Raw genomic sequence first — 144,179 nt, 5'->3', positions numbered from 1 at the left:
AGGTGAGTTTCTCTTGGCTTTGCTGAAAATCTTGCAACAATACCGACTGCAAGGGCAATATCTGGCCTGGTGTGAACTACGCATTGCAATTTTTCAATCATAGATCTATACAATGTTTGATCTACCTCTTTGAATTCATCATCTTTGGTAAGTTTTAATCCAGTACACATAGGAGTTCCAACAGGTTTACAGTCCTCCATACCAAACTTTTTCAATATCTCCTTGATGTATTTTGATTGAGTGATGTAGATGCCATTCTTATTTTGTTGAATTTGAAGACCAACAAAGAATTTTATTTCACCAAACATAGACATTTCAAATTCCTTGTTCATTTGTTCTGAAAATTCTTTGCAAAGATCATCATGCTCTGTGAAAAATACAAATATTTTTGCCAAGACAATCTTTTTATCTGGTCCTTCCTTTATATACAAGCTACTATTATCATTAGTTCTTTGAAAACCAATCTGAATAAGATAGATATGAAATCTTTCATACCATGCTCTAGGGGCTTGTTTCAGACCATACAGTGCCTTGTGTAATTTGCAGACCATGTTCTTTTTATCTGGATCAACAAAACCTTCAGGTTGTTCAATGTAAACCTCTTCATCCAGTATTCCATTGAGGAATGCTGACTTGACATCCATCTGATAAACTTTGAATCTTTTGTGAGAAGCATATGCAAGTAAGGTTTTGACTCCTTCCAATCTTGCAACAGGAGCAAAGGTTTCTCCATAATCTATGCCTTCTTCTTGAGAGTATCCTTTGCATACCAATCTGGCTTTGTTTCTGGATACCTTACCATCTTCAGTCAACTTGTTTCTGAATACCCACTGGGTTCGAATTACATTCTTATTTTTTAGGCCTAGGTACAAGAGTCCATGTCTTGTTCTTCTTTATCTGTTCTATTTCCTCATTCATTGCCTCAATCCAACTATCATTTGTCAATGCATCTTTAATGCTTCTAGGTTCAAAATCAACAAGTAAACAAGTATTTTTCAGATTACTTCTTGTCAAGGTTCCTTCAGACTTGTCTCCAATGATCTGATCTGGTGCATGATGTCTTCTGACATATTTAGCTAATACAAGTTCTTTTCCTCTTGAATGAGTTTAATTGCTATCTCCTTGTGCTTCAATTTCATGTTCAGGTTGTTCTAGCTCAGTAAGAATGGGCATTTCAGATTTGGTAGACACTTGCTTGGTAATGTTTGAATGTTGCCGTGGCACGGTTTGAAATTTTTGCAACTCGATTACTGATGATTTGACAGTTGAGGATTCTTGAGTGAACGGTATGCCTGGTATAGTATTTGGTTCAATGTAAACAAATCTTCTGTAATCTTCAAGTACTTTTTTGCTTTCTCCTTCAGATTTTTCTGCAAACTCATCAACTTTTACATGTGCACTTTCTATGACTTTGTGAGTGGATAGATTTAAACATCTATATGCTTTGCTTTTGCAAGAATATCCTAAAAATATTCCTTCATCACCTTTTACATCAAATTTTCCTTTTCTAGATTCTTTCAAACTATAACATTTGCTTGCAAATACTTTTAGATAACTTACATTGGGTTTGTAGCCATACCATAATTCATAGGGAGTTTTGAATGAGTCCTTCTTCAATTGTACTCGGTTTAAGGTATGAACTGCAGTGCTGATGGCTTCCTTCCAGTATTTGATAGCAATGTTCTTTTCTATCATCAAGGTTCTTGCACAATCCATGATGGATCTGTTTCTTCTTTCAACTATTCCATTTTGTTCAGGAGTTCCTGGTGCTAAGACCTGTCTTTTAATACCTTTTTCAATGTAGAAGTTGTTGAATTCATGTGAGATGAATTCACCACCTCTATCCGACCTTAAGCATTTTAGTCTTTTTCCTATTTCTTTTTCTACTCTTGCCAAATACCATTTGAATTTCTCAAATGCTTCTGATTTATTCCTTAGATACATGACAGTCATCATTCTTGAGTAGTCATCAACAAAAAGAATGAAAAACTTTTCTCTAGTATAGCTTTCTATCCCAATGGGTCCACATAAATCAGTATGCACAATTTCTAATATATCTTCAAACTGATAGTTCTTACTTTTAAAACTAGTCTTTCCCATTTTACCAATCTGACAATTCTTGCATAGACCAACCTCAGGTTTTTTAATGTTAGGAATGCCTCTTACTTTCTTGAATTTTCTTATTTTTACCAGATTATCAAAATTGACATGACACAACCATTTACGCCATAACCAACTTTCTTTAGTTTGAGCAATAAAACATGAGCATTCACCAAGTTCTAGATAGAACAAGTTACCTTTAGTTTGGGTGCCAGATCCTATCAACTTTCCTTGCTCATTCAACAGTCTTGCCTTTCCATGCATGAATTCCACCTTGAATCCAGTATTGAGTAACTATGCCACACTTAGCAAATTATGTTTAAGACTTTCAACCCAATAGGCATTATTACATACAAGTTCTTTGGTTAGACAGATTCTTCCTCTTCCTTTTATGAAACAAGGTTCATTATTACCAAACCTTACACTGCCACCATCATAGTCTTCAAACTGATGAAACTTAGTTTTATCACCAGTCATATGATGTGAGAAACCACTGTCTATAATCCATGTATCATTCTTACTTATATGAGAAACAAGTGCCATTTTATCTTCCTCATCACTGTCAGAATCATCTTTAACAACAATATAAACAATTTCATCCTCACTATTATCAGAATCTTTAGAATTTTCAGCCATGAAGCATGATTTCTTACCTTTGTTTTTGGATGATTTGAAGTCTTTCTTGCCATTCCATTTGTAATCTTTCTTTTCATCATTGTTTTGCTTGTTTGGACACCTTGCTGCAATATGACCAATTTCTTCACAAGAAAAAGAGATTAGAGGAACTTTACCTTTGTATTTTCCTCTGCCTCTAGAATATTTCTTTGCTAGTAGAGCTTCAATTACTTCAAGGTCATTGTCTGAACTTTGGCTTGATTCATTTTCACTTTCTGACTGAGATTCCTTCTCCTTTTTATTTTTCTCCTTGAGTGAGAGTTTGGCTTGAAATGTTGATTCAATGTTCTTGAAGGCTGGAACATAGTTGTCAAAGTTATCTAGTTCAAATGCAGTTAGTCTTCCAACTATGGCCTCAAGATTTATCTGATGATTTGCTTCACACCTTCTTTCCTGAATTGCAAAAACTCTGATTGCATAAATGGGAAGCAAGGTTCTGAGAACTTTTCTTATAACTATTTCTCCTTTGATATCACCTCTAGATGCTCTGATTGCACTCACACATGTTTTAACTCTTTCAACATACTTTGCAATGTTTTCATCCTCATTTGATCAAATTGTCCTCTTAGACTTTCTGCTTTTTCTCTTCTCACATTATAATCTCCTCCATAGATTTCTTTTAGCTTGTTCCACATCTCAAAGGCAGTTTTGCAGTCCTTAATGTCATCAAATTCTTCATAACTGAGAGTAGATGCTATGTCTATCATCATATTGTTGTGAGTCTTCTTTTCAGCAATGTCATTGACAGACAATGTGCCAGGAGGTTCTTCATATTTTTCTTCAAGGTATTTTAGTCCAGTATCACCAACAGTAGCTAGATGAAGTCTCATCAATCCTTGCCATGCGAAGAAGTTATCTTTGTTGAGTTTTGGAATTTCTCTTTTGTAAGACATCTTGATATTTGGCTTAGATCCTTGAAATCTCTTCTTGCAAGACCAAAAGCTTTGATACCAATTATTAGAAAAGAGAATAGAGTAACTAAGAGGGGGAGGGGGTGAATCAGTTACTACAAAACTTTCCATAGTCCCTAAGATGTTTGAATATATCCTTGATCTAATTAATATAAAATGCTGAAACTTGATAATATAGTAAATGATAAATATTAAGAACTGATATGTTATCATGCACAAAGTAATTCAGCAATTAAGAACACAAGAGACACCAGTTTTAACGTGAAAACCCAATATGGGAAAAACCACCAATGTAACTAGATACTGTTTTTCACTCTTCTGAAGTGAGCCCTATTAGGAGCCAACCTTGTTAAAGGTTACAAAAACACACTATTAGGTGTGACCCTGTTAAAGGATTTAATCACCCTGTTAGGAGTGGCCTTGCTAGAGGTCTTTAAAACAATTCAACTGAACTGTCACCTTTTTAGAGGATTTATTGAATGGTTGTTAAACCAACTCTGTTAAGAGATTTTGAATTCACTGTTACAATGGTTAGAAAGAAAAAATGAAGTGACCTGATATAATGTACAACTTATCTTTGATGATTACAAATCTCTATTATGCTTGACTAGATCCTTATTGATCAAATGCAACTTTACAGCTCCTTCAACACATCTGATCCTTCATCAAACTTTACTCAACACTCGCCTTTTCATTTCATACTATAATTCTCATTCATAACTTCTTTTTCACAATCTCACACACTTTTAATTCATAAATGGAATGACCATATATACCTTTCAGATTATCTTAGTCGGCTCAAATTACTGATCAAACAAATAATTACAACAGTCGGCTAGAAGTAATTAATTTGCAAATCCTTATAATGGCCGACCCTGCATGGTAAACTTTGTCCAGAAAATAATTCTTGTGTTGACCAACTAAGCTCGGTTAATACAACAAACTTCGTGACAATCCTTCAATCGTCGGGAGAACTCGGTAAGTACTGAGTTTCTTGAGAAAACCAAGTGAGCTCAGTGAAAACTATGCTTTGGAGACCGAGTGAAGCTCGGTTAACACTGACTTCTCCATGATTCCTCGAGTGAGCTCGGTGGAAACTACCCTTTGGAGACTAAGTGAAGCTTGCTTAACACTGACTTCCTCATTTCCTTCGTTGATCGAGTGAGTTCAGTGAACATTATCTTTCACCTTTCCTTTGTTGACCGAGTTAGCTCGGTTAACACTGTCTTCCACATTTCCTTCGATGACCGAGTGAGCTCGGTTGGCATTGTAGATTGCATTGCAGACTATCTGAGATCGGTGAACTTGAGACTAATGACTAATATGACATTTGTGTGACATCAAGGACAACATTATCCAACAATAGGAGAGTCATAAAAAAGGGGAAGAGGATGAGAAACATAAAGAAGGGGAGGAAGAAAAGTAATATACTCATCAATCAAAGCAGAAGCCAAATGCATATCCAATCCACATGAAAAGACAAATCAATGAATGGTTAATTGGAAAAAAGAACCAAATGAATACTCTCATTAAATATATATATCAAATCATAGACAAGAGGCATGAAAGATACATATTAAAAGGAGAAACAATCTTAGAGTATAAAAGAAGCCCAATCTTAAGTTAAATGTACAATGATGAAAAGTTCAGGAAATAATCTACACTAATTGAGCAAAGGACTACAATCAATATAATAGGAGTAAGATAGTTTGATAGCAACAAAATACAAGAAATCTAATTGTAGTAGTAAAAGATAATTGTACAAAGAAGGAACAAGAGAATAAGAAGTTACTACAAAGTGTATTGAATAATCAATGACACAGCTAAGTAATAAATTGAAAATATGAACAAGAAGAACATTGAACTTGGTATCAACTAATATGTAAAGATACCAATGAGACAATGATAAAAATTAAGGGTATCAAGCAGATCCTCATTCTAACAAGATATATAGATTTTGGAGGAAAGGGAGATTAAATTAAGAGAGCAAAATAGAGAAAGAGAATATAGTGGTAGAATAAAGGTCATAAGAGGTACATCATGTTTAATATGATGTATAATTTAAATGAGTATATATAGATACCAAATATATCTTAGTAGAGGGCATCTATTATAGATATCACATTTTTCCAATAGAGAGCTCTCAGAATAGAGGGAATTCCTTTTGAATGTTGAGCTTCTCTAAAGGAGAACTCTAAGACTAGAGGATGTTCTATATTAATGTCAAGATTTTGAATTGGAATCCCAAAGAGAGATTTATAGAGAGTCTCTTAGGGGCAATATATATTGCAATGGTCAATCATATGAATATGTTAGAGATCAGAGGTTTGGTTAGAGTTGGGATCTCTACCAAGTATTAATGAGCACTATCAAAGATCTAAGAGGCCTTAGAAAGGGTGCTCTTCATATGATGATTTCCTAATCAAGAATTAATTCTCTTAGAGGGTTAGGTGATTTGAGAAGAATCCCTTTCGAGGGATTAGGAGGGGTTAGTAAGGGATAGTATTTAGTTGATATTTTATTGATTCATCATTTCTAATATGTTTTAGCATTTTTAATATATATTTTATATCATGTACCCATTTATTCCTTAAGCAAAAAAGTGGGGAAATTACACTCCCCTCTATCTATTGTAGGTACCTCTTGCCTCTACTTCTTCTATTGTTGTCTCTCCCTCTCTTCCTCCATTGGCTCTACCTCCTCCTCCTCCTCCTTTTCCCTCTGAGCCTTTTTTCACAATCTCATCTAGCAACTAGATGGACCCTCAGAGCTACTAGCCCTCTCTCCCCTTCTCACACCTATCCATCCATCTCTGCCTCCCCCATCTCCTTCGTCTCCCCCATTTCCTCTATCATACCTTCCTTAGACATCATCCCATAAAAATGTATTAGGAATCATGAATATGGAGAACAACCATCTCCTCATCTCTTGAGTATAATCGAGAGACACCCCTACATTTGTCTATGCTAGGAGATAATCCAAGACCTGCCTTTGTAAAACATGTGTCTCCTAGAGATATGCCATATAGTCCAACATGGGCATCCAACCCATATCTTCCTTCTCCCATACCCGTGCATAGGGAGTTATCTCTATGAGAATCCGCTACCTCCTCCGCAAACTACCTCTACACATGACTAATAACAAACCACTCTACTATCCTTGCATACCTCCCTACTATAGGTTGGATTTGAAACATGTAACCTAGCTCATCTTGAGCCTCCTTCCATCCCTTGGAACCCATATATGGACTCCACTCAAATATAGATATTTCATCAAAAATCTATCTATAGTAGGTCACATCTCCATTGTGCGTCTGAGCTATAAATCCTCAGTACCTATATACATGGGTATCTCCTCTCCCTTGGGTGAACCCTCAATCAGATTGTTGTGATGTGATCGTATGCCCATACCTATGACAAGATGGCTCCACATACCCATGTATGCCCCTCTCAATACACAATCTTATGTAACTTATGTTACATGTTTGTCAAGATGATTGAAACCCATGCCATCCACCTTGGCCTCTCAAAAAAATCCATCACCAACTTGCCAAACCCACATGAGAAGCCCTTCTAGCTTATGTTCATGATCAATGCCTATGTAATGAGGGAGTATACTATAGACTCTATTGGATATTAATCTTCATAATCTGTAGTCAACCTCTCCACATAATGTACTTGTCTAGGATGGTCACATCATGAAACAACTCCTATAATGTGGCTCTACCCTTTGCTAGGGTTTGATTGTAATAAACCTATGATACAAAAGCTCGTATAAACACTCACATCAAAATTGAAGTACAACCAATAGACATTCTCAACACACTTACTAGGTCTCCATGACATGGCACTCATAGGATGCGATACAATTCTCCAGTGTGATAGTGGCCTCTCCGGTGGGCAAGTGAAATGTATTATGCTCACTATGCCACCACTTTGTTAATGCTACAAGAAGGCCATATTTTTTGCGAACATGAGGCATCCATAGAAACCATCCAAATCTTATGGTCTCTAGTCTCCCTCCCTCTCTCTCTCTATGTCATCTAGTTGTGATACAAGTCTCAAACCAACCACCACAGGTGCCCTAATATTAAGGGCCAGAAACACCTCCTACATAGGCAAACCACACAAACATGTCCATAAGTGTTACATGAGAATCATAATAAAACTAAGCATGCCATAACTCAACGACTAGAGAAAGAAACTATGATGCAAAACTTGACGAACAACACAAAAATCACATCAAACTCATAAACTGGTTGAACTAGTATCGTACAAGACTTTGTATAATAGTGTGTGACACTCTATGTTCATGTGATATTTTGCATTTTATTGTGAGATAAATGGTTATGGTTCATACAATATAGTTTTATCACATGTGGGTGCTAAATTGTGACTGCTAGAACTATCGTACGATAGTTCTCATAATTGTAGTATGATACTTTATAAGTATCACATGATATTTTGTGAGACTCTACCAAAACCCTAGGAAAATATGAAAAAAATGCTCAAAACAACTCAAAAAATGCTTAAGATGTCAAAACATACAGGTGGTTTGTACCATGGAGGTTGATTGTGTAATCGGTTGTGCTTGAATTGATGCTTGTGGGTTGGAACTCGTTGTTGGGCCACTATGTTCTCTCTATAAGGCTCTAAGCACTCAAAAGTAAAATAAGACAAATGATTTGAAAATAAGCCTTGGGCCCTCTTTATACCTTTTTGACCCTATTTTAACCTAATTTTTGAACTCCTCATATTTGCGCAAAAGTTGCACCTTGGATAATTTAGATGTCTTGAATCCATTTTTGGGCTCAAAATCAAAATTCAAGCTCATCTTGATGGTTAAAATTGTGTTTTAAAATTCTCCTCTCTTCTATTTAGGCCTAATCTTCAAATTTTTCTAGGGCATCATAATTTATTCATGCTTCATCATCTCTACCCTCTTCTGCTCTTCTTTTTAATTCTATTTCATTTCATTCCAATCTTCTACATGCTTTGACCTAATTCTCATGTTATATATTCTTGGTCAAACTTAGTCAAACTGGGGCATAATATCATTGCTTGCTGGTCTCTATTTGGTCTTAATCACTTATTAGTCAGCATGTACCTTTATCTCGATTTGATCACATTTAGCTCATTTTTGCATCTCTTCTATCTCATTTTGATTTCGCTCCCAAGGGGGTTACAAATATTCCACATTACTACAATTTTCTTTTCTATGGTTATCTTTTTTTCAAGCGCATATGCTTGACTTTTTCATTAACTCTTGATTCATCTACTTACTTTGGCTACTTGGTTTGACACATTAGTGCTTGTCTCAAGTATTGATGTTGTACATTTCTCTCCTAATATTTAGTATTGCCTCTAACAGACAGTGTATTTAGGATTTGATATCTCTCTGCACTTTGATCTTTGGAGTCAAATCTCTTTATTGCTTGCTCAGCTTCTTCATTCTTTGATGTAATGTGTTCCTAGATTGATCAAACATTAGTCAAAGAGAGGAAAATGTAATGGCCCAAAAATTTTCATCTAGACTATTAGCCCCCTTACTAGCATTTTTGTTCAATTTATTAATCACTTATTATTGATCAAATCCTCAAAAATTCATTTATTTGATTATGACCTATGGTTTGACCACTTTATCCTAAGTTCTTATTTAATTAAAAGAAACTTTCTACCATTTTATTAAATAAATTCCCCACTTCCCACTTATTCTAAAGTTTTCAAACATAAAGCAATTTCCCCATTTTCCTCCAACACGAAGTGGTGGTGGTGGTTCACACTCTAGGAATTCTCAATCTCTCAATGCAATAGGCACAATCAATACAACCAACCATCTCAAAGTACTTATTCTTTTGTTGGTGGGGGTAGCTTTCACCAGTCCAATGTACCTAGAGTGTAGGGGACTTTTGATGGAGAATATTTCTCATGTGGACAATGTGGGAATAAGTCATCCCATTGTCCTCAACAGAAACCATAGTTCTTGGATCAAAGACCTACAGTATTAGAACCCATGGTTGGAGATATGGGTAGATTGTATAGGGTGTTTTTAGTGAAGTCTTATCCTCTCACAAGGGGAGAGGGTCCAACGGGACCTGCACATTGAGTTCTTGAGTTTTATCTTTCTTGTAGGCTTTTATGAGTAAGGCTAAGTCTAGGGGGTGTGGATGTAATGCCTACCCCTGGTTTACTTTTCATCTTTTTTTTTTGCCAAATTCTTTTAGGCCAGTTGTATGGTTATTGTTTTATGTTTTAGTGGTACTCAGTTACTTGATTTGATTAGATGTTATTTCATACTCTATTATATATTTGATGAGCTACTTGATACTCGGTTATTTCACGTATTCATGATTATTCTTTTGATGATGATGCTTCGTATGTTCCTATAGTGATTTGAGTTATTTCATGATGATAGTTAGATGGATGAGTTATATGTAGTTTTCTATAGTTATTTACCCTACACTTGCATGTGTATGGTGTAAATGTATGTTTTACTTTATGTTTGACATTTCTGATGTGGTTGAGGGAGGGATTCGTAGTCACCTGCTAGTCAGGATCTACATGATGCACCACTCCTCACCATTACCTATTTAGTTTAGATTGATATGTATATGTACATGCTCGACTTTTATGTAGATTGTAAATACCAGGCATTGACTTCCCTGAATTGCTAGGATGAGTGTGCCCTATTGCAATATCTCAATGGTAAAGAGGGAAGGTAGTTCTTGAGTCCAAATCATAACCCTAAGTCAATTGTCCTAGAAAGTAGGACAAGTATCTGAGTTATCTACACTTTCAAATTTGTCAAGTGATGTGAATTCAAGATTTTGACCCTTGAGTTTGATTTAGTACTTTGTCTTTAAAATGAGTTCTCTGATGTAGATATGTGGGTCTATTGTGATTTTTAGTTATAATTAAATCAAATTAAATGAGTATTAAATGATTTAATTTAACAAAAAAATTATAAATAAAAATTAATATTTAATTATATATAATTAATTGAGAAATTAATTAAATAGAAGAATTAAATATAAAAGATTTAATTAAAGTTATTATTTTGGCATAATTATATTTATTTTAATTTAATAATAACTAATTTAGGAGTTTCATTTTTTATTTAGTTTTTTATTAGTATTATATATATACATATATAATATTAATTCTTATAAATATTATTGGTAATAACAATTATTATTTTATTAATAGATTTAGTAATTGTTTTATTAATAATTAATAATTATTATCATTAATAATTTAATAATTATTGTTGAGTTTTTAATAATATTTAATTGAAGATTTTATTAATTACTTTATTAGTAAAATATATTCACAAATTAAATTGATAATTGTAATTCAATTGGGTAAATTATTTATTTTTAATAAACTTGGATTTTGCTTAGATTGTTCAATTTTATATCAATATAATTTCTAATACTAAGGAATTTTGGAATATTTGTGAACTCGAAAATCTTAGCAAATTTGACACTTGAAAAATGAAAACTTGAACCTTGTTTGTAAATTGAAACTTTTATATTTTCAAACAAATTATTTATGAAGCTACATTTAATGTGATGTATGGTTTACTTTGTTTTGGGTTTGGGTTTGACTTAGTACATTGACCAATTTTGGATACTTACTAGACATCTAGGAGTTCCTATTTTATGATGTTGTATGAGATGTCGTGGTTTTATGTTTTGATCTTTGAGTTATGGATCAGTTAGTTGCTAATACTTTCCAGTTGTATGTATAGGACTGAGGTGATTAGTGTGATTTTCTTGGTGCGACCTATGAGTTTCGATTAGTTAGCTTTTGGTTCTTTCCAATGGCTTGTATAGGACTGAGGTGAATAATGTGATCTTCTTGTTGTAACCTTTGAGTTTCAATCGATTATCTTTTTGCATTTTCTAGTTGCTTGTATAGGATTGAGGTAAATATTGTGATTTTGTGAATTTTTTTTAATGAGCTTAGGGTAGGTTATCTATGTGTATGTTGGTAAATGGATTACAATGAAGGCCAAAGCCCTAAAGAGACTACTTGGGTAACCCATTGTAAGTTGTATTAATAAGTGACAAAATTTAATTAAATGGGTTTAAATGAATTAACAAGAGTCAGTGTTTTAACTTTCCCATGGCTCAAGTGCTAGTATAGGTTAGGATGGGAGTAGAAAGGATGCTTGGTTGCAACCTTGCCTCATTGATATGCCTTGTCTAAATGAAAGGATACTGATGTTACATGGAGTCACTAGGGGGCAAAGTCCATAAAGGCTACCAGGGTAACCTTAGAGTTGACTCATCCAATGACACTTACCCACTTACATAGTAGACTTCCTACATGTCTTTGTTGCTACTAGGTTTAGATGTTATTTGTGTCTTTGTACCCTTTGAGATAGATTTATATCAAGTTGTCCTTGACCTAGATGTTGGTTATGACTTTTTGGATTGATATCTATATGAGACTTGCAATTATCTCCTTAGTATGATGGGGGTGGGCCATTTAGGTTCCATGAGGTCAGGTGGTAGTGTTTCTTATACCATTGAGATTCAATAGCGGGATGTCATTGCTAGATGTACTTGTTAGTCTCAGAATGGTTTTGACATTTGAGTGCCAACACACTTAACCACTTTCTACATTGAAGCCAAGCACACTATGCATGCCGAGCCACAACATGTGCCAAGTTAAAAAATCCAACAGGTGTCGAGTGATCTTCAGGTGCCGAGCAATCTTCAGGTGCCGAGTGAAGATCAAGTGCCGAGTGACTTTAGGTGCCGAGCATGATACAGGAGCCGAGTGATATTTTGGTGCCAAGTCACAAATGATGCCGAGCAAATTAGAAATGCAACAAGAGCCGAGTAAGACAATTTTGTTACATGTGTCGAGTATCAGACATTAGTAAGTGTCGAGTAACACAAAATGCACATATGAGTTTGTAACTTCACTAATTCAGATGTAAACCATTTTTATGGTAGACATATGATGAATCTCGAAGGATCTAAGTGATAAGATCGAATCTTTTGTATTTCCTATGCAATCTACATGCAACCAATAAGAAAAATGGTGAAGGCATGCAACCAATAACAAAGTGCAAGGAATGAGCAGGAAATACAGATTCAACATGGATCGTCGATCCACACCTAACCTTAAGTATTCGAATGTCTTTATAAGGAAGATCAAATCTCATTGCATAATGTATGCATATTTGAGTGTATGGGAAAACTATTGTGGAGTTCAGAGTAAAGAGTAAAAAGACTTAGAAGAAGAGAGCAATAGTTAGACATTCAGTTGATCAGAACAAGGTAAGGGATACAAATGAATATCAGATCTCAGAGGGTCAAGATCAGAAAAAGTAGATCAAGTGCCTGTATTCAGTAATCAAGGATTGTAAGCTATCAGGTTTATTATACCTAATACTCTTTAGTCATTGTATTAGAAAGGAAACCCTATGTTGATAGGTTAGCTTAACAACTATTGTGTAAAGCCTTTGAAAAGGTGATTAAATCCTTTAACAGGATAACACTTCATGTAAAGTGTTTGTAAATCCTTTAACCAGGTCACTATTGACACAGTGTAAAGCCTTTAACAAGGTAGACCATCGAAAGTGGTCAAACATTATTGCTGTAGTGATTTTGTGGGTATCATCCCCACCCCAGTTTTACTTTCTTATTCCTGAAGGGTTTCTGGGTTACCAAAATCTCAAGTGTTATATGGTGATGTATATTTGTTTCTCATGATTGCTTAATGTTTATATGCATGCATGTTCATTTCAATTATATGTAATTAAGGATTTAAAAAAAGATAAAAAGGCCAGTACTTCTAATTCACCCCCCCTCTCAAAAGAACTCTTCCAATTAAGATATTCCAACAATTGGTATCAAAGCTAAGTTCTCTCAAGAAGAAGCCTAACAGCTTGGAGGAAAAGATCTAAAGATGGAAGTTTTCAAACTTGGAAAGATCATTGAGAACCAGGTGATAGATGTGCATCTCACTCTACAAAAGGTAGAAGAAGCTAGAGAGGAGTTAAGAAAATCCTTGAAAAGAAGGAAAGAGATAGTTATAGCTGAAAATGATATAAACTATATGGAGATTGATACCACACAAGTCTTTGCTAATGGAGACACTAAAGAGTTTGATGCAACAATAGTAGAACTGATGGAGAAAAAAAAAGTTCAAGCATAAGAGATAAGATCTCTCAAGATGGAACATGAATCATAGGCCATAATGTTATGTGAAATCACTAAACAAAAGAAAAGAGCAGTTGAGGATAGAGTCATGATGGAAGATGACAAAAGAAATCTTGCAAATAGACTTGAAGAAAAATGTACTGAATTAACAAGGATCTCAAACATGCAGATGGATACACTTACCCAAATGATGAACCTTCATCATGAACTCAATATGAAAGATATTGAGATCTCTACTTTGAGGATGCATAATGAACAACTGCAAAATAAATTGAACAGGGAAAAAGAAATAGTAGAGAATCTAAACAAGTCAAGTGAAGCCATCAAGTATTTTGAACAGTTGATGAAATCCCCAAGATCAGCCCATGATACATCAGGACTTGGATACAACAGCACTGAAGTTGGGGAATCATCAAAGAGTGTTGAGCAAAGAAGTGACAAAGGTAAGGATTCTAAACCCACTTGTCATTACTATAGTAAAAAGGGGCATACTGCTAATGTTTGTAGGAGTAGAAGAATCAATCAGCAAAACACACCCAAAAGCAAGGGTTACTATCACAAGTGCAATATGCAAGGACATATGACACAAAATTACAGGTCCAAAGTCACAAGGACACAAAGATTTGATGGACATAGAGCATTTGAATGTAGATCAGAGCCTATGTGGACATCAAATCAACCAGCAAAAACAAAAGGAAATAAAACTCACTACCATTGGGATTATAACACTAGGTATAGCTCTCATTATTGTTAAGAATATGGACATATACCCCAGAACTGCATAAGAACACATTTCAAGGGGAACTATAAAAGATGGTTGAACCAAACTACTTGCTTTAGTTGCTTGAAAATTGGTCATATCAGCAGAAACTGTCCTACAAGGTCAAAAGCACCAAAAACTGAAGCCAACAAAGGAAAAGAAAAGATTGATGTCGAAAAGATAAGAGGGAAAATGAATAAGACTTGGAAGAAGAAAGATGACTGCAGCACATCAAGTGAAGGAATCACTTCACCCAATGGGTCAAGCGATCACACTTCATCAAACTAAACATGAATAGATGCATGGGACTGATATACAAAGTTATATCATACATCAGTCCCAAGACAAAGAAGAACTAGAAAGAAGAAATCAGCATAAGAAGAGATGCCAAAACATAATATGAAGATTCTTACAAAATTGTCGAGTTGTCCTCAGAAGTTGAGTAAAACTCTAGAGGGTTTCAAGTTCCTAATAACGACCGAGTTGATAACTGATGTTGAGTTAAATAATTCCAATAGAAGCTGAGTAAAGTGGAAATATAGTGCAAGCCAAGTAATTTTAAAAATCCTTCAAATGTTGGCTGGGCAATTGAGCATTTAATGCTATGTTTTGAAGTGTATAAGGTCAATTTTTTATCATTTCTCGCCATTAAAATACAAAGAAAAGATGAGAAGAGTGCATGAGAGATCAAAGAACTGCATCGAAGCTATTTGCATAGATATCAACAATGATTCAGCATAAAATTCATTGATCAAGAGGTATTTATCAAGTGTCGAGTTACACAGTGTTAAAAGTTTTAAATCTTTAAAACCCTAGTTTGCAGAAATGGCTTCTAGTTCTAAGAACCCAAGAAAAAAGAAGGTCATGAGGTTCAGCTAGTGAGTAATGAGGTTAAACAACCTGAATTTAGGCCAATTCCAGAAGTCACCTATAGAAATGACCCTACTGGCGCATTATCCATTGTTCCATCCAAGGTAGTCATGGTGTAGGATGCACGAAAGTGTTGCAAATGAAAAATTGGTGCCATAGGTGATCTTGAAATATTCCAAGCCTATGACAGACTATGTGAGAACAAGATTGTGAAGGATGAACTATAGATAGTCAAGAGAAAGGGTTTGACCAATGCCCTAGTTTACCCTATGGGATTAAAAACTGAATGGATACAAATTGTTTTAAGCAGAGTTCATGATGGATGCTTTTGGCTGGAGAAAGGTCCAGTAAATATTAAAAAAAGGATAGTATATAGGGTTACAAGTTTTCCAACCCTAGATCAGACTAAGACCCTGCACAGTGATTCCAAAGAGATCATTGAAAAGAATACAGGAGCAAAATGGAATAAGAGGGGTATGACTATTGATACCATCACTGACCCTCTTCTAGATTTTTCTATGAGGATAATATCCCACAAATTCTATCAATCCAGTAGATTGAACAACATGCCATGCATAGGTGTTGATGTGGCCTACAAACTGGTAAAGAGAGATCACACATATGATCTGTTAGAACTTTTGCTGCAACAGATAAATGAAAACCTAGGAGCAATAAGGAGAATAAAAGGTGCTCAATGCAAATTTGGTTCAGTTCTTATGTGTATATTCTTCTATATAATGGAACAGTTTCCTTCTATAGGAAAGGTAAATTGGAATCCTAACAAAACTATAATTACACAAATTAATGAGTTTATTGATTAGATAGGTGACAACTTTGAAGCCCATATGACAAGCTATTTTTAGGATTTCAAGAAATCCATGAAGCAAAGGGTAAGAGTACCAGTTTCCTTAGTGGAAAGACATATTAATAATATATGCTTCTTAGTTGATATTGATTCCACCTATACACAAGCAGCAATTCCAAGGGTGAGATGGCTAAGGCCATTTGGTTATGAACTAGATGTGGATGAAGCATCAACAACAATCACTGCATTACTTACAAAAGAAATAGACAAGTCTGCCAAGCCTTTTGGCACATATGATGTTGTTAAATCTAAAGTTGTAACAGAGTTAAAGACTACCTCCATAATGAAGAAGAAAGATAAATTGGTGAAGAAAATAAAGAAGAAATTTGGTGAAGGAATTGAGGCTGAAGCAGAAGAAGAAGATGATGATGACAATGATGATGATGAGGATGAACAAGGGCAAGGCCAAATGGAATTGACTCAAGGCCTAGGTGAAGATAAGGAGGAAGGTGCTGAGGAAGAAGAAGCCAAAGAAGCACCAACCCAAGCTAAGCCAAAGAAAAGAAAGGCAACAGTACAACCTCCAGCCCAACCAAAAATAAAGAAGGCTGCTAAGCCAACTAAAGCCAAGCCACAGATACCAGTCACAAGGGCTACCACAAGGGCATCTTCACAAAAGGCCAAGGAAAAAATCAAAGAGAAGAAGAAGGCTATTGAACAGATTGGGGAGGTGCTAAGAAAAAGAAGAAAATATGTAACACAACCAAATTCTGATGAGGAGGAGAGAAAAAATTCAAAAGATATTAGCCAATTCAGAGTGGTAAGTCATCCTCCCAAATCAGCCTTAGATAAAATTTGTGAAAATATTAAGAATGCAAATTTTACTTATTTGAAAAGCATTGATTTCAACAAGCTAAGTGAAGAAGAGCAAAACAAAATAGAGGAATCAGTATATGCCATGATGGCTGAATTCAAGTATACACCTCTAGAGCTAGACAATACCATGCCTAGAGAATTATATGAGATAATTGAAAACAAATGGCATTATTGTCTGAAAGTTGAAAAGGAGATAAGAGAATCTACCTTAGCACAGGTGATGCCTAACCTAACAAGAGGTCAAATAACAAAGGCTAATAAGAAATATAGTGGCAATTTCACACCTAAGTATAGAGCCTTTGATATCTTACGAAACAAGATTGAAGATGTTGTAAATAAGTCAACAAAAATAAGGAAGTTGATATATGGTTTGACTACTGTCAAGGATGGAGAAGAAGATCCCCTTGAGGGACAAAACAAAGAAAATGAAGATCCTAGTGAGAAAGAGGAGGAAGAAGTAAAGAATACAGAAAAAGGAGGAGAAGAGAAGAAGGAAAAAGAAAAGAAAGATGGAGAGGAGAAAGAAAAAGGTGAGCAGGAGGAGACAAAAAAACAAGATGAAACAACAACAACTGAGAAGGAGCAGTAACAAGACCAGAGTGTGCAAGACACACAATTGCCACCTTAGCCCTCCTCATGTACCCATCACACTTGCAGACAATATAACTATATAGGATGTTCCTGACACTTCTACTCAAAACATCAATCCTTTAACTACAAAGGATCTTAAAAGAATCCTTGATAAATCCACACAACAAGAAAAATTATGTACAGATTCAGTATTGGTCAGTGTGGATGAATTACAAAAGTTAGTAGAAGACATAGTTAGAGAGAAGGTGAATCCACAAGAACCACCTTCCATCATCTCTACAGCTACTAGTGGTCAACTTCAAATGCAAACAGTTGTTTCATCAGGAATAGTTGACACCATAGTACAGAAGCCGAGTACAGCAGGAGACAAAGTAATAGAACAAACAGGATAGACTATTACATCCAATCCTACAACACAAACACAAGGTGCACTTCCTCACATTTCTATAATTGATCAAGGTAGTAGACAGTAGGAGAAGGAAGCAGGGGAAACTCCTAAAGAGCGGGAGGCAATACAAACATTGATAAATTTGCCTACCTTGAGAACTCCTTCGAAACAACCAAATAATGATGCAATGTTGCAATGCCACTGCAAATGTCAGCACTAGGATAAAGTACTACAAAAGTTGCAAGGGTGCTTCACTATGGAGACCTTGAATTAGATGAGGAGATAGTCATACCTAGTTGCAAGGGTGCTTCACTATGGAGACCCTGAATTAGATGAGGAGATAGTCATAACTAGTTATGACTCAAAAACAATAAGCATTGATCAAATCACTGAGGTGCAGGAAGCATTGAATAGAAGAAAGAGGCAGGAGATACTCAAGAAGGAGTATAAACAAAAGCAAACATTGCATGAGATTAAGGACATCTTTATGGATGCCTTTAGTTTGTAGTCACCAGATGAGACAAAGCATATAATGGAACAATTATCAGATATTGTTGACCAAGTGACAAATGAAGACCAAGAAACTAATGTAAAACTTATGGAATGGTCTGAAAGGAAATTCCAAGGGAAAGTAAATGAGAAAATATCAAGTGAAATTGCACTTTCTCAGGTTGAATTGGCAAAGATGCTTGACAAAGTGAAAAAGGTACTTGATAATATATTCTCATTGTACAAAAAGCTGTGTGACTTTTCATACTTCACACAGGAAACAAGCCAAAGAATAATGAGCCTAGAAAGGAATCTGAAGATTTCAAGCATGCAACTACCAAAGGATCTAGTTCAAAGTGAGAATCATTTTTCTCAAACGCTTCACATCCATAAAGAAGTAGCTATGTTGACAGCAGAAGAGGCCACCATCAAGGCCAAACTGATACAGCTCCAATCCTCCATTACCCCACATTTGGAAGTACTCCATAAAGAATAGGCCTATGCTTAAATATTTCTCAAGAAAGATCCTAATCTTTCTACTCTAGATGGACTTGTTCACCTTGCTATAGAGATTTCCATCTAGTACAATTCATTGGAAATTGCTTTGCATAATTGAGATGCTTCTCTCAGAATGATTAAGGAGGTAAATAGTACATTTTTGGTGAAACATGGTCTTAACCCTTAGGACCCTTTGACATAAGTGTCAAAAAGGGGGAGATAAAGAGAATGGGGGAGATGAGACAAAGGGGGAGATATAATGTTATATCAGCATGAGACCTATTCAGTACACAGATAATGGCACAATCAACTCAGGGGGAGTTACAACTATTTTGCGATTAAGTGAATGTACTCACAAGGTTAGATGAATAATGCCTAGATAAGTGTTTTTGTCACTCATGTCAAAGGGGGAGATTGTTAGTCTCAGAATGGTTTTTACATTTGAGTGCCAACACACTTAACCACTTTCTACATTGAAGCCGAGCACACTATGCATGCCAAGCCACAACATGTGCCGAGTCAAAAAATCCAACAGGTGTTGAGCAGCCTTTAGGTGCCGAGTGACTTCAGGGGCTGAGCATGATACAAAAGCCAAGTGATATTTTAGTGCCAAGTCACAAACGATGCCGAGAAAAACAAAAATGCAATAGGAGCCGAGTAAGACAGTTTTGTTACATGTGCCGAGTATCAGACATTAGTAAGTGTTGAGTAACACAGAATGCACATATGAGTTTGTAACTTCACTAATTCATATGTAAACCATTTTTATGGCTGACATATGATGAATCTCGAAGGATCTAAGTGATAAGATCGAATCTTTTATATTTCCTATGCAATCTACATGTAGCCAATAAGAAAAATGGTGAAGGCATGCAACCAATAACAAAGTGCAAGGAATGAGTAGGAAATAGAGATTCAATATGTATCGTCGATCCACACCTAACCCTAAGTCTTCGAATGTCTTTATAAGGAAGACAAAATCTCATTGTATAATGTATGCATAAAGGAGTGTATGGGAAAACTACTGTGGAGTTCAGAGTAAAGAGTAAAAAGACTTAGAGGAAGAGAGCAACAGTTAGACATTCAGTTGTTCAGAACAAGGTAAGGGATACAAACAAATATCAGATCTCAGAGGGTCAAGATCAGAAAAAATAGATCAAGTGCTTGTATTCAAAAATCAAGGATTGTAAGCTATTAGGTTTATTATACCTAATACTCTTTAGTCATTGTATTAGAAAGGAAACCCTATGTTGATAAGTTAGCTTAACAGCTATTTTGTAGAGCCTTTGAAAAGGTGATTAAATCCTTTAACAGGGTAACACTTCATGCAAAGTGTTTGTAAATCCTTTAACCAAGTCACTATTGACACAGTGTAAAGCCTTTAATAGGGCAGGCCTTTAATAGGGTAGACCATCAGAAGTGGTCAAACATTATTGCTGCAGCGATTTTGTGGCTATCATCCCCACCCTAGTTTTACCTTCTTATTCCTGAAGGGTTTCCGGGTTACCAAAATTTCAAGTGTTATGTGGTGATGCATATTTGTTTCTCATGATTGCTTAATGTTTATATGCATGCATGCTCATTTCAATTATATATAATTAAGGATTTAAAAGAAGATAAAAAGGCCAATACTTCTGATTCACCCCCCCTCTTAGAAGAACTCTTCCAATTAAGATATTCCAACAGTACTTGTGTAGTTGTTCCTTTCATTATGATCTTGTGTTTTTTTTGGATGGTTATATTCTATTGTATTGTACTCAATTATCTGGAGATCTTATGAAATGTTGTATTTATTCATGATGTATATTCTTTGAACTTTTATACCCTGTAACTAGTATAGTGGATGATTATGCATTCTAGTTATGCCATGTGGCATCTTATGTAATTGTATATTATTTCATTGGATTCATACTTTTGGTTATTCTATGATGTGGATTTTTTTTATGTATCAAATTTAGTATTAATAAAACTTATATATATGATTCAACATCATGGAACCCTTAAGAGACGTAATTTGTTTATGGATTGTTTGTATGTATATGAGTTAGTGTTAGGATTAACTACAGACAAAAATAATAGTTACATGCAAATATAACCAATATCAAAAAATAATAGATCACACAAAAGAGAACACAAGACACAAAGATATAATGTGGTTCACCTAATCCCTGGGTTACGTCAACCAACAACAAGTCCAATATTATTATTATCTAGTCATTACAATCTGCAATCCCTTACAACTTAATACCACCTCAAGAAGCTACAATATCACCATACATTATAAAATCCCTAACCCTAAGCCTTTTTATACAATCTTTTTGCTACTTCCAAAATTAGGGATAGAATATTTAATCCAATAGAAATATAGCAAACAATGCCTTTTACAACATAAGGTTATTTTTCGCTTCAAGGGTGTTGCCCACAAAAACCCTATGGGGGCATTGCCCCTCAACCCCACCTTGTACTATGATAGGGAGCACACCTAGGGTGTTGCCCCTTGACCCCATCTTTGGGGTACCCAAACCCCCATAGAAATAATCTTGGGAGAAATTGTGCCGAATAAACCTTCAAGTCTGATTAAGCTCCACATCACAACAATCTCCCACTTGGAGATTGATCGGACTCCACAATAATAATCTCCCACTTTGAGACTGTTTATAGCATCACTAAACCTATAGCTCCCACTAGAATATCAAACCACCCTAGACTTTGGTACTCTTTAATCTCGTTCAGTCTAGAAGACCAACGAAAGCTAAAGAGGAGTTCAACTTCTCCCTTATTACTACCTTGGTAAACATATATGTTGGATTATCATCTATATGTATCTTCTCTAGCTTTAACTGTCAATCATCCAAAACTAGCCAAATGAAATGGTACCACAATTATATGTGTTTTGTCTTTGAATGAGGAGTAGAACTCTTTGTAAGATGAATGACACTCTAGCCATCTGTAAACAAATAATTATCCCTTTGTGGATGTCCAAATTTTTTCATGAAGAACTAAAGCCATATCATCTCCTTGGCTGCCTCTATAGAAGAAACATACTCTATCTCTATAGTGGATAAAGCATTAACCTTCTACAACTGAGAAATCCAACTCACTATTGTCCTGCCAACAGTAAATACATAACTTGTAGTACTTCACCTCGTATCAATATCTATTGTCGAATCTGAGTCAACATAGCCATGTAAAACAATAGTATAGCCCCCAAATGTAAACACTTACTAGATGTTCCTCTCAAATATTTGAGAATCCATTTAATTGCATTCTAATGCTGAAGCCCTAGATGACTCATATACCTACTAACAACTCCCACTGCATGTGCAATATCTGACCTAGTACATACCATAGAACACGTCAAGCTTCCTACAGCTAAAGCATAGGGTACCTTGGACATCGTATCCTTCTCTTCTTGTGTCTTTGGACACGTCTCATTAGTCAACTTCAAATGACCAGGTAAAGGTGTACTAGCAGCTTTGACATTCTCCATAGAGAAACATTGCAACACCTTTTCAATTCAATCAACCTAAGAAAATGTCAATTTTATTTTCTTTTTGTCTTTGTAAATCTTCAAACCAAGGATTTTTTTTTTTGCCCCCAAATCCTTCATATAAAATGAATGTGATTAGTGTTCTTTTAACCCCTTAATGTGATCCATGTTAGACCTAGCTACAAGCATATCATAAACATATAAACATAAAATAATGTAGCTATCATCTTCCAACCTCTTAAAATAAACACAATGATCTGAATGCCACCTACTATATCCATGCTCATGCATAAAATTGCCAAATTTTAGATACCATTGCCGAGGTGCTTTCTTCAAGCCATACAAACTTTTTTGCAATTTGCGAACTAAGTTCTCCTTACCTTTGACCTCAAATCCATGTGGTTGTACTATATATATATATATATATATATATATATATATATATATATATATATATATATATATATCACTTCAACCAAATCACCATGAAGAAAGATTGTTTTAACATCAAGCTATTCCAAATTAAAAATTTTAGTGGCCACAATACTTAAAACAATGCGAATAGAAGTCATTTTAACATGAGGAAATATCTCATCAAAGTCAATGCCCTTTTTCTGTGGAAATCTTTTTACCACTAACCTCAGTTTAAATCATTTCTTACCTCCGTCCTCTTCTTTCAACTTGTATAAATATTTATTCTATAAAGCTCTTTTACTTGTAGGTAACTTGCATAAATCCCATGTCTGATTTTCCAACAAAGAGTCCATTTCTTCTTTCATTGTAAACTCCCACTAAATCTTTGTATCCACATGAACAACTTCATCATAACATTCAGGTTCACCAGCATCAGTAAGTAAAATAGAATACAAAGAAGGAGAAAATCTGTTTGGAGGTCTAGTTATCCTTGTTGACCTTCTAACATTCATTGGGGCATGTGGTATTTGTTGTTGTGGCTATTGCAGATCATGAGAATTGTTGGAACATCATATTTTGGAGTATCATCCAACACTACATAATCTTTTTCTTTCTTCTCATGCTATTGCAATAGATCTTTGTACAACACTTTCTCATTGAATATGACATCCCTGCTTCCTACAATTCTATGATTTTCAAAATCCCAAAGCCTATAACCAAATTCATCAATTCCATATCAAAAAAATACATAATTCTTTGACTTGACTTCCTGCTTGGTTCTATTTTCTAAATATATATGTGCAAATTCTTTACAACTGAAGGTTTTAAGTCACCTTCTTACCAATCCATGCTTCCTCTAGAATACCACAACCCAAAGGAGTAGAGGGACCTCTATTAATCAAATATACAATAGTACTGATAGCCTCCACCCACATGTTTAAGGGCATCCCAACATGCAACCTCATGCTCCTTGGATGCTCCATTATTGTCTTATTCATGCGATCAACCACTCCATTTTCTTGTGGAGTCCTTAGAATAATTTTTTGTCTGTGAATACCATTAGTGGAGAAATAATCTTCAAATTCATGATTGCAATACTCACCATTATTATTAGATCTGATAAATTTTAATCTTTTACCCAACTCATTTTCAACCAAGCATTTCCATTTCTTAAAAGTTTGAAATACATCAGATTTTTGTCTAAGGAAATAAACCCATACTTTTCTAGTTGCATCATCAATAAATATAACATAATAATGAGAGCCACCAAGGGAAGATACTTGAGCTGGTCCCCATACATATGTATGCACAAGCTCTAATTTCTCACTTTTCTTTTTGTTCCTAGTCTTCACAAAACTCAATCTCTTTTGTTTTCCATACAACTTTGACGAAAATCCATATTAACACATTTTAGACCTGGCAAAACTTTCTTTGACTGAAGTAATTTCATACCTTTCTCACTCATGTGCCCAAGTCTGTTGCACCATAGTGCTGTATCAGAATCCACAGTAATCATTTGTTCTCCCGGCTCAACTACAACAACTGTTCCTGAACATTCATTTTACTCTAAAACAATCAAATTAGAAGGAACAATATGACATATACAAAGATATAAGGTGCCTACTTTCAAACCTTCTTCAACTACAAGGGAACCTTTTGAAACCTTCCATTTTTTTATCATTAAAAGTAATTATACAACCCTCATCATCGAGATGCCTTGCTTAAACTAATTTTTTACTAACCCTTGGAACATGTCTTACCTCATGTAGTAGCCAATGGTTCCCATTATGCAATGTAATCATAACTTTTCCCTTTCCAAAAATCTGATAGGGTTCATTATCCCCCAAATAAATAAGCCCAAATCAATAAAATAACATCTATAGGGTGAAGCATGAAATGGAGCCCCATAATAAAAAACCCAAGAATCATCAACACTTTCTAAAGAATATAAGCAAAGCATCCTCTTCGGATTTTTTACTTACCACATTTGCCTCCTTGTTTCCATCTTGTTTGTCTCCTTCATTATTCTTTCAAGTCCAACAATCATTCTTCTTATGCCCTAGTTTCCCACAATACTAGCAATCTCTTAGTAGGGTTTACTTCAGCGGTGAATATATTCCAAATGGAAAATTTGAATCATCGAGGACCCTAAATTTGGCAATTTTTTTTGCACTTTTGGGGTGGCGATGTCGCCCACAATTAATGAAAATCGGGTCCCATGCTCAAACCAATCACTAATAATGATATATAATCATTTTTATTTTGATGATGACATCATTGATGGAATTTAATCTTTCCACATGGTAAATTAAATATTTTTGCCTACAATTTCTAAGGCATATCATAATAGATGGTCACATTTGCCAATCTATAGTAAAAATTTAAGTAAGGTTATATATAAAGTACATAGATTTGATAACTGTCTCTATTCCAAAGACTTTCTAATGAACTTTTTATCCTTCTAATCTTTGGCTTGAAATAGATTATACTATAGACAAGTGTTATTATTTTGGAAACTTTCTCTGAAACTTTTTGTACTTTGACTTTCTCTGAAGTCCCATATCTATCAAGTGAGATTGTTCAAAAATCAACATTTCCACAAATGCATCAAATGTAAGCTTTTGGAAAGCACTTCCCATGGTTAACCTATGAGTATTATAACTCAAAACAAAGGAATCATACTCTGAAGGTAGCCTCTTCAGGATGTGATGAATCAACTTATCATCCTTCATGGGATTGCCACAATCTTTAAGTAGTGCTCTAAACTCATTGGCTTTGTTGATATAATCTTGAATGTGTCAAAGTTATTAGGATCCAAGAGAAGTAGGTCATCCTTAATCCAGTATCCCTTTTCCTCATCCACCTTACCATACAATGCTTCAAGTTTATTCCAAGTAGGTTTGGCTTCCTTGAAACTGGAAATGTGGAAGAAGAGATCTCTATGTACACAAGTCCTGATAATTCCTAAAGCCTATTGGTCTTTAACTCTCTAATCATTGAGTGCTAGGCATCAGTGGGTTTTGCAATTGAACCATCAACATAAAGACTTAGACCTTTTTCCATTAATCTACTCCATACAATATCTTTCCATGTAGAATAATTGTGTGAAGTTAGAAGTGGACCTTTAGGTGAACCAATGATGTAGAAAATGAAAAAAGAACAAAAGAGAGACACAAGAACATAATACACACCCTCCCTTTTCACTCAATCAAAAGACCCCGCCAAAAAAGATGCTTTTGTCACTTTATATGTAGTGCATGTACAATAGGCCACTTGTCAAAATGTACAAAGTGGACTTTTGATTTTATTATTCACAACTTCCTTTTGAGGCTCAAATCTATCACTAAGTACCCTAGCTCAAATGTACAACAATTTTGAAAAGTAATCAAAGCATTACAATGCAGAAAAAGCCCTAAGTCTAAAAGTGATATTTTTGCCCACACAACCGTATAATCTGATTGTAGATCTGGAAAGTAGACAAAAAATAATGCAATTTCAAAAAAAATGGAACCTAAAAATGTGTCCGAGATGAGCACGTACGGAGTGTTTCAAGTTGCAAAATGTAGGATTGAATAGGTATACTCACTGCAAAATGCAATTTCTAACAAATCCTTGCACCAAACCTAGAAAAGAACACCACCACTGAAAAGTTCAAGAAATTATACCCAAAATAAATAAAAATCACACCTAATTTGGAGTCCAGATGACTTCAGAGGTGCTACCCTTGAAAACCCTTGTGGGTGTGTTGCCCCTTGACCCCATGTTATATTGCGACAGGAAACACACCTAGGGCACTGCCCCTTGATACCATCTTGGAGGCACTACCCCCAAACCCCCTTAGAAATGATATGGGGAGAAACTACACTAAATAAAATTTTGAGTCTGATTAGGCTCCATAGGACAATAATATCCCACTTGGAGACTGATTAGACTCCACAATAATAACCTTCCACTTGGAGACTAATCATAGCATTGCTAAACCTATAGCTCCCACTAGAATATCAAACCCCCCTGGACTCTACTACTCTTTTATCCTGTTTAGTCTATAAGACCAATAGAAGCTAAAGAGGAGTTCAACTTCTTCCTTTTTACTACCTTGGTAAACATATTTGTTGGATTATCATCTATATGTATCTTCTCCAGCTTTAATTGTCCATCATCTAAAATTGACCAAATGAAATGGTACTGCAACTATATGTGTTTTGTCTTTAAATGTAGAGAAAAATTCTTTGCAAGATGAATGGTATTCTGGATATCTGTAAACAAATAATTATCCCTTTGTGGGTGTCCCAATTCTTCCATGAAGAACTGAAGCCATATCATTTCCTTGGCTGCCTCTATAGTAACAACATACTCTGCATTTGTAGCAACCAAGAAATCCAACTCACTCTTGTCCCACCAAAAATAAATACATAACCTATAGTATGCCTAGTATCAATATTTCCTGCCAAATTTGAGTCAACATAGCCATGTAAATCTATAGTAGAGCCCCCAAAATGTCAACACTTATTGGATGTTCCTCTCAAATATTTGAGAATCCATTTAATTGCATTCCAATGCTCAAGCCATGGATGACTCATATACCTACTAACAACTCCCAATGCATGTGCAATATCTGGCCTAGTACATACCATAACCCCAAGAGCCCACATGGGCATTGCCCACAAACCCGCCTAGAATTAATCTAGGGAGAAACCTTGCCGAATAAACCTCTAAGTCTGATTAGGCTCCACATCAAAAAATTTAGTGCTTTTGGTATGTTATCTCTTGTTGTTTTAATATTTCAAAAAATAAAATTGTCTGTCAAACTTGGTGATGCTTTGGGTTTATTTCTTTTGGGTTCCCCGACAAGGCATTACAAATTGGGGCAAGAAATTTTTATATACAAACCAAGAGGCATAGAGGGATTACAAAGCAAAAGGTTTTTTTAGTTATTTAGATGTCATGTGGTCACAGGTATTATGAAGTGTAATACAAAGGAACTCTATCTAAATTAATTTTGGTGGGGATAACTTTCTATTTAGTCCCACAATTGAGGGTGCCCATGGTATACTTTTTCTCTTTATACACGACATATTTTAGACCTATAGCAACCTAAGTTGAGTTAGTTGCGAACAAGGAATTTGGAAGTCGGTGGTCTAATGTATTATTCAATTGTGTGGACCCAACAAAAGTGCTACAATCTAATGTAAAACAAGGATCCTTCCTTGTGAAATATTGATGAATAATAGGGGATATTCCAACCTCAAGAATCTTTGAAAATGGAAACTAAAAATGGTGAAAAATAATTTTATAGATGCAAAAAATAAAATATTACTTTTAATCATACTAGACATGCAAAATTGAGTCACATGACTTGGTCTTTTAAAAATAATTGCCTCAACTTTTTCCTAATATAGGAAAATCTTTAGTTACAATTAACCAAAATAGCCTCCTAGGTGCAATAATGAGCAATGATTTGGTGTAGGATGTTCCTAAATATTGTTGGTCCTTAGATATGCAAATATGCCTTTTTCAATCACATAACCAAGGTCTCTCCAAAATGACTACTCAAGAATGCTCCAATGGCTCCAATCCCATGAAATAATTTGCACATAGCAATAACAAGTACCCAAGATCTTGAGGCCAATTAATACAATAAAAGAGAGGGGAAATGTGGACAAGAACAAATGATATTCTTAACAATATGCAAAACAATAAATTCAATTGTTAATCATACAATATGGGATCGAAATAACCAGAATAATTTACAATGTAGATGTTTCTTATATAGATAAGGAAACAAGAGAATATGATGAGGAGATAAATTATCACCCATAAAAGGTTGAATCACATGTCTACCAAAGGTGGATCATCCTACATTACAAAACTAAGTATGTACAACATGTAGAGTATGATTATGTGATAGTCCACTTAAGGTGAAGATAAGCTTAAAGTGGAATGTTATAATGACCATCACCTCCTATAGTGAAAAGTTTCCAATGCCATGTGCAAATAAAGTAGAAACTACAACTTACGCATTATCCTATGTAAGATTATGCAAAGTTTAATTAAGTGAATAGTTAATTAGACCAACAACCTCAAACATAGTTCAAAGATCCAACTTACCTTCAACCCTATATTATATTCTATATAGTGGTGCTTCGTACAATGTTCCTATGTTTGTTAATATTCAATCAGAATTGAATTTCAGTTCATGTCATATCCCCATTCTAAGATAGAATTTTAATAATAATAATAAAATAATAAATGGTACTAAATAAATAATGATAATAAAATCATGTATTAAAATATAAAATAAGATATTATATAATTTTTTTTTAATATTATAAATAATAATATATGATATAATCTATTATCAATAAAATAAGATTTAAAAATAAATTAAAATCAAATAATAATAAAATTGCAATGAATAAATAAATAATTGAAATCAACTATACAAAATAATATTGTAAAACTTATGTTACCTTACTAAATAGGATTTAATAATAAATGATTATTAACTTAAAATAAATAAGTGAATAAACAATATAATAGAGAATATTATAAATAAACTAAATGTAATGAAAATATTTAACAAAGAGTAGTAACTCCTTCAAAATAGTATACAAAAGCAGTATTCATTTGAAAGAGGAAAAGAAGCAAGATGGGGAGAATCTCAAAGTTAATTAAAGATTAATGGAAGAGTAAAGGAATGAAAGGAAAATAAGCAAGGAACTTTTCAAAAGGTTTCAATGATGAAAGGATGTGACTCTTATAAAGGGTTGTAATTATGAATGGTTGTGACTCTTTGAAAATATTGCAATTATGAAGTCTTTTGATTTTCTGAAAGGATTGTGATTTTGAAGGGTTGTGAGTTATCAAAAAGACATAGATAGAAAATAAAATAAGGTTTATATTTGACCATTGAATAATAAAAAATGAAGAATAATCATATCAAAACAAGAAAATAGAATAAGATAACAAAAGAGATATAATTGCATACCTCTTAGCATATATTTAATGTGAGAAGAAAGGTGACTCTAAAAGGTGGTGAAAATATCATAAAGGTTTGTGTATAAGGTATGTTATATTCAATTTTTTCTTTATATTATATGACATGCTACTAAATACATGATTGTATATATAAATATATTTAAATATGTGTGTGTTTGTGTGTATAAGCTCATATACATGAAATCTTTTTCATTCAAAGATGATATTTAAAGGTTTATATATTGGATAGTAGAAACTCACATAATGTTATTTAATAAATTTATAAATGAAGAAGTAATGAGTTAAAATTCAGATAGTGTTAGTGTAGGGACTAAACTCATCTCTATACGAATGGCTACATGCTAGTATAGGGTATGGGGTCATCCCTATACGAATGGCTAAGATGAGATAAATGAAACCTCATAGCGCTAGTGTGAGAGGTTAGTATAATCCTTGTATGAATGGTTAGTAGTACCAATGCAAGAGATTAGTATAACCCAATATGAGTGGCCAGATGAGTGTTGGAATATTATGATGAGTCAACATATGCACATGTGATAAGATCTTGGATAGGGAATGACCCTTCAAAGAAAAAACCTTAGAGGGTGCACCAAAAGAATATAGTGGAATAATGAAGGGTTAGGAAACCCAATTTGGAGACATCCTTAAGTTTTGAGCTAGAATATTATAGTTAAGACTTATTATTGTTTAAATATAACATCTCTTTGCAATTTCTAGTTGTCCAACACTAAGACTAGTAGAGGGTACATAACACTACCAAAGTTTCTTGTATAGACACAAATTATTTTTGCATTTTTATAACTATATAGAACTTTCCTAATAATTATATTGTGCATCACTCTTCATCCTATTTTCAATAATTTTTACAATCAAAGTCATTGCCCAATAAAAATCCTTCTGTATAAAGTGAGTGAACATTGGAAAGGATTGAGGCATAAAAATCAATGGTAGCATCTTACAACCTACGGAAGTGTACAAATATTGGGTGGAATTTAATTTGGTGAAAATAAAATGAAGATAATGGAAGATCAAATAAGTGATATTTTCTCGAAAGAATTAAATAAAACATTCAACAGACATAAGGTAAGGGACATGCATAAAGAAAATGAATTAGGAAATTGTATCTATGTACTTGGATTACAATTGGAGTACATGGAATTTTTTTATATAGGGGAAATAGATTTATATGTGTACAAAGTACACTAGTTAGATTGGAGGGTTGTAAATTAGGCTTTGCAACCCTCAATGTTCACATTGGTCCAACATAGGTTATTAAGACATTCTTGCGAGGAGGTGATACTGTTAAATTTTTTTATTACAATGAGATCATAAGGATAATAGCTCATGGTACATCCTATAATGATGACTAACTAAAGGAAATTATACAACTAATTGTGGAGATCCTGTATGGGTTACATGACGTAAAATCTACTAATTTTGTTAAGATGGCTAAGATTTTATAAATGGTAAGAACCGGATAATTTTTCATTTGTTGTATCTCAAATGTGACAAGTTGATTCTACATATGTTTTTATTGTCTTTTAACCAAAATTAGGAAACATCATCCACTTAGATTCTAGATCAACCTCCTCTAGTATAATTAAGGCAGTGTCATTGTCCAAAATCTATCTTTGTCTAAGACAGGGGTTGTAATGAAAAAATATTACATCATTCAACCTCTGAAAAATGATCCATTACACCTCTTATGTATGTTCTCAAATACAATCAACTTTTTCTCACAATCTGAAACACTACATGGATGGCTTGATATGTGGTAGATATCCTCTAGAGGTTTTGTTGTCTAGAGCTAAATATTAACCAACATTTGTATGAGAATAAGAAAAAAAAAGTATCGGTTCTAAAATTTTAAGTTATAAAAAGAAATTATACACTTAAAATTTTATTCTAACCTAGTAGCAATTATTTCTACTTGGTTTTGAAAATTTAATGAGAGAAGATATCCCCTTTTGCATTATAAAAGACCTCTATCTTATGGATGATGGTACTAATATCAATATCACTAGTATACATGCACTCTAAGACTCAGTATAAACCATTAAGGACCTACCTCCTTGTCCACCTTGACATTAGGGTAAAAATGGAATGTCAATTTGAGTTAATAAGTGGCTACATGGATGGGATTTCAAAGATGGATTTGTCATCTCCTATCAATTACCCCCCAAATGGGATGATAAATGCTCTCATCTCCTCCATTAATAGATCTAATGGCCTCCTTGGTCCTATTTACGTCATCATAGACTCATCATATAATAATCTTCTCTGATCAACAACTCTTAAGAGAGCTACCAAGGGCTCAATGAACAACACATATTGTAAAACATTAACAATTAACTTAAGTATGAATGAAAAAGAGAACAAATCCAAACAAAATGTATGAAAATAAATTAAAATTAAAACATAACGTAGAATTTATTAAAAAAATTATCTACATGGTTACTATACAAGGGGCTCAAAATTTTGAATAATTAAAAACACAATCCACCACATCAATTCTTGCTACTTGTAGCATGAGATGATAAAGTCTATTCCTCACCAAAAATCATGTGACTTAAGGCTTCTTTTGACCTTTTCAAGGAATGTAATTTGATGAAATTAGTGACAAATCTTGTGATTGTAGGACAAGTCAACTCCAATATGCTCCAACATAAGTTCAATGCAATGGATGACACATAGACACCAAAATATGCTTAGATGACTCTGCATCAAAAAACTACCCACAACATCATAATTGTTTGCATTGTCAGTCACCACTTGAAATATATTTTCTTTACCCACCTTAGCTATGATTTCCTCTATATCTTCAAATAGGTATATGAGATTTTTTCTATGTGTGGAAGCATCAATGAAGTTAAGGAACATGAAGGAACTTAACAATAAAGTAAAATCAATCAATCAATAAATTACAAATTACAAATAGTGATCACTAAATCAAACTCAAATTATTCAATGCATTTAGGGAAGTAGAATGATCAATCAACTCTACAAGAAACAAGTGGATTTAGAAGCACCATATTCCTCCTATCTATACAACCATTGGTCATGATGGTGCAACCCTTTTTGTTCCAAAAAACACATTAGTTTTGCAATTGGACCACTTAACCTAGAATCATTAGGGACTTTAAGCCTCACGACACAAATGGTTACTACATATGTCATGTGCCACTAATAAGGAGATCTATCACAAAGATTGTAAATAATATAATGATGTGTAAAAAAAAACCTTCCTAGACAATGAAAATTATATATTTTAATCTAATGAAAAAGAAATACCTAGTTGCGAAAAATTGAATGATGTATTGAAACTAAACATTATCAATTCTTTTTTAGCTACATTATGTAGCTTCTTATTCTAGTGCATGCTATGAAGTGAAGGTTGTGAACCAGGAGTAGTTTGCAGCTCAAAATATGAATCAAACCTAGATTTTCACACTTGAAGGCCAATTCAAAAGTGTCATTAGTAGAAGAAGAAGGAGACATGAAAATAAAAGCACTAGAATAACATGGAGACATGGAAGAAGCCTCTCCAATACAACCTACAACTAAATGGGAATCAATACTTGTCAACTCCTCCATTTACGTTATATTCTTCATTTGCTTTTATTTTTCAAATGCCTATAATTGCACTTGGCATTCATGAACATGCTCCAAAGTCATGGTCATGCATCCTAGCACTATTGTAATTCAATCTATTGATGCCACTATGAACAATTATTTTGCAATATTTATCAATTAGTTTTTCCTTTTCTCTCCTAAAAAAATATTTGGTATGTTTCCAAGCTTCATCCTTTTGAGCTTTTTTACTAGTCTTAGCCTTAGGTCTAGGAACATAGATTTTGAAAAACTGTTTGCAAAACCTCAAGGTTGCCACAATAAAATAATATTATAAAAGATCAACATTTGTGCATTGTCATTTATAAAGGTATAAACTAATAGAAAAAGTAGTCCATTTATCCCAAAAAATTAGTGTTTGTATTTAAGACTTTCTTCTTAAATAATGTAATGATTTCTAAGTGTTTTAATAGGGGTATTCTATTTGAAGTTTAAATTTGAAAGGTGAAGAATTGAAATGTTTTTTAAAATGATGAAGTTTTTTAATTACAAAATATGAAAAAAAAAAATCATACATCTTCAAACAAACTCAAAATGAGATGCAACCTCTTTGCAATTGTCATTATGGAGCTTTTGATCCACTGAATGCAAGTATTAAGTTGCCCTAGTGTGATTTTTTGATGATCTTTTGCTCTTCCTCCTTGCTAGTTGCCCTTATATGTACTATTTTTTTCTATTTACAACTCACTCTTCTCCTCCTATTTACTAATAGAATGAAATGAGCTCAATTTCAGGGTTGCAGAGACCAAATTGTAGGAAAACAAAACTTAAGACACTTGATTTTTTTGTTTTTTATTGTATTTTTTAGTCTTGTCATGGTTGAGCCTCGATATTTGGACTCATCGAGTCCAAGTCACAAATTTAGGCAAGTCTAACCCAGGGCTCAATTGACCTCAAGTTAGGGCCCCTAGGATTCATCTGGGGTCACCCAACTCAAGAGTCATTAAATCTTATAGACTCTGAGTGAGTCCCAAAACTATGTCCCCAACACACTAATGTCACAACACATGCAAGGTTAAGAGGACAAATGTAGATGCAATTAGTGCTACCTATGAATAAATGAGCTTAAGGGGAATTATAATGAATGGTTGTGGTGTAGGAGTACCCACAACTTCTTTAATTTAATGGATTAAGCATGAGTAGGAGTTTTTCTTTGTTACAATAAGGTCCCTTCGTCTGTGATAAAATGTTATCCAATCTATTTGTAATGCTTCATAGATAAATTGTTCATTGTATCAAATTCATCAAACTATGATCAAAGGCTCAACAAGTGAAAATGGAGTATAAATTTTGTTTTCCATATTTTTAAGCCTCATTTGCAATGAGACTTATGACGTCACTCATTCTTGTACTACTCCAACTCAAACACACATAATGATTAAGTGTCATCTATGGTTAAGCTCACTTTGCTTGCAACCCCATTTGCAAAATATTCAACAAGTTTTGTGCATCACTTAAATGTGAGTGCTAAGGGTTCTATTCATTCTTATGGGAGATGAGTTCTCCTAAACCATTACTCATGAAACATTGATCAATGAGTTTGACTCAAAAACTACATAGTTGAACCTTGATAGTAATATCATGATTTGACTTGTAAGAATATTCTCCTAGTTATCAATTGGTGAGCTTAGGGGTTTTATAATGAATGTTTCACAAGCAAAACACTTAATGAAAGTTTTACAAATAGAGTTGCAAGCAACATTCACTTAACTATGGAGGAAACTTTGAAGTAAAATGTGCTTGAGTTGGAGAAGTATTGGGATGGCCAACTTCTGTGAAATCTTGGTTCCTCACCTCTGTGAGCCTCACCTAGATGCAATGAGTGCTACATGATTGATTCATTCTCATGAGAGATGGATTCTTGTGAACCATTGGTCATAAAACATGTGTCAATGAATTTGACTCAGACTACACCATTGAATCCTAATAACACTATCATAAAAATACCTCGTCAAAAGATTAGAGTCCATACATGAGTATATATTGTTTATTATAAGATTGCTACCAGGATTGTGAAGAGAATCGCATTTGCTCATCCATATTGGTGACTGCAATCTGGAAATTCGATTTATGATATCAGAAGATTGCCAATTGACAACTAGTAGCTGTGTTTCATATGGTAATAGCTTCTAGATGAGTTTTGAGTTGGATTCATCTCCCAAGGGTTGGACGACAATAATTACAAGACCTGTGACTTACCACCAAACGTGTGGGAGTCCAACCTTCAGTCATGTTGGCAATTTGCAGACCTGCGGTTATGGTATATGAACCTGCCAAAGCTATCAGGTGTATGCGGTTTCTTTGGAAGGGACGATTTTGCATTTAAATCTCCAGCGTTGGCATTTTGAGGATTGTTTTGCACACTCAGCTAGTTGCAGGCTCCTCGTTAGATTATTTTCAACATAACTGAGACCTCCAAATTTAGCGTTTGAGCTTAAACCTAAGCAATCAGAGAAATACTGCATCACACTTACAAAATCAGGTTCTTTTGAATTTGTCCCTTCTTTAATTTGTGCAAGCAAAAAATAAAAATCTTTGGTGTTCCAACTACCTTTGGTGTGAATTTCAGAATTGTCATTGAGTAGTTTTAATTCAGAATTCCTCATTATATCTATTGAGAGCATATCCCAAATTCAAGAATTTGAATAATAAATTGCAAGTTGATGTTTATCAATTTGGACTGCTTATATCATTTTAGAATTTGGTCATTTACATTAGCTATATCAAAAGAAAATCCAAGTCAATATATTGAAAGATTGTAAAGTGAGATATTAATATCCAATTGAGTTTTGAGAGCCAGTTCAATTCATTCTAGTAATAACAATCTCCTTGCCAAGTGTTTGACTAAATGTCAAACTACTGATAAAGAAATTGATGTATGATTAATCATAACCAGACCCTCCCATAGCATAACTATTTCATAGTGTGCACAATTATAAACTTTTCCTATTTCTTTATGTTTATTATGAGTTTAATGTTTATTTATCTAAGTAACCATCAAGCTATAATTTGAAGAATAGTTCTACGACAGGCTGTGTCCTTTCAACTCAGAGACAATAAAATTGTAATAGGCTTGCATAAAACTTAACTTAGTCGACGAGAGCACCACTCTTCACTCGTGTCTCCTACTGTCAACTTTTCTCCATGTTTTAGTTCTTCTACTCAACCTTCGCTCGATCCCATTGGACTTTCTATCCAGTTGTCGTCAGTGGCTTCATTTTCTTCCCAGCGTTCAAGTGTAGGGGAACATCATACAGTCAGTGTTTACAGGGCAACATATACATACTTTTAGCCAATGTTAAATAATAGAAGTTTTTTATACTTTCATTGAATCATAGTGCATATATGTTAAATAATAGAAATTTTTTATACTTTCCAGCGATCAAGTGTAAGGGACCATTATACAGTTAATATCAATCAGTGGTTACAGGACAACATATACGTACCTTTAGCCAATGTTAAATAATAGAAAAATTCTATACTTCCATTAAATAATGATGCATATATGTTGCACCATAGACAGCGCCTAATATTCATATAAATCCCTTGCGACTTCTTCAATTAATCCATCTCTAGCTCTTCAGAGGAAATAATGCAATCGTCGGCTTCCTCTTCCAGTGGCTATATCGTCAGCAGATCGAATCCCCTGCGGCACAGGCTTAATCTCACAACATTCGATGCCATCCTTACCGCCTTCAATCAGATGGAGATATCCCCTAAAGTCAACCCTGATGAAGATCGGCTCATTCAAAAACAAGCCCCCCTCCACCCCTTAGTCGAACTCAAAAACTTTATAATTTCATTTACCACCAATTCTCAATTTAGTAGAATTGGAATTGAGAATTCCACTTATTTGGCATTACTAAATTTTTATTCTAGTTTCATCGAAAATGTCAATTCTAAAATTTGAGAACCTCAATTCTAGTCTAATTCCAGCATTGCAAGAATAATCAAATGCGACATTCATTTATGCTGGAATAAGCTCTATTCTGGTATTCATGCATTCTGAAAATAAGTTTTGGAATATCATTTGGATTTATTTGACTGACATGGAAGAGGAGTTGAAAAATGCATATTATGTGTTTGGTTGCAACAATTGAAATAAGAAGGAGGTACAGACATGGATCGTCAGGAGCTTTCTCAAATTCTGGCCTCTAGAGAGTGTTCTTCTTTGCTTGGTCTAGATGTTTTGGCTTGGGGCGGTACCTTGTCTAGTAAATATCATGTCTCTGCTGGGTATCAGGAGATCACTAGACAATTATTTGGGGATGCTAAGGTCCCTTGGTGGAAGCAAGTTTGGAATAAAGTTTCCTGGTCCAAGTGCAATTTTTTCATGTGGCTAGTGGCTCACAACCGTTGTCTTATTTGGGATAATCTTTGTAAACGTGGATTTCAGGGCCCCTCTTATTGTGTTTTGTCTGGTAATGGAGAGGAGTCTGTCTGCCATCTGTTCTTCCATTGCTCCTATTCTACTCAGATATGGCACCTTTGGTGGTGCGCTTGGGGTTGCTCTTGTCGGCGTGCTTCCTCTTTGCCTGAGTTCTGGGCCCGCTTAGGTACTGCTCCCTCCAAGTCTTCTTTTCTCCATGCTGCTTAGATTGTTGGCCCATCTTTCATGTTTTGGCATATCTGGTTGGAGAGGAATCGTCGCATATTCCAAGATGTTTGGCTTGGTGTTTTGCATCTTTGGTGGAAAATATCACATTCTCTTCAGGAAACTATTCTTGTGAAGTGTGAGCTTGATGGGGGTATGGCTCCGGTTGATCTTGCTATCTGTAATCGCCTCAATTTTCATTTGCAGGATGGCGCTGCAGCTCATAAGTTTCCTTCTATGTCCAGGCAGCTTCATCATCAAAGGAAGGGTCGGGTTAACCGAGATGGGCACTGGACTCCTCCTCCCTATGGAGTTCTGAAAATTAACACTGATGGTTCTTCCCGTGGGAATCCTGGTCCAGCTGGTATTGGCAGAGTAGCTCGTTGTAGTTCTGGGGATGTTAAATTTTTCTTCTCAGTTCATAAGGGTGATTATACTAACAATCTCATGGAAGCTCAGGCTATTTTATATGTTGTGGAACAGTGTTGCTTGCGGGGATGGAGTAAGATTATCTGTGAGTCTGATTCCCAGTTAGTGGTGAACATGCTTTCTTCGCAAGAGCTTGAGGATGTTAGTTGGCAGCTGGCTACTGTTGTTAAGCAGATTCTTTTCTTCTCTTCCTCTTTTCAGTTCATTAGGTTCACGTATATTCTTCGTGAATGGAATAGAACTGCTGATTGTTTAGCCAAATGGGCATCTAGTCATGATCCGGGTTGGAATATTAGGGATAGGAGGCAACTGTCTTTTGAGATGGTGCAAGAATTTGATGATCTTGTTGCTCAGGATCGAGCTCCTTGTTGAGCTCTCCTTGTTGTATTCCTTTCTGTCTTAATAAATTTTTACCCCTCTTTTTGCATGTATTTATAAAAATCAGTATTAGTGAAAGGCATACCACAACCTTTGAAATTATAATTTAACTCTAAATTAAATTAAATTATTTTAAAATCACATTCAATATTGTTTATAGCTACTTCAATTCTAATTGAGATTTTAAAATATTTGTGTTTATTATTTAAAAAATTAAAAAGTTAATATTATAAATTATAAATATTTAATTGCATTTTCAAAAAATATAAAGTTAAATATAACTATAAATTTGAGTATAAGATCAAAACTAAAATTATTTTATTTTAAAATATATTACAGAAAATAAAAAATACAAATAATTCAAGGTCATTAAAACGATATTTAAATAATCTTTCAACATAGTTTTAATTATAAGGCTAAACACAAGATTTATTTGTAAAGATAATTTTATGAAAGTTTATAAAAGATATTGAATCTGATATTAGTGTTTTTTTTTTTTTTTTTTAATTTATTTTTTATAAATTATATTAAATCACATATTAAACTTTAAATAATGTTGATCTAGCTTATATCTTATGATGAACAAATGAAATACTCAAAAAATGTATTCGAGCGGCAAAGTCACAAACAACCCATCAAATTGGGTTTATTAAAAACTAGAATAAGAATAAACCCATCAAATTGGGTTTATTAAAAACTAGAATAAGAATAAGCTATTCTTATTCCACCTTTTCTAAAAATTCTGCCATGCCCATTTCGGGGTCAAATTAGGATAGATGAATTCTAATTCTAATTTTGTATTTTGCAAACAAAGTGTCAGATTCATGAATGCAGATATTTAGATTTTCCTATTCCCATCCAATTCCTGCACCCAAATGAAGCCTAAAGCTCGCAAACAAATCAATCTCACTAAAACAAGCTCACCACAATTTCTCTTGGTTTGCAAAATAATGGTGGTTTTGTTTGTTAAATATGTGAGAAACTAATTTTAATATGTAAAATCTCAAATCTCCCTTTCAAATGTGCTTGAAACTTATTCCCCAAGGTAAACTCTCAAATCTCTCTTTCATAAAGAATGAGAGTTCTAATAAATATAAAAACAAGGGCTCCAGTTGAGCTAGAGTCCCTGCCTTGTCTAGGGGCTAGAAGTGATTGAGTAGCAATTATTATATTATATTTCTATGAAAATGAAGATATGTTAATAACAAAAGGTTTTTTTAATTCTTTTTTATAATGAGTTTTTGGAAACCAAAGTTCAGAAGTCACTAACACAATTGGTATTTTTCATTAGAGATCTATATATTGTAGCGCACTTGAAAGATATTGTATGCTAATAAATAGATATAAATATGCACATGCACTCATAAATCTTAGACCAATACTTATGTTAAAAGAATAGTTTTCCATTACTAGTATTGAATGTATATAATGTTATTTGATTTTATCATTTACAAATGTAAATGTATAATATTTATAACTCTAAAGTGAATATGTAAATTAAATTGATTTTTTAGAATTACGAGACATGTTCAATTCTACAGAAATTGTTTAGTGTTTTGAAAAAATAATTTATAACGCCAATTTAGTATTTTAAGGATATTTTTTAGCCGATAAGATATTTCTGTGGGAACTTTATTCCTAGAAATTGAATTTTTGATAAAAAAAAGTTGTCAGTTGGCCGGAAAGTTGTCAATTTAGCCGAAATTTTTTAAATCCTTTCGGTTAATTATTTACCTACCAGTTTTTATCTCACTCGACTTTTAACTCTTGTTTTGATATTTATAAGTTGTTATCTTCACTTTTAACTATTGTTATTCTTTTTCTATGTATTTTTAAAAATAATTACTTGTAATCTCACATTAGCTCATGTTGTGATCTGTATTTATTTAACTTTTGATTTTTAAAATTGATTTAGATTTTAAGTTTTAAATTTATTTATTTAGTTAAGTTATTTCTTTAAAATATTATTTTTTAATTTCTATAATTTATTTAGTGAATAGAATATTTGTTAGAGACAACGTTTTTTTTTTTTTTTTTTTTTTTGTATTTCTCTTATTAATTTTCTGTAATAGATTTTTTGATGTATTTTTGAAATGATAACTTTTTTCATATTTGATATATTGAATTTAAATAATATTTATTAATCTATTTAAAATGTTTTAGTAAATATTATGGTATTTAAATTAAAAATTATTAATAATCTAATTTGTTCACATAAAATTTCATTTTTTTTTTTTTTAAATGTATTATCAAGCACCTATCGACTTTTTTTTGCAAGCAGAAAAACATGCAACAACTAGTTACTTGTATTATGGGACATTCTTCTAAAAAAAATCCAGGGACAAAAATAAGACAAAAATAAAATTGATGATTTATATTACTTTCAACTTGTACTAAAAAGTTGGTACAATGTATAGAAATGATTCAAAACATAGTATATAAATCAAATCTTATCGACAATGTATTTTGTATTTTTTTTTTATTACTTAAAAAATAAAATTGATAATTTATATTACTTTCAACTTGTACTAAACCATAAATTCTATTTAAGTTACTCATAATTTTATGGTTCATACTCATTAAAAATAAAATTTATTTTAGTATTGACTAAATTTATTTATTTAGTTTTCTAATTCATTTATTTTTATAAAAAATTATAATTTATTTTCTAATTTTTATATTCAAATATTTTCTATTTATAATTGCTATAACAAAGTGCTAAAATTTCAAATTCCCTCAGAAAGTTAGTAGTTAAAATAGTTCATTTCTTAACTCTTATTAAAGCCAAGAGAAAGCATGATATATGTTTTCATCTTATCCGATTTTTAAAAATCTATCAAAGTTTTTAAAATAACAAAATGAGCTTTATTACTGAAAATTAAAATATACAGAATAAATGCACTCACTGACATGGCAGATTTTTGTAGACTGCTTTCCTCTCAGACAAAATAGATTACATATTATTATAGTTGGTAAAACAGATTAACAAATTCTAATTGATCTTTTTGTTTTTAAAAATCTAAGTTTTAAAAGTTTGCACTATTATATTTATTTTGTGACTTATAATATCATAAATATAAATATCAAAAAGCTCTTCATGTATTCTATTTAAACATAAACATTGGAAGACAACTTTACACGATTACTCTAAAAAATAAATAATAAAAGTTGAATTAAGAATCATAATGAAGAAAATAGTTTGAAAGTTTTGTGCATCCCACTTGGTTTCACTTATGTTTTCCATGCCTATTGAAAGATTTTAAATTATAATCAATGTAATAGTTTAGTAGACACTTGTATTGAATCTGTAAAAATTCATAATTAATGATAAAGGCTTCCTTTTCAGCAAGGTCTGAGGATTTTTCAGATTGCCTACGATTTGTTTTACTAAAACCAAGTCTACTGTAATAACTTTTAATTTTCACATTCTTAGTTTTTCGACACATTGTTATAGCTTTGTAAACTTGCTAACACATGTATAAGGCATTTTGGAACACAATGCCTCAATTAGATTTAAGGCCTTCTGACAAGCATTTACCAGTCTTATAGCTAACCAAATTTTTGCTTTTTTCGTTCTCCAAAAATCAGAATTTCACCCGGGAAATTAGTGATGAGCCAATGAGAATTAAAAAAATTCAATGTCATAAATGATTTAAAAAATAAAGTCTCTGAAACCTTAGCTCCAAAAATGTGGCATGGAAATTAATTGCAGAAGACAAAATGGAACATTAGTTCCCTGCCTTATATAAGGCAGCGACTAAAAAATTATAATGTAGTAGACTTCGGTACTTTGGAATCATTTTAGTAATATGTTTGACATTAAGAGGATATTTTAGAGATGTTTCTTTTATGTAAGATTAAATTAACCACTCTATCACAATTGTTAAAGAGAAATTCATCTCTTCCATTTAAGGAGTGCAGAGTCTTTACATTCGAGAGAACTTGTAATTATTAGAAGACTCTTTTCAAATCATTTATCTTCGCCAACAAACCAAAATCAACATTGCAATCAAACATTTCAAAATGTTTGTATCTTACTTGAAGAGAATACTCTATCTTCTCCCTATTATATATATCTGCTACGGTAGCTTCGGATTAGTCATTGTTAGGAATCGTTTATCCTTCAGTCTTGCAATATTGGATTTCCTATATGTACTTTTATACTTTCCTCCTCCATAGCTGCATCTTACATAGCTCCTTCGTCATTAACAAATACAAGCTCAATTCATATAGCAAAATAAGTAAGCTACAATTGTATATAAAAAAATTTGTGTAATCAGCTAACACGATGTTCACAAGTAATCCTTCTCAACTCTTAATCCATTTATCGTTGATAGTACACAAACAAATTGAATCTAAAGAGCGGGGTAATTATAGTATTTAGATAAAATCTGCCCATTTTGTGCAACCAATGCTAACTAATCCTTTGGGATATCTCTAGTTTAATTTATTTAAGTAGTTTTCTAGCAGTTTGATTATGTAACGATTAATATTGTTTTTCTCAACTACCCAAACAGTTTTTAGGTTGTATATATTCACTTATTATAATAAATTTGTTGTGTGTGTGTGTGTGTGTGAATTGTGATTCCAATGCATTCTTTAATTTCAATCGTTGGAATAGTTCTTTCTAGAAAATAGAATTTCCATGAATGGTTTCAAAAAATTAAAAATACTCTCATTTTTAATGATTTGTGGGATGATGTTTGTGAAAGTAAAGATGAAAATGAAGAGTCGAAGCAACCTACAGATGAAAAGGAACTGGTCATCTGGAAGGGTAAAAACAAAAAGGCTTATGCTCTCATTGCTGCCTCCATTACTGAAGAGGTAAGTAGACATATAATCTCTTGCAAGAGTGCATTTGCAACATTAAAGAAACTCAAACATCTATATGATTCTCATTCAGAACTTGAAATCATTCAATTATTAATGAAGTTATTCAACTTAGAAATGAAATATAATGATCCAATGAAGGTAGCCTCTGAAATTAGGGCTTTATTTCATGATATTGAAGCCACGGGTGCAAAAGTAGATCTACAACTCACTTTTTTTATTAAAGCTATTTATCCTACCTATTCACACTATCTTGAATCTCTTCAAGCTAGTGAAAAGATGAAAGATATAACATATGACAAACTTGTGGAGAAGATTGCAGAGAGAGAAAAAGCATTTGGGAAGAGTCACTTTCAAATGCTGAGATTTTGTGTCTTGCACAAAAACAATAGGAGCAAACATCCAAAGATGAGCCTTCGAGACATGACAATAGCAACAGAAGTCGTGGAAGAAGACAATATAGAGACAGGGGGAATAAAAATTATCAAGGTGATAGACAATATTCTCAGCCACAACACCAGCATAGGGATTATCAACAAAAAGAAAGGCAATCTATACAATGCTATAGATGTGGAAAAATGGGTCATAGTGCCTATCTTTATCGAACTCCATGGGGTAAGAATTCTGGCAAGAAGGAGAAGCCACCAGATAGAGGTAACCCTCCCGAATCTGCACATTATATTATAGCATGCTTGTTATGGCATGCAAGATTTGATCACTTAACTATGATACTCTCAAAATTATGAAACAAAATGGAATTCAAAGACTTCCCACTATCCCAAAACAAATTTCTCAATGTGATGCTTGCATTTTAGGCAAACATAGTAAACAACCTATTCATGATTCTATGTTTAGAGCTTCTAGAAAGCTAGGTCTATTCACTCATATTTGTGTGGGCCTATGCCTTTTCCATCAGCAAATGGAAACAATTATATAATGACTTTTATTGATGACTATACCTGGATGTGTTCGGTTTATTTATTAAAAGAGAAATCTCAAGCTTTTGATACCTTCAAAAATTTCCATTTGTGGATTAAAATGAGACTCAACTCAATATTGGAATCCTAAGAAGTGATAATGGTGGTGAGTACACTTCTAAAGATTTTGAAAAATATTCGCAGGGAAATGGTATTAAGCATCAAACAACCATTCCTTATAACCCACAGTAGAATGGTGTAGCAGAATGTATGAATCGAACACTCCTGAATATGGTAAGATTTATGATGTTTTTTAAAATGTTAAATTAATGTTTTGGGGAGAAGCAGTTCTCTGTGCTATCTACATAAAGAACATAAGTCCTTTTGCTGCACTACAAAGTAAAACTCCTTATGAAATGTGGCATGACCATCTTTCAAGTGTTAAGCATTTTAGGGTTTTTGGTTGCACCTGTTATGCTTTAATTCTTGCTTAGCTAAGAAATAAATTGGAAGCTAGGAGTAGAAAATGCATTTTTTTGGGATATTATACTACTTCCAAAGCTTATCGTCTATATGATGAGGAGAATAAAAAATTCATTATTTCTGAAAATGTTATATTTCTTGAATTTGAAAAAGTTGCACACAGTATTGACAAACAACTTTATCATCTTGATAGATTTCAATCAAAAAAATTCTATCATGAATGGGATAATGAACTTCCAACTCTTGAAGGAGGGATTCCCTTTCTAGGTCAATCTTTGGAAGTTACAAAGAATGAAGACAATATGAAAGAGAGCAATTCTAAAGAATCCAAAATAGTTTGTGAAGAACCTGTTGAAAGAGAAGACAACAGTTCTAAAAAGTTAGAAATCGTTTGTGAAGAACCCATTGAAAAAGAATATGAACCAACTTGTGAAGAATCTAATTCAAAGGCCTTCGAGATTGACAAAACATTAGAGCAATCAATCTGTAGATCAATGCAGACCAAGAAAATTCCTAAGAGGTATGAAAATTTTGAATTAAATTTTTCTATTGTTGATGAACCCTCTTTATTTCAAGAAGCAACAACAAGTGATGCATGGAAAAGTGCAATGCAAAGAGAGTATGATGCTCTCATAAAAAATGGAACTTAGAAGTTAGTGGACCCTCCAATTGGAATCAAACCTATTGGCTGCAAGTGGGTATATAAGAACAAATATAAAGTTGATGGTTCACTTGACAAACACAAAGCAAGACTTGTAGCAAAAGAATATGTTCAGAGAGAAGGTGTTGACTACAACAAAACTTTTGCTCCTACAGCCAAGTGGGGAACTATTCGAGCATTGTTTTCTTTGGCAGCACAAAAAGGATGGAATATACATCATATGGATGTTAAAACAACATTTTTGAATGGAGATTTGAAAGAAGACGTCTATATGCTACAACCTCAAAGTTTTGTTATCAAAGGTCAAGAACAAAAAGTATGTAAATTGGTAAAATCTTTGTATGGTTTGAAGCAAGTACCATGTGCTTGGTATGAAAAATTAACTGAGCACATCCTCAAATTAGACTACAAGCATTTTAGTCTAGATGATACAACTCTCTTTGTCAAGAAAATTGGTAGATCAATTGTGTATCTAGTTGTACATGTTGATGATCTTCTCATCATAGTCAATGATGATGATTATATAGAATCCATTTAAAAAGAGTTGAAAAAATGTTTTGATATTACTGACTTGAGATTACTTCATTATTACCTAGGTATTGAAGTCATTCAAAATCCTAAGTTCATTTTTATTTCTCAAAAAAAAAATATTGGAGAGCTATTATACAAATTTGGCATGAAAGATGTAATTTTGTTTCCACCCCAGTGGAGCAAAATATGAAGATTTCATCCAATGAAGGAAATGTTTTTGAAGATCTAACCAAGTGCAAGCAACTTGTTGGAAGTTTGATTTATCTCACCACTACTCACCCTGACATTACCTTTGCAATAGCAATTCTGTCCAAATTTATGCATAAACCATGTGAAGGGCATTGGATTGCAACACAATGAATTTTAAAATATTTAAAAGGAACTCAAACTCTTGGCACAAAATATTCAAAAGTTTCAGACTTCCATCTTACTGGCTATTCTAACTCAGATTTTGATGGTGACAAAGAGAATGGGTTATCTACTTCTAATTATTTGATAACACTAGGATCAAGTGCTATTACTTGGAGATCAAAGAAACAAACAATTCATGTTGACTCTACAACTGAAGCGGAATATGTAGAAGCAACTCAAGCTACAAAAGAAATTGTGTGGCTCAAGAAAATTCTTGATGACTTGCAGGAGAAACATATAACTTCAACAACTTTATTTGTTGATAATAATTCTACAATACAATTGGCCAAAGAATCCTAAATTTCATGATCGAATCAAGAATATCAATACCAACTATCACTTGATTCGATATCATATTGAGACAAAAACTATACTGTTGAAACATTGTTCCACTGAAGAACAAATTGCTGATATTTTTACTAAAGCACTGGGACGTGTTAAATTTGAACAATTTTGAATGCTACTTGGCATGACAAATAGCCCTTCAAATTAAGGGGAGAATGCTAACTAATCCTTCGGGATATCTTTAGTTTGATTTATTTAAGTAGTTTTCTGGCAGTTTGATTATGTAACGATTAATATAGTTTTTCTCAACTGCCCGAACAGTTTTTAGGTTGTATATATTCACTTGTTATTATAATAAATTTGCTCTATGTGCATTTTCATTTCACATTCTTTGGGCCCTATTACAACTAACACCATCATCACGTGTAAAGAATCTTTTAGGTCTCAATTTGGAAATTACTTAAATTACAAGGTTTTTGCAGGTGCACTTCAATATTTAGAATTGCGCTCAGCAAAGAAGATTACAACCATCCATATAATTTGGAAATTCCGAGCGCTGTTCTAGCAGATAATTTTACAGGAGGAAAAAAATCACCTCGAATACTTATTCTATCGTGGGATTTTGCCAACATTCAATCCCCATCTTCTATCCATGTAAAGAAAGAATTTAAATTACATCACCTAGTACTCCCTTGCCAGGGATGATCGAAAAAATAATGCAGCATGGTACAATGCTGTTTGCTGGATGTTAAAACACTGGAAGCAATTTGGTCTGAAAAGGTGAGCAGGACTTCTGATAGACATCATTACTGTTAAGTGCATTGAGACCCTTTCCAGACTCTGGGCTGCCAAATATACTGTCAAAGTGCCTCTAGTTTTTCAATAAAACAAATTCTTGTTTGTAGAATGTGAATGTAGTAGATAATTATTCGCTCCGAAGACGAGGATTTGAACTCCCCCTTTGGTTTCCATACATAGGAAGCAATGGACCTCCAGAGAGCTTTTTCTTGCCATAAAAACGCCAGAAGAGCAGCAATATCAAGGATAACCAAGCTAAAGGAATTGCCCATCTGTCAATATTTAAACATATCCACAAATTAGCATCTTTCTACGATGTGTCATAGATGCAAATTCTGAAAAACACATTAAAATTTCTCCAACCACTATAAATGATGGATCTACCTGTCCAAATCCAGTAGAGGACTGTACACTACTGTCTCCCAAACAGTAACTATACAGTGCCATACTGGATTGTAATACAGTGATTCTGGTGACCAAAATATACGAGTATATGTCTCTAAGAAGATAAACAATGCCCAAGCAACCACCTCCACAAGAAAAAATTTCAAGATGAAGCGACCCAGCACAACTAGTGCAAGAGAGAATCCCACAAGCCAGTTGAAAAGTCTATTGTTATAGTCTTTGATAAACTGTAAGCGAGCTTTTCCAAGCATCTGTCAATAATATCCAATTAATGCTGTTAAAGTTTGTATGAGACACTCTGAAAAGTTGCTTTCTGCACATAATGTAAATTTTTCACCTTGCATTAAAATTGACACAAGACAAGAAAAAAGTTAACGAAGTGAAATGAAACCAAACTGAAATGCATTTCAATGAAAAAAGATCTTTGCCTGCCCAATATGATTATAGAAACCTAAGGAATTACTCACCAAGATTCCACACAAATTTACCACATAAATACATAAGAAAGCTTAAAATGAAACTAAAATCAAGCATCTTAAAACAAGATAGAAAATTGAACCATTCCTAATGAAGTGTTTAATTTTGACCTTAAAAGAATTTCAGTTAATTAGGACAAAGAAGCAAAACAAATATTTTAGGGTGAAGCCAATTAAGAACTGTGTTTTGTATTGTATTCAAGCTAGTTATTCAAAAAATTTAAGGCCTCCACATAACAATCAGGTCCATAAATGCTATCATCCAATAAGTGTGTCCGAATTCAATCGCCACCACGAGCCCTGGGTCAAGTCTCACCCAAAAATTGCTGGACCAAGATCCCCATCACAAATACAACTATCATGAAGTGTGCCTGCTGTAGACTCTGAGAATGGCAGACAATAATGCAAATGAGGAAGGTTAACAATTCCACATATATCTCTTATAGGTCTCTATTTGTGGGCTCATATCAACAAATAAGATGCCACATAGCCACAAGCTACCAAACAAGAAACCAATAACCTGAGTAGCCACAAATAAAATCAGCACACCTTCAAGAGAGTAAACCATCCTCATTTAGTGAGGATTCAATATGATCGGTTGAATAAGATAATGGGAAGAAGATGTCAAACATTCTATGAAATACACCTATATCTAATTCATCTCTTTGCCCATCATGCTAAGGCTATAATGGTAATCATATGATTAGAGAACTGAAAATTCCTTCAAAGGAAATGGGCTGAAATTTGAACAGATTATGACTTCAATCATCTGCCTAAGTAACATTGCCCCTTAAAAATACCAGATTAATATTTCTTTCACATGCACAATACAAAATTCATGTCTGACTGACAAACAAAAGGCTATGACATTCTTAAAGAGGCCAACAGTGAAATTGTAAACGCTAACATAAATGATTAACTATATTACTCTGACTGAAATTCTTAAGGCTTTACACTAACCATGGTAAAAACGCAAAAGGAATTTGTATTCTCAAAATTCCTCCCTATTGTCTACACAATTTCTTTATGATTAATATTGGCCTACTCAGAACTGGAAGTCCTCATGTACATATTAAATTTTGATCCTGCAGACCATACTTCCTGCTAAACAAACTTTTAGAACAATAGTCTACTAAAGATAATAATATCAAATGGCACATGCCCTTGGGATAAGGATCACATTTTATGTATAGAGATCAACAAGGATACAATTGTTAATTTGGACTGGTCCTATCAGTTTCCCTTAACTGGTATATGTTGTTGCACTCATCTTTTGTACTAGGCACTTCATTATTTCTCTTTTAATATAGGGTTTTTCTAACTTTTCTTAACTTGTTAATATTAAATGGATATTTGTTATTCAAAATCATAGATAATCATGTGAAAACATTTACTGATATTTTAGCCGAGTCCATCGCACAGTCTGTCGTAGCTAACTTGCTCACTCTTGATTACTAGGCTTCACTTAGTGAGTCACTTAGTCTCTTTAGGGAATTAAGTCTGTTTTTGGTATTTACTATTGTTAAACAGGTTCTCATTCTTAAACCCATTATCATATTCTATTTATAAAGAGGAGGTACATCATCATTGGTAGGTATATTAAAAATGTTGAGAAATTTACCCTTACTGAATTGAAGCAAATTCCATATGTAATATATGTTAATATATATGTGTGTGTTGATGGATTTATGTTGATATTTTTGTAAATATACCATTCCGAGAATATCACATTGAGGTGATATATCTCCATATGCTTGAGAGCATATAGTGTTCCATAACAAATCCTCCCTAGATAAGAGGGAGTGTTAAGATTATAGCAACAGTAGAATTGAATTAATCTTAAGATACAATGTTGATATATATAGTGATTTATATTGTTAATATATATTAACTAGAGAGACATGTCTCCTCTCATATTCATGAGTCCTCAAATCTGCATTTAAAAAAATTAATTACATTGGCAATATCAGTACATTTGTAGAAAACAATCATAGAAATTAACATGGTATCAGAGCACTAGGCTGCAAATGTAATGATAGATGAATAGAGGCACAAAATGGAAGGAAGACATCTACACATTGTTGTCCTGCATTTTGTCACCACAAAATGTTGGTAACAACACGCAACTTTTTCAAACTAGTTTCACATTTCTCTAAGTTTAATTTGATATTCAATTGTTTCATATTGATTGATCGATCAATTTTAATTCGTTTATCAAATTGTTTTACTAAAGGCTTTTGTCAAGTCTTTTTTGTTTTGCTTTCTATCGAGCCTTTGCTTGATTTTTGAGGCTTTCATTGTCATTTTTTTTGCTTTTGAGTTTGCTTTTGTTGGTTTTTAGTCATTTAGTTTTGCTCATGTCATGCCTTTCAGTTTTTCCGTCAATTTGATCTAACCTAGAGCTCAATCAGAGTTGTCAGTCAAGAGATATGCCCGTTTTAGTGCCTCAAAAGTGGACCTTTTTGGTGCAATAACACGAATTAAAAATATGATGTTATATTTTTAATTTGACTTCCACTTTTTGATAAATATAACCTAAGTTCACTTTTTATTATGTTTTTAAGTTACTTTTACTTTAAATTTTTTACTTAAAGTGATTATAGTGCACTTTATGTTATAATTTTAAGTTGTGTTGCTTTTTAATTTTTCACTTAAAGTGACTATATAACTATATAGTTTTAGTTTAATTTTTTATTTTTAAAACAAATGCTTATTTAAATGTTATTTTTAAAATGATGTTTATATGTTATATTTTTAAATATTATAGATTAATATTGTTTATGACCAATTTAGTAACATTTTTATAAATTTAAATGGATAAATGACTTGAAGTTATCAAAAGTGGACATTTTACATGTCACTGCATATAAAGTTCATTTTGGTGGACCTTTTTGATGCCACTGCATCAAAACTTCAGTTTTCATGTCTTTACATCCAAAATGTGAGATGTAACTTAAAACATGCATCCTCCCCAAAAGGTGTGATTTTGATCACTTGCATATTTTAAAACATGCTATGCACCCAAAAAGGTCTGATTTTAGCTAAAAGCATATTTTAAAATGTGTATTGCTTTCAAAAAAGTCTGATTTTGGAAGAACACATGCATTTGCTCTCCAAGAACCCGATTTTGCATATTGTGAGAGATTTACTTGATGGTTTTGCATGAGATTTTCTCCAATAGGGTCATTTTTGCTTGACAATGGATTTTCTAACATAAAAAATGGATTCATCTTGCTAAAAGATGTTTTTCTAAGCTCTATCCAAAGGCATGTGTTTGGAAAAAAATTCAAAAAACATCATTTTTGGCACAAGTTTTGGCCCAAAGAGGAATCAATTTGGCTTTTCAAGTGTTTCACATTACATTGTGACTCATGTTTTGGTGTTTAAAAGTCAAAACATTTTTGTTTCATGCCTTTATGAATCACGTTTTTGCTTTAAAAGCCAGGAAAATTGGGGTTTTAATCCACTTTTATGCGTTTTGAACCCACTTTTTTGCATTTTGATCCATGTATATGCATTTGGGGAAGTTGTTTTTGCATTCATAAGTCAAAAATGACTCAAAAACATGCATTTTTTGCCACGTTTTTGCAAAAACGGCCCAGACTTTTGCACAAAAAGGTCATGTTTTTGTTCAAAAAATTCAAAAAATGACATTTCAGCCCATACATTTGAATCAAGAGGGGTCGTTTTTGAGTTTTAATACATGTTTTTGTCTTTGGAGACCACATTTTTGGCCTTTTCATGTCAAATTCGACCATTGAATGTCCATTATATGCCAGTGCAGAAAAAGTCAAAAAGTTGTTTCAAAATCCATATTTGAGGGAGAATTGGTCTTCAAGTCTATAAAACTTGCTATTTTGGCTCTTTAACCTCCAAGTAAGAGGACATTTTCAAACTTCCTCATCAATTCATGCTTATCTTGCTATTTTCATGGATATTATGGCTTATTATTGCACACTTGTCCATATATATGCCATTAAAAGTGCATTTTGTCTTTAAAAATGATGAAAACTCTCATTTTCACACTTCTCGAATTTCTCCAAATTCCAAATTCGAATTTGCACTTAAAAGCAATTTGCATATTGACATGTTTGAGTTTAAGACCAAAGGCATGTGTTTGTTTTGCACTTGTTTTCCGTTTTTTGCTTGCTTTTTCGTTTTTCTTTTTTTGGAAGAAATTGCAAGTTCTTTCCCAAAAACTTGAGCACGTTTCACTTCACTCCACATTCCATTTCCATCTTTCCATTTCAGAACGCTTCACATTCCATCCGACAAATGAGATTACATGTTTTCCATTTCATTCACCATCCGCACATGCATGTCATGTCATTTTTTGTTTCCATTTTCACTCATCTCACTTTTTGTATCCATTCGCATGACACAATTACATGAAATGCCTTACATGTAATTGCATCCAAAAGGTATGATTTTGATTAAAAGTCACTTTTTGAAAAGTCGAAAAGATGGCATTTTCATCTTCCATGTACTTTGACTTCATTTTTTCACCAAAGATGACTATAAAGTCATTATCCTTTCTCCATTTTCCACTTCCATCTCTCCATATGCATTCACGCCTCCATGAGCAAATACATGTTTCTGAATCTTGCTATGCTTTGCGCCTCATCCTCCATTCGCATTTTCATGTAAAGTGCATCTTCCATCCGTATTCGCATCTCATCTCACCTTTCATCTCTTGTTACATGTAATCAATTTTCCGTGTAATGACATTTTGAAAGCCCAAATCACTTTTTAAAAATCAGCAATTTCCAGCAACACACATTCCCATGCGCCAAGCACTTTATTTTTTTTTTAAAAAGAGTTAAAGGTGTTGATGGAAAGTTATTTCGAGTTTACATCCGGACATTGTCAAGAAGGTTTTCAAAGCGTCAGAGAATCCAGACTATGCCAATCTACAAAAGGAGAATTCATGACCACTTCAATGAAAAAAACTTTGATCGCATCAAGCGATTAAAAGACACAACATCATGGTTATCAAGATGAATGCAGTGGCACAAAATATAGGAACTCCCAATCCTATTATCATCTGGAAATCCATCGCCAAGTATAAGGCTCTTCAAAACAATCCCTACGTTTGTTTCAATTCTCTTCCATCTTTCCTCTTCTTCTTCTTTCGTGTTTGTAGTTAAAGAGGATATATTGCATGAAAAGATGTAATTACATGTAATGCGAGTTACATGTGCAGGTAAAAATGTAATGCGAGTTGCACGTGCAGTTGCATGTAATCCTATATTTTCCCTTTTAGTTAGACCGGGTCAAAGTTGGTTGAGTTGCTCTCACTTTTTCCTCCACCTTTTTCTCAACTCCTATGGCTATATAAAGGAGTGCCTCCTCATTGTAAAAATCATCTTTGTTGTATGCAAGAAAGCTCTTCCACATTTGTGCAAGCATAACTTTGATTGTGTAGTACAAATTTGGGAGAAAAGTGAATAAAAGAAGCAATTGGATTCAAAGCTTTAATTGGAGGCAATTGCGATAGAACAAATTAGAAGCTTTGACTATAATTTGTGTCTATTGTCTTGATTCATGTTATTATTGTGTGTTCAATAAAAGAGCATAGTGATTTAAGAAGCAATCAGAGCTGAAGCTTTGACTAGGAGCGGTTGTGGAAATATATAGCTAGAAGTTTTGCCCGTAGCTTATACTTCTTTCTTAATTCACAAAATAGTTCAGTTATTCTTACTTTTAGAAGTCTTTGTGCCCTAATTGTAAATTTTTTCCATATAGAAGTACGACCGGGCTTAGAGCCAAACCGGTACATTTTCAACTAGCCTTTGAGTTAGTGAAGGTTTATTGGTATCACTGTTTCCAGCTCTTGATAGAAGTGTAGTTAGAGATTCACCCTACCCATTACTCGCTCCATGAGTAAGTGGATTCTTTCTTGAAAGATAAGAAGGATATTAGTAACATCCATTTTATAAAATCTCTCGAGTTCTTGCTTACCTTGAGTTGATCCAAGGAATGGTGAGAAAGGGGAGCCTTCCCTTTAAGGTAGGAGAGACTCTGCCTCACACGCTGTGGCTGGTCATCCTATTTTGAGACTGGATTTTTATCTAAAATTGTTGATTGCAAAATATCCACTCAACACACATCATGGCATAGTTTATATCAAAATGCTTAATATCAAATGTCTTCTTGGAGGCTAGTAGCAATTTGTGGCACTGGAAATGTACACCCAATAATATTGAGTATGTCCAAAAGTATTAATATGTGCGTCGGTGTTCATCAAACATGTGCATGCCCCTCACACATGTTTGGCGATAACAACAATAGACCAGACGATTGCATATCCTTAGTACAATAGGTATGGACCGGCTACCATGATGAGAATATCCACACAATTGGTTTCCTCAACTCCCCACAGCAATACTTCTTGTGATTTGGTCAAGCATATTGCAATCTGTGAAAGATTTGGTCAATCATATCTACTGTAAATGATACATTTGAATCAGTTATCTATATCCTAGAAATGGATCGTTGAAGATAATCAAATTGCACCACACATATAATCAAAGATGTGTCATAGCTAAGCATAAGCAATATACCTCAAAAGGCAATAAGAATAAATTGGTGTTTTTGACATTGACCAATGATAAGGTTGATAAATTTTAAAGACAGCGAAAGCTTTTAATTGAAACAAAAGTTCCATAGCAAGATTATATTTGAAGTTCAAACCGTGCTGATGAAATTTTACAAATTGCTGCACTTTCAATGGCTAGAGTATTTGAAGATTGGAACACAATAGATATTTAACAGGCTGCATACAAAGTGTTTCTATTGCATCAAAAACCTACAAATTCGAAGCAATCCTTGTGAAATGGAGAAGGGAGGAAATCAAGCAATGAATATCAAATGAGAAGGGTTTACCACCAATTGTGATCAGGTTAAAGTAAAATACTTATGATACAACAAGACATCGACCATACTGCAAACATTGTGTGAACCGTATATGTAGGTAGGTACTCCCATCGAGATCAAGCCAGGCTTGTTGAATATCCCAAGGAAAGATTTGGTCTTCACCTCATAATTATATAGTTAAAGGTAACATCCCTTAAGGGAAATGAAGAATAAAAACAAACCAATGATGAGAGGAAGGGTAATGTACGAAGTTTGAAATTAGAGAAGAGCATAATACAATACCTCACAACTGACAAGACTTGGAGGAAGTTAAAAAGGAAATTGAATCATTAAACTAAGCCGTTAATTTCCTTTAGAATCTACACTGCTACCAAAGAGTAACAAGGAAGTATCTTCAATAACATTATCGCACAATGATTCTCTCAATGAAGACCAATCACTAACCTGCTGAGTCCAACTAAAATGATTTAATTCTCATGAGCTCCTGCCTCCATAACTCTTGCAACTGGATTCTTCATCTTTGTATGCCTCTTAACATATATTTCACTATAATTTTTCTTTAGTTTGCTCTATCCTTTTTATAAGAGGACCCAAAGAGAGTTTATAGATTTTAAACACAAAATGAGTGATCAAAGGGGGGAACCACCCACACCCAAGGATCAAGTGGGTAAAAGATACACGAGGCTAATAAAGTGTAAGTTGGCAAGGAGAATTGATGATACAAGAAGCTTTAAGGAAATATGATGCAAGTCCGCAACCTTGCATGATTCAAGAAGGGTCATTAAAGTGAGAAGATGTGTACAATTGGCACTATAAAATAAGTGATATAATATCATATAGAAAGCGAGTATAAAACAAATCATGTAAGAAGTGATTGATCTTCTAAAGGTATGTTTGCCATTCCTTATTTCATTATTAAATTTTGGAATAAAGGTATAGCATATTAAATAGCCAAACTTAAAGTTATGAAAATAATAAATATCTTATAAATGATGATATAGAATGAATAGTATAATCATATTGTAATGATTAGATGAAAATCATAAATTAGACATGATTTCTAATGTTCTAAATACAAGATTAAAATCTTTATATAAGTAAATAATGTTTTGTACCACAACTAAAGTCATTTTGTAAAACTTAAAGATAACATAATTAGTCAATTGGATAGGAACCCTTTTGTGTCTTATTGCTTAATGGATACTAAGTGTACACAGGGGGAGGAGTAAATTGGTCGCATTGGGGCAAGAGAATCCTAATATGGATAAAGATTTGAGGGAGCCCCAAGTTGTGTTACAAGATTCAAGAAGAGTTAGCAGATTAATGGATTTTCGGATGATTTATTAATTAACAGAGGAACAAATGTGTTCCTTATAAAGAATTACAAGGGCGTTGTTTCTAAAAGAAACAACGTAGACTGAAGACGGAATTAGAAACAAAACTAGAGACAAGATAGGAAACATTCCTATCTGGACTGAAGACAAAAGAGACGGGATAGGAAACATTCTTATCTAGACTGAAAGACGGACTACAGACAAGTAGTTGACTATTATAGAAAGTATAAGATATTATCTTAATACCCTCCCTTAATGGTCAACGTAAAGATGTTGGAACATTCTGTGATAACTGAGACCCTCCCTGGATCTACAGAATGCTGAAACCAAGAAGCTTTGCCAGAAGAGTGCTATGACTCAAAATAAGTTGCAATTACAAAACTTCGTTTTTGTGGAAAAAACGGTAAAACCCAGAATCTCACACAACCTTGTGTATTACAGACAACTTGAAATGATTTTTGAGGAGAAAATCAACAAACCCAGAATCTCACACAACCTTGCGTATTACAGACAACTTGAAATGATTTTTGAGGAGAAAATCAACAAGCCCAGAATCTCACGCAACCTTGCGTATTACAGACAACTTGAAATGATTTTTGAGGAGAAAATCAACAAACCCAGAATCTCACGCAACCTTGCGTATTACAGACAACTTGAAATGATTTTTGAGGAGAAAATCAACAAACCCAGAATCTCACACAACCTTGTGTATTACAAACAACTTGAAATGATTTTTGAGGAGAAAATCAACAAACCCATAAAAACATAAACAGATTTAGAAGGCGAAAAATGCAGCTTCGCCTTGATCAGGACCCGGAGAAGTCGGACGCTGTGTAACACCCAGAACAAGTTGATTGGTGTTTCGATATTCGAAGATGGCGATGATGCGCTACTTCCAGGTTCCATAATTGCGACCATTGAATTTGGAATTATGTTCGAGCAGAATATTTGTCAGAGATGCCATGGCACGTTTTTCAATGAAAAACTATGAAAATTTATGAAGGCACGTTCTTCGAGGCAAAAATACGAAAGACCTAGAAGAATCAGAGAATTACCCAAAAGAGAGCTCAAAATACACAGAAGGAATCTGCTATCGTTTTTTGGATCCGTTGGCTCGAAAATCGAGGCACAAAAATCAAGGCACCCAGAAAAACGGATGACAACCCAATTGAGCTCTCGAAAAACCCACCAAGAATCTACAAACTATTTTTTCGACCCCAAAAATTAGGGTTTCGAAAAAAAATGGCCCTAGCTGAAAAAAGCTTGAAAAAATTTCAGATTTCTTGATAAAAAATGGCAGATTTTTCTTCAAGGATCGATTTGCATGGACGAATGGGGCTAGAGTGTGCTGAACAAACACAGGCAGACCCGAGTTCAGGAATTTCTCTAGGTAGAAAACCCCAGGCGGGTTTCAGAGAAATTAACTGAAAAAATTTTTGAAAAAATTTAAACAAATAATTTCAAGAAGAAATTATAAATTTTTCCAAAAAAAATTTAAGTGTTAGCTCTGATACCATGTTACAAGATTCAAGAAGAGTTGGCAAATTAATGGATTTCCGGATGATTTATTAATTAACAGAGGAACAAATGTTCCTTATAAAGAATTACAAGGGCGTTGTTTCTAAAAGAAACAACGTAGACTGAGACGGAATTAGAAACAAAACTAGAGATAAGATAGGAAACATTCCTATCTGGACTGAAGACAAAAGAGACGGGATAGGAAACATTCCTATCTAGACTGAAAGACGGACTACAGACAAGTAGTTGACTATTATAGAAAGTATAAGATATTATCTTAATAAGTTGAGCGTCTCCAAACCTGAGCACCACTAAATGTACATTCCATTATGTAATTTGACACATTAGGAGAAATGGTTTTATTCAATATCACTAATAATGATGGTTATTTAAGATTCTTTTGAGTATAAAACAAATATGATCCTTTCCCTCCGAGAATGTTATTACAGGAAGAGGGAGATTAAGATTCAAAGAGAGCCTGACATCTTATTAGAGGCAACATTGAAAGAGAGGGAGAAGACTAAGGATGTTTATTAGTTAACCTTCAGTGAACTTGGTCTTACTGATTAAGAGGGAGTAAACCATGTTGAGTTGGTTTCTCTATTGTTGATAGCATAATTTAAGTGATAAGGAAGGAAGTATGAAATGGGAATGTAAATTCAATGAAAAAGAATGTACATTTATTGTCAAAATAAGATATTCATATTAACTATCACCTTTTGAGAGAAAACTTACTAAGGAGAGGGGTCATCACAGTGGTAGCTGAGATAGGAAATATGTGATTCAGTTGAACAACATTTTGTCAATAGGGTGCGTATACATTGAGATCACAAATAGATTACAAGCTTACAACTAAAGCAAATTGGTAGAAAATTTCTGACTCCATAAAATGAAATGAGTGGATATTATAAATTGTAGGGGAGAATAATAATAATCAATGTTTCATTCCCACTTAAACCATCTATAAAAGGGGGAAATGTTAGGGAAGGGGTATCATCAAAGTTTCAAATCTGAATCATCATTTGATTTGATGCACATGGGCTTTCATTAAAGTAGTTGTATCAAGGATGTGCAGATAAGTATTTTTTTCTCTTTTACATTCATCTACATATTGTACTACCTCTCCTATTTGTAATTCTACACATACTATAAGAGTTATTTTTCTTTGATCTTTTCCTTTGTATCTAAAGTTGATCTTGCAGGAAAAGAAGAATAGCACATTAGGCAGCTTATGACAGTAGCTTAAAAGAAGTTGTGATCAGGCTAGATAGAGTGAGGCTCTTGTAGCAAATATTCTTGATGATTGAGATTGAGAGTATCCTTCTACATTAAAAGGGAGTATGACATTTCTTCGAAGGCAATGCAAGAGCTTAAAAGATTAATACTTAGAAGGAGTCTAGAAATACATGTGTGTAACTACATGATTTTGATGGGCCTACTCTTGAGTGCATCATTAGGAAGTATTAACTTATCACTAGGAAATCGAAAGATTGATATCAGATTCAGAGTGAGTTCGACAGGCATCCTTTGGTAAAGAGAGCTTCTGAGGAAATAAATAGAGGACCTAACTTCCCAAGATCGATGTTCAGAGGAAGAATTTTGGGGTGCAATCCTTTGTAAATGATATCTTCTCTATGAGAAGTTCTAAGTAAAATTTATTGTATTGTATTCTTCTCTATGAGATAGAATAAGGCAAAAGCCTTTGTACCACCCTCTGACCTAGTTCATGGTGGTTCCTATTTCACATATGATATGTAATGAATCGAGACAATCTTTCATTGACATATATAAACAGAAAGTAACCATTGTAAGGTGACGAACTTATAAATAGTAGACCTGTTATCATGACAGACTTCATTAAGTTGTTCTCCCAAAGTGCTGGAAGTCATGATAACGAACGTTATGAACTAATTCCCTAGTTTGAATTTCCTCATTCTACCAAGTTTACCAAAAACTCACTCTAAGATTGTCCAAGCATCATGAGGATGTATGCAAGAGGCAATAAGATATAGCAAATCAACAAAGATGAATGATCTAAGAGAGTCAAGTGTCTTATCTCTTCGATCGAACCATTTTTAGCAGGTTCATGTAGTTGGCTTTGTCAGTTCATCATTGCAACCCTCGTGAGATGACAATGGGATTTGAGGGTCTCAATTGTGTAGTTATTAGGCTTTCCAGTGGCCTATGGTGAGTTTTGGCTCCATTTTGAGGGACTTACTACTTATAGTGAGTCAATAATTGGTTTCAATGAGCTCAATTGAGTTAGAGGAGTTGAGAGATGCTTTCAACTTTTATTTTTGGCTTTTGGTTTGGACTCCAAGAATCTTGGACGGAGTGTCTATTTATAGTAAGTCACCCTAAGTTTATTCATCATTTTTTTATCATCAGGACCACTCTAGTGTTGTCAAATTTCAATTATGATGCTTAAGTATAAAGCAAATTAATAAATTATATTATGTGCCTAAGTATAAAGCAAGAAGACTTTTAAGTGAAAGGTGTATAGTTGAAGCTAAGTTGCATAATGGAGATTATAAGTATGGATCATCCCCCATTATGCAATGAATTATGTGTCATGATGAGGATAATTTGATATGTGCACTAAAGGTGGAACTCAAACATAAAGGGGGGATTCGTTAACAACTATTACCACCTAATGTGGAATTGGTTGCCAATTTGAAGACTGTGAGTCCACCTAGGTCATGGTTGTGTGTTGCAGGATTCAACTGTCGCATGACTTGTGCTTGCTCCGTGGAAGCACGGCGGAAAAACTTCACCCAACATTGAACAAAGAAGACCACATGATTGGGTGAAGACAGATTTGCACGCCTGATCAACTAGTAGCGGGCTTGGGGTAGCGGATCTAGTTGCCATTGTTGGTGGCAAAGAGACATTATTCCCACATTGCCTGCATTGTGGAATTCTTTCTATTTTAATATGCCAACGCATAATTCTTAATGCACCGTGCAGTTAACAGTTATGGTCGGAATTGATGTGTGTGCCACCACCTAATGATAGGGTATGACTTAGGACTCATAATTAGTCTCGCAAATCAGACAAAATACTAACAACATACAAAGCAACAAGGGCCAAAAATTTGCAGGAATAATTTGGAAAATAAACTCTGAAAAGAATTGTAATAATAAAACTGCAAAAAATAAATAGCAAAAACAATAGTTTTTTTTTTAACAAAATCATACCTCAAAGGGCAAATTAGGCCATATGGTTTGTTCTGCTAAAAATATTTTGCCTCAAATTTGACTTTTATTGAATATGGGAAAATTTAAAGTTGATTTTCATTGAAACAACCTCCTAGACACAATGCCCAAATGGCCACATTTTATACCCACAACCAATTCAAGTCAAGATTGTGCTTCTTGAGAACAAGTCTTCAAACATTGAGATCTTCGATATCATAGGTGACTCTAAAACACCCCCATGATCAAATGAAAGATCAAGAAAACTTCCACAAGAGATTGGCAAGATAATTGCATTAAGATGGAAGAATGATATTATTGATTATGGATATGGACATTACATTTATTGAAACATACATATAAGGCATGCATATATAGGAAAGACTTCAAGCGATAATGATAAGGAGTTGATAAGCTATCAGCTATGCAAGGTGGAATAACATGTTCACTAAAGATGGATCATCCCCCATTATGCAATGAATTATGTGCCATGATGAGGAGGATAATTTGATATGTGCACTAAAGGTGGAACTCAAACATAAGGGGGGATTCGTTAACAACTATCACCACCTAATGTGGAATTCTCCTACACCGTGCTTATTTGAGGTGTGAACTCGTAGGTGTCTCAACAACAAACTACTATACAAAGCATTATCTTAAAAAATATGGAGTAAAGTGTAACTAATTAATATTTAATTACACCAACAATTATAATAATAAGCTATAATAATAGGGGGTCATGGGCACATTCCCCTAGGAAGTAAAGTTGGAGGTATAACTTCAGATGTGTTTTTATGTCCCATGGAGTAAAAACCCTCAATGGCCAGTTATTAGAGGGAATTTGGCAATTTAATAAAGTTAATGAAACTTAATTAGAATTTTACCTTACAAAGTTCAAGCCTTCTTATAGGGAAAGGGCAAAAGTAAATAAAAGAAAGAATTGGTGTCCATTTTGGATATCTTGGTTTATCTTTCTAACTGGCAATTTGGTGGAGGAGCTCTGTGAGGGTTTCTACAGCAATAGATCTTCCAAGAATGAAAACTTCTAGAGGGAATATGGAGTTGGATGGAGCCCCAGCTCTTCGGGCTTGCAGGAGGCAGTGTAGATCAGCACTAGCTTCAGTTTGGTATCAAACTTGGTGGAGAATATAGTCATATCAGATTGGTCTCAGGAAAAAACTTATATATAAGAATGCAGATCTGAAGATTTTTGGAAGCAAATTTAGCGAATTACTGATTTTCAGCCATCCTACTGGAGAGATTGTGAGTGTTTTTAGTGTCTTCACCAGCCATACCCCCAAGATACAAATAATGCATCAGATCATCAGTAAGGTTTATGAAGGAAAATCACTTCTCTAAAATCTCTAGGGCAGTCCTAAAGCTACAGCCAGGGCACAAATCATTACCAGCTGCATGTGGAGCTTGAACAGCACAAGGCATCTCTAAAAAAACAGATCCATTCATCCTTTGGAACAGAAACTTGAATTGGCTAAGTGAGGGTAAGCATTAGAATAATATCATAAAGAACTAGCTGTTGTTATGACATGTCAAATTGTACAAACCCTAGCTCAGTATGCAGATCTCTGCTATAGCGAATGAAATCAGAATTTAGAATTGAATAAACAGCATTATTTCTTGATTCATGCTGATGTTTAAGAGTTATTGCTTTCCTATTTTTTAGTATTTCAAGCATTGCAATCATTTACCACAAAAGCAAAAACAAAAAAACAAAAAAATAAGAAAAACACTTCAGACTTAACCAAAAGTCAAACTTTGCAAAATTTTATTCCAGGGGTGGCCATTATAGTAATTGTGACGAAGTTTCTTTTGCATTTCTATACATCTCCTAGGCAAAAACACAAAAATTGGCATATAAAAGATGTAACCAAAATATCCATTACAGATGTATATCTAAAATATGGCTTATGTCGAAATGTTGTAACGACATAAATAGAGATTGTAAAGAAAACTTACTGAAAGGAGTTGTTTTGAGCCTCAAGTGCTCAACGTAATCTTTATACGCTTTTTTGAAGATGCACTTGAATTGTTATTATGTACATTACAGATGTATATCTAAAATATGGCTTATGTCAAAATGTTGTAACGACATAAATAGAGATTGTAAAGAAAACTTACTGAAAGGAGTTGTTTTGAGCCTCAAGTGCTCAAAGTAATCTCTATACACTTTTTTGAAGATGCACTTGAATTGTTATTATGTATATCTACTTATTTTTGTAAGTGGTTAACTAAGACATGATAAAGAGATTTATCACAGGGATTGTTTCCTCAAAATTGACCCCATTTTCCGTACAAACAATGAAAACCATGCCAATAGTTGGAATAAACTACAATCTTCCTCTATGTTTGAGGGGGACAACTTCCTTGAATGATGGGAGTATTTGTAGTTGTGTATTTTTTCACCTGAAAGAACAAAAACAATACAAGACAAAACCAAAGAAAAAATAGATAACATAAACCCCAATAATAGACATACAAATACTACTTGAGATTCACAATGAATCATGATAACAAAAGGGATTTATGCACCTAATGCAATGATGACAAAAGATGGTTAACAAGCCTTGACATATGATAGAGACATGCTACGCCAACACATTCAAATCAAAATACCAAGAAATGAGTGTGTTTCTTCTCATCAATTACATATGCTAGAGAAGCTATTAGATTCCACCAATGCATGAAAATATTACAAACTTTACATAAAATAAATTCTAATAACTCAGTAACAAATCTACACATACAAACCAAATGCATTCTTCATTATGCTTTTGGAAAAATACAAGTTCAAAAACCCTTAGGTACAAAGAGTGAACATTAAAGTTCTCAAAATGTTTCTCCACGAATTTGTCAGAGCTTCCCCTTTGCAAAAAGTCTCCCTGCTCTTTACATTACAGGTGTCCTTGTATTTATAGGCATCTTCTTGATAGCTAACTTCTTTTCCCAATTAGTAACTATCCATTTTTTTGTGTGAATTGAATGAGTTATTAACCTTACAAATTTTGGTTAAAAAGGGTGGACAACTTTGACCAAAAGTGACAAGAAGTCATTATATACAAAAATATAGCTTGAAACTGATACATGTTGAGAAGAACGTTCAATAATTGACGTTGATGAAGTAGCCAGTGAGTTTTCTCTCTATTTTCTTGTTATAGATTTGCCAAAAAATTTACATTAAAGCACATTGATTGTAATTTTTTTGGTGACTATCCTTTTCTTTCATGAATATTCTATTTTCTTTGAGTGACAAGGAAGAAAATATCAAGTCTGTGCCAATTCAAAAAATGCAATATTCACATTTAGCTCACTCATCAAGCTTCCATGATCATGCAACTCAAACAATTCCTTGAACCAGATTGAGACAATCATTGTGCATATTGATAGTAGCTTGACCTAAGGTGCTCAGGTCCTTAGTTATCTTTAATGGAACAATAGCTTTTACGGCATGCAACTTAACAAAACTCTAATCGTATGGTCCTCTTTGATGATCATACACCCTTCAGTGACTCATGCATTGTCTCCATCCACGTTATCCACATGACTTTGAATGATAATTGTCAACTCAAACTGCATTGTTAACTTGGTTTTTGGGAAACTCTTGTACTTTTACAATCTCAACGTTCTGCAATTCATATTTCCTTAAGTATTTTTAACAAATGTTTCATGCCCTTGATGGATTTTCATAACTTATTCCAAATTTGTCACTTCCGTTTCCTTGGGATTTTACCATGTAACAAATTCAGTTTGCGCATATATATAAAATCTTTGCATGTCATGAAATCACTTATTTGTAAGTATTCATTAAACAGCACTCGCATCTGCATTCATATTTAGCTCGGGTGCCATGCAAAGAGATTGCAATTAAAGTTTATGACCAAAATACTCCTATCCCTCGTACTTTGAGGCTGCTCATGTACTATTTTATAGCTTGCAATTTGGCTTGGGCTGGAAGGGTATTGGCTGTGTTGTTTGGCTCTGCACATGCCGATCACATTTACTAGAAATTTTTTGAGATATTTCGATAGAATTCTAGAACATAAATTATGGACTCATTGCATTTCAATGAGAAGACATCATAAACATTCGGTCAAGATATTCATGTGCCTTTCACATTTTCATTCATATTGACCAGATTACTTTTTCAACCATTGCATTTGACAGAACCATATCTCTCAACTTCCTTTCACTAAATAATTCCTACTCTTTTTTCCAAAGCTCCCATGTTGTTGTGGTGGTAGGATGTCATCAAATGTTGGGGAAATTGCTTTACAAATGCCGATTGGTTTTGTTAAAGTTTCTAAAATCTTTTCAACATATTCATTTTGTGTGCACAGTCTGAGATCATATAATTTCATTCTTTGAGATGACTACTTTTGAAGGCATTCTGTCAAACAATTCATGAACTTGGTCAACAAATTTCACATTAGCCATGACTGTCCAGCAGGGCGATTGCAAATACAAAATAAACTTGATGAATGCCTGTAAGCCTGTTTCAAGGTTTTTATCACCCGCCGACTGAGATGATATTGGCAAGATTTGTAGTGATCCATACTACACTTTTCAGTTGCTTTTTCTTTTAAGTTTCTAAAACTGATTCAACAAATCGATTTCGTGTATATCCTGCAATCACCACATTATCTGAGCTGGATCTCTTTGAAGCATTGTATCAAACGGTTCGTGCAAGTTGTCTGTGATTCAACATTTAGCATGCACAGTTGCATCTGTTTGAAATTTTCTGAAGCATTTTCAACAAGTATATTTGTACACAGTTTTCAGATATATTTATTGTTTTCTATGAAATTGACAGCTATTTTAGGTATTCTATAAAACATTATAGCTACACAACATTGCAGGTCCACAGCTCAGCTCTGGAAGTAGTTGAATGTTAGAAAGTTGTCCTCAACTTATGTGGTTTGAAGTCTAAGGTGGCCTAAAGAAAAATGGCCAATGATTTTTCAAGGAGCCCTCCACTGAATGCTTAGTCTGGTAGACGACTCTACATCTGTACTACATGGACTATGGCCTTTTTTGTTCTCTGCTTTGGAGGAACTGTGGCCAACTGTCCTACTGCCCTACTGCAGAAGACATCATTCCATAATTCCTGCGGGCAGATGAAGTATAATCTATGCTGACAGTCTTAATGTAACTTCCTACATTAGTGATACCCACATTTTTTATGAAAGAAGCCTCCACCAGATATGGAGACAAAACGTATAATGAATTCATTGGGTTGTCTTCCATGTATGGTTCCACATTTTACATACCCTTTTACGGAAATGTTTCTAACCATCCATTGGCATCTCTTTACTGCACTCTGCCAAACCACATAAGCTTGGAGCTTATAAAGTTTTTATAACAAAATATATTTTGTGCACACCATTCTGGTGATTCTCCAAGTTTTGTCTAAAACTCTCATCCTAATCTTCTTCACAAGCATTTACAACCAGTTCTTGAAATGAGTTTCGAACTTTCGATCATGGAGGTTAGAAGTGCTCGAATTTTGAGCATTCTTAACTAAGGAAGTTTTCAATGCTCAATTTTTAAGCATTCATAGCCTTTTGGTCTTGAGTGCTCAATTTTTGAGCACTCAAAACCATCTTGGTTTTGTTTGCTCATTTTCTGAGCATTTTAAGCGCTCAATTTTGAGCATTTCTAACCCAAAAGCTAAGTTACCAATTCATACCCACAGGCCCCGAGCTGAGTTCGTGCATGCACCATTTGGGTGTGTTTGTGAGTACTTGCTAGGTACTGTGGTTACTTAATTTTGCTTATTCAAATATTTCTCAACTATCAATCGGGATTTAATAATTATCTTCAGCATTTGGCATTGATCAATGTGATTTAGACACATTGATCTGTATATTTCTCTTTATATAATGCATATGTATATATAAACACACATACCCATATGTACCCAAACCCCTAAAAAACAATTGGGTATACCCATGCACAGGGTTCACATACCCACATCTGTCCCCAAAACTGAACAGGTAACTTAGCCCAAAAGGTTAGAATTTTATTATTTTCGAGCATTTTGAGTGAGAAGAGATGGGGAACTTTTATTCATTTTTCCCCTGAGACAACATGTCTGATAAGAAATTATTGAGAAAAAATGTGTGAAAAATAATTAAATTATTTTGATAGATTATTTTTAATTATTTCTCAATAAAAATGAACAACCTTGGTTATAATGAACTCAATGGTATTTAAAAATGAGAAATATATCAAACCATTTATTGTAAAGTCGCAGATGGAGGCTTAGGACTAGGAACACACATTGCAGAGACTTTCAAAAACTGGGCTTTCAATTTAGCATTACAACTTTAAATTTTGGATCAATAAAAGTCTGAGCAACAAGACAAATTTGATTGTACCTATCTTAGCTGTGATTGCTAGTTAAACTTCAACTGTTATTATGTAGAAGTATTTATTTTTGTACATGGTTAATTAAGACACAAATTTGATTGTAGCTATCTTATTTGTGAATGCTAGTTCTCTTCATCCTTTCAGTTCTGTAAGGGTCTTTCTATTTTGTAATTTATTTTCTGTTTTGTTGTTAATTAGCCTCATGGTTCATTGACTACTATAAGCTTTGATGAACACACTACCTTCTGAATGCGCTTCTCATAAACAGTCTTTGATGGTCCCTGACAACCTGCTTCAAAGCTCCTATTACATTGAACAAAGCCTGCATTGAACTTTGCCATTGATGGAAGCCTCAAGTCCTGGAGCTCTTCCATTCTGTCCTCACACTTTGTGTACAGGGCTTCACACAACTTTGCAGATTTATATTCGTTTGAGAAGAGCAAATTTTCATAAGCCTGCATTTAGAGAGATTAATACTGTAAGCAAGACATCAATCTTTGATGAGTTATTTATCTCGCATAAACAACATATATAATGAATAATAGGCAGCAGGTATGGCATTCTGTCAGAAGACAGAGTAAATTACATAATTTAATATGCTAGTGAAGATCTGAAAATACCTAATGATAACTATAATGAAAAAGGCAGAAAACATGAGTTCATCTCACCTTCTGAATTTCAGAATCAAGCATGTCAACTGATGTTTTGATGTGATACCGGCCAAAACGCTGCTCTTCAAATGCATCCATTACTTTCATTTTTAATTCTGTATGCATCTGTCTCAATAGATCCTCTGAAAGTGGTAAGGTGACACCTGACATTTTCTCATTGTACAAACCCAAACAGTGGTCCACTATTCCTTTATTGAAAATCTCTACAAGTGAAACTGTTGATGGAATATCACCTTTGTTCAGAGCTTCCAGAATCTGAAGTAATGACAAGGTATGTCAGCAAAGTCTGAAATTGACAACAAAGCTTAAGCAAACCATGCATTTAGGTTTCGGTGATAAATTCAAGTTGAATGAAAAATACGCTGAAAGCAAATCTTCCACGAGATTAGAGGGATAAGACAAACCTGTGTCAAAAATGATGCAAAATCTTTCCCATTTAGATGTTTCCCTTGAACCATCTTTGGCTGAATCATGGAGCTAACAAGTCCCTTCAACTCCTCACGTCGTTTTACATAGTTTGTGTCCAGTTCAGAATCGCTCAAGTTGCAAAGTTTGGTTCGCAATAGATGAGGCTATTTTCACAATCAAAAGAATTCCAAATACATTTTCAGTTGATGTGTCAGTTCAATTGAAATTGCTTCAAGGAGCCAAAAATAAAAACTAATCTAAACTAGTCATGGTTAACATGTGGAAACCCAAGAAAAACTGTTTAATTAATTGATCAAAGTTATAAATGAAGAAAAACTCATGCCAATTTGCCGAAATGAGTTTCAATGGTAAAAACTTAATTATTATAATAAACCAAAACAAGGAAACAGTTTAAATAATGTAGGTTCTCTCTCTCTAATCTGCAGCATATACAGAATTTGAATTGAGAGTTCATCTTTAAAATGCCTCCACTAACATGGTAGTAACAAATGCATCCTGAAAATTGGGTCAATGTACGCCACCAGTCTGGTTGCAAAATCAAATAAGCTGCACGGTGAGGGTGCCCTGGGTGTTTTTTGATTATCTGCTGTTGCTGGCCATGATGGCCTTATGTTTAATCCTTTATGTTTTAATGATAATGTTAAAGACTAGTAGAAGCTTAATTCTCTGGTTAGACTATGCCCTATATGACTATGCTTTGATAGGATAGTTGATATTTCCACTAATCCTCTTTATACATTTTCTTTGAATAGTTTTTGATATAGTTAGAGTGCTGTTAATGTACCTCTGGTTTTCTCTGTCATATCCCTCCATTTTTTAGCCTAATTACATCATCTTGAAACAACATTTTGTTGAATACAGAATAATAATTAGAGAGGATTGTACTTATATAAATATTATAGGATAATCTAAATTTGATATAATAATGTATTATATAAACATTATAATATATTATTAATACAATGTTAGAATAATAGATATAACATAAATAATCAATAATAATAAATAATAAAAATCACCATATATTAACATTAACTCTCCTTCGATATAAGATAGCCAATAATCCCAATAACAGCATATTTGTAATATCATGGACTAATTAATTAAACCAATCAACTATTGTCATCTAGCAACAATCAATTCACATACATGTAGAATAATGCATGCACCACATGTCTACCACCTCTGCCTAACTTATTTCCCTTTGTTCCCATATTAGTGCTTATTTCACTTCCCACAACCAACCACCATGGGAAATGGAGAGGATAACACAAAGGGTGCCCGAGGCCATCCACAACTAAAGCCCAGGGGCATGGAGCATCCAATCAAGACAACTCGACCCCTTGGCCCACAAGGCTCGAGATTATCCACTAATGCAATTTCAGCACCTAGGATGGCCTACTTATAGGGAAAACCTGTGTATGCTCTCCCAAATGCATCTCCTTGCTCACCCACATAAGATTTGTTTTGGGTTTACATCATTAGTTATACCATAAACATCTATGCTCCACGGGGATGCATCCCCTGGGTTTTTACCCTCGTACCCGTACTGGGTACAAAACAGGGATGCGAGGACTTCATTTTCCCTTCCCCAATGCCGTGTTGCAATCAATGATTTCGGGTACCTTCCCCGAAACTCCATTTCCAAGTTGCCAGGGGACGGGGGTATGGATTTCCGTACTAGAGACCCCATTCCCATCCCTCGCCCGTCCCTGATATAGTTTCCTGTCCCCCTTTTCCCAGACGGTGGCAACGGACATGATGCTTCAAAAAACTTGATTTTTTAATATTTTTTAATTTGCTTTCCTATTGGTGTGGGCCCCACATGGATGTTGGAGAATGCTAAAAGACACAAACCCTATTGTGGCTTTAAAACACAAAAGATCGAAGTCTTTTTTCATTTGGAGCTATTTGCTAGTTGAGAAGAGGAAGAGGAGAAACAACAGCAGCGAGAGAGGAGTGCATTTTGGTGGTGCAAGAGGAGGTTTTGCCTTCATTCTTCTTCATTCCATGTATGTTTTTTATCTTCTTCTTTTTTGTTTCATTCAAGCTTTATTGTTGTTTGTGCCATTTTTCGTTTTTTTCATGACATAGAGAGGGCATGTTGAATGGAACATTGAAATGTTTTCTTTTCCATAACTTGCAGCAGTATAATACATTGTAAAATCCAAAGGCAAAAAGGTGAGCAGCAGTGAGAGTGAGGGAAGTAGTGATAGCATGGATGTTGCTATGCAAGAAACTCAAGTGTCACATTTACAAAGACCAAGAAAAAGACCTAGGGCAGCCATGGATGATTCTTCAGCCCAGCCTAATATAGATGTCCCTATGGAAGATCCAATGCCTAATCCATTCGAGTGCCCTTCCAAAGTCCTAAAAAAATATGCCAAAGGCTCATTCAACCCTAAGAAACCTCTCCTACAATTTGCCACAAAAGTAGACAACAATAAGAAAAAAAAATTCAAGGGGTAGTCAGGAATGGGAGTGCCATATATGTAAGAAACATTATTTTGGGTGTTACACAAGAGTGTATAGTCATCTTTTATGGATAGGTGGGCAAGGTGTGAAAGGTTACAAAAAAATTACAATTGAAGAAAAACTTGAGGCCAATAGGGTGCATGTGGACGGGGGGTTTTTGAAAGCAAGGGGTCCAACAACTACCACACCCACACCCACATTCACTCCCTCATTCACTCCCACTAACACTACTAGTAAAGGGAAGGGAAAGGCCAAGAGAGATACCAATGTGGCTGATTTATTTAACATACAAGCAAAAGAGAAAGCTGAACAGTCCATTGGCAGATTTCTTTTTGCTCATGGCATACCATTTCATATTTCTCGTTCCTCATTCTATAAACAAATGTGCAAAGATATATATGCTGCTGGTCCCTCATTTACACCACCAAGGGAGACTAAATTACGCACCACTATCCTTGATAAAGAGTACTCAAAAGTAAACATTTTGATGGAGAATATGAGACAAACATGGATGACTAATGGATGCTCTATCATCATGGATGGGTGGACCAATATCAAACATCGGCCACTCATCAATCTTATTGGCACTAGTACAGAAAGGGCCTATTTTCTTAGAGCCATTGATTGTTCAGGAAAAAGGAAGGATGCATCCTTCCAATTTCAAATTTTGAAGGATGCTATAGAAGAGGTAAGGGCTTCTAATATTGTACAAGTAGTGACTGATTCAGCCCAGGTGTGTAAATCAGCTGGATTGATAGTAAAGAGCACCTATAGACAAATATTTTGGACCCCATGTTGTGTACATGCATTGAATAAAACTTTGAAAGACTTTGGAAAAATTGATTGGATAAAGGCTATGGCATTCGAGGCTAGAGATGTGCAAATGTTTACTTGCAATCATCACACATCTCTTGCACTATTTAGGACATTTTCCAAAAAAGAATTCCTGAAGCCCGTGGACACTAAATATGCTAGCTACTTCATTTTGTTGGAGAGGATTCTTGAGGCCCAAAAGGCCTTACAATCCATGGTAGTCAATGCAGAGTGAAATAGATGGCATGAATCAAGCACCCCAGATGGAAGACTTGTGAAACGAAGAATCCTGGATGAGAATTGGTGGACCACAATGAGGTAAGAAACTTAAATAATTGATACCATAATTGTTATTGCTGATTTAATAAAAATATTTCTGATTTAGGCACTTGCTGATTTTTAAAAATTGATGATGTTTCTCACTTGTAATTTTATTTCATTTGCAAATACATTTTCTCCTTCATTGACCCTGTTGTGCAGGTCATTAGATATGTTGATATTGACTCTCCTAGCCTTGAAGAGATTTACAAGACCTTTGATAGCATGCTTGGGCAGATCAAGCAAGCTATTAAAGAAAAGGAACCTACTTCGGAGTTCTATGAGGAGCATCTTAAGCCCATTGTGATGAAAAGGTGGAACACTATGAACACCTCACTTCATATGGCAGCCTATGCAATCAATCCGAAATGGTATGCACCAAGACCTGGGAGAGTGCCTCCATCTGCTGATGAGGAGTTGGGTGTAATTTAAATTTAATAATTTGTGTTTAAGATTTCTGATTTTTTTATTTTAATATGTCTTCAAAATCTTGATTTTATTTGTAAACTAAGCTTTCTAAATTCTAACTTCTAAATTTTTGTTTCTTGAATGAAGGTGAAGGAGGGCTTCTTCAAGGCCCTTTCAAAAATGTATAATGCAAAGGATGCTGCAAAAATTCGGGGGTAATGGCTTGACTTTGCCAATCTTCGTGGTCCAACATTTGGTAGGCCAGAGGCAAGGATTGATAGAGCTACATTAGCTCAAAGGGACCTGATTGGATGGTGGACATGGCATGGTAGAGATGCACCTGAGCTGAAAGCTCTTGCCACCCGTCTTCTCTCACAAGTTGCGAGTTCCTTTGCTGCAGAGAGGAATTGGTCTACATATAACTTCATCCAATCAGTCAAGAGTAACAACCTTATCTCTAGACGATCGGAGAAGTTTGCGGCTGTTCACAGTGAATTGCGACTAGAGGAGCGAAAGAGTCTTGAGTATCGACAAATTCCAGCACTACGTTGGGATGTTAATCTAGAGGATGCATTGCAGATTGATGAGGATGACACACCTCTAGGGCTGCTTGGTGTTCCATTGGATGAGGACCCTCTACCTACCCTTGGCAGTGATTCAAAGGAAGAGACTGGCGCTGATCTTGATTTAGATATAGATCTAGAATCTTAGATCAGTAGAGGACAGCCATATATTTGGCTTTCCGCTATGCAGATACTCCGATACATTATTGCTTTTGATTATTATGGAGATGGACATCTACACTTCTAGTTCTAGTATTTACTTTTATTATGTCATTTTGATTTCATGCATGATGATGATACATTGATACTTGGAGCCTTTGGGCATTTTTGCTAATTGAATGGGATATTGGGATAATTGTATGTCATTTTGATTTGAATCTTGATAGTTATCAATTTCCATGTATGATAGCCTATACTATGCTCAATGTTTTGATATGCATATTTGAATTATGTCTCTGATACTCTATATTAAAAAAAAAATTTAAATCCCCTAAATTTTGGCTTCGACCCATACCTCTACCGGAAACATGTCCCCGTCCCCTAAAACATCCTTGTCCCGGAAACTTCGTGGAGCATAGAAACATAGAAATGATATGTTAGACAATATCAACATACAACAATATTTACTATAACACTAGATGGTTGCATTCTGAAATGCAGATCTCGTAATTCAATTTTGACTTATCCTTCACTTCCTTGGTTACCCTCCTCCAATGTGATCCTCTACATCTTATATCTTCTTGTCTCTATGAAGAGTGATGACCTTCGAAAGATGCTGACCCTTAAGAATGGTCATATTCTTTCTTAATGATGATTCGTCATAACCAAAACTGGCCGCTACCTTGTTTATCTATTAATCACTACTCCAAGTGCCTTAATCACTGTTAACATAATGTGAATATTGTTTCCTTTATACTGATCATCACTCCCTCTCAAATAATAGAATCACAATTTATAATGTACTGCTGCTCTTTAATCATTGTCCCTAAGATGATTCTTGCAGTTCAATAATATCCTTATTCACCGACTCACCACAAATCGCATGCCTTAAGTCAAATCACAAAATCGTCTAAATTGCCTAAATCACGGCGATTCACGTTACTCTAGTTTAAAAGCCCTCAAGGAATACTTCCAACATGCCTAAAATCAACAAGAGGTGCATGTTGATTAACAAACATAACATTTAAAATTAGAAATTGAGGTTTTCTGTAGTATCCCTAACCGGATATTAAATAACTTTCTCCTTGAACAATATGACCAGAACTAAAATATGGAAGATGTACTTCACAACAAGGAAATTCAGCAGAAACCCCAATAGAAATTCAACTAACTTCTCCTTGGGTATATCTTTCAATTCAGATTTAGGCCAAAGGAATACAATGCTATAAATAAACTAGAAAGTTCTCCACAAGTATATAACCCGTTATTTTGCAATAACATTCAAAATATCAACATGCAACCATGGATTACAAACCGGTATTATAAAACCAACAAACTCTTATAATTCCTTAAACAATGTAATTTCTTTATACAATAGCAATATAACAACCATCAACTAAACGTTATTGTATTATACAACAGCAATACAATAACCAATGCACAGAAAACCAATCCTAAATACAAATTCAACAATCGGATTGGAACGATAGGATAAGAACCTATAAGCGCAAATGAAACACCTAAAGTAATGTTTCCCGAGACAATGGGTTTGCGTCCACTGTCTGCTAGCACGAGGGGCTACGCCCTCCAACTAGTTGAAAGCTGAAGCTTCCTGAGACTCTCAAAGAGAGAAATCTAATCTGAATAATAAAATCAAGCATACCAAAAGAACGAGTCTCATCTCCTTTTATCTTCACAGCGGTGACTCTTCAACTTCTCCCTAATAAGTCGTTTTATTCCTCCTTGTCCTCTTGTGACCACATGGGATATTAATTTGACCTTTAATAATTAATCTCTAGGTAACATAGTCAAATTTAATATTGAGAATTCGTTCCTTCTTAATAATTCTAATGTCCCCAAAGAAGGGACATTACAAATCTCCCCTCCTTGAAATTGTTTGCCCTCAAGCAATATGTACCAGGATCCCATATAAATCTACAGTTAATCCAGTAGCCCAAACTAACAACAAACCTGGTCAAATGAAGCACGGTACCACTCTGCAAAATACCTGTCAACCAAATTCCTAGATCCCATGTTAATCTTCGAAGAAATGTTGTGCGTGTAAACTGATCAGCACTGATCATTACCATAATCAGCCTCAAACTGAATAGGACCACAATAAAATCCTGATCCAAACAAAGATTCAACCTGCCAATACCTGAATCTCAAACTCTATTATGCTGCCTCGCTGCCATGATGATATAGAAATATATCCAAGGTCCATGTATAATCCTCTAGTAGAATGTGAAGACCTGACTTAGATGGATGATGTAAGAAATGAACTGCTAAAAAACTAAAACCACCATCCCATGGACATTAGAACTCATATTGTTAACATAAACTTGGAGAATTCCCCAGTGCATAGGAGCTATGAATATGAAGAATGCTGAGAATCTACCCACAAATCTCACATAAATACTCCATCGACAACTATTCGGAGGCTGATGAAGAAAATTCACCCAACTTTTGAATGGGGTGAAATCGGAAAATGTGTTGGGGCTGACTCAAAAATAAGCAACAAAAGTTGATTCATCATTCCCATACTGAGAACCGGATTCAATGCTAGAATCTGAGTCAGGATCCCAAACTCTGAAATCAAACTCTTCCTCTTCATGGCGAACAAAAGATGATTCTTCATTTAACATAAACAAAGGATTGTTGGATGTCCAATCAGCACCAACTTCAAACAAAGGGTTGTCAACAAGCTGAAAGTGTTCTGAAGTTTTGTTACTTAACCGTTTGGGGCAGCTGTCCAAGTCATACATCTGCTGAATGCTTTCAAGTCTATCAATGATGTACTAGAAGAACTCCTGCCTCACTTTATTCTCCTGCTCTTGAGAGTGATTCATGATTCTAATCTGATTTTCTGCCTCCTAAAGAGAAAATCATGCATCATCTAATGCATCATGAGTACCCTTGAGCTCCATAATCTCGTTCCTTTCTTTATCTAGCTGACCAAAATGAATCTCAACAACCTTAAGAATGTTATCCCTGTTGGAAAGCAAATGCAAATAATCTGATTTCATAGTCTCAAGAGCTGTTATGATCACCTGCAAATCAGCAACAAGCCAATCTCCTTCCACTCCCTTTTGAACTTTTCTGTATAGATCTTCCACCAATTTATGAGTGTTGTTGTAATGTACCAGAGAAGTCACAACACTATTCTCATTAACCTTCAACTAACTCTTTAAGGTGAGCATTTCATGATTTTTATTTCGAAGCGGTTCATCATTTTGCAGGGTCTTCTCGATATGTTCTTCTAATTTAATGTCATGGGCAACAGAATTAAAAGATTCATCATGCAAGGATTCCAACTAGCAATAATCTCGAGTGCAATACTCCTCATCCGCCTGTTTCTCAACACTCACCTCCATTTCACCAACATAAAAACTTGTGCCTCGTGTAACATCTTCTATGTGAGAAGGCTGCCCATCTCTGGTAGTTGTCTGCTCTTCTGTTTCAAGAACATTCAAATGATAATTCTAGTCTATCGAACTTTCTTCATACATCCTTGTGTGTTGTTCATTTGTGAAGAGATCCTGAACCAACTCGAGATACTTCCTTTTTGCTATCTTAGTCATATTTTGCTGATCTAGATTAAAATCCAAGTAGTCGCTGAATGATAAATTGTTCTGAACTCAGATAGGAAGTTTTTTATACTCTTCATGAATGTCGAGTATCTCTTCTCTTAAAACAGATTCTGAATTTTGGGCTAAATGTTCTTGTAGTTTCATAGTGCCTTTCAGAATTTTGTTCAAATCTTTTCCCATTGTTGAATGTTGTTATTCCGTTGCTGTGAATCTGACAAACAGTTATACTATCCCAGAATTGCCTTACCTCTATTTATTATAGAGGATCTTCTCTCTCAGAATTCTACTCTAGAGTAAAGCTTGGGGAAGCAGACTTTAACCCGTGATGATGGAGAGTTAACGTCCTCCATAAGACTCACCTCATCTTCCTCGCAATGGAGTGACTATACTTGCTGATGAATCGCTTCAGCTTCTATTCTTCCTCCTTACTGTAAGCATAGTGAACACATCATTCACCCTTCTGAAGTGTTTATGGCTTTCTTGTGACTCTAGATGGGTGTAGTAACTATATATTTGAGTATTTTGATTAAGCGTTCTTCTAGTGCTAAGACCCGGCCAGGATCTTAAACTTGCTATAGGAGATTAACCTCAAGTGAACCAACTAATCATGAGGTATATCACTAATGATGCTTCCTTAATCAATAATTGTTTACTAGCTGAGATAACACTGATAAAGAAATATCCAAATATCGAGTTCTGAAGATTCTGCACTACCCATCAGCTAGTGAAGTAAAATTATCAGATTTGAAATCTCACCCATCCTGGTACCAAATTTTACAAGATACAAAAGTAAAAAATGTTGAAGATTATGCAATGTATTATTCACCTTAATTTTTCCAGCACTGTTATTCGGTTTTGCGAGAGACAAATTTTCAGGACCTATTCTCACACTAAATAGCCTATAGGCTAATTAGAGTAATCTAATAAAGACTTACATTTAAGATTACCACACATCTCTTGCATGAGACAAAAACTTTTCGCTGCAGATCTTTGCCAACTCCTTAGTATCAATTGATTTGTATCAGCCTCTAAATTCCCCCACTTCTAGAATAGATGAAGCTTCCATTAGCTATTATCTGAACCACACTTATAATAACACCCGCTGATGCTTGACCAATCCGGAAGCTCCATTATAAGATTGTGTAACGCATATACTGTAAATTTCCAACTTTCACCAACGCATCAAGAGTGTAGGCGTGGTTCTTAACGGGCATATATATTGATTCAATGGCTTTCTTGCCATATCTCTTTAGAAGGATAACTCACTGTAGTCCTATCAAATCCAATTAAATCGCATGAGGTAACCAGCCGGAGATGGTTTTAATGCTACAGAGTTTGGCTTGGTTCGATAACTGCTAGCGATTCTCCTCTCTACGAAAACTGTCGAAAATTATATCCCCTCTCTCTTCAGATGTTTTAAAACTTGAAATCTCGACAATAGTCTCATTAAGATAAATATGGAAAATCAGAAATCGTCTTCCTATAATGTGGCATCTTGAGAAATTTCTCCTAGACCTCACTGTGGATGCGATGATTTATATACTATCGTCGAGTAAGGAATTCCGTGAATCTACCTGCCTCTGCTTTCACTACCATGTTGTAGATATCTGAGCTCTTGTTAAAACCGGAGTAGATTCGTTTATACACGGCTTCCTGAGGGGAAAGTTCAGAATTGAGAGAATAACCAATATTAATCTTTTACAATTATTATCACTTGCGAATCGCAAGGGCGATCTTAAACGTTACACAAAATTTCCTTCTGGGCACTCAACAAGTGTCATGATAACTCCCAAGTTTCCCAAAGCCACGTCATGTAGTAACAACTCCTTTAATGACACTTAATCAAAGACGCAACCCAAAAAAAAAACGTTTCGAAAGAGTACCGTTTGCCCATGACAGTCACTTTCCCACCAATGTCGACCAAAGGAAATCTACTTTCGTTATTCTACACACTATACTCCAACGTCGGTAAAGTGTTGGCTAACACAACTCTTAATGGGCAACCACGTCTTCTGTAACATTTTGGCCAAATAATTATCTATGACGATGGCCTGAGGTGTAACGGCTTATGGACATGAAGGAGGTTCAGAAACTATCGACTAGGTGTTGCCAAAGTCATCAACGGCTCATCCTTAGTCCTGCTGATTTGAGTTCACGTGTAGACCATATATGGGACTGGTCTGACGTGAAGAAACATCTGCCACTATTCAGTCTCCCCTCCCACAGATAGTGTTATACGATGATATCCGAGAGTTGATTTTTTTGCATATCACAAACATGTAGCCAACCCGATACCCACACACGACAAAGAGAAGGCACACAACTTTTATTTTTTTGAAACTATCTGTGAGTCCAGCTTAACAAAAAAAATCCACACTTTATTCTTTCACTTTCTCCCTATGTCCCTATGGAATGGGTTTGCTTGCCTGTGATTTTACTAATGGCTCAGTAGTTCCTACTTGCAATGAGAGAAACCTGTGCTTGCCAAATTTTAATGTTTTTCCAAAGTTGCGCCAAAAACATTAATTGAGCCCAATGTATATTTACAACATTGAAGTCACATAAAATCCTTGTCAATTCCAATTTTTGTTTGTGTGTGTTTTGTCTTTAGTGCCTTTTTATATTCCTCTGCTTCAAGCCAGATGTGTTCTGAGACTGGAGAAATAACTCTTGTCCATACTCTAAAAGTTTTTCCTTCTTGGCATGTTGTTTATTGAAGGTGATGATTTCCGCTAATGTGCGAACAGGAGACTACAAGAGCCTTGAAAGGTAGATATTCAGATCATGTTTAAAATCATACTCTAGCAGAACTCCCTCAGAATCGCCGCTTATAATCCAAAGATTGCTGATAATATGGTTTTCCACTAATCTTGCCCCTTTCTTCCTCAAAGTTGCTAGATGCTTCTCAAGGATACTACTTCAACAGATCCAACTGATAAATCTAGGTCTCAAACTATACCTAGCCTCTTTCGTTGGAGCCCTTTTGTCTTGAGGAATTGCTTATTCCTACCTTTGGAATAAACTGAGCTGCACCTCTTGTAGCTTTGTGATAATTAATATCATACCCAGCAATCTCATCTAACAAATAAACAGCATCTTTTTATAGTTCTGCAAATTGGTCTTTAACTTCAAAGGATTTTTTTTTTCTCTCTGAATTAACTTCCACAGGAGGGCAGGGTCTTTGGCTTTGATACCACTGTAGTATCCCTAACTAGATATTAACTAACTTTCTCTTTGAACAATATGACCAGAACTAAAATATGGTAAATGTACTTCAGAACAAGGAAATTCAGCAAAAACCCCAATAGAAATTCGACTAACTTCTTCTTGGGTATATCTTTCAATTCATATTCAGGCCAAAGGAATACAATGCTATAAATAAACCAAAAAGTTCTCCACAAGTATATAACCCGTTATTTTGCAATAACATTCAAAATATTGACATGCAACCATGGATTACAAACCAGTATAATAAAACCAGCAAACTCTTATCGTTCCTTAAAAATGTTATTTCTTTATACAACAGCAATATAACAACCATCAACTAAACATTATTGTATTATACAACAGCAATACAATAACCAATGCACAGAAAACCAATCCTAAATACAGATTCACCAATCGGATTGGAACGATAGGATAAGAACCTATAAGCGCAAATGAAACACCTGAAGTAATGTTTCCCAGGACAATGGGTTTGTGTCCACTGTCTACTAGCACGAGGGGCTATGTCCTCGAACTAGCTGAAAGTTGAAGCTTCCTAAGACTCTCAAAGAGAGAAATCTGATCTGAATAATAAAATCAAGCATACCGAAAGAATGAGTCTCATCTCCTTTTATCTTCACAGCGGTGACTCTTCAACTTCTCCCTAATAAGTCATCTTATTCCTTCTCATCCTCTTGTGACCACATGGGATATTAATTTGACCTTTAATAATTAATCTCCAGGTAACATAGTCAAATTTAATATTGAGAATTCGTTCCTTCTTAATAATTCTAATGTCCCCAAAGAAGGGACATTACATTTTCTAAGTTTGCTTCCTTAATTTTATAATCCTCTGTCAAGGGGAGAGGTGCTAAGAAACTCAAACCATGATTATATGGACCTTATAAAACTATAAGAAGGATCAATGAAGTTGCTTATGAATTGGTGTTATCAGCCAACAATCAAATTCATAATGTCATTCATATTACTCGCATCACAAAGCTGCTAGGTGAAAATCTTACACCATATCCAAAGTCAGCCCCACATGAAGATGACAAAAATTCAATATTGGAAACTAAAATCATCATTGACATGAGAGAAGAAATTAAGAAATAAGGTTATTCCAAATTATTTTTTTTAAATGAAAGAATTTTTCTATGGAGAACACCACTTTGGAAGGAGTCGAAATTCTGATCAACCAGATTTAATTTTGCTTGTGGACAAGCAATCTTGAGAAGGCTGGACTGTCGTGCCTCTGCCATGTTAAGAGAGATGCAACATTATAAAACTCCATATCATTGCCTTAACCATTGGCAAAAGAAATTACAAGAGTAGCAGTTTTACAAACGGACCAACTGGGATTAATTAAGGAATGTTAATAGCAGTGTAATATCCCGGTAAGATATTTTCCCAATACTTTTCTAATGTAATGTCCCCATTTTTAGTAGATTCCTACAATTGGCTTGGTCAGTTCACCGTTGCAACCCTTGTGAGCTGATAGTGGGATTTGAGGATCTCAGTTGCGAGGTTATAGGCTTTCCAGCAGCCTATGGTGTGTTTTGGCTCTATTTGAGGGACTTATTATCTACAGTAAGTCAAACTCTTGGTTCTGATCAGCTCAGTTGAGTTAGAGGAGTTGAGTGATGTTCTCAGTTTTATTTCAAGATTCTGGTTTGGGCTCCAAGAATCTTGGAGGAAGCGTGACGCTATCAAAATTCAACATGCAATAAACTTTCAAATTTGAACAACAAATGCTCATGTAGAAAACTTCTGAAACTTCTATTTTATTATGATTTTCAGCAATAAAAAATTATAACCAGCAAATCCATATACATTCTTCAGAACTATATTATTGCATTATACATTAGCAATACAATAACAAACATCCAATCCAATCTTAAGTACAGGAAAAACAGTGAGATTGGAAAGAAACAATAAAATGCATCTGTAGTCTCAGTTGTGAATTATGATGTGAATCCACCACGGAAGATGAATCGGGGCTACATCCAATCCACCTACAAAATTCTGAAGGTTTCTGTCCTCAGGCTTCAACAAAAAAGCTAGCAGCTTCCCAAAGTTCTCCAAAGAGAAACTAGAAAATCAATTTCAAATCCCAGCCTCCCAAAATGAGTCTCCCTTCCTTCTTTTAATGTATCAAGTTGTGACTGTTCAATATCCACTTTGTCTTTTCGTCTTTTATCCTCTTTGTCACCTTTAAACTCCTTTTACAATATTAAGCTAACCCATTTATTAGTTTGCTTTAAACTTTCATATGTCAGATTTAATATTTTATGGGTTTAACTTCAGAATTCCTAATGTCCCAAAAAGATGACATTACAGGCAGTGATTTCCAAACAGCATGTAATTAAAATTATAAATCATTATTTCAATGCAGCTATGATATCCCCTCTCTATAACAAGAATGTAATAAATAATTAAATAATTGATTAAAAGAATATATTAATTATATATAGATTGATCACATTAAGTCAATGTTTTTGTTACAAAAAGTAATTAAGTAATTAATTGAAGTTTGAATATATCAATCATATATATAAATATTGATCATAAATAAATAATTGTTAATTAATTAATACATAATTAAATAAATATATTAATCATAAACAATAAGCGATATGATATGTTGAAGAAACTCAAAATATACAATATACATCAGCAGCAATCTTTGATACCCTTCATCCAATCATACTGTGAGTAATTAATCTGAATTATGGGCAAAGAAAGTCATGGCAATGCACAGCACGCATCAATACAGTTGGATTACAACAGAAAACAAGTATCAACCCAGTCAAGCATCCTTTTAAGGAGATACTAATATCATTGGGGACGGAATTGACTAATTTATGATTAGACAAACATTCAATTAATTATTATGTAAAGATGCGATATGTAGCAAAAGCCATGAGACGTGTATCATATTGCAAACCTTCACCTACAATAGACAGTATATATATGACAGTCCAAGAATTCAATTGCACATCGATGGGGGAAATATGGAAGAGAAATATAAGAAGGAAAATTTATGATAATGTTCAGGGGTGATATAAAAACATTTACTTTGCTGTAAGCATAGTATGACAGCAATAAGATGGTCAACTATCTGAGTTAGATACTAATTTATAGAATTATATGTGTGTGAGATATTACGAATGAAAAGTCATCATATGGTCATGTACAGATATATGATGATGAGCTCATAATTATAATATAAATTCAGAAATATAGAAATCAAATTCACAATAACAAAACAACAACAATTACTTAGCATATATTCCTATACATATAAATATTTATATACTCAGTCCTATTACTATTTGGCTAAGAAGGGAAGATAGACGTGTTACAACGAGGGGCTTGTATAAATCCAAGCAATGGATCTTTTCCCAAGATAGGGTAGGGATCAGAAACCCTGAGTGCCTTATAGGAAAAGCCCCATGAAAGGCCTATTGGCTTGTATCTATAAACTTTGAGGGAATCCATCGCAAGTTGGTATCTAGGCAACTTGGATAACACTGACTTATTCTGTCATTAAGTTGCATACTAATAAGAGTGGATGTAGAAGAAAGTCCTCACAAGATAGGTGAACTCCAAGATGGATAAGGATATGTATTCCAATGCATTGTGGGAAATATCCCGAGATGGGTATGAACATACAGTCCCAATGCCTTGGGGAAGCCTACTAGTAAATTGGTTTCAAGCGCCCTGCAACAAGTAAATCCACATCCTTTGCAGGGTTGAGTTTAGGACAGAGGTGAGGGATCAAACTTAAATATGTTGACTCTCGAATGTATTATAAACTACTAATTGTTTCTTGAATGGAATTGATTTAGATGTTAGTAATGCTTGTTAAACATTAGAAATTGATAACCTCCTAGTTAGGGAAATTACAGCAGTGCAACTCTTGCAAAGGTGATTCATTTTAAGAAGCGGTGTGACTCCCTCCAAGTTAACGATATAAAGGGGAGACCTTTCATTTGAGGACATGGACTCAGAAATTCAAGTATCGAGTGAGAAATGCATGCAACAAGAAATAAAACCAGAAATTCACTCAAGTGAAAATTCATTAAAAACATCAAATCAGCAATAGTCTAGCAAATACATCAAACTATCAGTTTTGAATTCAAAGAAGTGTCTTGTGAATAGGAAGGATGAAATAACTTCTATGTTCATGTTTGATTTCTCAAGTTTTCAAAAATGCTTTAACTTGTAATAGCACTTGTAGAATTTTTATGTGTGTTTCAAGTTACTATTCTAATGATATAAAGAGGCTCGTCTGTTGTAAAGACATGTCTCTTGTTAATATATTAAATCACATTAGTTCTTATATCAAAAATAATATTTACTCAATGTATTATAGTGGTTATATAACAATCTTATATATATATATATATATATATACTCTTAAGTTAATTACCTGCATATATATAATATTTGTCATAAATTATTTATATATCTCATATATATAACTTAGTTTATCCAACAAAATTATAACATTAACACACCCTCATAATGATGTAGGATAAAACACATAGATATTACACCATTGGTGATATTTCAAAAAATAGCACATTCAGGAAATCTTTGATTAGAAGATTTCCGATATATGATATCATATAAGTATTGGCCTATCAAACAATCAACACATGATATTCACCAATTACTATTTCATATCATATTAGGTAACATGAGTATTGGCCTATCAGGATATCAATCAAATGATATTCACCAAGTACTCTGAGTAATGGCCTCGCAAAACATCAACTAAATGATATTCACCAAGTACTCAATGTGGTAATGGCCTATCATAATATCAAGGCAAGATATTCACCAAGTACCTATCATATATCTATACAAACAACTTAATGACATCTAACACATAGTTGTCGATTTACAAGATAAAGCCTTTCATGATCTATTTCAACATTTACAAAAATGCATATTATGATTTAAGTTATTGTAAGATCGTCACCTTCCAATAACTTCTGCAAACACAAGTGATGATCATTTGAAAGTCGTCACTTTCTCATGATGCACACAGGGGGCAGGCTCATGTATACTATAATGTGGTGTTGTCATGACGTCCATCATGAAAAATATCAAAGAATAAGGTTTTCACCTCAAACTTATCTCTACTAGACAAGAATGTATTACAAGGGATTGCACTTGGAAATCCTTCTTCACGAAGATACACTAACCTTTTGACCTCCTTGTCAAGGTTAATATAAAAGTGTCAAAACTCCCTTTGGGTCTTGATATCAAATTTTTTGACCTCTTAGTTCTCTCCGATGAAGTATCAGACTCCCTCTAATTGTTAGCATCCTTATAACCTCCTAGCACAAGTCATGTCATGCTTCCCTAGTTCAATAGGTGTCTTGATAGCATAAGGCCTTCCTAGCCTATATACATGAAACTTTATCCCATGAATCATAGTCCTTTAACTGCAATAGTTTCTAATAACTGGAGAATCCATCTCAACATGGTCTACTTCCTCTAAATCAATACAACCAAGATCATCAAAAGTGTGACTGAAGCATATCTTCTATCTACTCCCTCTCTTTGTCCAAGGTTGCCCCTAATGAACTATCAGACTCTCTCTTAAATATAGCAGGATACTTCATAAACTTAATCATCAAAGATATTTGCGTCAAGAGCTGCACTTTATTTAGCATGATCATCAAATGACTAATGAACCCTAGATCAAAACTTCTTTAGAACTACTATCATAAGATTGAGTGATGCATAGTATTTGGTAGCATGCCTAATGTAACAATCTTCTTTTCTAACAAGAACATCCATGTACATCCTTAATGGTGTCACTTCTCTGACGTCACCTCTCTAAGGATAGTTTAAATGTGAATAAAACATTGTTTATTATTTCTCCCCCCACAATGTAACATTCTCACTCTTATATCATCAAATAATTTTGCATCACATCAATTTTGGGAAAACTTCTTCCTGTTCTTTTTCTTCATTGTAAAAAATCATCCTAGGAATCAAGGAAAAGTGCAAGATCATAAAAAATAAAAAAATCTTATTTTACATACAGGGATATGGTCAAAATATTGACTTCGATACACAATAAAAGTAATACTCAAAAGACAATGAAGAAATACTTATCCCATTATTTAGAAGCAACTGCTAATCATTGTCCAATAAATTTCAATGTAGAATCTACTATTGCCTCCTCAAAAAGGCCAACTAGGTTTAAATTCTTATAATAGAGAGTAGCCTCCATCCATAGAAGCCCTTCCACATCATTATAGATTGGACGAAACACCTCTAATATCTCACAACCCCTGATAAATGGGAGGAGTTTGAACTTTGTCCTCCAACATGTAACATTTGGTGGTTCACCTATTGGAGTACTTTGTGCTAAGTAAAGAGATCGGTTACTATTTCAAAGTTTGAATAATCTCCACTATCCAAAAGAAGGTAGACACAACCAACAAGAACCACGATTTCATTAGATGAAACATGCTGCAATGCTCAAATCAACCACAAGATGAAACATTCTCATGTGTAATCCAATTGACTTGAATAATTAGTGATGGAATTCTATTAAGTAAGATCGTAACTCCACCACAAAAACTTGATAATTAATGCAAGATCATGACTCTGCCACAACAACTTTGCATCCAGACGTATTCACCACAAGTAATTTTTGCATAGTTGATTCCCTTTAATTGAATAGATCCATTGAGAATCTTCCCTCAATGCCAATGCAAACCTCCAGTCTTCGAGCTCTGCTAAATATTTTTAAAATATTTATTTGCCTAATTATAGGCTAGCATTGTGTTTTAATATTACTCGACACTCTCCAATGTCTCTATGGTTTGACGAGTGTCAATGCTTTACAATGTCCACCAACATGAAAGGCATGTCATGGGCCCTTCAATCCACAACTATTTTGATAGTAATGCTGAACTTTAATCACCATCAATGAACTAGCAATGTTTCTTTGGTGCAAAATAATAGTACGATGAATCGATAAGACTCTAAAGTTCTATATCAAATTTTGCATTACCAGTTTATTGATGTTTGATTTGTTGTGACAGGTACAAACTGTTGTTAATGAGAAGGGTTTAATTCAAACTTTAATACACATCTGCACCAATATTAGTATGATGCTTATATTACTTGAGTTCGATTGATGAAGATGATTTCAAAATAACAAAGTTCTGATATTAATTGCAATGCCGATACTGTAGAATGTGATCTTGCCCACATTTATGATTTCAATATATTCAAGATCAAGCACCGAACATGATATATATATTGGCAACGAGGGTGCCTATGTGAATGGGCATGTCTCCTTATGGAGACATGTCTATCCACATAGACACCCGATCGGTGTCTAAATACATAACCGCTTATTAATACAAAACGGTTTGTTAAGCATAATATAAACATGTCCATTTATCAAAGACTGATAACAGCCTTATGCAAAACAAGATCGATCATTGTAAGAATCGATCAAGTCTGGTATCCAATCCATTTATAATATGCGTAGTTATAGTCATGATATTTACATGTGTATATATACATCAATATTACATACTGATGTACGTGCATACACGGAAGTGTCATGATACTAATCAAAGATACATTATTTGACTGAAGCTATATACTTCAACACTCCTTGGCTAGGGGAGACAAAGTGCATATAAATTTTCTCATTTGATGAGAAGAAATATCCTTGAAATATTTATGAAGAAAATCGTCTCATGATTTTCTTTCAATTATGGTGTGTACACAAATATCAAGTCTCATGATATCTACCATAATCAATCATGGCATTTCCATAGATGTTACGTCACATAATATCCACCATGAATTTAATAAATATCAAGTCGCATGATATCAATCACATGTTTTAACAATCATGACTTTCATGAATATCAAGTCACATGATATTCATCATGATAGTAATCTAATAACAATGAGGTTGTCACCTTATAGTATTAGAATCAACATTCCATTATAAAAGATTGTCTCCTTTTAACAATGTACATGGAGTAGGCTCATGAGTCATAGAGTCACACATATGACAAAAGAGTTTACACTTTAAACATCTTTATTAATTAATACAAATTTAAAATGTTGAAATCTAGTCTCATCAACTTACATTTCAACTAGACCAAGTCTCTTTCTGAAATAATCAACTTTCACTTTAGGAAGAGCTTTGGTGAGAATGTCAACTATCTGATCACTTGTATTAATATACTCTAACTGAATAGCTCTTCTTTCCACCATGTCTCTTACATAGTGATAAGGGATCTCTATATGTTTGGATCTATCATGAAATACAAGATTCAAAGATAATTTGATGCAACTTTGGTTATCACAGTGAATAGTGGTGGGTTTCATGGGTTCACCAAACAGTATTGGAAAGTAACTTCCTAAGCCACACTACTTCTCGAGCTCCCATTGCTGCTGCAATCTATTCTACCTCAGTAGAACTTTGAGCAACTGAAGCTTGCTTTCTACAGATCCATGAGATCATAGCTGATACTATGCTGAAACAACATCCCGAAGTACTTTTCCTATCTTTTACAATTCCTGCCCAATTGGAGTCATTATATCCATGTAAATCCAAATTGATATTCTCGTATTTGAGTGCATACTCAACAGTGCCTCAGAGATGCCTCAAAATATGCTTTACATCAACAAGATGAATCTCTCGAGGTTCACACATGACCTGACTTAAAGCATTCACTGCATAGAAAATATCAGAATGTCTATTTACTAAATACATTAAGGAACCAATCATCTATTTGTATAAAGTAGGATCGATTAATCTGGATTCAGCACTTGCTTCCTTTAGCTTGTGTAAGTTGGTTTCCATCGGTGTAGAGATAGGTCGACAGCCCCACATCCCAAATCTCTTCAAAATATCTATTGAATATTTCTTTTGATGTAGAAGGATATTTCCAAATTTCTGATGTACTTCCAAGCCAAGGAAATAATGAAGAATTCCTAAATCCTTCATTTCAAATTCAGATGCTAAATCTTTCTTACATTGATTTATCAAATGTTCTTCCCTGGTAATTAGAAGATCATCAACATAACGAATTAGTATTAGCATATCACCTTTAGTTACTTTAAAGTATAGATTTGGATCAGCCACATTTTTGGTGAATCCAAGACTTAGGAGATATTTGTCAATCCTTTCATACTAGGCTCGGGGAGCCTGTTTTAGTCTATATAAGGCCTTCTTTAGTTTGCATACATAGGAGGCAGCATCATAAATCACAAATCCTTCTAGCTGTTCCACGTATACTTCCTCCTCAATCTTGCCATTGAGAAAAGTTGTCTTTACATCCATCTGATGGATTTTCCAACCATTGGCTGCAGCCATTACGAATCTAACCGAGCTATACCTAGCAACAGGTGCAAAGGTTTCTTCAAAGTTGATTCCTTCTTTCTTAGAAAAACTCCTTGCTACAAAACATGCTTTGTGTTTTTCAATGCTACCATCTGCAACATATTTGACTTTGAATAGCCATTTTGAGGACACAACAGATTTTCCTTTAGGTCTAGGAATTATATCCCATACATCATTTTTTAGTATTGGTTGATACTCTTCCACCATTGCATCTTCCCAAGCTTTATGTTTAAGTGCTTATGAAGAGTTTAAAGGTTTAGGACTTTTACACAAGAAGGCATTGTAAGTCAACTTTCTAGGTCTCTTGCTTTCTTTGGAAGCTCCTAAAGGTACCCAATGTGAATTCCCTTCTTGTAACATTTTCTTTGCCCAAAGTGGTCTTTTAGCATGATCTAGATTTTATTCTTGAATTTCAAGAAGGATCTCATTTTCATTTGAAATTTTTTCAGTGTACTCCCTCTGAATCTTAGGAGAAGGAGCCTCTTTATGAGATAAGTAGCCTATGTCCAATTCTTCAGAAGGTTTGACTCTTTTGAAAGCAATATCTTCTCCAAAGGTGACATCTATGCTGAGTTCTATTGTTTTTGACTAGGCCTATAAACTATGTATCCTTTTATAGATTCATTATAGCCAATTAGAATTTCTTTCCTTTCGGAAGGTTATAACTTAGTCATTTTTTCTTTAGGTACATGTACATATACTAGACGTCCAAATATCCTTAAATGACTAAGGTCTGGTTTCTTTCTTGAAAATGCTTCTTTAGGAGTCTTATTGTCCAAATATGAGTGAGGACATCTATTCTAAATATAAATTGTTGTATTTGAAGCTTCAGCCCAGAATGACATGCACATATTCTGATAAAAAATCATAGCCCTGGCTGCTTCTACAATGGTTCTACTTTACCTTTCAGCAACTCCATTTTGTTGTGGATTGTAAGGGACACTGAACTCCCGTTTAATCCCAATCAGTTTGCAAAACTCTTTAAATATATCAGAAGTGTACTCTCTTCCATTATTTGTTCTCAGAACTTTGATTTTCTTTCTTGAGATGTTTTCAGTGATATTTTTGAATTCTTTAAATTTGGAGAGAATCTCTTCAGATTCTTTGCACTTAAGAAAGTATATCCAGGTTTTCCTTGAAAATTCGTCAACAAATATCACATAATATAGGAACCCTCCTAATGATGGTAAGAACATAGGTCCACATAGATCAGAGTGCACAAGTTCCAACACTTCTTTGGTTTTGCTTAAGCTATGAGGGAATGATTTCTTGGTGTTTTTCCCTAAGGCACACCCTTTACAGGATTCATTATGAGACTGGTTTGATTTGGGCATTCCTGTAACTAATTTCTCCATAGATGTGAGTACAACAATTAATATGACCTAGTCTCCTATGCCATATTTCATTAGAGTCTAAAGTCTCATGAGCAAGTGCCTAGTTTGATTTGGTGCAAAGTTCATATAACAACCCTTTTTGTACTCCTATAGTTATGGCCTTCTTCATGGTGGAATTTTTGGGCCAAACTAGAATCTTACCCTCCATAAATGCAATTCTATATCCATCATCTTTAAGTGCGGATACAGATAGCAAGTTCCTTTTAATCCCGGGCACATAAAGTACTCTAGAAAGCTGAATAGAACTTCCTGAATTTAATTTGATGGAGCAGGTCCCAATTCCTTTTACGGAATGTGCAGAATCATCACCGATTGTGACTTCTTCATCAGTTTGTATTTCCATACTTTCTAGGTTATCATGATATCCAGTTATGTGCCTTGACGATCCACTATCAATAATCCAAGTGTTGGATTTGGTTGAGATTCGACTGGATAAGGCTGAATAGAAGGCATGTTTCTCAGGATCATGACCTTTGTTTGATTTTTCAGATTTTGCAAAGGATACTTGAGTCTTAGTTCTATCTAGACAGTTTACTGCATAATGTCCATATAAATCACATCTAAAGCATTGAACTTTGGATAAGTCTTTAATGTGTTTGACTATCCTTTTCCATGAAAGTTCTTTTTCCTCTTGTTGTTCTTTTTCTTTCCTTTCTTATGTGAGCTTGAGTTAAGAACCTAAACATCTTCGTCTAAGGTTTTGTGTTTACCCTTAATCAATAATCTCGCTTCTTCTTGAAGGCAATCAGACCTTAATTGATCTAGTTTTGGTAATTTACATCAAGCACTTATTCCTTGTACAAATTATTCTTCTGAATTTGGGAATCCTAACACTATAAGGGATAACTTCTGATTGTCAATTGCATAGCTGAGCGCAGATAACTAATCTCTTAAATCTGTGATTCTCATGAAAAATGCATTTATAGTTTCTCCTTTGTTCATGCTGATATTGTTCATTTGTCTTTTAAGAGCAAGTTTTCTACCAGTAATATTGATTATGAATGTATTTTCAAGAGCTCAAAAAATTTGGTAAGCTGTAGCATGTTTTGCGACAATAGGAACTATATGGTCACAAATAGTGTCCATGATCATCTTCATGGTCTTCTCATTATTCTCGATCCATACTGATTTCTCAAGATCGTCTTTGGGTTCTTTATCTTCTTTTACAAATGACTCTAATTTATTTTCTTTTAATAACATTAATATTCTGAGTTTCCAAGACTCGAAATTATCAGCACTAGCAAGATGATGTTCAAATCTCAATACGTTTGTCATTTTGTAGAAGATAATAGACTGCAACCTGGTATGAAATCTGATCTTCTTAACTTAGAGTGATCTCTCCTTAGCCTTGCTCTGATACCATGTAAAGTTCTATATCAGATTTTGCATTATCAATTTACTGATGTCTGCTTTGTTGTGACAGGTGCAAACCGCTGTTAATGATTAGGGTTTAATTCAAACTTTAATACACATTTGCACCGATATTAGTATGACACTTATATTACTTGAGCTCGGTTGCTGAAGATGATTTCAAAATAACAAAGTTCTGATATTAACTGCAATGCCAATACTGTAGAATGTGATCTTGCCCACATTTATGATTTCGATATGTTCAAGATCAAGCACTGAACATGATATATATATTGGCAACGAGGGTGCCTATGTGAATAGGCATATCTCCTTATGGAGACATGTCTATCCACATAGATACCCGATCGGTGTCTAAATACATACCCGCTCATTAATACAAAACAGTTTGTTAAGCATAATATAAACATGTTCGTTTATCAAAGACTGATAATAGCCTGATGCAAAACAAGATCGATCATTGTAAGAATCGATCAAGTCTGGCATCCAATCCACCTAAAATATGCACAGTTATAGTCATGATATTTACATGTGTGTATATACATCAGTATTACATACTGATGTACATACATACATGTAAGTGTCGTGATACTAGTCAGAGATACATTGTCTGACTGAAGCTATATACTTCAACAAACTCATATGGAAGTTTTCATGTATCGAGTTTTCCGTAATAGTTAGTATGTATACATGTGCGGTTTCATCCATTGCATTGCTAATTTCCGCTAACAATGATCACAGTAATATTTAAATTAAACTTTGACAATATATATTCATCTCTACATACCATTATATCTCTCCAATATCATCTGCAAACGATCACCACAATAGAAGGTCTTAATATTATTTGTTATCAGGAAGCACTAAATAATATTTCTCTCAAGTGTCACATTCTTGATGATTATTCGTTATTGGTAAGCCCGTCACTACAAACATGAGCCAAGTAATGATCATGCCATCGTCAAAATGCATCCTCTAATGCAGCAACCACATGACACTAACAGGTAATGGTATATTGATCTGACTAGTGAGATTCGAGGTCATGATACCTTGAAGAATTGAGTCTACAATAGTAAATGTATTCCCAGTAATTGTCCCACTCTGATACCATGTTAAATTTCTCAAGTTTTCAAAAATATTTTAACTTGTAATAGCACTTGAAGAATTTTTATGTGTGTTTCAAGTTACTATTCTAATGAATATATATGTGATATAAAGAGGCATGTCTCTTGTAAAGACATGTCTCTTGTTAATATAGTAACTCACATTAGTTATTGTTTTATCACAAATAATATTTTCTTAATGTATTATAGTTGTTATATAACAATCTTAAATATATATATATATATATATATATATATACACACACTCTTAACATTAGTTAATTACTGCATATATATGATATTTGCCATAAATTATTTATATATCTCATATATATAATTTAATTTATCCGACAGAATTATAACATTAACAGTTCACAAGAATCGGGATAAGAACCTTTTCACGCTCTTGTGAAGTTTAGACAAAAAGAAACAGATCTTGATCAAGGACTAAGAGTTGGACGAACGAAATCCTTTTCATGCTCTTTGGCAAGCTAAGGATGTCAACCATTGGTATTATCACTATTGAGTTCGCAGCGATAACTTCTAATTCAAGAAATTTGTTATCTTCAGAGAATTCACTATTTGGGTATTTGTCCTGTGATTTATTGATCCGAATTGTTGGTATAGCATCAGTAGAAGTAATGATAAAATTATGTTATGTGAATTATGTTCATCAGACGTATGCTTACATGTGCAGATCGATGGGAAAGATAATCAATACACAGCATTACAATCCCAACAATCTGCATAATCACTTTGTAGGATAACTCTCGGCATTATTCATTGGAAGGTGATTTACATATTCTATCTGCATCATCAGCAATCTCCATTGTAAGACATTATATCTTCAGCAACCCTCAACACCAAAGTTAAAGACTCAGCCATCACCATTGGGAGAACAAACTCTACATCTCTGGTTCAGCGATTATTCTATATCTGCAGTAGTAGTTTTATCTATTAGAGATCACTAAAACTAACATGGTATCAGAGCCATTCTGATAAGAAAATCTATTACTCAAAATTAGAATCTAAAGTCTCAGATTTATAAAAGTTAAATTTTTTTCTTAAAATCAAAATGGTGAATCATGTAAGGCTAGAGGATAGACTTGAGGGAGCATCAAATTTTTCATCATGGAAAATTCGAGTCATGATAATATTAAAAGAAATGGAATTAGAGGAGTATATAGAAACAAATATATCCATGCTTGAAAATGATCCAAGTAACATGGAAAAGACACAATAACAAGCCAATGAAAATTATAATAGATTCTATAAAAGATCATATTCTTCCATCCATATCCAGTTCCAAGACTGCATTTGAGATGTTCTCTACTATCAGAGATACATTTGAAATCAACAATACTAGTAGATTACTAACCCTAAAACAAGATCTACTATATATAAAGATGAAAAATGGAGAATCTATTACATCCTATTTTCTAAGGATTTCTAAGTTAAAAGATCAACTTGCAACAATGGAAAATCGAGTTGATGACAAAGAACTTAGCATGATAGCATTAAGAAGACTTCCTTTATCTTGAAAAACATTTATTCGAGGCCTAAGCTCCCGACCCGAGCTTCCTAAATTTGAATTACTAAAAAATGAATGCACACAAGAAGAATCAAGATTAGTCTCAAGAGGAGGGAGACATTCAAGTGCTTCATGCAAATTCAAACAAGAAAAGAAAATTCAAACATAATAGGAGGGAAACTAACAAATCATATAAGAAACGTGACTGGTCCAAAGTTAGATGTTTCAAATGTGATAAAATTGGTCACTCTCATAACTTCTGCCCTGAACGAAAGAGAATTCAAGCAGCTCTAGCAAAAATCAAAGAAGAGGAAGTAGAGAAAGAAGAAAAAGAAAACTATGCATTTTACTTAGCTCTTTCAAGTGAATTAAACTCAAACAACAACACTTGGATCATAGATAGTGGAGTGTATTGGCACATAATGTAATGGGCACTCTAGAAATGCCCAAGAACTAAACTAATTGTTGAAAAAGATTGTAATGTCTTTGCATAGATTTAAACCACATAACATGAACAAAAACAAGGAATTCATGCAAACTGAAAATTGAACTACTGCTGAAATAATATTAGTTTTCAAACTAATAAAATTAATTACATAGCAACTCGCTAATTACTCCAACATCATCAAATACATAACAAATTGTTCAACTCACTAATTACATCCAATCGGCCTATGGCTGGAAATGCGTCCAAGCTGCCTATTAATGAGTTGATAGCAATGAATTCCAAAGGCCAAACTCCAAGGGAATGACATCTAAAATGTCAGAAGAGAGGATGAACGTCCTCTAATGCCAAGAACAAATTTGTACATCCAAGTTCCTATCAAATGCAATTCACCATCATCCGATGCTAAACAATGAAGTTCCCACCTCTATTTATACTTTCCCTACACCCTTCTAGAAGGAAATTAAATATTAATTAATTGCAAGTATTAGAAGCTTCCCACTTCCAATAATTAATGCACTCTCTAGAAACTCCTCCCTTGCAATACAATAATTAATTGTGCTTCTAGAAAATTAAATTACTAGAGGCTTCCCCCTTTCTAATAATTAATACACACTCTAGAAGCTTCTCCCTTGTAATACAATAATTAATTAAATTAATTAAATATAAAGTCACCTTTTAATTTTTAATTTATTTCATGACTTTATAGGAAATTAATTTAATTTCCTCTTATGCTCCACTTAGCCTTTGGAGAACACGAAGGCTAAGAACTCCACTTAGTTGCTAAAAAGATGGGGACATTACAGTCCGCCCTCCCTGAAATTGCTTGTCCTCAAGCAATCTCAATCCTATTTGTTTTAGCACCTACTCACTCTCCCAAGTAGCATCTTCCTCTGGCAGATATCTCCATTTGACTAAATATTCTTTAATCAACCTATTTCGCAAAGTCCATTCCTTAGTATCCAGAATAGCCTCAGAAATCAATATGAGCTTTCCCTCCTCATCTAATAGTGGCAATTCTGCAGAAGGCACAACTCTCTGACCGATGGCTTTCTTAAGCCTTGACACATGAAACACATTATGCACCCGACTGCCCTCTGGAAGCTCAATCTTGTAAGCAACCTCGCCCACCTTGCAAATCACTCTGTAGGGGGCCATAAAACCTAGGCTTCAACTTCTCTACTCTGCTCTTCTTGGGTGATGACTGTCTATATGGTTGTAGGCTCAAGTAAACCATATCCCCAACCTCGAAGCTGCACTCTATCCGATGCTGGTCAACATACAATTTCTGCTGATTTTGGGCTTGCTGTATATTCGCCTTGAGCACCCTCAAAATATCCTGACTATCCTGCAAGAAGTGTCTTGCTTTGGGCACTCTACTATCCCCCAAAACCAGATCCATGAAACTAGGTGCTTCATAACCGTATAGTGCCATGAATGGAGCCATTTTGATGGACATATGATAAGTGGTGTTATAACAGTACTCTCCCATATCTAGCCATTTGACCCAAGCCCTCTATTGTGCAGTCACATAGTTCCTCAGATATCCTTCCACCCATTTATTCACAATCTCTATCTGCCCATCTGTCTGTGGATGATAACTAGTGCTAGTGTAAAATCTGTACCACACAACCTAAACAATTCCTGCCAAAAAGTACTCATAAATTTACTATCTCAATCACTAACAATAAAACTAGGTAGCCCATGTAACTTGAATATCTCTCTAAAGAAAAGATCGGCCACCTGTGCTGGTGTGTAAGTGGATGGAATAGCAAAGAAGTGAGCAAACTTCATCAACCGGTCAACAATCACATAGATGCAATCTTTCCCTTGTACTCATGGTAACCCGATGATGAAGTCCATAGAAATACTTTCCCATTTCCTATCCGGAATGGGCAAAGGTTGTAACAACCCTGTAGGATATGTGTGTTCTCCCTTATTCTGCTAACAAACTACACACTCCCTGACATGCTTCTAAACATCATCCTTGAGCCCTTTCCATGTGAACCGCTCACGGATCTGCCTATAGGTCTTAAAGACCCCTAGATGTCCAACTGTAGGTGCATCATGAAATGCCTTCAGTATTACTAACCTAAACTGTAATGAAGTAATCAAACATATCCTACCTTGGAACTTAATCAATTCGTCCATCACCACGTAATGATCATCATGTATGGTGCCTGCAATTACTCCAGATGCCCAAGTGTCCCTCGCATACTCTTCTGTGGTCTTATTTCTCCAATCTCCTGTAATCTCAGCTAGAGCACAAATATGAGGTCTCCTAGATAAAGCATCTACCACTACATTCTTCTTACTTTTGATAAACTCAATGTCAAAGTCATAGGCCTGTAACTTCGTAATCCACTTCTGTTGTCTATCATTCAAATCACGCTAGCTCATGAAGTATTTGATGCTGTTGTGATCAGTTTTGATAACAAACTTTCCCCCAACTAGGTAGGGCCGAAACTTAGCCAATGCATGCATAATAGCCAACATCTCCCAGTCATAGATGGAATAGCTCCTATTCACTCCATGGAGCTTCCTGCTCTCAAAAATAATGGGATGTTTTTCCTGCATCAAGATTGCCCCAATCCCATCTCTTGACGCATCACAATGAAGCTCAAATGGCTTTGTGAAATCTGGCAGAGCTAGTACTAGACATGATGACATCACCTTCTTGAAATGATTGAAGCTTTTCTAAGCTGACCCTGTCCATGCGAAGACCCCTTTCCTTGTAAGGTCTGTCAAGGGTCCAGCACTCTGTGAAAATCCCTTACCAAATCTCCTATAAAACCCACAGAGACCAAGGAATCCCTTAAGCTGTGTAAGATTCGTAGGAGTAGGCCAATCAACAATAGCCCTAATCTTTTCAGGATCTGCCTAAACTCCATCTGCGCTAATGATATGCCCAAGGTATAGTAGCTCAGTCATCCCAAACTCGCACTTAGATTCCTTGGCATACAGTGACTCTTTCTCCAAAGTGGACAACACCATCTCAAGATATTGCAAATGCTCCTTCCAAGTCTTACTGAAGACTAAAATGTCATCAAAGAAAATCAAGAAAAATCTCTTAAGTTGCTCCCTGAATAGCTGATTCATGCAACTCTGGAACGTAGCAGGGGCATTGGTTAGCCCAAATGGCATAACCAAAAACTTGAAGTAGCCATAGTGACACCGAAAAGTTGTCTTCTCGATGTCCTCCTCCCTCATCCTGATCTGATGATACCCTGACCGTAACTCTATCTTCGTAAAAAAGCATGCACCATGCAATTCATCAATTAGTTCATCTATCCGTGGGATGGGATATTTGTTCTTAATGGCCTTCTTATTTGATGCCCTGTAATCGATGCACATGCGCATCGTCCCATCCTTCTTCTTTACCAACACTACTACTAAAGCAAAGGGGCTCTTACTAGGCCTAATATGCCCTATTTCTAACAACTCCTTAATTGCCTTCTCTATCTCATCCTTATGTTTCTTAGGATGACGATAGGGAGTAATCATAACTGGTTTGGCTCCCTCTTCGAGCTCAATAACATGCTCTATCCCCCTGTTAGGAGGAACCCCATGCGGAATCTTGCCAAATACCTTAGTGTGCCTGTCAAGTATCTCCTGGATATTTGGTGGATGACACTTCACCTATGGCTCTTGTGAAGTTGGCATAGTGAAACATTCCACTGCCCACTCTATGTTATTATGCCGAAAAAGTCTCTGCATTCTCCTCGAGGAAACTACTCTGCAACTCCCATCTGAAAGTCCTCTAAGTACAACAATTCTTCCCTCATGCTGAAACTTCATCTCCAATTTTGCTAGGTTAAGTGTGAACTCTACTAGCGAGGCCATCCATGTCATGCCGAGGATGACATCATAGTCTCCCATGTCTACCACATAGAACTCATCCTCCAACTCATAGCCATCTCCAAACCTGATGTGAAGATTAGATATCTTCCCAGTGCATAATAGTTTGTCACCATTAGCTACTATGACTCTAAACCCGACGTGCTCCTCGGTCTGTAGACCTCTCTTGGCTACCAATTGTGCATCTATAAAATTATGTGTAGCCACAGTGTCAATGAGTGAGATCACTTTCTGCCCTTGGATGGTACCCCTGACCTTAAATGTGATTGCCTTCTGAGCCCCCATTAATCGTGCTAATGACTTCTCATCCTCAAGAATGCCGCTCTCCTCCGTAGTGCTATCCTCATCTGAATCAGAGTGTTGATCCTCCCTCTCTGACTATGACTCCGTTGCTGAGAAATACAACGTAGCTAGGTCATGCCCCTTGACCCAACCTCGCAAGGGTTATGAGAATCCATCCATAAACAACACTACTAACCTCCTCTCTGAAATATCTGTGACCAATATAGCTAGCCTCTAAAACTCACTGATATAAGTCTCAATTGATCCCCACTGCTTGAGTTGTGCCAACTCCTCAAACTATAATTCGGGATCCCTGGTATCAAATCTCTCTATGAGCTTCTCAGTGAACTCCTCGTAAGATGTGATCTAATTATGTTCCAAGGTTACCATACCATGGTGCCACCACTCATGTGCCGGTCCATCCAAGTGAATAGCCGCATACTTTATAGCCTCCTCCTCAGGCATAGGATTCAGCTGCAAGTATGTATTCATCTTCTGCACCCAAGCTCATGCAGTCATCTTCCCTGAAGCATCATAATAAGGTAAAGAAAGTTTCCCAACTTTATTTCTCAGCTCAAGGTTTTGACTTCTTCCTCCTAATCTGGGCATGTGTCTCATCCTCAAGTCCATATAATCTCTGAGAGAAATGTCCACCTGAAACTTTGGTCCACTAGCCTCCCAATCCCTCCTGAACTGATCTTGTAACTCCGTAATCTGCGGTTCATTAACCGGTTGAACTGGATCTCTGGGTGGGAAGGTGGATAGAAGAGGTCTCGAGCTGGCTGTTCGAGCTGGGCATGCAACATGTCTAAAGTTATCAGCCTCATTCTCATTGTTGTCATGTCCATTATTACCATTAATGTTGCCTTGGCCTCCATTATCATTGCCACTATTATTGTTGTTTCCATTGTTGGCATCAACTAGATTAATATTGATGCACATCTATCTAGCGATAAACTGCAACATCATATCCTCACCTATTCTGCTCCTGTTGCATCATATCCATTCACCTATTCTGCTCTTGTTGCATACACTGCCCCTCCTCTAATGTACCCAGCAACCTGAACATTTCATTTTCCTGATCTGGACCGATATTCTTGCCTCCATCTAATCCTGTATTCCTATCATCTCAGTCACCCATACTGCTGTCTTGTTCAAAGAATATCTCCTCTGTGTCTGTATGACTGGATTGTATGTCCCTCTACATTGGTGAACTACCCTGTTCGTTCTGCAAGTCTGAACTCCTACTTTGTCTTGCTCTGGTATTGCGGAAATTATAAAGCCCTTGTCACATGCTCAAATATAAATGCTTAAAATCTCCATAGGATGGCAGGACTTATAGCTCTGATACCACTATAATGGGCACCCTAGAAATGCCCAAGAACTAAACCAATTGCTGAAAGAGATTGTAATGTCTTTGCATAGATTTAAACCACATAATATGAACAAAATCAAGGAATTCATGCAAACTGAAAATTGAACTACTGCTGAAATAATATTAGTTTTCGAACTAATAAAATTAATTACATAGTAACTTGCTAATTACTCCAACATCATCAAATACATAACAAACTGTTTAACTCACTAATTACATCTAATTAGCCTGTGGCTGGAAATGCGTCCAAGTTGCCTATTAATGAGTTGATAGCAATGAATTCCAAAGGCCAAACCCCAAGGGAATGACGTCTAGAATGTCAGAAGAGAGGATGAACGTCCTCTAATGCCAAGAACAAATCTGTACATCCAAATTCCTATCAAATGCAATTCACCATCATCCGATACTAAACAATGAAGCTCCCACCTCTATTTATACTTTCCCTACACCCTTCTAGAAGGAAATTAAATATTAATTAATTGCAAGTACTAGAAGCTTCCCCCTTCCAATAATTAAAGCACTCTCTAGAAACTCCTCTCTTGCAACACAATAATTAATTGTGCTTCTAGAAAATTAAATTACTAGAGGCTTCCCCCTTTACAATAATTAATACACACTCTAGAAGCTTCTCCCTTGTAATACAATAATTAATTAAATATAAAGTCACCTTTTAATTTTTAATTTATTTAATGACATTATAGGAAATTAATTTAATTTCCTCTTATGCTCCACTTAGCCTTTGGAGAACGTGAAGGCTAAGAACTCCACTTAGTTGCTAAAAAGATTGGGACATTACATATAACCAGTTTTAGAGACAAATTTGAAACCTTCTCAGAACACTCCTCAGAAGAAGTTACCATTGGAGATAATTCCACTCATCCTCTCAAAGGTATTGGTTCCTGTTCAATTTATTTAAATTCAAAAATTACTCTCCAACTAAAAAATGTTTTATATGTACCTAAAATAAAATAAAAATTTAGTCTCTATTTCTGGTCTTACTAATCAAGGATTCAAAATCACTTTTCAAGAGGACAAAGTTCTATCTTGGCCAAAGAATTCTAATATCAAAAAAGCCATTTCTATTGGATTTAGATACAGAAGTCTGTATAAACTGTGTAACAATCAAAACTTAGCTCTAAGTCTTGAAACATCAAACTACCAAAATTTGGCATAGAAGGCTAGGTCACCTTCACTATCGTGCATTATCATCTATAGGAAAAATTGTAAAAGGTTTACCTAGTCTCAAAACTGATCACTTAAGCATTTGCAAAGGATGTGCCCTAGATAAACACAAAGCAATCATTTCCTAAAAGCATTCACAAATCAAAATCCATTCTTTAACAGATTCACATTGACTTGTGTGGCCCTATGTCTGTATCTTCTCTTAACGGGTGCCCCTTTTATGTAATTTTTATTGATGATTACTCTAGAAGAACTTGGATCTACTTTCTAAAACAGAAAGAATCAATTGAAGTATTATCAAAATTCAAAAAATTCAAAGCCCTAGTTGAAAATCAATCAGGATAGAAAATAAAAATACTAAGGTCAGACAATGGAGGTGAATACATCTCCAAAAAATTTAAAAACTTTTACGTTGTTGTTGGGATTAAGAGGGAGTTTTATGTACCATATAATCCTCAACAGAATGGAGTTGCAGAATGTAAAAATAGATCAATTGTTGAATCAGCTTGAGCAATGATGCACAATCAAAACCTTCACACTTCGTTCTGAGCTGAATCGTCTAACACTGCAGTCTACATTCAAAATAGATGTCCACACTCAGTATCAGAGAACACCACTCCTGAAGAAATATTTACGGATATTAAACCAAATCTAAATCATCTAAGAATATTTGGATGTCCTATTTATATCCACATTCCTGAAGAAAAAAGAACAAAACTAGAACCATCCGGAAAGAAGGGGATACTCATGGATACAGTGAAACAACCAAAGGCTACAAGGTCTTTATTCCAAGTCAAAGAACAATTGGGATTAGTAGAGATGTGAAATTTAAAGAAGATATCCTGTTTAATATTTCTAGAAACAGTGATAAATCTATTACTGAATCTATTCCTAAAGTAGATGAAAATCACCAAGTAGAAATTGAGAGGGAGAATGATGTTAAACCATCTTCTACCAATACATCAAATCATGAAGATTCTAAAAATATTAACAAAAGAGGCTGCTTTGGGCGAGGAAAATGATAGAAGAAAATCAGGTTGAACCTAATGAAGTGATTCGAGAAAGTAAAAGAACGAGAAATCAGTCATGTTATGTTGCATTATTAACTGAACTTATAAAAACAGAACCTTCAAATGTTAAAGAAGCACTATAAAGTCAGTCTTGGAAAGAAGCAATGATTGAAGAATATAATTACGTACTAAAAAATGATGTATCAGATGTTGTATCGAGGCCTAACAACAAGTCAGTTGTTTCTTCTAAATGGTTGTTTAAAATTAAGTATGCATATGACGGCAGCATTGAAAAGTACAAAGCCAAATTTGTAGCACAAGGTTTCTCACAGAAAGAAGGCATTGATTATGAAGAAACATTTGCACCAGTTGCTAGATACACTTTAGTTAGAACCATCTTGGCTATCGCAGCATCTAAAGGATGGAAAGTTCATCAAATGGATGTCAAAACAGCATTTTTAAATGGCAAAATTGAAGAAGTTTATATCGAGCAACCAAAAGGATTCTACACTCATGATAACAAAAACGCACATTTTTAAATTAAAGAAAGCACTATATAGTCTCAAACAAGCTCCCAGAGCCTGGTATGAAAGGATAGACAACTATCTAATCAAGTTAGGATATTCTAAAAATGAAGCTGATCCTAACTTATACTTCAAAATAGATGGTGATGATATGATTATTCTTGTGTTATATGTTGATGATTTATTGATAACAGGTGAAGAAATCTCATAAAAAAATGCAAACAAGAACTCACAGCAAAGTTTGATATGAAGGATTTAGGTCTTCTACACTACTTCCTTGGATTGGAAGTCTAGCAAAAGGGTAACTACATTTTTCTGAATCAAGGAAAATATACAGTTGATATTTTAACAAAATTTGGAATGATGGAATGTAAACCAACTTCGACTCCTATGGAAGTCAATCTACATAAGTTGAAAGATGATATGATCAAATCAGAATCTACAAATTCTACTTACCACAAGCAGATCATTGGATCTTTAATGTATTTAGTAAATACTCTTCCTGACATATGTTATGCAACTAACACCTTAAGTCAGTTTATGCGTGCACTAAAGAAGATACATCTACATGCAGCTAAATACATTTTGAGGTATCTAAAAGGTACTATGGCATGGGAATCAAATATGATCAAATAAACATCAACCTTCATGGATATTCTGATTCCGATTGGGCAAGCAATCCTATTGAATGTAAGAGTACTTCTGGATGTTGCTTCAGTCTAGGATATGGAATGGTTTCTTGGTGCGATAGAAAACAGTCTTCAGTTGCATTAAGTTCTACCGACGCAGAATACATTGCCTCTTCCTTGGGTGCTAAAGAAGTGGTATGGCTGCAAAAGTTGTTAGCAGATTTGTTCAAAAGACCTTTGAAGCCCACTATGATTCATTGTGATAATCAAAGTTGTATCAAGCTTTCAGCTAATCCAGTTTTCCACAATCGTTCCAAACATATTGAAATTCCTTACCACTACATTAGAGATATGGTGGATCGAGGAGTCATTCAACTAGAGTACATCAATACTAATGAGCAAACAGCAGATATCTTTACTAAGCCTCTTGCTAAAGTGAAATTGGAATACTTAGAGAAAAACTTGGTATGATTAAATTGTAATATTGAATATTGAATTTCAATTTTCAATTCATGTGGGTTTATGCTTCTATTGTTGTTTAATTGCATCAGATATGTTTCATGGACATATATATTCAAAAGGTAATTGTTTGTAAGGTGACGATGTTGCAAATCATAGGCCTGTTGTCATGGAAATCTCTAGATATTGTTTTGGACAATTAGAGATCATTGATAACGAATCCATTATGATTACTCTAGATATTGTTTCGGACAATTAGAGATCATAATATATGTTATGACAGTGTTCATAGCATGGTGATTTTAATTATTTTACTGGTCACTGTTTTAGAGTGTTAAGATCAGATAACGTATTCAGATATTCTATTCTGAAATCTATTAAAAAGGTGTATTATTTCTCCCTTGCTAAGAGGGAGTGTTGATGTATAGCATCAGTAGAAGTAATGATAAAATTATGTTATGTGAATTTTGTTCATCAGACATATGCTTACATATATACGTTTGGATGATTAATCATAACATAAGTTTGGATGATTATCATAATATTTCATAATATTATCGGCAGACATTGTGATGAGTATATTATCGGGGGGACTTGTGTTTACCGCCGATCGCATAAACTGCTGTATTGTTATTGTTTACCTTCACTAACAGTTGGTTAGTTATGCCTCCATAGAAGCATGACCCTATGTGGCCAAAGGCCACGAAGAGTCATGACTCTATGGGGGCATGACCTTTCACATATATAAATGTAAGTGCAGATTGATGGGAAAGATAATCAATACACAGCACTACAGTCCCAGCGATCTGCATAATCACTTTGCAGGATAACTCTCGGCATTATTCACTGGAAGGCAATTTACATATTCTATCTGCATCATCAGCAATCTCCATTGTAAGACATTATATCTTCAGCAACCCTCAGCACTAAAGTTAAAGACTCAGCCATCACCATTGGGAGAACAAACTCTGCATCTCTGGTTCAGTGATTATTCAAGTAAGAATATCCATTATTGTCTATATCTGCAGTAGTAGTTTTATCTATCAGAGATCACTAAAACTAACACGAATATTATCATAAGTTCTTAATATTTGACAGAGCTGTTAATATATTGAGTAAATACTTATCATTTGTAGGCAAAAATCAGGAACCCCAAAATCCCCTAAAGTCTGATAGGTCACTCAACATAGCCCTAAAATACCTGCCCCCCACATCTACAGCAATCGATCTCTAAAACTAGGAATAACCAAGGCTGGTGTTGCTTGGTTGGTGACATAGAAGCACTCTAAATTTCAAAAGAATGGTGACTCGAGTCAGTCCTACATGGAGGGCTGCCAACTCCTTCCCAGAAAGTCGCTATTAATCATTTCTCTATCATGGATTTTTAAGTATAGTGCAGACTTTAGTGTCTTTTTGAGTTGTCTGTAGCTCCATTGGTGAGATTTGAGTTTCATTGGCCTTTCAGGCTACATATACTGTGACATTTGCTAAGGATATGCTTTACAATGATATTTGTTTTTTGGAAAACAAATCAATTTACATGAAGTATATTTGATAAATGAAGCTTAATTTTGAAGGTTCATGTGTACACTTGCAAGAACATGCATTGCTTGCTAACATTAATCGAGGAATGCTTGGTAATAAAGTTAAATGCTTACTTGTGGTAGACTAAAAGCTGTGTTGCTTCCCCCCATAATTGCCAATGACTCTCGAATCTGATTAACCTGTATTGACCAGAGAATGTACAAAGTTGAAACTAAAGCATCATTTAGGTATTCAAATGGACTAACTTTACTTTCAATATTAAGTCTCTAATACCTGCTCAATGTTCTTGTTCCCTGGAATCGAGGAAAATAATTCAAAGCACAGTTATTAAAGAGGATTGTCATCAAATTAGTCAAGAAAAATCAAAAGGATATTTCGAAGTTTAAGGAAATTGTATTAAAATGTTTGCTGATACAAACCACTTAGATTGGGAACCTGTTGAAGAGCTTCATTCACCATTTGTTGTACAGACTTTCCTTCTGTTGCCATTGTTTAACATTGATCTTCAGTGGATGTGAAATGGAGGGCCAATAAACTCTTTTGCTTAAATAAAAAATTAGACATGAAACTACACTAAACAATTGAAGACAAAAAAAATTGTAATTGTAAAATTAGTTGAACCTGCTTGATAACTCTAGAGCCTTAAATCTCCCAAACTGAATGTGAAGTGATGGATGACTAATTCAGCTAGAACTATTAAGTTAATGTGGTACTCTGCTTAAAACAAAAATGTAGCGGATAACCCCAACTTACCAAGGAAATCACGTTGTATGAGCCACAAAAGCTTAGCAGGTTGGAAAGCAATGTCTCTCCCCTGTATTAATAATGCCAAACTTTTAATGTAGACCATTTTAGACAGTTCATTATGTATTGAAGTGCATTATCTAATAATAATCTGACTGCCATTAGAGTTGCTTACCTTCACTCTACAGATGTCCCAAGTAGAAAAGGGTGAAACAAAATGAAATGGAAGCATCAAAAAATACATTAATATGGCGATCAATACCAAAATATAATGTAATCACTTCATTATAAAGTTATAAATATCTAAGCAGCACAGGAGGACTAAAAGGGACTTCACTGACCTTCCATAAAACTCTTGGGCAAGTTCAACAGCAAAAGATAGCCGGGATATATCAGCTTCACGAACCTAATTAAGAACAAATTCAAAGGAAAATTTATAAGGTCCTTCACCTTATGCAAAATACCTCAGGGTGGAAAAATGAACTGACCAATTTCGGCTTACAATGCACCAAATTGAGTTTGAAATTGCTACTCCCAAACAGTTCTTCAACTTTAAAATGGTCATAATGGAAACAAAATATTTTTTTTGTAGGGAAAACAAACCGTTTCGGGAAGATTGTATATGAGAATTGAGCTCAGAACAGTTGCCAGAGCGAAAATCCTGAAGCACAGACAACATTCATCATATAACTTTAGAATTTTATACTGAAATATACAAAGTAACTTATTTATCAGATGGCCAAATGCATTTCTTACATAAAATTATTTCTTTAGGACTTGCCTGTCATCATAGACATTGGATTTTCCGACACTTTCAAAACCCTCAGTATCAAGAAATAGGACAGATGTCCTCACTCCGCCAATATTCATGTCTATTGGTGTACCCCAAACCCAAATTCCTGTAGCATCAGTAAATGCAAACCCCTAAAACTCATGTCTATGAGACAAGTAGGCAATGAAAATTTGAAAAATTATAAAGTATGTCAGGTTGAAGAACAAACATTGCAGAAAATTCCTTAAATTCTCATTTATAGACTGGAAAGAAAAATTACAGATCATTAAAAACAAAATGTAATAGGAATCAAATACAGTTTCCCCTTTTTACCAAGGTTTGGCAAGGCTCCCAAGTCAACCACAGAAGATTACATAACAATCTTCAACTCTGCCAGGCAAACTGTATCAACATATTTTAAAGTTCTAGGATTGACTTAAAACAATGAACAAAATTTGGAATTGGTTCAAGGTTATAATTCAGCACTTTAGAAGGCACTAATATACCATATGAAGGAAGACAATGCTCTAATACAGCACCAGCATAGAGTATGCAAAACCTGATAGAAAATTGTGAAGAGCTCCTGGTGAGTTTGTTGGCCATGCAATCAGCCATAACTCCCAAGTGTTTAAATAACGTAGCTTATGAAATGAGCAATAAGAAAGTCAAACTAAGGACAAAACCAAATCAAAAACATGGCAGTAGGATCATGATGGATGTCATTTATACAAGGAATACCCAAGAAATAGACCATCCATGGATCTATTTCAAGTGGTAATGAATAAATCTAAATGTCGTAAAAGATAATCCATTTGTCTTTTGTATATATTCAAAAAAGAAAAAGAAAAATTGTGTTCATGTCTAGAAAGGGTCAGAATAGGTCAGTATGTCTTTCCTTGCCTGTATAAGGAAAGCTTTTCCTTGCCCGTATGAGGAAAGCTTTTGCTTCATAAACTCTGAGGTAATATAAGACACATTTCTTCAAAAAGAAGGAAAATATAATTACCAGAAAGAATGTATTTCTATATTGGATTGAAAATATCAAATATTTATCCATATAAGAATTTATTAATCTCATGTATCAACTAGTACTCACAGGAAACAAAATTAAAACAGATTGAAAACAAACTAATTGCAAATATCCTGAAAACACTAACATAATAAACCAAAACAAAACCAGCCATGGGAAGAAATAAACGAATATTCCAGCATTTCCACCCATATTACATCATTGTTTTAAGTTACTAATGAGAGAATCCTGAATAGTTTCAAACTTTACATGCCAAGAGGCTTGGTGAAGATGTTAACACTTTGTTTTTAGTACAACAAAATTAGAGCTGAACAATCTTTGGCTGAAAATCTCTTGTATAAAGTGGATATCAACTTCAATGTTCCTGGGTCATTCATGAAACATTGAATTACAAACATTCTTGAGAACACTATAATTGTCACTTTGAAAGATTGTGGACTGCTTCTGAGCAACTCTAAAATATCGCAAATGGATATTTCCTCTGCTACTGCTATAATGTTTAATTATATAAATTATATTTTCCTATAGATTTTTCTTTGATCTTATAGAGCTAGACAGAAGTTGCAGAAGAATGTTGTTTCTTTTTTTTGTATTTTTTAGAATATAGGAATTACAATAAATAAATAACAGTAATTGATAAAATAGAAGTGATAGAAATCATATGCAGCAATACATACTAATCCGGAAATGATTCTAAAACCATACTAGCAGAATCTGATTTATTTCAGAATAGTACCAATATCTAGGTGCTTCAAACAAGGTTGATGCCAGCTGAAAATGGGATCCAGTTGAGCTGCTATAAAGAAACGCCCGGCTGAACCAAAGTGGTTGCCTTCCCTAAAAATCCACTACCTGCAAAGTGTGACTGCAATACTAGAAATCGATCCCCTACCTTGATCAAATTGTATGCATAAGAACCTTCGAATCTGATCTTGTTGAGGGCTACATCCCAACAAATCTATTCTTAGCACTAGGGTTTGCATCCTAGGTGAGGAATGCTCTTCCAGAAAAATGGCATCCAAAATAGGTTAACAAAATGATAAAAGATACTCACTTTTAGGTTACCATCTCCTTATATCCCCTCTCCAAGGTAAATCAAACCCTAAAAGAACCCTAAAGTGGATTTCATTTGAACTTTATAATATAACATTATTTCCCCAATAAAAGCGTCCAAATAGAGAGAAAACATCAGTTTATTAATGACAAATAGCTCCAAGTATCAAATAAGTCCCGGCAAGTGATAATCAAATAGTAGAGACTGAGCTCTTTCCAACGAGCTATCACACATAAGCAAATAGATCCAAATGGAGCCAAAAAACTCCTCATTACTCCAAAATGGCAAAACACTTAGCCTTATTTAAATTATTAAAATGCTAACTTAGGAGAATATATAAATATATTTAAATGTTTCCCAAGTAGCCAAGGAACAACCGAAACACCTCTAAAACATGAAACTAAGTTTGTCACCTGCCTGTGACTGATCTTGGACAACCTAGGCCAACTGGCAATCTCACCCTCAAATCTACGGATACTCCTAAAAAATAGGAAACACATAGAAATCTCCTGAAATTGAGATCAGGGGTGATCTCATAGAACCTCAACTCTGGAAAATGTCACAACCTCCTAAAAGGTAGGAATCTCCTCCTAAAATCAAGGAACTGCCTCCTAGAATCAAGAACTACTCTCAGCTGATCTACTACTACCTGAAATACCAAATCCTGACACTGAAAACCCTAACTAAGTCCCTAATCACCACTGCCAGCCTATTACTCCATAATAGGCTAACTCTCATGTCACCTAAAGAGGGGACATGACATACTCCCAATTAAACTAGTAAATGGCATTGCCAGATCGCTTCACAATTGCTACACTTGACGCACAATATTCTACTTCAGTTGAGGAGCAAGGAACTAAGGCTTACTTCTCCAAGATATGAGACCTGTTGATGTGTGTTTTATGACCTACCATTTGCAAAATAAAATATTGAGATATCCTACTCTCTCTTGATCAAAATCATGTGTATGCTACGAATGTGAGAGATCGTAAAAATTTAATAGTAGACCAAACATTGGATTATAAAATGCTCCTCAAACTCAATCTCTTGGAGAAAACAAAGATGGTGAATCTTTTCACTCTATAAAATATGGTGATCCATCTCATCCAATTGTTGATGGGAGTGCACAAACTCAACTAGCCACAAGAAATCCTCAAAACATGAGATGAATGATTGTAAAGATGGCTAGGTCAATGTTCAAACAATGGTCCCATAAATGAACTCTAAAAAGTACTTAGAATAGAAAGGTAGTTTGGGGCTGTGAGAGTTTGGATGGAAGGTATATGTAACCTCCAAGTATTGGCAGTAAATTTCCTCTAACAAATCAGTTGAGCAACTTCTTCCCTAGAATAAGGTGTCAAGGAGTGCATAACGAGTACGTGCAACTAGAAGTCTTCTCCAAAGAAATGTTTCTAGGCTAGAAGATAAAATAGAACTTGGAGAACCAGCAATACCAGTGTCTGGGTAAACTCAAAGAGGCACTCTCTTTTGATGAAGATAGCGGACTTGTACAAGATATTACCTTAAAACTTGCTAAGATTCTATGCTAACTAGTGGTTTTTGGTTCTCTGACTCTTGTAGCTTGAAATTTTTGCACGTCATTATAGAAGGACATGGATCTCATTGAAGTTGTTTAAGAGCAATTAAAACTTGTGTATTATGGATATCCCAAAGGTTGCAGGATACTTTTGTTTATATATTTTCATCGTATACAACATGTTTTGGAGACATAAAAACACTACAAAAATAAGTCTTTAGTAGCTTGGATATGCATAAACACTGCTCAACCTTTTGTTTTTGTGTCACGCATATGCCCAACACCAAAACCTGCACACAGATGCAACCATTAGTATTAACCAATATCCTACATATTTGTAACCACTCAAAACAGAAATGTCCAATATAGCATCAGATGAATATTTCAACATTATATGCATGCGAATAATTAATTTTGGGGAGTGAAAAAACCTTCATCACAAGAAAGAGATAGAAGCTGATTAAGAAGAAATGATTTGCCAGAACGATAAGGACCAATTGCCTGCAACACATACCAAGAAAAGCAATCTTATGTAAACAAACTCTGGTTTAGGTTACAGAAGATTAGAACAACGTAGATAATTGCAGAAGGTTAAAATCAATGCACTCAAAACAGACAGAATGACAACCTCTATGGAAAAAAAGCATCACTCAAATTATTAATTTGGAAAATTCATTTTAATCTAGAACAGAAATCCCAGAGTGGCTACAAAATCTAGCAAACTTGGTGTGTTCTGTTCCTACCAATAAGAAAATCAAAATTGTTTGCCTGGAACATCACAGCACAATAAGAGCATACTTAACCCTACATCACAACAAATTCAGTTACAAGTTACAGATTAGGAGTGAAATTTTCAAATGAATTACTTTTGCTATTGATTTTCCAATGGATGTCCAAATCAGTTCCTCCAACCAGTTTTGGCACATTTAATCCTTATAGTTAGCAACTAGAAGTTAGAACAGTTGGGTGAATTGAGACAACGTTTTCATTTATATTACTGCTGTCTCCTTTCTTCCTTAGGGTATATTTTCTACATCAACCATAATCCAGTGGTATGTTAACTTGTGTTTTGAAATACTTGTTCATTCATGGAAATTCGTCTTCTTTCTTTATTTCTCCATTAAGCACATAGCTTTTGGTACAGCCTTAGGGAAAAAATATTTTAGTATTTATCTAGTTTCTTGATATAAATTTTCAACTTTACATGTCATGTTAGCTGGCTTTTGTATTGAGGCCTGAATTCAATTTCTTCATGTCAAAGAGTAATGCCTCGCTTCAACACAAGTAGTGACCATTGAACTTTGCTTCTTGGAATGTTATCATTTTCAGCTTCTTATTAATTGTTGCGGGTAGTAACTGACTGTTGATTTGTAGGTTAAAGCTTAAACTTTAGTAGTAATTGTTCAAGCTTAAGTTTCCATTGTCCAACCCACATGAAACTAACCTAAAATTAGAGGAAGTCTTAACATTGTACAAAGAAACAATTTCTTGGGAACAAAAACCAAACAATTTCTCAGGAACGAAAAACTACTTGTGCTTTAAGGTTACATTCCCTCTATGACGTCCCTAGCCATGCAACAGAGGCTCTTGCCATCAACCCTTCCCCCCCCCCCCCACTTGCAAGCTAGGATTCCTCAACTGTGCCTCCAAAAGCAAATTACAAGCAATTACACCACCCGAAGCATAAAAAATCAAAGCCAGACTTCACTGGCTTAAGGTGGGGGGTCATGCCTTTAAAGAGTTTGTTCTAGCTCTTCATGCATTTCATTTCTCATTTGGTATCAAAAGAATAAAGGACAGTCATGTAATGCTCTCTGAGGTATCAAACATTCCCCAAACATCTGTTTGCAATTATTTGAAAGTTTTCAGCAAACAAGAGTCCTCGCATTAGTGAGACAAAGCCCGTCAAGATTGTCTCAATGTTGTGCCTTCTCAGCTTTGCAAAGCCCAAAGAGCTTTTTCTGAACATATTCTCTCTGTCAAAGACTTCAAAGAAGCAGTCAATTCCATGGCCAATAACAAGGCCCCTAAGTGTGATGGTTTTCCTTGTGAATTCTACAAAGCCTTTTGGTCTTGTGTGGGTTCTGATTTACATAAGGTCTATTTAGAGGCCCATCACAACCAATCTCTGGGCCAACTGATTAACAAAGGAAACACCAAATTCTTACCTAGGCCAGTGACCCTAAAGACATTTGCAATTCACAACCTGCCACTTTACATAAAATCTCATTAAAGATCGTTTTCAAGGCCTTGGCCCTAAAGATCCATCACTTGCTTCTGCAGATTGTGTGGCCTAATCAGACTAAGTTCATGAAATTATTCTGGATAACATTATTGTTGTTTAAAAATGAATGAGTGGGCCTCTCATTCTCTACAAAGTCATAGTCTATGTGCTTCATGGCTACATGTTTATGTTGAATCAGCCCAAATGTGTTCCATCTCTGATTTTCAATATCTATGTTTAGTTGAAAATTGTAAATATCCTTTAGTGGTGTTAGATTAGTTTTCAAAAGTAGTGTCATACCCCCAACTGAGATAGGGATTTACAAACTCAAATCCCAGCCATTAGTAATTAATTATCCCAGCATAGAAAATGCAAATAAGCATCTATCATGGGTAATGATCTCCAAGAAGGATGTGTATTTTCCTAAACAATACAGTGGCTGGTAGAATGGCAATTAGCTTTAAGAAAGCGATGCTTCTCTTAGGAGAGCTGTATCCTTTGTGGTGAATGGCTATGAATTAGTAACTATTCATCCCTTCATGGAATTATAAAAAGAGGGGCTGGGGAGAAGCAATGGATCAGCATAAGCAAGAGTTCAGGAGACCCAAGTACACCAGCCCAAGATGAATGTTATGTATGTGGACCAAGGGGTTTACTGTGGTCTTGAGCTTGAGATTCCATCAAGTACACCACCCTAAGATAAATGTTATGTGTGTGAGCCAAGGGACATAGTGTACCCTTAGGCTTGAGATCCTATCAAGTACACCACCCCAAGGTAGAAGGCCAGCCTTCCATGCTCATGGACCAGGAGGTGGAATGGAGGGATTGAGGGATGGAAGAGAAACCCACCTTCCATGCTCTTGTAGTACAAGGTCGATAAACCTTGAGAAGCAATACAAAAACATTTCAACAAATTCCTAATTAGGTTATCATGAATCCACATTGGAATGGCCAATGCTCTAATTAGATCTTATTATGAGAATGTTAAATGATTCTATGATGTATACTAATGTTAGAAAAAATAGAAATCATCTTGATCTATAATTTAATGTCAATTTACAAGTGGCTAATATTGTGCCTAGGATCTAAGCCTAGATTTATCCAGTTTAAAGGCTTTCCAATTGGTAAGTTTATACTCTTAATTATATTACATTTCTTATTTTTAGTTGGAATTGTGATTTCACGGAAAAATATATGAATGTCCCCAAAAGAGGCATGACAAGTAGATAGCTTTTACACATAAAAGTTCTTGTCTAGTGCAGACAAGTTCAAATTGCTTTGTGCCTAGATCGAACAAACAAAAAGAAATGTTTTTATTAAGTTTGTTTGAATTACATTCTCTCTAAAATCCTTAGCCTCTAGGTCAAAGGAAGTTTACCCTTATAATTTGGAAAATTATTTACTGAAAATGCTGTTTCAGTAGTCACAGCAAAGGATGGGAATCAAAATACTAGCATAGAGAATTATAATAGTTTAATATGTACAAAAAATATGTTGATAATAAAAATAGTCTTATTGCTTATTGACTGAAAATGGTAGACCTACGTATTCTGTTTCATTTATAAAATTTGCGATTAGCAAGAAGAATAGATTTCATTCCCAAAAAGAAAAATCAATAGAAGACATGGCCCTTATCATTTCTAACATCCGACTGAAAAGTGTATAGTAATCTATAAGAATGGAAACCTAAATTGCAAAATTCTTTAGTGGTTCCCCACAAAGGTGGCCATGTATCTAAGTGATAGATATTCTCTAATCCTATAAATAGTGCAAACCAAAAATGATGAAAACTTTGATCATGTCCATGTCCTATCTAAAAGAAGCATAAAATATAGGCATGTTAAAATGAATATGAAAGAATTACTCAAATTTTTGTCCTCTAGTTGGAAAGATGACTTTCTAAATTCCCAGTCAAAATTTTAATTCAAGTTCTTCCACAAGAAATACCACTGATTCTATACATGAAATTTATGATTAACAAGAAGCATTAGATTTCATTCTGCAGAAAAAGAGTTGCAAAAGAAAATGCAGCCCAACAATCTTTGCCGATGCCCTACTGAAAAGTATAGTCACCCCTAACAATAAAACCTGACTTGCAAAATTACGCATTGGTCTTGATCATGCATTTTGCAAACTGGCAATGGATAGTCTCTAACCCTATACCTTGTGCAAGCAAAAAAATGACTTGTTTGGCCATGTCCATTTACTACATAAAAGAACCCTGGAGAATAAACATGTTGGAAGGGTTGTTAGAGGCAATCTCTAAATTTTGGTCTTCTACTTGGAGGAGTAGCCTTTCTAAATTTGGGGAAGCCAATTTATGGGAACCCAGTGAACTTTCTGAATCATAATCTTCAATGAATAATACCATTAATTTAAGACTAAGATATAAAACACAGACCCCTGTTTGAAATATTAAAGCATAAAAAGGCTAAAAACAATTCCAGTTTTTATAAAATATACAGAATATTTGTGTATCATGAAAATTTCATAAAATAGTAACATACATACCGCAACTACTGCAATAGGATTTGTTATTCTGGAAATCACATCCAATCCTTCATTTGAAAGGATTAATTTTGTATGCCCAGCATCTGGCTCTATTATAGGGAAACTGCACCAGATCATTTGCAGTCATATTAAGTTATTAACTAAACTGAAAAAAGAATGCAAAAAAATATAACTGAAATTATGAGTCTTATAATTACAAAAAAAAAATTGGCCTTGCATAAAATAGCTTTAAACAGCAAAATAGTGGGCAATCCATGGTTATTTCAAAACAGAGCATTATTGTCTGTAACTGAAAAGTAAACTTCAAAAAAATCATAAATTCTATAGAGTACATAGCATACGTCCAGGATGTTCCACACATAAAGTTAACTAAGTTTTCCAAATTTATCTACTGTTGATCCTTTAGATGCTAATAAGTCATTCAAATGCCTTACACTCAGCTCACAATATGTCAGGAATTACAATATATACTCATTAAACAGATTATAGTGTTTTCCTTGACAAAAGGATAGTTATTAAAGGAACATAAATAGAGTACACAATACTAGTATAGATATCTCCGATAAATCTATCTAAAAAATAGTAAGAGTTTAAATTTGGAGCTATTTTATTTACTTAGAATCATTTAGTTGAGTTATTTTTATTCATTACATTACCAGATTCTCCATAGGAAGCCCCCAAGTCCTGACACCGGTCTGGAAAGAGTTCATTGTGGATCCAGACAGGGTTTAGCCCATTGCCTGTGGGTTCGGCCCTACTGAGCCTAGATGAACCAGGGCGGAATTCAGCCATCTGCTGACTAACACAACAAATTTTAGATTTTTTTAACTTTTTACAGAGCTATTTTGATGCCAAAAGGGTCAAATCGACCCCCCTCCCTAACCCAATTTGACTGCTAAATACTTTACAAAGGTAAAACCTATTTCAACGCACAATAGAATGAAAAACAAAACTATTTTTCTCCATTGCTGAACTATAATTTTGGCTTGCCATTGCTTAAAGAGAGTTGAGAATTGATTGATACATGCTCAAAGTTGGTTCTTGTGCTATTTGTACACGGCTGCATCTGCTAATTTGTTCTCAAAGACAATATAGAGGAAAATTCCAACAAAAGAGGTAGGTTTTTTGTTACATTTTCTTTATCTAATTTTCCTTGATTTTTTAAAATTAAAATGAACTCTATAATTTCATTTTTTATTTTTTTCACTTCAATTTATGGTTTGTCCTTGTCCGTGTTGTTTATAGAATTATTTGTGTTAGGTATGTCGGGAGGATATTTTGCAATCGACAGTTTTGTGAAAATCCAATCACAAAATAGGATGAGCAGCCACAGTGTATGAGACAAAGTCTCTCCTACCTTAAACAGAAGACTCCTCATTCTCACTGTTCCTTGGATCAACTCAAGGTAAGCAAGAAGTTGAGAGATGTGTAAAGGGTGTTACCAATTTTTTTTCCTCTTAGATTTCTAGAAAGAATCCACTTACCCACAAAGCAAGTAATAGGCAAGATGAAATCTCTAACTACACTTCAATCTAGTAGCTGGAAACGGTGATACCAATAAACTAACACCAACTCAAAGGTTGATTGAAAGCATACCGGTTTGGCTCTGAGTCTTTTTTGTCTAATTTATTATCATTGGGGCATAAAGCCTTTCAAAAGTAGATGTTCTCTATTCTATAACTTATTTTTAGTTTTAATCTATTCTATAAGAAAAACCTCTACCATTAGGGCGCAAAGACTTCCAAAAGTAGGGAAATTCTAACTATTTTTCATGAATTTGATATTACGATAATAGATAAGCATCTATTATTAGTTAAAGGTAATCTATTTGTAATCTGTTGTAAATATTAGAATGTTTATAATATTTAGTTAGTTGTACATAACTATTAGTTTTCTCTCAGCTAGACTAGAAAGTTTATATTCTTTACGATCGTTTCCTAAGAAAACATCATTCCATTCTTTTGTATATATAGACCTCTTGGTCTTTGTTAATAACAAGCAAGTAATTTACCAATTACTTCATAATATGGTATCAAAGCATGGTTGATTTTTTCAAAAATAATAATTTCTTATTGAAATTCTCTGTTTTTTATTTTTGAAATTAATCTTTTCTTGGTTTTACCTGCTTCCAAATACCTAGTTTCGGCTAGAGTTTCAAATACGAATATCTACAAATTTGTCTACAAAAATTGCATTTTTCTCTTAGGCATTTTATTCTGAAAAATCCAATCTTCATATTCGTTGTTTCTTCTCCAAGGTCATCTTCACTACAAGCTCCTCAACTCATGACCAGATCTTCAACGAAAACAAGTCATTTTGACGTGATTTTTTATAAACGGCTCTGCATTTTTCAACGCCTGTGATTGCCAAATCCACCATTGTTTAGAGTTCAAACTCTGATCTTTAGCATTGTCTCTGCCTGTAGTCATGCTTTGGGAAACAAATCGGCCTTTTTTCTCAAGCAAATCGCCAATTTTTTTGCACATCCAATCTTCAAGACCGCCAGCTAGGGTTTTGCTCAAAACCCTAAATTTTGGGCTCGGAAAAAGTTTTGATTACAAACTCTTGTTGGGTTTTCCGAGAGCCCAACTAGGTTGTCATCTGATTTTTCTGGGTGGCTCAATTCTCAAGCTAGTGCATCCGAAAACCGACAAGATATTCTTTCAAGGTTTTTTGAGCTTTCTTCTGGGTCACCTTTCAAATTTTTTGCATCTTTCATTTTTTTGCCTCGAAGAATGTGCCTTCACAAATTTTCACACTTTTTCATTGAAAAACATGTTATGGCATCATTGACTAATATTATGCTCGAGAGCAATTCAAAATTTAATAGTTGGAATTATAGCACTTGGAAGTAGTGGATAATAGCAATTTTTGAATATTGGAATACCGATCAAATTGTTTTGGGTGTTACACAACATTCGACTGCCCTTGGTACTGATCAGAATACATGGGATCTGAATAATCGAGAGGCGATGATGCTTCTCAAATTATCCGTAGCTGATGATCATCTCGCTCAGATTCCATTCGGCAAGACAGCTATCGAGATATGGGCACATCTCAAAAATATTCATGAGACTTTTGACAAAAGCAAAGCTTTCTTCTTGAAGGACACTCTATTTTCTATTATCATGGATGAGAAAACATCACTCCAAGCTCACCTGAATAGGATTCAGGAAATTTTTGATCAATTGCTTGCTATTGGTCACAAGATGGAGGAAAAAGACATTGTGGCTACCACTCTCCAAAGTTTACCCAAGTCCTACGAGCATTTTATTGAGACTCTCAACGTTACGCCTTCTGGTATTGATTTGAAGTTCACCGATCTCTACACACTTTTGCTTCAGCAAGAACAGTGGAAACAACAGTTCGGTAGCAATTCTAGCTCCCCCTCCACAGAGCAAGCCTTTGCTGCTAAATCCTTTCAAAAGAATAAAAGCAGGTCTCAATAGTCTTCTCAACACAAGTCCTTTGCTTCAACTTCAGAAGGCTCCCAAAAGAAAAACATTCAATGCAAGTACTATCACAAGTTTGGTCACATGAAGGTTGAATGTAGGAAACGCTTAGCTGCCCAATCTAAGCAATTAGGTTCGCAGCTTAAAGTGAACAGTGCAGTGTGCATTGAGCAGACAAAATCTGCCTTTTATGCCTTCATGGCTAAAAGACCAACAGATCATGTGAAGTCGTATGCCTGGTACACTGATTCGGGTACCTCTCATCATTTCACCCTCTGCAGAGACTAGTTCACTAACTAACCTTACTCAAATTCTGTTATTTTTGGTGGCGGAGAAGAGTACACCATTGTCGATAAAGGCAACATTCAGATTCAATCTGCTCAAAGGAATCTCATTTTTCTCAATGTGTACTATGTTCTAGGGATGGAACTAAATCTACTCTCAGTCAATCAATTGCTGCGACATTCTCCACACTTGGATGTCACCTTTAGTTCACATCAGTGTACCATCATTGGCAGGGCGATTTAGTCTATTGTTGCAGTAGGTCTTGAGGATCATGATCTTTTCTGACTTATTGATTTTAGTATTCTCGGGACTTAGCTATGGCTGTCTTCTATTAGCACACTTTGGCAGCAATGGTATGGGCACTTAAATATGCATTATCTCTCATCTTGTTCGGGAAGAGCTTGTTCTTGGTATGCCAAAGATTCAAACTCAGCAACTTGGAGTTTGTGATGTATGCCAGGCTAGGAAGCAACATCACACACCTTTCCCCAGTGGCAATTCATGGCGAGATTCTCAAGTACTTCAACTTGTTCATGCCGATATCTACAGCCCTATGGCCACTCCTATTCTTGGGTCCAGGTATTTTTTGTTGTTTGTTGATGATTTTGATAGAAAAATGTGGGTGTATTTTCTTAAAAAGAAATCAAATGCATTTCATGTATTTCAAAAGTTTAAACCTTTAGTTAAAAAAGAGTCTGAGAAATCTATTATTACTCTTAGATCAGACAATAGGGGGAATTTTGTTTTAATGACTTCTTTAGCTTCTTCAATACTCGTGGCATCAAACACCCATTAACCACACCCCACACACCACAACAGAATAGTGTAGTTGAACATCGCAACAAAACAATCACCGAGATGGCTCGATCCATGCTCGAACACAGACATGTTCTGAAGAAATTCTGGGCAGAAGTAATCAACACTGCAGTTTATCTTTTAAAACAATCACCCACAGTGGTGGTCAAAGGTAAAACTTTGGAAGAGGCCTGGTCAGGTCGCAAGCCTAGAATCAGTCACTTGAAGGTTTTTGGCTCCCTTGCTTATGTTTGGATCTCTGATGCGTCACAGACCAAGTTGGATGCCAAAAGTCATAAACTCATGCTTGTTGGATATAGTAGTTTGCACAAAGCCTACCGCTTGATCGACATTGAGACATCTCGTCTCCTATATAGTCGTGATGTAGTCTTTGATTAGCAATGAGGCCCATTCATGCTTGTTTCTTTTGTTCTTGACCCAGCAGACCAGCCTATGAAGGCTCATGATTTTAGAGTTAGGCTTCCATTAGTTAGGCTTCCATTAGGTTGACCTAATGGGAGGGCTCCAATAGCTCCTACAGCTCCACCTATACCAATGATCCTTGTACAGACACGTCCAGTTTCTCCTGCAGGATCATCTTGATTTGCAGATGCTTCACCTGAGATTGATCCAGATTCTTTTGATGAGGAACCTGATCACCAAGCATCTACTAATACTAATGTTGGTCGTTCTCCTCTTTGGCCTAAGTGGTGATCGGCTTAAATGGTTTGAAGATCCCTCCCCTATTGGTAATACTAACAAAGGAGATGATGAAAAAAGAAAAATGTTTGCCTAGAGAGCACCTCAAGTGGGATGGTTTAAGTTAAACTTCAATGGTGCATCTTGGGGGAACCTAGGGGTGGCAAGGATTGGATGTTGTATCCATGATTGAAGGGCAAGATTATACTAGCCTTACTAAACCCATTGGGCTAGCATCAACAACTTCACAAAGTTCTCTCTCCTTATAGATCTTTTACTATGCATGAATTTAAAAATCAAAAACCTTGAAATCGAAGGTGATTCGGCTATCACTATTAATGCCATTAGGAGTGATAAAACTCCAAAATGGCTTCTAAATGGATTAATGAAAAGAATGGCATAAATCCTAAAAAAATTATACATTATATTATCAACCTTATCTATCAGGAAGGTAATGGTTTAGCAGATACATTAGCAAACAAAGGGGCGAATGGAGTATGGATTGGAGGAGCTGAAGATTGGTGATCAACCTGGTGGAATAAATATTCATTTCCCTTCCATCCAGATGTAGACATTTGATGTGTTGGACTCATAGTAGCTCTTCAGTATTTAGCACTCGTGCTATGTATGTTTTGGTTTGGGATTGGTGTACCTCCCCTTCAATTTACTCTCCTTATGATACGGGGGTAAAGCTATGCAACATTAGAGTAACTTCATGTTATTATTTTTGGCATGTCGGATGATTGTGTTGTCATTTGACTTATATGTTGATGAGGATAACCTATGCATGATTGAGATATTGGCCACAAATCACTTATCTATTATGTGTTTGAAATGGATTCTATTATCTCCATGGGAGTTTAGGGATAAATGCACATTAAGAATTAACATGGCCTACATGTACTAATGGTAGTATAGAGATTCATTTGAAAGGCTATGTTCATATCATTATGATTACTATCATCTCCCTTATATGTTTACTTCATTACTTTATGATGAATGTCCAGATTGTATCTTTTTGCTATTGTTGAGAAGGGTTAACTTTATAGTTTGATTGTTGTGTGATGATTACTAGTTATGGGTGCCCATTTTATCTGTATTTTCAAGGTGTATTTGTATGGGCAGTAATATTTCACATCATGGATGTTTGCTTATATATGTCAAGCTAACCCTCATAAGGAGGAGGAAGATTCTTTGCTTACAAGTTTGACAGTAAAAGGAGTTGGAAGTAGGAAACTCTCCCTACTCTCGATAGGGCTATAAAATTGTATATCCAGATGGGAAGCTTGTAAATTCATAAGTAGCTCATATGGTTTGAATAGGAATGGGAATTGTATTATACATGCAGTAATAAGAGGTTGTGATGTAACCCCGTAAACGATCATAAAACAGGTCTCGTGTGTTTTAAACAAGCAAATTGATTTGTATTTTGTAGTTTTTTTATCTTTAATTAGATTTGGGCACGTCCACAGGTTTTCTTTCCTCCATTCTTTCCTACTGATGCCCACAATGAATGCAGGTGTGAAATTTATTTTGTCTATAAATAGTTTTCTTGGCTACGGCCTCTTACCCACCAAAAAGAAGAAAAAGTACAATACTCACAACAAGGACACTTGTTTTTCCGCCAACAAGTTTGACAACCATAATGACTCAAAACATACTCAAAATACTTTGAAACTCAAAGAAGGATAGAATGCAGGGCAGACCTTCAGTTAGTAGTTTGGATCCATTCACAACTTCCCCTTTCATTCAATGCCACCAATAGATAGCCAAACAAACCTTCAATGCTTGCACATAAATGTTAAAGAGATCTGCCAGTATAGTATGTAAACAAAAGAGGTATTTGGATCAGACTTAATGCTGAGAGCCCTAATACATCCTTAAAGCCACAGAATCAATATTTAACACAAGATTATAATATGGCATCTATTTGTAGAGGGAAAAATAAAGAATAAAATCCTTCTGAATTGTCACTAAGTTCTTTATGGGGTGAAGCAACATCAACATTTGCAGCAGCAGCTTGATGCTTTGGTCTTGATAAACAATCTCTAGAAAAGTGACCATACTTGTCACGTCTAAAGCATTGAATGCTAGAGAGATCCTTCTTCTTCTTTGGTTCAAGGGCTGAATCTGAATCCTTATCTCTAATTCTCTTGAAATTTCCTTTTTACCATTCACTGCCTTTCCTTTTAGATGTATAAGCAGCAAGAACGTGATCTTCTTCATGATGAGATATTTGACCGTTTTCTCTTGCATCCATTAATCTTGAATGCAACCAACACTTGGACAATCAAACTTGGGTATTCATGTCTTCCATTTATTCCTTGAATTAAAGTTTCCCAGGAATGAGGGAGTCCATTCATAGCTAGCATAACCAAATATTTGTCCTCAATTGAATCCCCAATAGCATGAGACAACTGATTCTCCTCTAGCCATTTTAATATGAAGGAATTGACTACTCAAGGCCGGAGCTCTGCTAGTGTTCTTGTCTTCATACAAAACTTGTAAGACTCTCAAACATCCCTTTGGCTGAATTCAACTTGGATATAATACGTACAAGATGATCCTTAACAGAATCAATCCATATCTTCCTTGTCGTGATACTATTCTTTCTCCATTGAGCTTTCTCAATGTCATCAAAAGGTTCAGCTACATCAGACTTAAAGTAGTTGAGAAGATCATTTTCTTTAGGAGCAACTAAAACTATGAATTCCATGAAGTAAGTTGGATGCACCATCCAGCCTATCTTCAACATTGAGTTCATTCACCATTGTTGGAAGCTGAAATAAATAAGCTAGGAGAACAGAAAAGAATATTTTGAAGCTTAAGAGTTCTGGTTCTGGATATTTTCTTTAACTCACCCTGAAACCATGTTAAGTTTAGAACCAAAAGAGCAAAGAAACAAAATTCTGAAACTCAAAAACACACAAGATGAGAACAATACTAGAATTTTATCCTGAGACAACCCTCCAGCCTGAGGGGAAAAACTCAGGCCCACAAAAATAGATCCTTTATTGAATAATCAAAACGATGCTTCACAAGCTATGTCAAATGGATGACTTCTTAACAAAGTCTGTTATCACACAATAGACATTTCTAGAATAACTGCTTTAGAGAATAATGTCATCACTTTTGAGAATTATCCAAATCATACGCAAAATCAACCATGCAATGACTACATAGAGAGAGATGAGAATGACTGAATCAATCAGCCAAAACTACTGTTGTATTCTCTACACACAAAGATCGCATTGTAAGCCTTGCGTATTCACAACATACTCAATACAAGAATGATCAGCACACAAAATGATCACACCCAAATCATATCCAAGATGTCTGAAGAGGATACAAAAGATCATTTGATATAGATACGATGACACCTCACAAAGATTGTTGTTTTAGATATAATATTGTCTCACAGACTTACACTTGAATCATTATCACACTAGACTCCCCATCGTAACTAAAACCCATACAGAATGTCAATTCGGACAGTAGACCAAACACCAACAAGATAAAGAGACAACAGAAATTACACAAAAATGTGTGAATTTATGTCACTGTGAATAACCACACAGTCACTATATCATCGATCCTTGTGGTAAGGTAGACAAGATATATAATAAATTCCTAAGAGATGATGACAATTCAACTTTTGCGATTGTAGTAAGCATAGAATACCAAAGAAATCTCTGACGAGGCTTGCTCTTCATACTTCACTACATGGACGGTGAAAATTATAAAAGATAGCCTACTCACCTTCAAAATATTCAATGCCTTAATTATGAGGACGACAAGATGACATGAAGGCATATGTGCTGGCAGCAATGAGACAGTCGGGCTCCACATACACACATGAAGATAGGCTACTATGCAGAGTAACGAGACTCGCTGCAAATCAGGCGAGTTGCCCGGGTCAGCAAGTCGGGTAACCTAAGCTCAGTGAATCACCTTGGGTGACTCGCCTAACTCCCTAACTCGCCTAGTTGACTCAGTTAACTTGCCTAGCTGACTTGGCTGACTCATCTGACTCACTTGATTTTTTATTTTAGTTTTTAAATTTTCTAAATACATCTAAAATTTACCTTTGTACTTATGTAATCAATGTATGTTTATGTATGTGATCAAATTACCTTCTATTTCATGATGTTATTGTATCTTTAAGCTTTATTTAATAATGGGTGCATGGAATGTTCTTTAAATCCTTAAAAATCTCTATATTTTAGGGGTTTTGTCACTTCGCCGAGTCACTGTTGAGTCACAGGCGAGTCCAAGCCGGTTCCCAAGTTGAGTTACCCTTGCCGAGTCAAGGCCGGGTCCGAGTCTCGGTTCTATACTACTCTATTGGAATAAAGAGAATGAAGTGTGATCGAATTCAAAAGGCAACACAAACAAAGGAGCCAAATAACAATAGCTCTAAGCAGCATATCCAAATTGAATAAGCTTGAGAATAATGGAGCATCAATACCGCAATAATCACAACCATCACAGGTACAAATGATGTCTCCTATCGCTACAAACATTAACATATGCATCTATGATAATGAAAAGGTCACTGCTAATATATCTCTCACCTCCTAATACTTTTACACATCCACCATTGGTAAGACAACAGGTAACAAGGGTATTATTCTTCACCATCAAAAGACCATGACTGTCTTTGAACACTCCAGTAATTTTATAGTCAGATCTGAACTGTGGCAAGTAAAATCAGAATATTCATAAACCTATATTTTAGATAATATATCAATCATTAACTTTATTTACTCAGTTACTGGCTGCTATCTAAAAGACATCAATGATAACTGTAAGCCCTTGTCAGCCATACATGAAACTTAAAACAGCAAATGTAAACTCTTTAAAGCTGATTTATAGCCTCAAATTCACTATTAATCAGACATAATAGAAAATCAAAATGTAACTATGACAGCTGATTTACGGTTGATATTTTATAAACAACAAGTGTAAACATTAGGGACAAATTCTATAGTCAGATCAGATCCATGGAAAATAAAATTAGAATATCATTAACCTATGCACCCAAATGGTATTATTGCTCAATAATCAATCTCCTTCAATGCTGATATTGGAGACTCCTTTAGAAATTTGTTTATTCAGAAAACACAATACTGTAGCACAATATTAACAGCTAAACCTGATAGAAAGTTATTCAAGAATATTCTTAACCCTTGTTCCAAATGGAGAGGTGATGAAGGCTAGTCACCCTTAATACCACAAACACAAAATAGAAATAGAAAAACAATAGCAATTTGCAAGAACAGAGAATGAGCTTCTTATTATCTTTGAAAGTATGGGATTATAGATTTCCAAAATACAATATGCAAAGCCACATGGGCCTTTTCCTTACAATATTCTGCAAGACAAAGCTATGAACAACCACCTAGAACTGCCCTAGACAACCCTACGGGTCTTTCTTATGTAGGCAATTTTCCACCACCCAGGAAAGTTCTAGACATTTTAGCCCTAACCTTTGAGACCAACCAACACTAAAATTATCATATTTATTATATTAGAGTCAGCTCAAAACAATTACAAATTATATTTTCAAGTAGCCCAACTTTCAGAGGCCATAACTTTTCAACCATAGACCCAATTGGCTATTATAACCACTTTTTGGAAATGGCAGCTCCTGATCTACCCCGACACATAATTGCACAACCATCCATCAATCAAGGTTTGACTTCATTTCGAAGCCTCTAAGACCTTCAAAATTGAGCTCAAAGTTTTTATACCAAAAATTTATACTGAAATTCCTTAATAACTTCACCAATACATATGATATGGCAATGAGACTCAACTAGTAGGCTAATATATCTAAGAAGAACCTCCACCTATGAAATCAGAACATTCTGAGCTCGTACGACCAGCTTACTAAAAATAGTAAGTTTCCACAAATAGTAACTCTGCACTGAAACAACCCTTACTAAAAAGACAGAAAGTGAAATATTTTTTGGTGATGCAAGATTGCCCTTACACCTAGGATGCTCCTGCATCATGAGGCCTACATGTGTTTGATGCATGCTTACCTTGTGGATTCTCTGGGGGATAAAACCCTAGCTTAACACCCTTGTTGCCCATCCTCACCAATAGGCCAGCCTTTCGGAATAGTGGCACACTGCAATTGTATCAAGAACGAGGTCTCAAGGTCAAGCCTTTCAAAGCATGGTGGTGGACAGCTCCAATGGGCATTCCTTCATTGTGTCAGCAAGTGTGCACCAAATTCAAAATGGTGGGGCCTGTGTGTTTGTTTTGTGCTACTGAATTGATCCTTTGAAGGACAAAACCCCTCCCTTAACACCCTTGATGCTCATCCTCACCACTAGGCCAGTCTTTTGGTGTAGTGGCACGTCACAATCAATAATAATTACTAAAAAATCAATGGTTTTCTAACAATATGGGTAGATCAAGGCAAACTCACAGTGTGCAACAACAATATAGTAAGTCACTTCTCACGATTGATTCACAGGAAGGTACAGCAAGTTAAAGACCCCAATTCACCTCATAATACAGATTTAGTTTGGCACTGCTGATAAGGACAATACAGTCTCACTATATTCCACTGCATGTTCACAAATAAAATATTAAAACCACATCCAACTGATATGAGTTGCTCCAATAGACTTGAGGGGCTTTATCCTCAACTTGAATCGATATCAACAAGGGTTTCATCTTTCAGAACATGCCAATTTAACAGGTTTTGTCCTTAAGAGTTTAAATCTAAAAATTCATTTTCCATTAATGACACAATGAATGCTTTGCTTTCAGCCTTGACCTCTTTTACATAGGCATCTACTTTGGGCCTATTAATTTATTTTCATTTCTATTTAATCCACTTTGCCCTCCAAGTATTTTTTTAAAACTTTTAAATTACATCCAGAAGCACCTTTTTAAATTACGTTTTAAACAAGTGTTGGAGACACTTATTTCGAAATTACATAGGACCTATTATTTTGAGTTGCCATAACATTTTACTTGTGCTAAAGACTTCAGCCATACCGTCACAATAGCCAGTTTCCTGGTCTGACTTATTCTGCCCAATACTTTCCAAGCACTTTCGAATTGTTTCACTCAAATCTTCCCAAATTTGAATCATCAATATATGCATTAACCTGTTAATTCGGTCAGCTGAGCATGAATGGGCCTGAGAACAAGAATTTGGCGTAGTTACCAAGAAACTCCATTAGAAGGACATTAACCACATCCCCATCCCTTTTCCTAAACTCACAATAGATGGTGACAACATTTTAAAATTAATGTAGATGTATCCTCATTATTGCATACCTTAATTTAAGTGGCAAACCCGTCCTCATAGAACTAGATATTGCCCCACGAGGTTATTAGGGAACTTAGTGGCTTAAAAGAACAACTTCACATTATTGTGTACTAATTGTATTTTGCAAGTGTGTTCATTGTGTCCAAGCCCCTACCCACAATCCTCATACTTCTTATCAATATTTCCAGCAGGTAGGAAGGGAACGCTTGTTTTACCAAGAAGATAATGACAATCAGATTTTTTGTACCCATATAAAAATCATGAAAAGAGATGTTTTTCTCCATTTCCATGACCATAGCATAACCAGTTTCTAGATCATGTGTTTTCCAGTCCATCTGACACTGTATAATTTTCATCCTATCATTGCAAAAACCCACATATCTGTTAGAGTCAGACACAATCCACTTCATTCCATCTCTAAGCAACATCATCCTTTCAGGCGTTAATTTTGATCTCTTCTCTCTGTTAAAGTCAATCACCAACACATCCTGCTGATTCCAATTAAAATATGAAAAAGAAACTATTGTACTTCACCAGGGGTGGCAACTTCAAATGTATACCTTCAAGCCAAAACCAAACTGGATAGGGAAAACCCTCTTGTCAGGAACACAGAAGATAGAATATTAGAATTTTACAATTGTAAGGCTGGGTGAACCCTCCTGCAGTTAGATGTCTTCAGAAGAATCAGAAGTTCAATCTAAATTTAGCAAATTCCTCAATCATTTTGGATTCTTAGATTAATCCAAGGTTTCACGGGTATGTGGGTACGGGAATGGGAACGGGTACGGGTACGCATATTTTTCAAAATAGGGAATGGGGGTATGTGTGTATGCCTGATTTTTTCGGCAACGTCTATACAGCCACGAAAATGCACTTCCTTACGAAGGAGAGGACTTAGTCAATTTTTTAAAAAGTTAGAAAAAGCAATGTAAAGAAAGTGCATCTTCGTGGCTGTATAGCCACGGGCGATTTTTTCTATATAATTAATATTTTATAGAAAATATAAAAATCAAAATATATGTCATGAGTCATGACATTGAGCATTCAAAACAAGAAATTTGAAAATATGAGCCATAAGTCAAATATATATATATATGCATATGCTATTGCTGAATGTTTAATGTTTAAAGTATTTTTCATAATAGGGGACAGAGGTACTTGGGTATGTCAAACTTATTTAAAGATTATACTTTTATATTTATAAAAAATCTGAAATTATGAGTCATGACAATGGTTTTTTAAAACAAGAACAGTGATAAAGTTTGCAAATGTAATGTATTGTTTTCAGTTTCAGATTTGCTATATGTTTGAAATAATAATACAAGATGAATGCTTAGATGCATAACAAAGAAGGCAGACTTTAAACATGAACAAGAAGATCCTAAATCATATGACAATGACATATTGCAAATGATAAACTTATGACTTGAACAATGATAAATTTTACTGTTAATGAGTATCAAAGTTTCAAACTGATTTGGTATTGAATTAAGTTTGATAAACAACAAGCTAATACAAAAATAAAAAACCAAAAAACAAATCAGAATCTTAATCAAGGTCCTTAGCTATGATGCTCTCCACCGAGTACCCGGTACGTGGGATACGTGTACCCGGTACTTGGGTACGTGGGTATGAGTACCAGGGGTGTGGGTATGAGTACCCATGCAACCTTGGATTAATCATATTTATGACCTAAAGTTGGCCCTCGATTGTAGTATTCCCTTGTTTAAGGGAAAAGATATATAAAGCATTCTTTTCTTGAACATACAATTCAAGGGGAAAGAAGATTCAAGGCCGATATATTTCACATTCCAAGGACTCTGAATACCTCCATTCCCATCCCCGCCCCATCGGCTTCCTCCCTCTGACAATTTGAAGGTATGAGATTTAAACTCAAACATGGGTGCAAAGGGGGATTGAAAGCATTAATGGCCTAGGCAACTCAAAGCAAGAAACTTTAGAGACATAAATTGCTTGAATTGAATTTGAAATTGCTTCACGCTAAGCAGTCAAAAGGTAAAGTGTCTATACATCATACACTCTTAGTTTTAAGTTTTTAACAGTTTTTGTCAATCGTATGTTTCCATAATAACCCAACTCATTTAAATCATCACATTCAACGCTATCACAATCATTTCTTATAAGCTAAACCATGAAATGCATTTAAATTCAAATATAAAATCCTATAAGGAGCATTGCATCTACGGTTTGCTATTCAATACGTAGCTTACTAAAATCGCCAAAACAGGTCATATTTGAAACATCATAATCATGACTATCAATTGGGCAGGAGCTCAGCTATGACATGTTTTTAAAATATAAGTCGGAAAAACTATAGTAGGCAATGCATCCATGATCTGGTATTCAATACTTATTTCAATAATACAAATTACATTTTAAACACAATGGTGATAAATATGAATTATGTAGAATTTAAACTCTCGCCTGTTGAATCACATTATATACATTGCATATATAATCTGAAACATTGCATTCGAAACTTCAATAATCATAAATATGAATTGGTTAAAAGCTGATCTATGTTATGTTTTTCAATCAAGTACAATCCTTTGACTGCCATTGTAATTATGAAATGTGCAATGCCTTAATAATCTATGAAAAGACAAAGCGCAAACAAGAGCCACAGTAACCACTCACGCTCGATGATAATAGGATGAGGATGATGAGCCTCCAAAGCAGCATGTACTGAATAAGAATAGGAGCAGCAAAACCAAATGCTTTGACATTTTTCAATTGCCTTCGCTTGCAGCAGCCTCTGGAATTTTCTCAGAGTGCTTCGGCCTTGTAATAGTAATCGCCTCTATGTTAACTTAGATCTAGTCAAATTGAGGGCAGAGGCGCGTGAATCGAGGGTCACAGATTTTCTATCACCATCATTTCAAAACTTTTACTTGTATATTAGTGTGGAAATTATGCCCTGACCGATGTTTAGCTTTTTCTGAAACGGAATAGAGTACGATCGAAGTTATGTTACCGTGCCTTGTGCCTTATCAGTGAGATGCCATCATTTGCACAAGACTTTAGACTTTTTAATGTCTTTGGAATGGATTGCTTTCGAACATGTTGTTGCTCGGTCTTGGATTTAGACTTGGTATCGATGTTCCCTCGTCATTTAACTTGAATGGGGTTTTTTACTTCACGATGAAACAGTGCGTGATTTTAAACTTTGATACCTACTGTACTTATTCAAGGGAAGTGTCTAATTAAATAGAGTAGAGTTCTAATTTAAAAATACTCAACTAGTTTGGATTTGGATTCCATTGAAGGAAAGTAAGGAAAGTATCTAATTAGAAAATGAGAGAATTTTTAATATGAGATTAATTTTCTTTAATTTTGTAATTAAGAAATATCTAAGAAAATATATTGTGCATTTATTAATAAGATTTTAAGCTTATGTTGGTATAGTATGATGGTTAAGTTATAGTTTGTTATTCTTGTTATCAAGCTTTGAGTCTCACTAGAATGTTAGTATTGGTTGATTATATTAAAGTCCTTTTGGTCAAAAGTATTTACCTCTCTTCAAAAGAAATAATAATAATATGATTTTAATATGGAGATAAATAATTTAGATATTAATTTAGATGAATACTAGCTATGGGATTTACATGAAATTGGGGGGATTAGGATTTTAGCTTAAAATCAATATGATGTAGATTTTGATTTTTATTACTATTACAAAAATGTATAAATTAAGACCCAAATTAAGTCAAAAAGTTGACATAATTTAGATGTGAGAATAGGATATTCTATGATGCAAATGTATTACTATAATCTCATGCTACAAATATAGTTATGTCTACAAAGAGATAATTGATGTACTTGAAGAGAAGATTCCCTAATTTATGTTTGAATAATGAGTATACTTTTGTTAAGGACTATTGTTAGAAGCTTGATTTACTACGATAAAAGCAATCAAATTCCTAAACTTTTTAGCTTGCCATTGGGATTAAGTTAACAATAGTAACAAAAAATAAAGTGTAGCAATGGATATCAACGTGAGGGGTGGCAATTGATTTTATTGAAGTAAACATTAGATGTTGTTGAGGCTTGATGCAAGCAATCGAGAGAAAGCATTTGAAGACCTCTTAGTAATGTACTTTGACAATGAATGTTGATTGTTGATTTTTGTTAATGATTGATGGTAACATGAGGGAGAATGTAAACAATTTTTGTAAAAGAAGTAAATATGTTTATTCTTTCGTTATTGAAATGAGTTGAGATGGTCTATTTATACGCAACTCTATACACATAATTCAAGACCTTTTAGCAACTAGAGCCACTCAAGAATATAAGCATGTGTAAGGGCCCCTTGAAAACATAAACATATCCAAAGCGATAAAAATATAAAGAAAAAAGTAAATGTTGAGCATTGTTCTCCTCTACATTTTGCCAAAACTTTAGTTTGTATATAAAATGAGCTAAGTAAGTTAGAAATTGGGATTATAGGTGAATAATCATCACAAATTTTATATGGTTAAATAAAATGAGAATTACAAGATATGCGTATTTAAAAAAATCATAATATATACATTGAAAAACACTTCTGGGAACAAAAACCCATAAGGAAGCACTCCACTATAAAACATCTCCAGAATTGTGTATGTAAAAATATAGAGAATTGTGTATATGAAAATTCATACAAAGTTTAGTTGTACCACTCCTCGTTACTTTCATGTGGCTAACAAAACCTCATGTGGATAGTAATAGAATGTAATAGCCCTCCTTTGTTATCATTGTAGATGTGATTGCTAAAGTCTTATCAAACTCTTATGTAGACATATTAGCCCTTAACTGATATGTGAAATACAATGCTTTGGTATATAGAGTAATTGATTCATATAATGATGGTTACTTACTTTCATATGATGATGCTCTGATTGCTCTTAGTTAGTAAATGTAACTACTTTCATGAGGATTTCCTGTGATATGTCTCCAAATGATTATTATTTTATCTTTACAATGATGTGTCATTTATGATCGAACATGATGATATTTACACTTGTGATTTATTTATGGTACTTACCCCATACTTGCATGTGTATGGTGTGTGTGTTTGTTTTACTATTTTGTTTGACGTGTCTGATGTGGTTGAGAGAGGGGGTCGTAGTCACCTACAAGTTGAGATCTACATGATGTCTCACTCACTGTCATTGTATTTATGGCTTAGATATATATGTGCATGTGCATACTCATCTTTTATGTAAGATGCAGGTATCGATCACTGAGTTCCTAAATTTGTAGGATGAGTGTGCTCTATCGCAAAAACTCAATAATAAGAATGGAGAGATAATATTCAGGTCCAATCCAGCCAAACCCTGATTACCTTTCCTAAGAAGGAGGACATTTATCTAACTACCTACCCTTTCGAAACTCATGAGTTTTTTTGTGTGTGTGTTGTTTGATTTTTACTTTGGTCGATTTTGCTTATGTTGCTTTTATGTGAGGTTGATTATGTGGTTTGCTTGATAAATGGTTTATATGATGCTTGGATTAATCATATGATATTAGAATTATTAAATAATAATTGATTTAAAATATATATATAGTAAAGTATGATGATATTTAATTAATTGAGAAATTAATTAAATATACGCTTTAATTTGACTTAAAGGCTTAATTAAGTCTAATTTTGAAAATAGAAAAAAAATAAAACAAAAAGAGAATTAAAATATTAATGATTTAATATTGATTTTTGTTGCCTTGGTATTTACGATACTAAAATCTCAAAATTTTAAGCCAAATGAGTAGAGGAAATTAAAATCACAACTCTTCACTCTCTCTTCCCTATCCAATATTCACTCGCTCTCTCCCTAAACCATAACTTTTTGGAAAAGTTAAGATTAGAAAGTTAAGAGTTATCATTTATGGCAACATATATCCTATGTGAATAAGGCACATTGTAGAGATAAGAATTCCACAATTAAACATGGAAAATTGTCTAAGTGTCAAATAGTTATCCAGCAAAGCAAGAACAGTTTTGATGTGTACGGATGATAGAGTGATATTTGGCATGTGTGCAATAAAGGATAGATAGTACAGTATGTCAGGATGACGTGACTAAGTGCACAAGTCTGTACGGATAGTACAAAAGGAGGTATGCAATAAACACCAGTAAAGGCAATGAATAGAGCTAAACAGAGCATATTAGTAATTGGGTAATTATAAGTTAAAGATTTATTTTGTGTATGAAATAATTATTTGACTAATTAGAGATGACATCCTAGTTGTAACCCTAAGTTAGCAAGAGTTAATTTTGTATTTTGCCAAGCGTGTAAAAGCTTGAAGGCCGACTGGGCAATTTTGGTAAAGTGTAAAGGTATAAAGGAAAGATCATGATATGCGAAGTGATGTAGATGTTGAAAGTGATATGTGAACTATATGATGTGAATTTTGATGTATGATCAGAGGTATGCAAAGTGCAGCAAGAGTAAGATCGGATATTGAAGATATCAACAGTGAAAGAGGTTGTTGTATCTATCTCTTTTTGTATATGTGAACTATATTGTATATTGCATGTTTGGGCAATGAGATCATCTTGCATGCATTGTAATTGTATATACCAACTCCTAATAGGGTTGAAGAACCTCCTAACAGGGTTAAGGCTTTTAGCAAGGCCTAGTCCTTTAACAAGGATAGAGTCACTATATGCACTTAATAGACTCCTAACAGGGCCAACATCCTTACTAGGATACTTTTTTTTAGTGAATCATTTAGTGGATACCATCCCCATTGGGGTTTTCCCTTGGCCTAGGTTTCCCTAGATAACATAATATGGTGTTATGAGTTCTCTTTGTATATGGTTACTATTACTATTCAACATTGTTAGTTTACTTTCATATGCATGTTAAAAAGTAATTAACAATATTTAGTTGTGGGAAAAAGTTTGTAGAACACTTATACACCCCCTTCCCCCTAGTATTACCTATTTCTAACATTGGGGAGTTGGAGTTAATGGTCAGTCTTCTCACTCTCTCTAGGAACCTATATTTATTCTCTCTTCTAAAAAAACCTTAAGAACCTGTTTAGTTGTAGGCATAGGAATTGAGAATAGGAATGTATATTGGAAGTAGGATAAAACCCCTTGTTGACTTTATAGCCCTTGTGATAAAGCACTACTCTTGCTTAAATCTTGGCCTGTTTAGCGTATTGTACGGTTCTTGTCCCTAGATAAAGCCAACTATTGCCTTGGTATTTACCATAGTAAAATCTTGAAATTTTAAGCCAAATGGGTAGAGGAAATTAAAACCACAACTCTTCACTCTCTCTCCCCAAACCAGTATTCACTCTCTCTCCCCGAAACATAATGTTTTGGAAAAGTTAAGGTTAGAAAGTTGGAATTGGGGAGTTGGAGTTAATGGTCAACCTTCTCATTCTCTCTCATTGAACCTATATTCATTCTCTCTCCCCAAACCTTAACTTTCCAACAAGTCAAGTTGAAATTTGGATTCTATTGAAAAGTTGTGTCTTTTTCTCAACCTAGAAATTCCAAAACTATTATTTGAAAATAATTGTCACCTTGTGGAAAATTTAGAACAAAACATTGAAATATCCAAATCTTTGTAAGTGTTATTGTAGAAAAATGTTGAAAACCAACGAAACTGAAGAAGTGTGTAGCTTGAAACATGCATAGTGGAGATGGATACCAAAATAGATGGCTCTGATAGAAGATATAGAGACAATACAGTTTGAAAGCAAGATTTCTAAGCCCTTGTGGTTGTTCCTCAAACCCATGTGCACAAAAGGAGGGTCATAACAAAGGTAATGCTCACATGGTGAGTGCATTCAAATTTTTTATTGAGCTACATGAAATGACTCTCTAATCTACCTAATGATAGATGAGGCATACATCTATATCATATATGGAGACTGTGGTGATGAAATGTTGTGCAACAATACAATTGGTTGATGAATGGATTAAGTTTAGCTTGTTGAAAGATAGAGAAGCACATAGATATGGTGTCATACCTACTAGTGGTCTCAATGTGTGCTAAAGGCACCTGGCCAAGCTCACTTCATGCATATGTGACATGGACGTGCATTCACTAAAAGAGATCTTGTAGTCCAATGGCTTCTCCATTCCTTGTGAATGCTTTGAACACTACAATTTGCAGTTTATTGGATGAAACTCCTATAGAGGAACCAAATAAAGTAGCATTGAGAATACAAGTGAATAATTAGACCAAATAACACAAAGAGGTTCCATCTAGAAAGTGGAATAAAATAATAAGAGAAATGCGTCTTTTTATAAAGAAAGTTGTCTAAGATTATTGCTCCAATTATTGTTAGAATCCTATTAGCTTTGAGAAGAGTGATTGTGTGGCATGTTTCATTGAAGATGCTACTTCATGTTGTGCATTGAAGTTTTGATGTAAAAAGAGGGTGGCATTGACGAGTAAAGTACACTATGCTTTAAAATACATGCCAATTGTTTGTTGATATGTCTAAGCTAAGCCAAGGCATTTAGGCCCCGTTTGGTTGCTGGCATAGGAATAGAAAATTAGAATAGAAAAATGGAATGGGAATGGAAATAAGGAATGGGAATAGAAATAGGCAATTCCAATCATGTTTGGTGCACTTGGAATTCGACTGAGAATATGTTAATCTATTGTTTGGTTGTACAAAAATAGAATAGGAATAAGGTTAAGTTTTGTATTTTTTTTTTTAAATTTCCTAATTTTTTTTTAATTTATTATTTTTTTAGTTAATTCATTTTCATTTTCATTTTTTAAAACAAATATAATTTTTTAAAATGTTATTTAAATTTTTTTTTTTTAAAATTAACAAAAAAAATTCAAAAATTCAAAAAAAAAAAAATCAAAAAAAAAAATTTTAAAAAAAAAAATCAAAAAATTAAAAATATTTTTTAATGGAAAATCAGAATGGGAATGAAAATGGAAATGGCCTATTCCAATAACAGATATTTTTTGGCATAGACATATGTTCATTTTAGGGGCAAAATTGGAATATGTCTTCCTATTCCCAATTCCGATTGAACTTACCAAACAACGAATATAAAACATATTCTAATTTCGTTTTCCTATTCCACTCATATTCCAGCAACCAAACGGGGCCTTAGGTATCAGTTGTGGAAAAGGAGAAGTATTCACACATGATATACCACCATCGGCTTTTTTTTAAAAAAAAAATGGAAGTGTTGGGGTACTCCAACATGCACGAGCTTATATTAAATGTGGTCCTCACATTCATGAAGTAATAATGTCGATTTGCCAGCGATGCAAAAAAACCCAATGGAGCACTTGGAAAACAAGTCCATCGGTATGTGTGTTTGAAAGTAGAAGGGGATACTCATGTAAGTAAAATGAAGAGAATCATCCTTAAACATGATCTTCACAATGTGCAACTGTTATAGAGACAACTTGATGGCCCAAAGCAACACCAGATGAACAGAGGTTAGCCAATTTGAAATGTCTTAGAAACTTGGAAGAACAATTTTCAGATTTAAATATGTTGTGGCGAATGATTTTCTAGTATACAACTAGTACTAGTTGTTAAATTTAGAAGATAAATTGTAAACCATAAAAGAGAGAAATGTGATTTATTCTGGTTCACCGTGAATGTGACTACCCCCTAATTGAAGAGTAGAGCTTATCTTTCATTAAGTCATTGCAACTGGCAACTTGCATACACAGAGATTTTCCCTTATATTTATACAACAAACTTCAACAGAAGATGAAGAGACAAATAAGAGAAATACAAAATGAATAGACATAACTATTGGACTTTGCATCTAATAATCTCCTACTTGAAGTTCAACTTAGGCTTCAACCTCACATCTGAACAATCTCCCACATAAACTATGCTTGCCCTTACCAATCTCATGGTAAGAAATTGGCCAAAAGACAATCTTCATAGCTGGAATAGCAACCACAACTAATTGTTAATCACATCCAACTAACCATACAACATTAGTAGATTTGTAACCACATAAGCATCCCATACAATAACCCACCAGATATACCATCTTCCAATAAAACACACCAAAAAGGTATTGATGTACAAAAAACTAGAAGACCATTATAGAGAAATTTAAATTGCATGAGCAATGTCAACTATAAGTTGACTCAATCTACCAATCAACACATAGAAGGCATGGAATTAACTTGATATAATTGCAAACCACAATTGACTTGCTACAAAATGACATCTCCCAACTCCTCGTGAAAAGACCACATATTTTTGTTAAAAAACAATGAAGTACAACAAAAATAGATGACCTCAAAAAACTCTTGGAACATCAACGCAAATAAGAACTCATCCTTCTACCAACACCATCAAGTGTCCATTTGTGTCAAGTATGATCTCCTTTACCTCCCCATACGAGAGCATTTACAACACCTAAACACCATGAATGCAAGCTCCTATAAACAAGAAGATCAAACAACAAACATTCCAAAACTAAGAACAATCGTAAACCATCTCCTAAACTCAAATGCACAAGGAGATAAATCTATTGAGTAGACCAAGCATGGAGAGTAAGAATGCTCCACTAGGATGCACCAAGTCTTAATGACTCCTCTCCAAGAGCAATCTCAACTATGTCCATAGTGAACTCACATCCATCCACAAGGGTAGGCTCCTCAGTCTTCATGTTGAAACCTCCAGAGAAACCATCTCAACAACTATTCTCTAAACCAAGAGAACTATAGCCTCACCCAAGCCTCTTAGTTTTCAAAAGCACCTTCATGTTCAATCCACCAAAGTACCTGATACCAAGAGCACTAGCCAAGATCAATTGTCAAAACTCCCACTTCACGTATGTATAACCTAGGAACACAACATGACAACTTGATTTCCACAAATTAGAACCTCATGCTCTAAAGAGCATAACCTGCCATGAGAACCTGTATCATGTCAACACTCTAATCTCTAATCAAGAGCTCACCATGACACAATAACATGCATCTCCAATCACATGAAGGAAACCATCTCATGACGACGACAACAACAACAAAAACAAAAACAATTCTTGCTAAAACTCCCACTGCAATGTCACACCAAACTATTCATGGTATCAAAAAACAAATCCGAAATATGATACCAAACATCATACAGAATAACTATACCTAAAACTGAAGCTACAATTTTCCCATAATAAGTGAAATCAAATAACATGGTTATCAATATTGTTGGTAGTCAAATATTTACCAGAGTGAAAATAACATACGCTCGAAAAACACCTCGCTCCTCCTCGTAGCTACTTCTAGATTCATCGGTTGTGGTAATTTATCATCTTCGCCATCCACAAATGATCACTGCCTGGGGTCGCTCTCTCAAAAAATGAACAAAGTTCTTAAGAAGTAAGTTTCTATGCATGAATTCCCAGATTACCCAAACACCCTTATCTCACCCGGTAAGGATGTTGAATTTCAGGCATATGTTTTTCCACATGTCGTGAACTACAAGTTGGATCTACTTTCAACCCCAAATCCATTCCTTGAGATGACAGCAACAATTGTCGCCTATGGTATCCCACGGGAGATGATCAAGAAAACAATGCCACAACGTTGTTGTGTGGGTTTCAATCTGCCCACTTACACCTCCTTGCTGACTGTTCTACACCTCCAGCACGTGCCTCTGACTGTGAGCTTGGCTCACATATGCCACCATTTTCTTATGAAACTCTTCAGCTTTGCTAATGCATTCTGTCCTTGGCGCTCTGTTCTGCCATTCTGCCATTTTCTCAAACACGTGCCAATTCATACACCTTGGAAGCCATCATAGAAGAATCCCCTATGCCAACTAGCTTTGGATATTTTGACTCCTAACCGCTACTGCCATTCTCGAGTCCCTTGTGCACTGGATTCATAGAATTTGGAAGGTCTCACCTTTTTGAGTTTCTCCAAAAAACCCTTTCATCTTCTGCGAACACATTAGTGACTCTTTCTTCAAAAGAATTGTTGCAATTCATTTTGACTACAACGTGAGGCTCCTTTGACACCACGAATTTCAAAGATGACAATCGGGCCATGGTAGCTTCTGAGAGTTCTACGATGTGTGGTCTTCTCAGCCCTGCCAAGCTATATGATTTCTTGAATTCGCACTAGCCTGTTATATTGAACTTGCCATGCTTCTTTTTGGATCTCCTTCTAATGGTTATGGCTCTGATATAATTGTTAGATTTAGAAGATAAATTGTAAACCATAAAATAGAGATGAAACATGATTTATCCTGGTTCACCAGGAATGTGGCTACAAGGGCCTATCTTTTATTAAGTCATTGCAACTTAAAGCTTGTATACGTAGGGCTTTTCCTTTATATCTATACAACAAATTTCAACAGAAGATGAAGAGACAAATAAGAGAAATAAGAAATAAACAGACATGACAGTTCGACTTCACATCCAACACTAGCAGTGTCCCCAAAGAAATGCCCTAAAAATGCAAAGAAATAGTAGGAGACATCTATTTTGTAACCCTTGAAGATCATTTGAGCGGATTTTCTCCATTATACTCAAATATCAATAGCGATGAAGAGGGAAATGCCTCCTTCATGGACTGTCAAAATTGTAGATATTACACCCAATATGTTCAGTGACATTGATAAGAAAGAAGTATTCATGTGGAGTGACATTATTGCAGGGTTTGAAACAATGTGAATGCCCCAAAAAAATGTTTGACTTGATTTCAATAATAAACATGATTTGCCTAAATGCTTTATTATGGTAACCCTCCTAAGCGTTTTCTTGAGCTTGAACATCGCGGTGGAGAGGCATGAAAATAACGGTGCCACCACAGTTAAACATTTGATAGAGGTCCTCAGAGATATGCCTGTCATGAAATGCAATTGGGGGATGTAACGACCAATTCAATAACCTTTTGCGTTGTTCTTTTTCTGCATGAACCAAGTGGGGATCCTTTTAATGATATCGATATTAAAATAGTGGAATGAAATGATATTTTATCATCACGGGTTCTCTACTAAATTAGCCTATCGAATGTGGAATCATAGACAACATATTAAAGGAAATTTAATTGGAAGGTACCGTGCTTGATAGCTTTTTCTTAACGCTCTCCAAATCAGATTGATATAGCTTCTAAACTCCAATTGAATTGCGGGCTCCGAACTAATGTGCGAAAATTCAATATTTGGGAGAATGCAACTTCATCAAATTGTATTGATACAAAATGGGTCTTTTAGAAAGGATTTGGGAACATCGAAGAGATCACAATCTATAAGCATAAAGGCATATCAACAGGCTTGGAGTCAATCTTGGGCTTCTTGTGTTGTGTTATAAGCTTTGGAATAGGTGATAAATAATTATCAACGCATTGAATAATGAGAATTTTGTTAGACATATAAATGACTAGTAATGTTTGCATAAGCATGCATTCACAATGCAGAGTCAAAACATACTTCCCATTTGAAACAACTAAAGGGGACTCAAAACATTTGATTGAGCTTACAAGTTTCATTAAGGAAAAGGATGGTTATCAAATACAGAAGGAGAACAATGTTTCTGAAGGTTAAGTTATTTATAAACATATGGCTTGAGGATCAAAATGGACAGGATATAAAATTCATTTTGGCAGCACCAATATATCTTGGTTTTATCTTAATATCGAGAGCTTGAAACAATTCTATTGTATAAAAGTGATTTATGTCACTAAAGGTTAAGCTTTTGGCTTTTGATTCTTTTAGAATATAGAGCTAGTTGTGAAAAGTATGGCTAATTTCTGAACTCTAACTTTTGAAATAATTACAAACTTAGGAAGTTAGTTATTTAAAGAACATTATAAATACAAGGGTTTTGGCATTGTAAAAGGTGGGGCGGAGGGGACACTTTTTGGTAAAGGGGAAGACTTTGGAGAAAATCTTAGAGGGTCAAACTTTCAATAAATTATAGTTTCATATGATATATAAGGGTTTTTGAGTCTATATACTCTTAAGAAGATATGAAGAATGCTTTGTTCATATGTCCAAAATGTTGTTTGATTGTGATCATTAATTCATCGTATGTTAAATTAGTGATTGTTCTTATGCATTTGTGTGGAGCATTTGATGGTGTAAATAATATGAATATTTCGTGGTATCTTGATTTGGATACATATTCTTGTAGTTTACCACTTCGCATGTCAAAATTTTCTATATTTCTTGCACCATCATTACATTTGGATTTCCAAACCCTCTGTAAGTTGTTGTCTTTATGAGTATGAGTCAAAAGTCATATGTCTACAATTGGAGTTCATATTCCCATCTTCTTTTAGTTTTGTTTTCTCTCCTTACATTCTTTTCGGTAAAAAGTACGCAAAAATCTCAAATATACCCATCTTACGAGGGAGTTTCCCCTCTCAAACATAGACAAAGATTACAAGGTGATAGAGATTAGTTGCAATCTCTCCGACTATTGGCACAATTGTCATTGTTCACAGGGAGAACAAGGGTTAGTTTCAGAGATAATTTCACAGTGACAAATCTGTTTACCAACAAATTATTATAGTTATTTAATTAATAATAAGTAAATTAGAGTTGCATTTCAATAATATGCTTTAATTATTATTATTAATCTAAATAATTTAAATTGTGATTCTAAAAGTGTCATGCAAAATAAATAAAGTGAAGAACAAAAAAAAATTAAATTAAAAGTGTTTTAGTGTGCATGAAAAGATTTATTAAATTAATTAATTTAACATTTAATTAAAATTAAGTGACCTTTTATTAAATAAAAAATTAGGAGACCCTAGTTATGGTTAGGACTTTTTATTACAGACTTTTGGTCATTTAGAGGGAAACAGGTTTTGGGAGACCAATTGGATGGAGAGTTAGATTTACTGGGTTTACACAGAGGCTTGAAGTGATTCAACACTCAAGTTAGAGTAAATTCA

At 34.6% G+C, this 144,179-nt stretch overlaps 1 protein-coding gene across 1 annotated transcript; it reads right to left on the bottom strand.

Annotated features, from left to right (window-relative positions):
• Positions 1–47,627: 47,627 nt before the first annotated feature.
• On the bottom strand, positions 47,628–132,516 carry LOC149554264 (Guanylate-binding family protein). Its single transcript, XM_089789487.1, is given in 16 exon segments — positions 47,628–48,262; positions 48,375–48,646; positions 68,420–68,632; positions 68,846–69,103; positions 69,253–69,420; positions 107,032–107,097; positions 107,192–107,211; positions 107,338–107,397; positions 107,672–107,732; positions 107,925–108,068; positions 108,266–108,323; positions 108,444–108,561; positions 112,307–112,345; positions 112,487–112,556; positions 116,791–116,893; positions 131,974–132,516. Coding segments are annotated over 16 exon segments (1,884 nt in total). The 5' UTR covers positions 132,063–132,516; the 3' UTR covers positions 47,628–48,117.
• Positions 132,517–144,179: the final 11,663 nt, after the last annotated feature.

The sequence above is a fragment of the Cupressus sempervirens genome, chromosome 6, assembly GCF_028749045.1.
Source record: "Cupressus sempervirens isolate cs-2001-9-10 chromosome 6, ASM2874904v1, whole genome shotgun sequence".
NCBI lineage: Eukaryota > Viridiplantae > Streptophyta > Pinopsida > Cupressales > Cupressaceae > Cupressus > Cupressus sempervirens.
This window is presented reverse-complemented; position numbering and strand designations above follow the sequence as displayed.